The sequence below is a fragment of the Capricornis sumatraensis genome, chromosome 2 (assembly GCF_032405125.1).
Source record: "Capricornis sumatraensis isolate serow.1 chromosome 2, serow.2, whole genome shotgun sequence".
Classification (NCBI taxonomy): Eukaryota; Metazoa; Chordata; class Mammalia; order Artiodactyla; family Bovidae; genus Capricornis; species Capricornis sumatraensis.
The window spans coordinates 134,403,564-134,516,958 of record NC_091070.1 but is presented as its reverse complement, the minus strand read 5'-3'; the positions used below and the strand labels follow the sequence as shown (position 1 = coordinate 134,516,958).

The 113,395-nt window shown below is 51.9% G+C and overlaps 2 protein-coding genes across 5 annotated transcripts; both read left to right on the top strand.

Moving 5' to 3' along the window:
• The first annotated feature begins 28,672 nt into the window (after nt 1-28,672).
• SLC6A17 (solute carrier family 6 member 17) lies at nt 28,673-63,999 on the top strand. 3 transcript variants are annotated; one of them, XM_068965285.1, is made up of 11 exons: nt 28,673-28,958; nt 34,049-34,206; nt 35,852-35,978; nt 36,949-37,130; nt 38,720-38,830; nt 58,230-58,471; nt 58,767-58,959; nt 60,846-61,029; nt 61,604-61,763; nt 62,982-63,144; nt 63,631-63,999. In XM_068965285.1, exons 1-11 carry the CDS (start codon nt 28,673-28,675, stop codon nt 63,997-63,999), a joined length of 2,175 nt encoding a protein of 724 aa, XP_068821386.1. The 3 variants fall into 3 exon arrangements, with proteins under 3 accessions (XP_068821386.1, XP_068821385.1, XP_068821387.1); XM_068965284.1 differs by having other exon boundaries at nt 60,837-61,029; XM_068965286.1 differs by lacking the exons at nt 38,720-38,830; nt 58,230-58,471; nt 58,767-58,959; ... (2 more) ...; nt 62,982-63,144; nt 63,631-63,999 and adding an exon at nt 41,083-41,122 and having other exon boundaries at nt 36,949-37,135.
• Nucleotides 64,000-76,745: 12,746 nt separating this feature from the next.
• Nucleotides 76,746-97,882, top strand: KCNC4 (potassium voltage-gated channel subfamily C member 4). Of its 2 annotated transcripts, none has more exons than XM_068965050.1 (4): nt 76,746-77,414; nt 88,865-89,801; nt 91,780-91,983; nt 97,821-97,882. In XM_068965050.1, exons 1-4 carry the CDS (start codon nt 76,746-76,748, stop codon nt 97,880-97,882), a joined length of 1,872 nt encoding a protein of 623 aa, XP_068821151.1. The 2 variants fall into 2 exon arrangements, with proteins under 2 accessions (XP_068821151.1, XP_068821152.1); XM_068965051.1 differs by lacking the exon at nt 97,821-97,882 and adding an exon at nt 97,759-97,814.
• The last annotated feature ends 15,513 nt before the right edge of the window (nt 97,883-113,395 follow it).

The window sequence follows — 113,395 nt, the reverse complement described above, 5'->3', positions numbered from 1 at the left end:
AGGAAATACCTTCCCCACTTTCTGAACAGTCACTCCAGATAGCCCTCAACACCCATTATATGGCAGGACTGCCTTAGTCTGTATTCCAGGGAATACAGAGCTTGTCTGTCTTGTTGAGAGCAGACAGGAAGCAAACAAACATGATTGTGAATTGAGTGCCAGATGTGAAAAGTGATTTGGAGACCAATAAATAAAACAGGAGGAGGAACAGGAAGTGCCCGTGGTTGTATATCAGACTTAGAAAGGTCTTCCCCACCCAGGCTGTGACAGTCGTTCTTCATGCTTGCTTTTAGTACTTTTAGGTTTCATTTTTTTAAAAACTCAGACTTCTCAAAGGACAAACTTCTGACTTTGATGATCCTCTCAATTGTATATATGCTTTTCTAGTTTATCAACCGTACCAAAAAGATCTTCAAGATCAAGATAATCAAGATGGTGTGATCACTCACCTAGAGCCAGACATTCTGGAATGTGAAGTTAAGTGGGCCTTAGAAAGCATCACTACGAACAACGCTAGTGGAGGTGATGAAATTCCAGTTGAGCTGTTTCAAATCCTGAAAGATGATGCTGTGAAAGTGCTGCACTCAACATGCCAGCAAATTTGGAAAGCTCAGCAGTGGCCACAGGACTGGAAAAGCTCAGTTTTCATTCCAATCCCAAAGAAAGGCAATGCCAAGGAATCCTCTAACTACCACACAATTGCACTCATCTCACATGCTAGTAAAGTAATGCTCAAAATTCTCCAAGTCAGGCTTCAGCAATATGTGAACTGCAAACTTCCAGATGTTCAAGCTGGTTTTAGAAAAGGCAGAGGAACCAGATATCAAATTGCCAACATCCGCTGGATCATGGAAAAAGCAAGAGAGTTCCAGAAAAACATCTATTTCTGCTTTATTGACTATGCCAAAACCTTTGACTGTGTGGATCACAATAAACTGTGGAAAATTCTGAAAGAGACGGGAATACCAGACCACATGACCTGCCTCTTGAGAAACCTATATGCAAGTCAGGAAGCAACAGTTAGAACAACAGACTGGTTCCAAATAGGAAAAGGAGTACGTCAAGGCTGTATATTGTCACCCTGCTTATTTAACTTATATGCAGAGTACATCATGAGAAACGCTGGGCTGGAAGAAGCACAAGCTGGAATCAAGATTGCTGGGAGAAATATCAATAACCTCAGATATGCACATGACACCACCCTTATGGCAGAAAGTGAAGAGGAACTAAAAAGCCTCTTGATGAAAGTGAAAGGAGAGAGTGAAAAAGTTGGCTTAAAGCTCAACATTCAGAAAATGAAGATCATGGCATCTGGTCCCATCACTTCATTGGAAATAGATGGGGAAACTGTGTCAGACTTTATTTTGTGGGGCTCCAAAATCACTGCAGATGGTGACTGCAGCCATGAAATTAAAAGACGCTTACTCCTTGGAAGGAAAGTTATGACCAACCTAGATAGCACATTAAAAAGCAGAGACATTACTTTGCCAACAAAGGTCTGTCTAGTCAAGGCTATGGTTTTTCCAGTGGTCCTGTATGGATGTGAGAGTTGGACTGTGAAGAAAGCTGAGCACTGAAGAATTGATGCTTTTGAACTGTGGTGTTGGAGAAGACTCTTGAGAGTGCCTTGGACTGCAAGGAGATCCAACCAGTCCATTCTGAAGGAGATCAGCCCTGGGATTTCTTTGGAGGGAATGATGCTGAAGCTGAAACTCCAGTACTTTGGCCATCTCATGCAAAGAGTTGATTCACTGGAAAAGACTCTGATGCTGGAAGGGATTGGGGGCAGAAGGAGAAGGGGACTACAGAGGATGGGATGGCTGGATGGCATCACTGACTCGATGGACAGGAGTCTGAGTGAACTCCGGGAGTTGGTGATGGACAGGGAGGCCTGGCATGCTGCGATTCATGGGGTCGCAAAGAGTCAGACACGACTGAGCGAGTGAACTGACTGACTGACTGACTGATCCTTCTAAGTACCACTTTTGATACTTTCTATGGCTTATTTTTTCTTTCATTTATTAATCTCAATACATCTACAATGTATACGGGTATAAGAATACTGTCAGTTCTATTAAAAATCCATCTTCCCCCTACTCATTTGAAGTGTAATCTTTATTGTATTCTAAATGACTGAATCTGGGTTTCTTTCTGGACTATGTTCTGCTTCATGTCTTTCTCATAAGTAGGACTACATTAATTTAAACTCATAACTTTATACCATGATTTATCACCTGGTAAATTCTCACACCATGCCCATTACTCTCCTTTATGATTTCCCTGAATATTTTTGCTGATTTCTTTTTCCAGATGAAGCTTAGTATCAGCTTGTTTAGTTAAAAATAAAAATAAAATATTTTGTTATTTTCATGGAGGTCATTTTAAAACATAGATTGATTCAGAGAGAATTAACATGTTCATCGGGCTTCCTGGGTAGCTCACCTGGTAAAGGATTTGCCTGCAATGCAGGAGACCTCAGTTTGATTCCTGGGTCAGGAAGTTCCCCTGGAGAAGGGATAGACTACCCACTCCAGTATTCTTAGGCTTCCTTGGTGGCTCAGAAGGTAAAGAATCTGTCTGCAATGCACGAGACCTGGGTTCATTCCTTGGGTAGGGAAGATCCCCTGGAGGAGGGCATGGCAACCCACTCAAGTATTCTTGCCTGGAGAATCCCTATGGACAGAGAAGCCTAGCAGACTACAGTCCATGGGGCCACAAAGAGTCGGACACAACTGAGCAACTAAGCACAGCACATTCATTATGTTTTGTCTTCCAGTCTAAGAACATGCCGTTTCTTATGCTCAAACATCCTTTTGGAGCTCTCAGTGGCATTCAGGAATTTTCTACACATCTTTTAAAGTTTATTTCTATGTATTTTTCCTTTTTGTTATTGCTATTGTAGCTGAAGCATTTCTAATATCTTCTTACTGGTTGCTGTATATTTGAAGGTTATAGCTATCGTACATGTTAATTTTGCAACCAATCACTTACTGAATTGTATTGTTTTTTAGTGCTGAAGTTTTAAAATTTATTATTATTTATTTATTGGGCTGTGCTGGGTCTTAGCTGTGATATGTGGGATCTTTAATTGCAGTATGTGGGATCTAGTTCCCTGACCAGGGATAGAACCCAGGCCCCATGCATTGAGATCAAAGAGTCTTAACCTCTGGACCACTAGGGTAGTCTGGTTGAGTTATTTTTTAAATGAAGTTTTCAACTTTTAAGGAAAAAAAGTACTTTATATTTTATAACATCCTAGGTAAATGGTTATTTAAACATTCAATGAATTAATAGGTGTAAGGTGCTTAAAGTAGCATTGGGCATATCTTCAGAGCTAATAGCAACAGTGGGAACGTTGCCTTGACTTTTAAAAAAAAGGGTTTTATCTCATTTAATCCTTCCAACAACCCCATGAAGTTAGAGAACAGATTATTTCTATTTTCCATATAAAGACTCTGAAGATCAGATATACTATGTGATTTCTCAAAGGTCATCTGGCAAGAGAGTGTGGGATTGGAACCTGAGTTTATCTGACCGTATACATCTCACCATCTTGGAGGAAGAGAACATGGCAAGTCCTTTTGTCACGTGAAAGACCCTTAAGAATCACTCATCCTACAGGTGAGTTTTGATTTGTATTCTGGATGTTTGTGCAGGAGTGTGTTTAGTTGGGGCACCCACCTTGCTGAATAAGGGCCCTATGGAGTCAGATGCCCCAGCGCCAGCATTCCAGGGCACTGAGTCCCAATAAACAGAAGGTTGGGCTGTCTTTGGAGCTGGGCAGTGGGGCCTGGTCTGCCCTTGCGAGGTGCCTCTTGTTCCTGTGAAGAGCTGTCCATTCCTCTCTTCCAGCACCACAAGGACAACCTCAAGATGCTGATATCAGGTGAGGGTGGTGATGAACCAAGTGGTCCGTGGGCTCACCTGAGTCACACCTGGGGACAATGAGGTGGCTGCTGCTGCTGCTGCTGCTGCTAAGTCACTTCAGTTGTGTCCGACTCTGCACGACCCCATAGATGGCAGCCCACCAGGCTCCCCCATCCCTGGGATTCTCCAGGCAAGAACACTGGAGTGGGTTGCCATTTCCTTCGCCAATGCATGAAAGTGAAAAGTGAAAGTGAAGTCGCTCAGTCGTGTCTGATTCTCAGTGACCCCATGGACTGCAGCCCACCAGGCTCCTCTGTCCGTGGGATTTTCCAGGCAAGAGTTCTGGAGTGGGGTGCCATTGCCTTCTCCGAATGAGGTGGCAGGTTACAGGAAAATATCTGGAGGCCCCCTCTGGTCCTCTTGAACCTCTGACTTCTTGCTGTCTCTGTCTCTCTCCTGGCATTTCCCCAACTTGCTCACCACTGGGGTTCTCTCAGACATAGAAGTAAGGCTTCCATTTTGCAGCCTGGGGAGTTAAGGTCAAGAACAGAGAGACTCTCAGGGCTCCTGCAGGGTAGAACCTGGGTACAGAAATTGCTGTCTCCTCTCTGGGAGCAGAGATGCTTCTGAGGGACTCTGGGGTTGCCATCTCCCATTTAAGTCTAAATAGAAAGTCATCACTATAATGTCACTATCATACTCTAAAACTTTCAGTGACTCCCTATTACTTTCTGACATAATTAGAGGCATTTTAGTCTAGCATGTCAGGCCTCCACATTAGCAAATCCAACTTGCTTTCTGGCTTTATCTCTCATTTGTCTCCTAGACCCACAACTACTAAATGGCCTGCCTGGCTGTATCCAGACCTAGGTCTGTGAGGCTGGGGACATGGTAAATTCCTTCACAAGCTTGTCCTTCATCGCTTTCTATTTCTTTAGAGTGAACCTCTAACTTCAGAGAGGAAGCTCAATAGACTGGTTACATCTATCCTTTCATTTGAAAATAATTCTATTAGTGAAACTCAAACTTACTTTAGCTCCTTTAGCAGAATTTCACGTTGCTGCTTCATATTTATAGCTTAAATTAAAATTCCAGTTATTTTTCCTATGAACTCTGATAGAACTTAGAAGGATAGATTTTGAGAAGAAACATAGAACAGAAATGTAATAGGGAATAAAATCATCTGTGCCGTTTTTACAAAGATTCTTACATGAATCATATATATATATATATGGCACATGCCTGCACAGAGAAAACTGGGGAGAAGATTCTCTTCTCCAAGCAACAGAACACTCAGAGCAAAACTGAACTGAACACAAACCCCTAGGTGCTAGCAAAGTCCCTTTTTCAGTGCTTCAGGAAGCATTTGCTTCCTCTTACAGACATAAGATAGAGTTCAGCATTGACTTCTCCTATCTGGGGCTGCTTTGGGGCTTTTGTTAGGCTCTGGCCAAGGCAGAGGAATGTTGTTTAGCTCCTAACACCTTCCAAGTTGTCCTTGACCTACTGTATAAACCCTGCCTCTGAATTCAGCCACAGACTATTGAGGTTAGCACAGTGCCTGACACAGACTGCTGCTGCTGCTAAGTCACTTCAGTCGTGTCTGACTCTGTGTGACCCCATAGACGGCAGCCCACCAGGCTCCCCCATCCCTGCGATGCTCCAGGCAAGAACACTGGAGTGGGTTGCCATTTCCTTCTCCAATGCATGAAAGTGAAAATTCCAAGTGAACACGCTCAGTCGTGTCCGACTGTTAGCGACCCCATGGACTGCAGCCCACCAGGCTCCTCCATCCATGGGATTTTCCAGGCAAGAGTACTGGAGTGGGGTGCCATTTTCTTCTCTAGCTCTCCCCAAATAGATGTAGTTGGATTTGAAGTCCAGATCACTGCCTGTAGATAGGAGCAGGTGTGCTCAGAGCTGTATGAAGGGCTGCCGTCCTCCAAGGTTGGCACCAGGTGAGCTAGGAAAGAAGGGACTGCTGCCTGCAAGCCCAGGGAAGCCCCTTCCCCATTCAGGATCTTGTTGCTCCCTCCTTAACACATGACTCATTTGGACAGATGACCTCCTAGATGGCCTGATTTGCAAGGCAGAGTTCCAGCTGCTGTTCCATCTGCAGGGGACCCCAGGACAAAGACCTCTGGCCTGAAGTCTCCCTTCCAAGCCCCTGGCCCAGCTCCTCACTATGTATGATCACCACCACCACCATCATCCTCATCACCACCACCATTATCATCACCACAGCAACAGTTACATGTACAGAGTCTTTACCGTACACCAGGCTGCTGTTAGAAAGGTAATACTTGGGGGGGAAAATCTCAATTATTCTCCCCATTGTGCAGATGAGAACAACTGGCCCTGAGGGTTCCTCAGTTCAGTTCAGTTCAGTCGCTCAGGCATGTCCAGCTCTTTGCGGCCCTATGGACTGCAGCACTTCGGGCTTCCTTGTCCATCACCAACTCCCAGAGCTTACTCAAACTCATGTCCATAGAGTTGGTGATGCCATCCAACCATCTCATCCTCTGTTGTCCCCTTATCCTCCTGCCTCTATCTTTCCCAGCATCAGGGTCTTCTCCAGTGAGTCAGTTCTTTGCATCAGGTGGCCAAAGTATTGGAGTTTCAGCTTTAGCATCAGTCCTTCCAATGAATATCCAGTCTGACTTCCTTTAGGATGGTCTGGTTGGATCTCCTTGCATCCAAGATACTCTCAAGAGTCTTCTCCAACACCAGAGTTCTAAACCATCAATTCTTCAGCATTCAGCTTTCTTTTTAGTACAACTCTCACATCCATACATGACTACTGGAAAAACCATAGCCTTGACTAGACGGACCTTTGTCAGTAAAGTAATCTCTCTGCTTTTTAATATGCCGTATAGGTTAGTCATAACTTTTCTTCCAAGGAGCAAGCGTCTTTTAACTTCATGGCTACAGTTGCCATCTGCAGTGATTTTGGAGCCCAAGAAAAGAAAGTCTGCCACTGTTTCCACTGTTTCCCCATCTATTTGCCTTGAAGTGATAGGACGGGATGCCATGATGCTAGTTTTCTGAATGTTGAGCTTTAAGCCAACTTTTTTACTCTCTTTCACTTTCATCAAGAGGCTTTTTAGTTCTTCTTCGCTTTCTGCCATAATGGTGGTGTCATCTGCATATCTGAGGTTATTGCTATTTCTCCCAACAATCTTGATTCCAGCTTTTGTTTTATCCATCCCGGCATTTCTCATGATGTACTCTGCATATAAGTTAAGCAGGGTGACAATACACAGCTTTGATGTACTCCTTTCCCAATTTGGAACCAGTCTGTTGTTCCATGTCCAGTTCTAACTGTTGCTTCTTGACCTGCATACAGATTTCTCAGGAGACAGGCCAGCTGGTCTGGTATTTCCATCTCATGAAGAATTTTCCAGTTTGTTGTGATAGTCAAAGCTCTGGTATAGTCAGTAAAACAGATATTTTTCTGGAACTCTCTTGCTTTTTTGATGATCCAGTGGATGTTGGCAATTTCATGTCTCATTCCTCTGCCTTTTCTAAATCCAGCTTGAACATCTGGAAGTTCACGGTTTATGTACTGTTGAAGCCTGGCTTGAAGAATTTTGAGCATTACTTTACTAGCGTGTGAGATAAGTGCAATTGTGTGGTAGTTTGAACAGTCTTTGGGATTGGAATGAAAACTGACCTTTTCCAGTCCTGTGGCCACTGCTGAGTTTTCCAAATTTGCTGGGATATTGAGTGCAACACTTTAACAGCATCATCTTTTACGATTTGAAATAGTTCAACTAGAATTCCATCATCCCCACTAGCTGTGTTTGTAGTGATGCTTCTTAAGGCCTACTTGACTTCACATTCCAGGATGTCTGGCTCTAGGTGAGTGACCACACCATCATGGTTATCTGGGTCATAAAGATCTCTTTTGTATAGTTCTTCTGTGTATTCTGGACTTCCCTGGTGGCTCAGATGGTAAAGTGTCTTTCTACAATGTGGGAGACCCGGCTTCAATCCTTGGGTTGGGAAGATCCCCTGGAGAAAGAAATGGCAACCCACTCCAGTATGCTTGCCTGGAAAATCCCACAGACAGAGGAGCCTAGTAGGCTACAGTCCATGGGTTGGGAAAGAGTCGGACACGGCTGACCTACTTCTCTTTGACTTTCTGTGTATTCTTGCCACCTCTTCTTAATATCTTCTGCTTCTGTTAGGCCCATACTATTTCTGTCCTTAATTGTGCCTATCTTTGCATAAAATGTTCCCTTGGTATCTCTAATTTTCTTAAAGAGATCTCTAGTCTTTCCCATTCTATTGTTTTCCTCTATTTCTTTGCATTAATCACTGAGGAAGGCTTTCTCATCTCTCCTTGCTATTCTTTGGAACTCTGCGTTCAAATGCATTTCTCCTTTGCCTTTGGCATCTTTTCTTTATCAGCTATTTGTAAGGCCTCCTCAGACAGCCATTTTGCCTTTTTGCATTTCTTTTTCTTGGGGATGGTCTACATCACTGCCTCCTGCACCATGTCTTCAGGCACTCTGTCAGATCTAATCCCTTGAATTTATCTGTCACTTCCACTGTATAATTGTAAGGGATTTGATTTAGGTCATACCTGAATGGTCTAATGGTTTTCCCTACTTTCTTCAATTTAAGTCTGAATTTGGCAATAAGAAGTTCATGATCTGAGCCACAGTCAGCTCCCGGTCTTGTTTTTGCTGACTGTATAGAGCTTCTTCATCTTTGACTGCAAAGAATATAATCAAGCTGATTTTGGTATTGACCATCTGGTGATGTCCATGTGTAGAGTCTTCCCTTGTGTTGTTGGAAGAGGGTTCCTAGGTTAGTCAAAATGGGGTGAATTATGAACACTGGCACCTCTACTGCAGGGGCCAATTTTTTCAGCTCAGATTTCATTCTCCTGTGATAGGCATTGTCCTCTCACTCCTGACTTCTCTCTGTCTTCTTTCTTGACCCTCTTGCTCCTCCTGCCCCTTAGAAGTAAGCAATGCCCTGCACCCCTCAAATTCTGTCTGATTGACTGTCTTTTATGTATTTCCTCTGCCATCGTTTCCTCCACTTAACGACCCCTTTTATGCTTATGACTCCCCAGTTGCATCTCCACCCTCTTTCCTGGACTTTATCTCATATTTGAAATCACACCTTACCTTTTCAGCAAATCTTTATGGAGTGTCTACTCTGTGTTGAAGGTGGTCTCTGCTGTGTGGAGCTTACACCCAGGCCATGGAGGCTGTGCCTCAGCCCCAGCCACACCAGCAGGTCCTCATTCACAAGCATGATGTGGGCCGCAAAGAAGAAGCTATGTCCACCTGGGAGATGCACTGGACGCTTCTCTAGGTCAGGAGAGGCTCGTGAGGAAGTAGGGTTTAAGTGAACTCTGTGGGGGAGTAGGTGGGGAACAGGGGAACAGGAGGAGACTTAGTGGCTTTGGGCAGAGAGGGCATAAGGCCTGGAGGCTGAGTCAGGAGAGAGTGGGTGAGCAGGAGAGCTGAGAAGGTTGTGTAGATAGTGGGCTGCAGAGAAGGCCGTGGGGAGAAGGGTGTGAAATAAGGCTGGAGATGACGAGGGGCCTTGAAGGACCTGTTAAAGATGTGGGCAAGAGTCTGCAAGCTGGCGATGAGGGTGAGCATATCTGTGCTTCTAAAAGATCACGCTCACTGCTGCATGGAAGAAAGGGCACGGGACTGAAGTCAGAGTCAGGAGGTGAGAGTGAGAGTTAATGTGGCCAGTGATTATTGCCTGACCTAGGGTTGTAGCAGCAGAGTTCAAGAGAACTGGCAAGATCCTAGAGGTATTTAGGAGAAAAAGTCTCCAGGATTTAGGGATAGATTTCGTGAGGGAGTGAGAAAGCAGCAGCAGGTCTCAAAGATCCCCAACAACGAAACCGTGTCTCTTACGTCTACCTGCACTGGCAAGCAGGTTCTTTACCACTAGTGTCATATGGGAAATCTGCTTCATTCCCGACATGGCTTATTATCTCATGACTTTCTTCCCCAATGCTCCTCCAATCTGCTCCTGTTTCTAGATTCTTTATTGTGGTTAGTGACAATACAATCACCCAATAAATAATACCACTAATAACTGTAATTTATTAAGCACATGTTATATCAGATGTGATACCAGATATTTTAAAAGAATAATCTTCTCTGATCACCATAACAACTTTATGGGGTATGTGTTATTCATTTTACAGATGGGGAAATTGAGGCTCAGACAGGTTATGTAACTTCTTCAAGGTTTCTAGTAAATGGCAGCCATGATGAAAATGTCGGTCTGTACGACTCCAAAGTCCTTCTCCTTACCCCTCACCACACCACCTTCAAGTTCTCTGCCTTACAACCACCCTTCTCAGACTCTTTCCTTCCCTCTCCCACACCAGTCATCACAGGTTTACCTTCTCCAGGGTCTGGGTTCCTTGGACGGGGGCTTCAAGAGGCTGCTCCCAGGCAGGCCCCTCCCTCTCCTGGCCCACTCCGCCTACATCTGCCATCAGAGGCCCCAGAACCTCGCATTGACGCGGGGCTGTGCGTCAAGCCTCCTGTATCACTTGCTACTGCCTGCCATGCCCCTCCACCCCCTATGCATGGCTGGCTAGATCCACCAGAGTGGAAGCTCCAGGAGGGCAGGGATCATTATCTGTCTTGTTCTCTGCCTTATCCTCAGGGCCTAGAATGGAGTCAGGCAAACAGCAGGCTAGCATTAATTAGTGGTTGAGTGAAGAGATAAATGTCTATCAGAAGATAATTTATGGGGGACTCAAGTTTTCACAAGTCTCACGAGTAGAGGCACTGATGGCTTTTTGTTCCAGATCATCTTTTTTGAGGAGATTCACACAGCAAACAGCCTTGAAAGGTAGAGATAGTGTCTCCCCCAGTGGAGGGCAGTTTTGTTTGTCCTCCAGTATAATAAATATAAGGTCTCCCTTGGGGGCAAATTGACAGGTTCGCAGCCGATTGTAAAAGGCTGGGGAGTCTTCACATTAGATGCAAGGGTAAAATCTCAGAACCCTCAGAATTCATGACAATGGTCCTATTGCCTTTCAGTAGAACAACTGATATAGCCTCCACCACCCATTACTCCCAGACACCTGCCTCTAGTGCCAACGTCCCCTTAGTGTCCTCTAGAGCTGAGTTAATTCATCCAGGCTGCCCACACAGCCTTCCAAGTCCCCGAGGAATGGCTCCCACCTCCCTAACTGCACCTGCTCTCAGCCCGCCCCTGCTCCATATCAGGCAGTCATCCCAACTGCATACCTTCTCCACTCCCTTGCATCTTTGCCCTTATCATGCTGTCCCCCCCACAAGGGTCATCCTTACCCTTTTCCCCTGAAATCCTGTCCCTGCTCGTGGCCAGGATCCTGTCTCATCTCCTCCATAAGTCCTCACTTTCCTCATCTTGTAGGGCTCTCCCATCCTTCTGTCTTGAATTATGGGTTCCTAGGTAAACCCCACTCTGTCTCTCCCAGAGGTTCCACACACTCATCTCCCAGAGCAGTGATCTTTGCACCTCCTGCAGCCTCCCCCTTACATAGGAGCTCAGGAGATGAGTGACGTCTTGAGGAGCTGAACCACACACGGAAGGATCTTGAGGAGTGGTAAGGTGGAAGGACAGTGGAGTGGGGAATTGACAAGAGAGTGAACAGAAGCATGGAGGTGGAAGTGGCCAGGACAGGGGAATAACCAGGTTTGGTTGGTGCTGAGTTCATACCAGACAGCCGAAAGAGATGGGCCTGGAAAGATGAAGGACATGAGGCCCAGGCTCAGGAGGGCCTTGGCCATGGGGGTCCCATTTCTCTTTTAGGGCAGAATCTGGTACTGCTTCTCCAGGGTCTGGGTTCCTTGGCCGGGGGCTTCAGGAGGCTGCTCCCATGCAGACCCCTCCCTCTCCTGGCCCACTCCGCCTACGTCTGCCATCAGAGGCCCCAGAACCTCGCAGTGACGCGGGGCCTCGCGTGAGTCAAGCCTGCGTCACGGCGCCCCGCCGTCAGGGTGGCCTTTCGCAAAGCGAGGGAACAGTGCGCGCAGCGCTGCGCTCCGCCCCGCTCCGTTCCGCTCCGCAGAGCCGGCGCGGCCCGAGTGCAGGGAGGTTGGCACTGGGCTCCGGCGCCTGCAGCCTCACGCGCTCCCTCCGCAGCGGTACCTGGGTTCCCGGACCGCTCCCCCGAGGCCCGAGCACGCCGCGGGCGGGAGACCGACCGGGACCGGCGGCGAGGGAGGGAGCGAGGAGTGATCAGAGTCGCGTGCGCCCGTGCGCGGCTCCGGGTCTCCTCCCAGCCCCGGCTGGGGCCCGTCGCCGCCACACTTGGACTGCTCGTGGGAGGGGCTGTGCGCCCGCCACCCGTCGGGGACCGAAGCTGCTCGGTCCGAGTGCAGGAGCCGAGACCGCGCTACGACCCACGCGGGACAGGTGAGTCGCTGTCCGCGCCCCGCCTGGCTTTATGGGACCAGCCGCCGCAACTTCAGCTGTTCCGGCCCCGCCCCAGCCCGGGAGGCCTAAGGACTGAGGTGCGAGGCGGCCCTGCCCGGGTATCCGCCTGGCTGTGCGAGGGCCCCAGCCACTTGATCCGCCGTTGCCTGGCGACGGAACCTTGAGACCCGAGCTTCTCCGGCGCTTCGCGGGTGCCCTGCGCCCCGCTCACGGGGTGGACACCCGGCTTCACCATCCCGGGCTCAGGAGGGCCGAAGAACTCCAGAGGTAATCGGGCAGAGCTGCCGAGGCAAGCGCGCGCGGAGAACCGGGGAGGAGGCCCGGCAAGAACCGCCGCCTAGAGCTGCGCGCCTAGGGTGCAGTTCTCACCGGGAGTCTCCTGCGCGGCTGGGGACCCCAGCCCCAGCCACTCGGCTTCAGGCCCATGACCTTGACAGTAACATTGGCAAGAGAAGCAGACCGCTCGCGCCTGAGATAAATATTTAATTCCCAGTCTTGGGGCTGGTCCTGGCTGAAGTCGAAGCTAGATAGCGGAGAGCCCATGCTCCCTCCAGGGAAGCGCGTCTGGGAACAGAATGGCGGAGATGCGGACGTAGGTGCGCGAGGTGCAGGTCTGGAGGGGGCGCCGCTTCGGGAGCGAGGCCTCTGCCACGTTTATTCCTGTGCACACCGTGCTCTCCAGCGGCGCGCGATGCTTGTAGTGCTCCAGGGAGGATCGCTCCCGCAGGGGCGCGGCCACCTGCTCTTTCCTTTTAAGGCTCAGACAGCCCCATTAAGGCTGCAAGTGTTCAGAAATCGCGAGGCCACTCACCTTACAGAATCCAGTCGCTGTCAAGGAGAGTTAAAAAAAAATAATGTTCCCTTTCCTCTTTCGTTCTTTGAGAAAATTTTTATCGGATCGTTTAGATTAAGGAATTTCTAGCTGGAGCTACCTTTGGGCAATTCAACTGTGAACACGAGGCAAGTGGGTTTGGGTTAGGGAGATAGGTCAGGGGTGTAGAGAAGGAAGCTTGTTTTGAGGGCATTGCTCCTGTTAATGGGAACTTTCAGGAACTAAAAAAATCCTGAAATGCTCCACCTGACCCAATTCAACCAAAACTTTAGTTATGCTGTATTGGACTGATGTCTGAAGAACAAGGTCAGAGTGAGTGGAGGTTAACAGAGGGCTTCTTGTGTCTCATGCTGTGCTTGCATTATCGCGTGATAGGCTGAGGTGGACCTGGGCAGGAAGAGCTTTGAGGTCATACCTACTTGTCCTTGGCCGTGGCCCATCCATGGGTACCATCAGAGGCTCAGCTCCTCTGCTGGCTTTTTCTCTAATGGAGCAGCTGTGGCTAAATAGGTGGTGAGTTTCAGCAAATCCTTGCAGCTCAGCCTGGAGGGTGACTCAGTGCAGAAGGCAGATTGTGCCCACCAGCCTGACTGGAGTGAGTGTTTGGCCTGAGTCACATGCAGAGTTGTGTGTCAGCTATTTGTGAGTTGAATGAAGCTCTTTACTGGGACTTGTGAGTGACAAGGACCCGAGCTTCCAGTGTTTTGATGTCACCGACCGAAGGTGAGCAAGTCTCCAGAGTGAGCTAAGCAGAGATCTGGCTACTGGGCAAGTGTCCTGGAGCTGTGAGCCCGTGGGAAAGGTGAGCAGGGCCGGGTTGGGGAAGGGGAGAGTGGAGGAGAGGGTTGGGGTTTGGGGGGAGGAGACCCGGTGATTTCAGTGAGAACTGGGCCCAGTGCTCTGCCATGTGCCAGTGTGGGGTGACCTTGGGCAAGTCCCTCACCTCCCGAGGCTCGATCTCCTCCACTGTAGAGCAGGGAGGCCAGTAGTACCTTTTCTGCAGGCTTATTTTTAAGCCCAGTGCTAGACACCTAGCAGATGCTCATTAAATGTTAGTTCTGCACCCCTTTCCTCATGGATCTTAATCAGAAGTGAGTCCTTCTCTTCCTGTCCTTGTTTCTTGGTGTGAGAGGGATGAAAGTGGCAGGGCTTTCCATGTGGTTGAGAAGGACCTATAGTGCAGCTTCAAACTGACCTATTTCCAACCCTCAAGTGTCCCCTGGGAGATCTTGAGTGGGGAAGCCTGAGTAAGAGCAGGGCTGTGGAATGTGGAGTCGGATGGGGGGGTGGGTAGGGGGTGGGCAGAGCTGTGCTGGGGCCACTGGGTGCTGACCTAAGATGTGTGCACCTCAAGAGCAAAGAAAATCAGGGGACCCCCCAGGACAGCTAGAAAGAAGCCATGCTGACTCAGGGAACTCTAGTCTGCGACTGGAAATATATGTATGTGAGTGACTGTGTGTGTGTGTGTGTGCGTGTGTGTGTGCGCGTGTGTGCGCACGTGTGTGCATGCTCATGAGAGTGAGTGGTACATGCACCCTGGAATCACTGCCCTCCCAGTTGGATCTGGGAGCAAATTCCAAGGATGATATAATAAATACAGAGAGGAGAGGAGAGGAATCCTAAGAAGCAAGTTCTTTCTGTCTGTGCAGCTTCCTTTTCCTTGTGCTCCTTCCTGTCCAGATTTGCTGCAGCAGAACGATGCATCATTAATCCCTTCAAAGCTGCTAAGATAAGCAGTAGAACAGTTTAAAAGGAAGATGGATTTTGTCTTTTCCTAAACCAGGTCTGAGTTATTGCTCACTCTCAGGCTGGGCTGCAAGAAATCCTTACAAAAATTTCTGGAGCACCAGGATGGGGAAAAATTCTGTTATTATAGATTCCTTTTACATCAGCCTTCTTTAGTCTGGCATCCCCTCTGACTTCCAGAGGTCAGAAGCACAGTACCACGGGTAGCTCTGTGGTAGTGCATGCCCCGTGATCGCAGGTGGGATGGTCATTTGTGGGGAAATGCCTGCTTGGCCTGCTTTTAGGAGGGCTGAGTGCTGGATCTTTTCACTTTCATGCATTGGAGAAGGAAATGCCAACCCACTCCAGCGTTCTTGCCTGGAGAATCCCAGGGATGGTGGAGCCTGGTGGGCTGCCGTCGGACACGACTGAAGCGACTTAGCAGCAGGAGCAGCAGCAGCAGCAGCAGAGTGCTGGGTGCTTAGCACACAGTGATAATATCTAAGTTTTTATTGAAGCTTCTGAGCTGTGCTAAATGCTTCATTCATATACTATCTCATTTAACCTTCATTACAGTCCCAGGAGGCATATTATTGCTCTCAGCAGTTTACAGATGTGGGACTTGAATTCAGAGAGGTTAAATAATTTGCTCAAGGTCACACGGTAGTGGCTGGCAACCTGAGAATTTGCACTCAGGTTTGTTAGTTTCCAGACTTCATGTTCTTGATGTCTTTGTGATGTGAATCCATAATAAGTTCTTAATAAATTTTTGCTGACAACATAGGTATTTACCCAAACGAGGTTGTCTAAACCTGTGAGTTTGTTTCTTTAAGCTGTTGCTCTGAGAAGAGGGACATGAGCCTCCACTAATGGGAATTGATAGAGAAGGAGCATACCCCAGTTTCTAAGGGGGAATACAGTATGTGGTCCCAGGTTGGTTGGAATCCAGAAGAACATCCCAGGCTCCGTCTCGATGCTTTACTGTCCTGTCCGTCTTTCTCTTCCTGATCGCTACCACCCCAACCTCATTCCTATAAAGTCTATCCCAGTCTGGGGTTGTTTTTAGGAGCAGTGAAGGAAGAATCAGAACAAATGTGAGGATGCCTGAGGATTTTTGCTTCTGCACTACAAAGGGCAGCCAGTCACTGGTGGGCTCTGATGTGTCAGGTCTCTCTGCTGGAGAGTGTGTGCCAGGGACCTGCAGCAGTTTCTGGTGAGGCCCCAGACCCAAGAGTGAAACTGCTAACCCTCCAAGGTCATTGGCAGCAGTGGCGGCAAGGGCTGCCCAGGGGGATGCTGCTTGCTTCCTGGTCCCGTCCCATGGAGCCTGTGCTCCTCACCCTTGGGGCTCCACCACGTGCGTCCTTGACTCTTCTGGGAAACTTGGTCTCTGATTCCTTCTGCTTCTCCATCTCTTCTCTCTCTGAGAAATCACCTGGAAGAATAGGTCCCTACTCTCCTAGCCTGCCTCGCATCTTTGAGCCCTCTTTGTTCACGATGGGGAAGTTTCTGGAAGTGAGGGTGGATTGTTGAAAGGTAAGCGCCCCCAGGGGACAAAGAAATCTTCTTGGAACCCCTTGCTCCATAGACAGCCATTTTGAGGAGATACAGTCTTTGGGTAATTCTCTCTCCCATCCCCCATCCCCCATGAGTAATTTTAAAAATTAAGATATGGTCCATCTCTGGATAAATTCAGTTATTAAAAAATATAGTTAGATATTCACTGTGCACAGAAAATTCACATGTGAAAACGTGAGCTCAGGTGTAAGATGCATTACTGTACCAAATTATTCTCATGTTTAAAACCAGGTACGTTTTGTTAGAGAACAATCCTGTGTCAGATGAGGCTTGGGCAGCCTGAGTCCGCAGCTTGGGAGCTGAGACTGAAAATGCTTTTGCTCTGAGCCCACTTGTGGAGTGAGGATGGGGCAAGCGTGGGGCCAGAGGAAGTAACACCCCAGCTTCCAGGCCTGGAAGTCATTGAATTGACTGCATCTGACCCACTGAGTTGCCACTCTGTCTTCCACAGCCTACTCACAGTTCATTTGAAGATAAGTTTCCTTTTGCTGTATTCCATCATTTCTAATTATGGGTTTAATTGGAACTTCTGTTGGATTCTGTACACCACTAATTTGCCACCTATTATTTCACTTGCAAATAGAATCTATTGGTCCACACCCCAAATTCCTGCTGGCTGCATTTTCTCTTTAGTTATTGACTTCTGGGCTCCTGTGGTTTTAAATCCAACTCCAGGCCAGCAGTGCTGTTTGGTAAAGCTACCATTCAGGGGATGTGAACAGTCATCTGATGGGATGGCTCCAGCAGGTGCTGCCAGGTGAGTGCTCAGGGAAGACATGGATCTCCTCTTCCTGGGGGTCTACACGGAGGAGAGCATGCTCCTGTAACGGGCAGCCAGCGCTGGCTTTCAGAATGGCCCGATGGGTGCTGTCCACGGTCCTGGCACACCTCTGAGACAACCTGCCTGCTAGTAGTTTGGGGACTCCTTTAGAACCACTGGAAGGAATCTCCTTGACCAGTCCCCCAGTTTGCATTATGCTTTTAGCTTTGGGAATGGACTTGGCCAAGTGAGAAAGCTCCTGAACTCCAGGAAGAATGATGGTAGATGGACTTGTTCCATTGTTGACTTGCTGAATGAGATTCACGTGTGTCGCTTTGCAGTGTGGCACAGTGCATTGGAGAACTTCCTAACCAGGGCCCCAGATGGGTGGCATGTGGCCCAGAGATAATGACACCTTCATCCCCTGGAATAGCCTTGAAGGGCCTAGGATGGAGAAGCCTCTCCATTTACCCAATGTGCCGTGGCAGTATTCTCTTCTCTGTGCGTCATCATGTGTGGAAGACTGGAAAGCACCAAAGTCTGGAAGAGTACGGACTACTGAGTGAGGCGGACCACAGCTTGGGTTGTCTCATCTGTTTCATGGCTGGGTAATCTAGTACATGGTAGTTATCTAGTATACGGTAGTTATCTTCCCTTAGCTTAGGCTTCTTCATTTGTAAAATGAGCATTCCATCTTACCCCAAGTTGTTTTGGAGATAAATAACATATGGAAGGACAGTAGGTCTTCAAACGTGTGCTCCCTCTGCTGTGATCTCAGGTGGCTGGTGACTTGCTCCTGATGGGGGTGCCTTTCTGCCCACCCCTCCACAAAGCTGTGCTGAAGGCTGCTGGGGAAAGAGACACAAACGTTTCTGGTCCTCAGGAAGGAGACATCATGTTGGGACTGTAATTAAGAGTTTCTGATCACTATTCTTTCAAGTGCTCTTCGGCAGTCTGGTGGGTAATTTAGGTAATTGGACACCCATGATTCCTTCTGTCTTTCTCTGGAACAAGAGGAAATAGTGGCTGTAAGAAAATCCAGCTCAGAGGATTAGGGCAGAGGTTGTAAGGACCCATCTGTTGCCATTGTGGGCCTCCCACAAATAAGAAAAGCAGGGAATCAGGCTTTTGCTTGTCACTCTTGGACTTTTTGTTTTCACAACTGACTTAAAAAATATATATATTTTTTCTAAATCAGGACAGTTTCATGGGTCTTCTGTTCGGGGCCTGTGTACATTTCAGTACCCTGGGTCCTCTGTTTTCCTCTCTTTAAAACCTCAACCTTATCCAATAGCCTGGCCCAAGTCACTACCATCTCTAACCTACCTGCTTTTCTTTCTAAGATTTATGTAGTTGATGTACAACACTGTGTTAATTTCTGCTGTATAGCAATGCGATTCAGTTATTCCTATGTATACATACTTCTTCATATTCTCTTCCATTATGGTCTATCACAGGTTACTGAGCGTAGTTCCCTGTGCTGTACAGCAGAACCTTGCCGTTTACGCATCCTATGTGTGATAGTTTGCATCTGCTAATCCCAGACTCCTAATCCATGTGCTTTTTAACTTGTACTCTATCCATCCCTTTAAAAACAGTCTTTTGTTCGAGGGAAGACCCAAACTCCTTTCCATGGTTGATGAGTCCTGCCTGCTCAGGCTGCCAGCTAGTCTCCTGTCTCAGCATATCCTACTCTACCCTGGCTTAGGATGCTCTAAGCATAGGGCCTGTGTGGCTCCTGCCTTGGGACCTTTGCACTTTCTGGTCCCCCTGTCATGATTGCTTCCCCACAATATCCTGGCTTGTGCTCTCACATTTTCAGGTCTTTAGCAGAGTTGCTTTCCAATATCCCTACCTCACTCTATCCCCTGTATATATTTATTTGATGTCACTATGGATATAGTTTATGCCTATATATACGATATTCCCTAGTAACTCAGCTGGTAAAGAATCCCCACCTGCAATACAGGGGACCCCGGTTCGATTCCTGGGTTGGGAAGATCTGCTGGAGAAGGGATAGACTGCCCACTCCAGTATTCTTGGGCTTCCCTGGTGGCTTGGCTGGTAAAGAATCCACCTGCAAGGCGGGAGGCCTGGGTTCAATCCCTGGGTTGGGAAGATCCCCCGGAGGAGGACATGGCAACCCACTCCAATATTATGACCTGGAGAATTCCATGGACTGTATAGTCCATGGGGTTGCAAAGAGTTGGATATGATGAGCAACTTTCACTTTTCATTTTCATGTGATATTAATTTGTATTATATATGATTTTTATTTGTCCTCTAAATCCCCCAGAGCAGGGACATTGTTTTCTCTGTTCTCTGCTGTACTAGGACAGGGCCTGATGCTCAGTTAGTGTTCAGTAAATATCTGTTGAAGGAAATAAAGGACAGGAAGGAGGGAAAGAGAGAGGGAAAATATAGAGAAGTTTTTAAATCCCATATTTCTGTAGTTCTCTAGTTCGTCAGAGTCTCTGGGCTCCATTCTCCTTCAGTTCAAGAGAGAAGTGGAAATAAGTTGGAGCTCCAAACACCTGCATCCCTCACTAGCCCCGCACGTCCTCAGGTACCATGTGCTTGTTCCAGGCTGGTTCCCGGACGCTGCAAGCGCAGTGGGGAACGGGCCTCTGGTTGAGCCCATTCCCCCCGTGTTCGCATGTGGAGGGGCAGCTGATGGGGTTTATGGTGTGCTCCCCGTGTTATTTCATTTTATCCTCATGACAGTCCTACGAGGTCGGAGCCTCATCCCCTTCTTTTCAGGTCCAGAAGCTGAAACCAAAAGAGGCTGTAAACCCTCCCAAAGACTCACGACTTGCAAGTGGCTGCAGGACTCAGGCCCAGGTTTCCCTGACTCCAAATCCCATGATCTTCCTGGGACAGTGTGGTGGCTGAGAGATTCTGGAGTCACCTTATGTTGGTGGTTGGGACTCCAGGCCTCCACTTTTGGACTGTGTGCTATATTTCATCAATCCCAAGACGCGTAATTTTGCACAGTGCCACATCTTAAAATCAGAATGTGCAGTCAACAATGTCTCAGATGGGCTGTTGGTCAAGCGGAGTGGTGACCTAGTTGGGTGAAAACCTTCCAGGGACCCTTTCTGGTAAGTTCAAGAAAGTACCAGCACTGAAAAGTCTTAAGTTCAATGAAATTACAAGTAATGTATCCCCTCTGAGCCTCTACTTCTTCATCTGTTAAATGGGGATAAGAGTGGCACCAGCCTCATACAGCTTTTGGTTGGGTTAAAGGAAATAATGTCTATTCAACACAATGGCTACTATGGATAGTCAGCCCTCAAGAAGGATAGCCAGCCCTCAAGAAGGATAGCCTATGTGCTGCTGGTCTTTTGAAAACTATTTATTTATTTATATGGTTGCGCTGGGTTTCAGCTGTGGCAGTCAGGGTCGTTGGTTGGGGCAGATGGGATCTAGTTCCCTGACCAGGGACCCACCTGGGCCCTGCATTGGGAGCATGGCATCTCAGCCACTGGGCTCACGAGAGGAGTCCCCGTGCTGCTGCTGAAACTGTCATGATCACCACACTCCACTTTGCCCTCAGCGCCTAAATTCTAGTGGGAGGCTCAGGCGTCTGGGGGGCAACCATGGTGTTGCTCTTGCTTTCACATTCACTGGGCGTGCATTCCCCCTCACATGACTTGGTAGAACTGAACCAAAAGCTTTTCTTGGCACTGGCCTCTCCCGTATTTTCCAGTGCCAGTTCCTCCCCCCGTGGACCATCTGCCCCTTTTCCTGCTTTCCTTCCTCCTTGACTAAGAAAATAAAATATCAGCTGCAGAGAACCTGCTCAGTAAATGCAATAGGAAGGTGAGACGAGATGTAGAAGATTCCACTGGCTCCTTTGCCTGTGTGTTAGCCTCTGAAAGGCTCCACGCCAAGAGCACGCCCATCCAGTGATTACTTCTCTGTGGTATGGATGAATCCTGCCTGCAAAGTGGAGACAACGAGGCACGGATCATAGCTCCTGTATGAAAGACAAAATGTCTTTGAGCAATGGCCAGACTTCTTCTTAGTTTATGTTAGCTTCAAACAGCTGCTTGGGGCATCACATGGTCCCGGGATCAGAGTATCATGTCAGAAGATGGGAAAATTTGAAGCTGAGAAATAACATCAGATTCTGGAAAATTTGAGGAGTTCAAAATACATCAATTCACTGATTTGCTCACTCAGTTCATTCATATCATATTTATTGAGCACATGTAGTAGTTGGTCACCAGAATTTGGCCTTGGAGAAGCAAAGATGCGGCCAGTTGGGATAATGACTGGGGACCACAGCACAAAGCTGGAAAATCTGTGAAATGGAGTCAGAAGTGGCCGTTCTGTTGACTCGATGTTTCAGAAAGCGATTCTTTCTCTTTCTCCTTCTATCCATGTGATAACCAGATGCAGTTAGTAGATAAGAGCTGTTCCCTATTTTCCAGATGAGTCAGGGCTAGAAATCTGTCTTCCAAGGCCTAGGGTCCTCCCCACATGTGCTGCAAGGCTGCGCCAGATTAGAGCCCCTGGCTGGGCAGACGACTTCTGGTAGGTTTACCACGTCTCTGCTCAGAGCTGTTAGCTTTCCGCCGTCACATCTTTGTTTCAAAGTATAAGGCTGAAGTTCCGATTTAACATAGGAAGCAGGGAAGCATGCTGTTCCTGGAGGGTGTGCAGGCAGAGACCTCGGAGCATCTGTAAATACCATGTCCTGTCCTGTGTGCCAGGCCCTGCTGGGTGTGGGGCAGTGGGGAGGGGCACAGAGCTGATCCATCTTGGGTCCTGCCCTCAGGGAGCCCTGTGGTTCAAAAAGGAATCAGGCCTTAAATAACTAGCTATACTAGAAAGCCAGATGGTAAAAGTAGCGAATAGTCTTACAAGAAGTGTGCTGAGGAAGGGAGAGAAAGGGATGTTCTTTCTCACTAGACAGCTGTGGAAGGCGTCACGTCATTGCTGGGCCTTGAGCTGGACCTTCAAAGACTAGAAGGTCGAAGAGGCAGAGGATGAGGGGTGGTGAGTGGGCCAGGGAGGAGGGGGGAGCCAGGGCCAGGGAGGTGGAAGGGGGCCCGCGGGAGGAGCTGCCACGGTGATGCGACGGCAGGGGGTGTGGGGAGACATGGTATCTCCTCCAAAGGCCTGGAGGAGCTGTGAGCTGGGCGCCTGGTGCTGGCCTTCCATGGAGAGAAGGCCTGAGTTAGAGCACGAGGCTGGAGAGGACAGATCTGAACCCACTGACGGGACTTTGCGATGTGCGGATGGAGGGTGGAGGAGGGAGAGGCCAGGAATGTGCTGGCGCCTGGCTGTGCCTCCTGGGCGAGAAAACCCAAGTTGAGTGGCTGCCCCAGGCCAGGGCCTGCCTGGAGCAGTTTGTATCAGTTGACTGCCAGAGGTTCCAATAAGATAGTTAAAAATAATTCGGAGGACAACTTGGGTCTCTTAACAGTCTGATCTGTATTGGGCTCAGTGGAAGCCCAGAGGCTCTGAGGTAATTAGAAAAAGTGTGTGGACCACCACGGCTTGTCACCTGGAAATCAGGGAGCTGTTAAGTTCCCTGAGAGGAAGGGACCTGACCTCGCTTCCTTCTCAGCACTGCTTAGTCCTGAGTTGGCCTTGGCTGTATGGCCCAGGGAGCTGGGCGTTCTCCACTGCGCTTCTCTTCTGGGGGCCCACGGCTTCCCTGTGCTGTGGCGGTGGTTTAGTAGCCAAGTCATGTCCAACTCGTTGTGACCCCATGGACTACAGTCCGCCAGGCTTCTCTGTTCATGGGAGCTTTCAGGCAAGAATACTGGAGTGGAATACGTTTCCTTCTACAGAGGATCTTCCTGATCCAGGGATCTAACCCAGGTCTCCTGTGTTGCAGGCGGATTCTTTACCACTGAGCCACCAGAAGCCCTGTGATAGAGGTTTGCGTTTACAGACTTGTAACACTCTCTCCAGAGTACCCACCTACCCAAAGGAGCAACACTGAGCACCCCCAGGGTTTCAGTGAAGTCAGTCCTCAGGGTCTGAGGCCCTCTTGGCTCCTCTTTCCCCAAGATAGCAGCTTGTCCACTCAGTTCACCTGGGAGGCTCACGTTGAAACTGACTCCTTTGAGTTTGTCTTTTGAGTTACCAGGTACCACCTTACTGACCTCAGGAGGCAGGTGCTCAGAGGGTCCCCCTTCCCCAGCTCCTGTGGGGTGGAGAGGCCCCTGGCTTGGCCTTGGTTGCAGGGTGAGCAGCCATCCCCCCACCCCGCCCCAATCCTGGGGGTAATTATTGAGTGAGTGCTGTGCTTGAAAGGTTGTTGTGGAGCCATCAGCCCTCTGGCCCCGAGATATTTTTACCTGTCTGCCTCCTAGTCACACTATTTTTTTCTCTTTTTAAGAAGATTCACAGTTCACTCTCCCGGCCTGCTTCTCTCACATGCGCTATTCTGAGCTGTAAGCTGCATCTGTTGCTAAGTGACAAATCTGGCAACCGATGGCTTTCTCGGCATCGTGTTTTAAGTAGCTGAGGCATCCTTCCGGGGTGTACCATAGCACCGCATCCTCTGATGTGCCTCTTGGGAAAGCACCTTTACAACCCCCCCCCCATTTACTATGGGGGGTGGTGATTTGAGAACAGAGGGCTGGTGGTCAAACAGCATCATCACAGCACCCCAGTGAGCTCTCATCTGGAAGAGCGTGGCCTGACAGACAAGCCCAAGGGCCTGCAGTGTCTGGTCCCTGGGGCAGGTCACACCTTGCTCACATGCATGTGCGGGAGGAGCACTCCCTGGATATATGCAGAGCTGAAAGGCCCTCCAGGATCATCCAGACCTACCCATTGCACACACAGGGAAAGCAAGGTGCAGAGAGGCCAGGTAATGGTGCCACTTTGCACAGTTGGCTGGTGGTTGGTCAAGCAAGATCAGCACCGAATTGGCCTCCCATTGCCTGGATCACCTCTGGCTCCATGAGCAGCAAAGGCAGGGCAGAGAGGAATCTACCTGCCTGCACCTTCTCTGATCCTGGTGCTTGTCCCCGGCTGAGCTTCAAGGTCGCTGGGTACACGTCGGATTCCCGGGCCCTGGGCTCAAAGCTCACCTTTTGCGGCACAGGGTCTCCAGGCTTCAGGGACCTGGAGGGCTGTGGAGAGGGCAGGTTCTTTGAAGTCACTGCTGCTGCCTCTCCTTTAGACATGGAGAGAGCCCAGGAGTGACGAGGCGTGGGTGCTGACAGCTGTGTGATGATGGCCATGCCCTGTCCCACCCGGGGGCACACCCCTGTGTCACAGAGCTGACATCTGTGAGCACTTGCTGGGGGCCAGGCCTGCTCCTGAGACCTGTACAACCTGTCCTCCCCTCGCCATTACCAGGTGGCCGTGCTCCGTTCACTGGCACTGAGGGAATCAGCTCAGTGAGGGGAAGAACCTGGCCAGGCTGGTGGCTGGTGAGGAGGGAAGCTGGGATTCGAACCCAGTCAGTTTGGCTTTGGAGCAGAATCACCACCTCATACTGGGCCCATGGACTGTCTAAAACATGTTTTTAAATGATTTCAAACTATTCCAAATATGAGCCATAGTTCTATTCATAATATTGCCAGGCTTTACTGTGAGGCCATGCTTTTTTTTTTTTTTTAATCAGCAATAACATTGCTGATCTTCAGGCCTGGGGCCTGGCCCTGTATGGCCCTTACCTGCTTCCCTTTGACCCCGGGGCCAGGTGGGTGGGCCTGGACCTCGCAGGGTGCTGCCCCACCAGCTTCAGGGTGCTGCTACGTCTCGCTAGCGAAAGAGGACATCTCTGCGCTGGTGGTGCTTCACAACGCTCTCCGCCCTCTACCCCACTCCACCCGCAAACTCATTTTGGTTTTTCCTCAGGAGAAACAGGGCATTTATGTAATGAAATATAAATAGGGGGACTTACATATTTTTAAATGAATTCATTTTAAATGAATAAAGACAAACAAGACCAGAATTCCAGATTGTGGTCTCCACCCTCGGGGTCCTTCCTAGCGCCAAGCCCCGTGCCAGGCACTCTGCGTACATCTGCTCATGGAATCCTCACACAGCCCTCCCTGGGAGGCAGGAGCTATCATCAGATAGAAGCTTTTCACCCAGCAAGGGCCCGACACTTGGATAATTCAAGCGAGGTGGCTGCCCACCTCTTTCAGGGCACCAGCCAGTGTCTTTAGAGTTGGCGGAGCAGGGGGGTGGGGAGGGGGTAGAGGGGTGGAGGTGAGGGGGGTGGAGGAGTGGGGTGGAGGGCAGGGGCTTTGAAGTCACACAGGCACTTCATTCGCTCACTCAGGCACTTGACGTACCTTTCCTGAGTGCCTCTGCCCCAGTGTCCCCTCCTCAGGGATGCCTTTCCAGATCCTAACATTGCAGCCCTCCAGCTTGCCGGCGACCTCACTCTCCATCCCATGATATTTGTCATTGTAGTGAAAATCACCACTGGTTATTTTGTGTGTCTATTTCTTTGAGTGTCTGGCCTGTCTGCCAGAAACAGAACCTCCACAAGGGGAAGCTCTGGATTCTTTTGCTTGCTGCCATATCCCTCACACTTAGAGCCTGCTACAGAGAAAATGAAAGTGTTATTGATCGGTTGTGTCCAGCTCTTTGCGACCCCATAGACTGTAGCCCACCAGGCTCCCCTGTCCATGGAATTTTCCAGGCAAGAATACTGGAGTGGGTAGCCATTCCCTTCTCCAGAGGTTCTTTCCAACCCAGGGATCGAACTCAGGTCTCCCTCATTGCAGGTAGATTCTTCGTTGTCTAAGCCACCAGAAGAAGGCACTTAGTAAATATTTGTCAACTCAATGGAATGAGTGAAATGGGCTCTCCAATCCAGGCCTTTCTGACTCCAAAGCCCCCAAAGAAGATACTGTCTTCCTCCTGTGTTCCACCCCGCTGCTGGGTCTGACCCAGTGGCTTTGGGCAATTATTTCTCTCTCTCTGGGCCTCAGTTTCCTCATATATAAAATGAGAATGTTCCTAGGATCCCTCAAACTTTAGTATTCCGAACATTGGACTCCTGTAATGCGAGCAGATTCGTGGATGCAGAAGGTTCCAGTCCTGATGGCAGCCTGGCCCAGTGTCTGAGCTTGCAAGTTTGCAGCAGCACTTTGCTGATGGCCCAGAGGACCCCAGACCCCATCCTGTGGTGCAGGATGTTCATGCGCATCAGTGATGTCTTGGGAAGAAGAAAGAAGCTCATATTGAGCTGATGCCTGTGGTTTCCGTGATGCTGTTGTGGGTACCCTTCTCTGGATTTATTAGAATGTGCCAGTTTTGTCCTTGAGCCCTCTCAGTTTACAATGGTGCCTTATCCCCCCACCCCTCTTCTTGTGCTGGTGACCAGAGCTGCCACTCACTAATCTATTTATGGGAAAATGTGTTGTTGAATTGGCCAGCCTCAAGGTAAATTCTGCTGACTTGCAGGAATCCCTGTTTTCTCCAGTTGTGACAAGATGAACAGTATATCATATCTAATGCATTCCAGATTGTTCTGATCTAATACTGCTGCAGGCTGGGTACCTGCAGGGAGGCTCTGAGTTCAGGTGCCCTGGTGACTGCGCTCATAGGAAGGACCTACCTGACCCTCCTCCCCAGCGCTAGCTTTTTATAAAACTCCTAAGGGAGCTGAGGAATGACGGACGAGTTGGACAAGCTGCCATCACGTGTGCCTTAGGTTTTGATCTCCATTTGAGGGCCTGGGGACCACAACCTGATGACTGCGGAGAGGGAGGGGCTCATCCTGGCAGCCTAGGCAGGAACACAGGCCTCCCCCGGCACAACTCCTAGGGGTACCATTTGCTTCTGTAGCACAGGCACTGTAGCAGCTTGCGGGGAGGCTGAGGGCTTAAGGGCCCACAGACATACAATCCCACCTTGGGGCACCCTCCAGGCCATGATGGAGTGTTCAGCTGACCCACTGTGAAGCAGAGTCCCAACCGAGAGCTGTGTTTCTTATAGGGAATTCTGAGGTCTTTCAGGCAGTCTGGCTCTGTCCCAAGACCCTGACTGTGCCTAGAGGAGAAGGGGACAGTCACTGCAGAATCACTGTCCCCCTTGGATGAAGAGGACAAGAAAGTGTCACTTGCTTGTGTGATCCAAAACCTGGCCTGGGGAGGGCTGGCTAGCCTGCAGACAAGGAAGGACAGCTGTCCCCACCTGCCAGGTCTCCTAGCTTCATTACATGTATAATAGGATTTGGCTGGCCAGGTCTCTGCAAAGGTCAGGTGCTGGGTGGAGTCAGCCAGGAGGTCTGGGTCAAGGCCAGCAGGAGGGGCAGGTGTGCACACTTCTGGTACACAGAGCTCTTGCCCGAGTGTTGAGATGGCGCATGCAGGGGGACCAGAGGCAGCTCCTTCGCTTCGTGGAGTAATGACAGAACAGGATGATTTACATCCCTAGAAAGATGCAAGGCAACTGCTGGCCGGGGTGTACGTGGTTTAATTTTAAATCCTCCAACCTTCCCTTAATGAGGAGGTGCTTTGATACAAGCAGAGTGTTGGGATCCTTCAAAGGACTCGTTTCCTTGGTGCTCTATTTGTTTAAGGGAAAGCAGGAAAGATGGATGGGGAATGGCAGAGGCAGGGGAGAGTTCTGCCTCCCCCGCCTGCCTTGTGCAGACATTATCTGCTGTAAAACTGTCACAGAAGGATGGAGAACTGGCTCTTGGCTGCGGTGGCCTTCAGATAATGTCACTGCTGAGCAATGACCCAGGATTTGTTGGCACTGAGCAAGCATCTCTAGGTCTCTGCTGCCAGAATCTTTAGCTGAGCCTGGTCAGTACTCTTGCCTGGGGAATGCTGGTGTCCAGGGCCTCCATGTAAGAGCGTTAGCCTTTTCTTTTCTTTTTCTTTTTTGCAAACATGAATGTCCCTCTGAATCACTTGGAGTTTCTGTAGAAATACGTTATTCATTGGTCTGGGGTGGGACTGAGAGTTGTGTTACTGACGAGCATGTTGATGCCACTGGTCCCCAACTGCATTTGGAATGCAGGTGCTGGTTTCCCTGAGTCCCACCAGGTGGTTTGGCTACATAGAACACAAGAGGGCTAGGACTTGGCTCCACCTTGTGCTGCCCTAGGAGGGGAAGGCAGTGGAGCCCTCCAAATGTTCTTGAACATTCTAGGATCTATGATGGTGAAAGATGGCCATGTTGTAATGGATGACTCTTTATTTGGGTTTGGTGTATGGTGTTACCCTTTCCATCAGGCTTGCATTTCTGATGATGCTCAGCTGAGAAGGCCCATGGGGAAACTGAGGGTGCAGACCTTGAGGCCCTCAGTGGCTCTCACTGGAGAAGAAGGCAAGCTTGAAGTTCAAGGCCACTGACCAGCTTCTGAGTGTGCGAGAGGGAGTTGATTGGGTCGTGTCCACTTGGGCTCCCCACCTGTCTGGTGTGGTCAGCAAACCCTCTCCTGCTCTTCTGGTTTCAGAGGTCCCTGGATGAGAAGGAGCTGACAGCAGCCAAGTCCCACCTTCTCCACGTGCTGGGAAGCAGGGCTGCGCCACCCAGGGGGCCCAATGCCGAAGAACAGCAAGGTGACCCAGCGCGAGCACAGCAATGAGCACGTCACGGAGTCGGTGGCCGACCTGCTGGCCCTGGAGGAGCCCGTGGACTACAAGCAGAGTGTTTTGAATGTGGCTGGCGAGGCAGGCGGCAAGCAGAAGGCAGCGGAGGAGGAGCTGGACGCGGAGGACCGGCCGGCCTGGAACAGCAAGCTGCAGTACATCCTGGCCCAGATTGGGTTCTCTGTGGGCCTTGGCAACATCTGGAGGTTCCCTTACCTGTGCCAGAAAAACGGAGGAGGTAAGGGGCAGCCCTGCTTGTCCCAGAGTGCCCTGCATGTGGGCTGGGCTGAGGGGAGAAAAAAAACACCCCTTTATGAGGCAGAGCCAAGGCCCTTGTAGCCTGGAACTCAGGACTCCAGAGTGAGACTGAAACTCTTCCCCAGGAATGGCTAACAGCTCTCAAGAGGCTGCAGGAGAGAATGTGGGCTCTGGCCCTGGACAGCCTGGATTCAAGTCCCAGGGGAGCCAGTTGGCTCTGGGACCCTGTGCAAGTTGCTTCATTTCTCTGTGCCTCGCTATCCTGCATCTGTGAGATGAGAATAATAGTGGTTCCTGCCTCACAGGATAGTTGGGACAATTAAATGAGCTTTATATTTATTAATAGAATGCTTACCGCCATAGCTGACGGGGCTTCCCAGGTGGTGCTAGTGGTAAAGAATCCACCTGCTAATGCAGAAGACATAAGGGATGTGAGCTCAGTCCCTGGATCAGAAGGATCCCCTGGAGGAGGGCATGGCAGTTCACTCCAGTATTCTTGCCTGGAGAATCCCATGGCGGGAGGAGCCTGGTGGGCTACAGTCTATAGGGTTGTAGAGAGTTGGACACGACTGAAGCGACCGAGCACATATCTGACGCACAGTAGTGAGCAGCTGTTGGCCATTACTATTAAATGCTTATAGATGCCAGGCACTGTGATAAGCTCTTCCTGGATATTAGGTTGAAATGCATGAAGCTGCATCTTGGAACAGCCAAAGCACCAATTTCATATGGTTCATACGGTATTGTCCCCCAAAACCTATGTGAGGTAACACGTAGGTTAACTCATATTAGAGGCTGTTACTTGAGGCACAGAGAGGTTAGATCACTTATTCAAGGTCACACAGCTGGTGATAAAGTCAGGATTCAAACCTGGACAGCTTGGCCCCAGAGCCTGAGCCCTTAATCACTACACCTGCTGCCTCGCAGGTTGGAGAGGCCCTCGTGCTGCCCCTCCAGAGGGGGATTCACTCCCCACAGAGGATCTTGCCCCTGGTATCAGACCATTTCTACTCACTATTCTAGCTCCTGGGGTGGGTAGAAGCCCCCAGGCCTTATCCCTTAGCACCTCTGAGGTAGGCTGGAATGTTCCAAAGGCAATTTGCTTTGAAACCAGGGGGAAATGAACCAAAAATAAGCAAAAAAAAAAAAAAAATACCCAATGGGCTTTGACAATTCCAAGCTCAGACCTCTGGTCCTGGGAAAGTGATGGAGCCAGCAAAGAACTTCCTTGCCCCTGGGTCCCTGTGCCCTGGGACTGCCACGCTCCAGCCTGAAGGTGTGGCCCCAGCTCTACAGGCATTTTAGCCCAGTCACTTCCCTCCCTGCCCCATGGATCTGCCATGTGGGCTCCCCCAGAGATGCAGCCCTATTCAGAGTCCCTCCCTCCCCTCCAGGATGCTTTCCCTGGTCCAGAAGGCAGAGCCTGGCTGGAGACTTCTCCTCCTTTGCCAGTTCTGTTGAAGGGCAGGGAGTGAGAATGCCCACCTGACTTAGGGCCAGAAACTTCCATCTTGCCACCAGGGCACAGTCTCTTCCCTCTGTGCTCTCCTTGCTTTGAAGATCTTTATTTTTACTCACCCAGTAAATAGCTGCGATCAGAGCTTTCAATCTGTATGGCATGCCGAGTTGTGCTGTGCTTAGTTGCTCCATCGTGTCCAAATCTTTGTGACCCCATGGACTGTAACCCACCAGGCTCCTCTGTCCATGGGGATTCTCCAGGTAAGAACACTGGAGTGGGTTGCCCTGCCCTCCTCCAGGGGATCTTCTCAAACCAGGGATCGAACCAAGTTCTCCCACATTGCAGGAGAATTTTTACGGTCTGAGCCACCAGGGAAGCCCAAGAATACTGGAGTGGGTAGCCTATCCCTTCTCCAGGGGATCTTCCTGACCCAAGAATCGAACCAGAGTCTCCTGCATTGCAGACAGATTCTTTACCAGCTGAGCTACCAGGAAAGCCCCCTGTATGACAATGGCCAGGCCCAAGTCACTGAGTTGATGTAAGGCCAGCCCGAAGCAACGTTACAAAGGGAAGTGTGTGATTCCCTCAAGTGCTGTGAGATGTTAAAAGCTCAGAGTACCCAAAATGGGTACTCTTCATAGGGCACGTTGCATTAGGGGCTCTGGCTGGCAGCCTCCAACCGCATCCCTCATGGCTTAGATAATCAGTCTGCCCGAGCATTCAGTGCTGAATCCCAGAGTCCTCCCCGCCACACATTCCACCACCCCCCTGCCCCCAGGCTGCATTCTTGCCAAAGTCTGTTAGTTCCCAGTGTCATCAGACCGTTGCCACGGCACTAGACATCACGAACAACCCCCGAAGAAAAGCATGATCAGGTCTCAGGACTCTGAGCTCCCCATTCCATGCTCCTGCCTTCATTTCCCATCCTTTCTAATTCCTGGAACCCTTCTTTATCTCTACCTTTAACTCCTACATTTTACTGGTTTTTATAGCCGTCTTAAACATTTTAGTCATCTTAAATGTATTTTGGAAGGAGGCAGATTGTCACAGGAGATGGTTGGTCTGAGAGTCAAAACTCTGGTTTTGAGCCCTGAGTGATCCAGTGAGAACTGCTTAATTTTGAATGGAAACTCCAAAACTCCGCCTAGCTCCGCCAGATGTTGACAGTTTCTTTATTCTTCATCCTCACAGTTTGCTTGTTTTTCTCTTAATTTTTGTGAGAAGTAGGCAAATGGTCATCAAGTGCTTACTGTGGGTAAGTCACTCATTTAATCCTCATGGCAGCCCTGTGCAATAGATGTACAGTTGAAGTATATGAACTGGGCATTTTAAGTAAAAAATGATCGAATATCAGCAATTTCATATGATTCTACCTAATATTTTCATCCTCTACATAGATAAGAAAACAATGGCACAGAGAGATCAAGCAATTTGCCCAAAGTCACAGAATCAGTAAGTGGTGGAACCAGGACTCAGGCCCAGAAGGTCTGACTTCAGGGTCTGGATCTCAACCCCCACTCAGCATGCATCTCAACAGGCCGAGATCAAGGTGGTCTTTCAAAGCCCACCTTGGGGCTTGCTATTAATAGCGAGACATGCTAGAGATCCAGGAAGCCTCAGAGATCCCAGAATCTAACTCTCTGTAGCCATGTTCTCCTAAATTTTATAACTCCCTGAACAGTGCTCCCAGCTGTTTAGACTGATGACCTGAGGCCCCGAAAACCACTGAACCATCAAAGTAAATTCTGCTGTGTCCCCACTTGTATTTTCTAAGGTAGAGGAGGGTGCATGTCCAAATGACTTTAATAAGGGTTGATATGAAAAAGCACCTGTGAACCCAGGCAGCATGCTGCTCATCCAGCCTGCAGTCCCCTGAGCCCTGTGGTTAGCTAGACCTCAGTGTGTTGAAGAAGCCTCCAGTCCAGTCAGAGTCCTGCGGCCTGAGTGGTGGCTGGTGGGGGCCAAATCTTTGCAGCAGGACCTGTCTTTGGATAGCAATTACCTGGAGACTCTCCCTAGTTCCCTGGGAAGAGGAGAAAAGCATCCACAGAAGATGCCATCCTACTTCTCTGACCCTTGAGACCTGTCTCCCTGCACGTCTTCCCTGCCCTGAGGACTCGTGGGTGAAATACAACACCAGGGAGCCTGTGTCCCTCTGCTGTCCTTCAGATCACTCCTCTCCTCTTCTGTTTCCCAGAGCTGGAGACCACGAGACAGAGCTGGGTTAAAAGACAGAACTGGGGGTCCTTCAGGTCCCTCTCCTTTTATAATATGATGCAGAGGCTCTTTAGTGACAAGCTAAATGTGTGCGTTCATGTGGCCGTGTGCACGTGTGTGTTGCATGAATTAGATGCTCTTATATAAGTTGCAGGGGGTTGTTCCCTTGGGCGCCTTTTCTGACTAGCTCCATTGGACCCGCGGCCCTCTCTCAGCATGTATGTGCTCAGTTGATCGTGTGTGATGTGTGTGTGCATGCTGATAGTGCTCAGGTGAACCCGAGGGTCCCACCAGCTCTCCTGGGATAGTGTCTGTGCCTTCCGTGGCCCAGATAGCCCCAGTGCACACCCTGGGATAGAATAGCTAACGATGGGCTGTTGCCAAGTGCCGAGTCGTGGGCCCCAGAGGTGCCTGACTCCTGGGTTTATTACACATGTTGGGATGTTGCATTATGGGGAACAAAGCAGTGTGGTTGGGGGGTCTTCTGGAGGCTCCCAGTTTGCAGGGCTTGGTCTGGGAATGGTGGGCACTGGAGACACCTTTAACAGACAGGCAGGGCTGTGCCAATAGCACTGCTCACAGGACTGGGTTGTTGGCACAGCTCGCCACCAGGGTCAATTGTCTGTGTCCAGACATAGCTTTAATTCCTCTGCTAAATGCCCTGTCACTTGGAATCGAGATTGTGTCTGCAGTGAGACCTGGGACAGCAAGCTAAATTTATTGTCTGGAATCTTTACTGAGATCCATTCTATCCTTTCTGATCCTCCTGGCTATGCTTTCCTAAACTGCTAATTTCTCTTCCGTTCCTCCCAATTAGCTATAGATTAATGGCGATGCTTGTCAGACCCTGTGTCCCTGGAGAGCTTCCAAGCTCTGCTTCGCTGGAGCTGTCCAGTCTGCTGTGTCAGCATCTGGTCCCCCCAGACTTGGGGAGGATGGCGCCCCAGGGTCTGTGCCTCTGAGGGGCCAGTGGGTGGGGGCTGCTCCTCTGTGGGCGGGAGGGGGTGTGAACAGGTGTCCACAGAATGCGCAGGGAGGTGGGGCTGTCTGCCTCTGAATCCAGCCTTGTGAATAGTAGGCATTGACATCCATCTGGCTCCTCCCTTAGTGTTTTGGGTCAGTGGAGCCAAGGGGGAGAAGGAGGTCTGGGCAGCCAGTGTGTGGCAGGTTGCATGTGTAAGCCGGAGCATTCCTGGAGGAGCACAGGGCCTGGAGACAGTTTGAGGATGTTTGGAGATGTGGCTGAGGCTGTAGGACCTGGCTGCCACCCCTCCCTTCCCTGGCTGCCACCCCTCCCTTCCCTGGCTGCCACCCCTCCCTTCCCTGGCTGCCACCCCTCCCTTCCCTGGCTGCCATGCTCCAGACGTCCTCTCACATCCCTGTCTCCTCCTCAGGTGCCTACCTGGTGCCCTACCTGGTGCTGCTGATCATCATCGGGATCCCGCTCTTCTTCCTGGAGCTGGCTGTGGGCCAGAGGATCCGCCGCGGCAGCATCGGCGTATGGCACTACGTGTGCCCCCGCCTGGGCGGCATCGGCTTCTCCAGCTGCATAGTAAGTTGGGGGCTGGTGGCGGGCACAGGCCGGGAGGCAGAGGGGCTGCTCTGGGGCACAGGGCTTACAGCCCAGAGTCCTGGGAGGGGTGAAGGGCAGGGAGGGAGACCCTCATCCTGAGTATTGCATCCAGCTGGTGTCTCAGGACCACATACTTCCTAAACTGGAAGTCGGCACCACTGCCTGAATGATGTAATATTTGAGACTGTTATGAAGGAGGAAAGGCCTGAGACATCTCAGCCAGAGTTCTCTGGGGACAAGTGGACCATCCCAGATACCCGCTCTGCTTACCAGCCCATCAGCACTCTGTGAGGGAGGTCCATCCTTTCTCCTGGGTTAGAGAGTATTTATTTGGGTGAGAAAAGGCAGCCTTGGGGTATGGTGTCTCCTTTCCAGTTTGCTGTGCACATGAATGGAGCTGAAGAAGGCCTCAGGGGTCTGTGGCCGACCCAGGACGGGTGTGGCTTTGGAACAGTGGGAGATGGGGAGACCCCACTGGCCTGGATGGGAATGTTCCATGAGGGTTACAGGCTGATCCACAGGGCTGCAGGTGAAGCCCTGCTTAGCTCTCCAGGTGGGGAAACCGAGCCTCACTTAAGAGCAAAGTCTGCAGGTGCCCATGCTCACACCCAGGATAAAAACTGGAATCTGCCTCTGGAAGGATCTGTCAGACCTGGCAACAGGGCCAGCCCAAACCTGCCTCAGGCAGAGACTGGGAGAGATCACCTCTGCACAGGTTGACAGGACCGAATACAGCACCCTCTGCTGGGGCTGGGTGTGTATATGTGCGTGAGTGTGAGTGGGGCCTCCTCCTTGGACTGTAAGCATTCCAGTAAAGGCAGTGGGTATGTCTCCCGCTGTCTTCCCACACATGTAAGGTATGCTACAGGAGTGTCTGCTCATGCATACCAGGGCTCAGACAAAATTGATGAAGCCAGGGTCTCTCAGCCTTCACACTGCCCAGCAGTGTCACATACATCAGATAGCCAGGCCCCTGGAAAGAGAGGGGGTCTCTGGCTATAGGCAGGGGTCTGCATCCCAAGTGGATGCAGAAAATCTCTACATGTAGAAGCATTGCTTTCAAAGGAAACCCCTTTGAGCCTCAGTCAGGATCCATGTGCTTTTGTTTTAAATACAGTTCTACCAAGGTTGGTTATCATGTTCCAAAAAATGAGAAGTCATGTCTTTCTAAAGGCAGGCTTCTTTCTGACAGTACCAAAGAGAAAGCAGCATCCTGAGAGAATGGAGGACATGGGAAGCCAATAAGAAGCATCTACAGGACCTCAATAAGCACAGCTGTCTGGGGCCATTTACTGTGGCAGCGATAACTGGGCATGCCTCCATAGCCCCCCAGGGCAGTTCTGGAATTCTAATCCTGAGTCATCAGGAAATGATGGGGAAGTGCTTCAAGCATCTTAGAGGAATTTCAAACTGAAAAGAATTAACATTTTAAGACTTCATTGCTTAAAGGAGAGAACTTTAATATCTGAAACATTCCGAATAACAGATGAGTGGAGGATTAGGAGCAGGCCCTCTGCTACCACCGTCCCATCTCTCCTCTTCCTCCTTCAAGGCTGTGCATGGGGGAGGGGAGGGGGCGGAGCTGCCTGCAGCCTCTGTGATCCCCGTGGACCCCCGTCTGCAGGTCTGCCTCTTTGTGGGGCTGTACTATAATGTGATCATCGGGTGGAGCATCTTCTACTTCTTCCAGTCTTTCCAGTACCCACTGCCCTGGAGTGAGTGCCCTGTCTCCAGGAATGGGAGCGTGGCAGGCAAGTATGATTCTTCTAAGGAACCCACCTGGGGATTCCAGCTAGCTCTGTCCTAGGAAGGAATCCACAGAGCCTAAGAGGGGAGGCTTAGGCTGTTGATGCTACTTTCTCCGTTCATCCCACTCTCTCCTTCGCCCACTGTGTCCACAAATCCATTCTCCACATCTGAGTCTCCATTCCTTGCCTGCAGATTTTGGGATTTCGTTGACTTGCTGTGCCACCTTGGATAAGCCACCTACCCTCTCTGATCCTCATCTCTCCCACTTTCTTTTTCTTTCGGCCATGCAGCATGTGGGATCTGTTTCCCCACCCAGGGATTGAACCCTTTACCCCTGCATTGGAAGCATGGAGTCTTAACCATTAGACCACCGTGGAAGTCCCCTCATGTCCTCTTATGATGATCTCTTGCCAGCCCGTCCCACAGAGTTCTTATAGGGGTTGAATGAAATAGTGAGTGTAGGAGTAACTCTGGAAATTGTGAGTTTTGTTTAGTTATTATTAATTACCCTGTGTTACTCTAGCACTATTCTGTCTGGAAACAATCTATATTCACATGCCAGTCCTATAAAGGGCTGGGTGATTTATGCCTCCTCATAAATGGGTAAACTGAAGTTCAGAAACAACTCTCCCACGGTCACACCACTGATTTCGCTAAGGATCTAGGATGAGGACCCAGGGGTCTGGCTCCTAGGTCAGGACCTTTCCCAAGGAACTTGTGGCCAGTTCTGCCCAATCCTTTCTGCTCTCCATTGATGAACATGGGCAGGGGAATGGCATGAGCGGGAATTCAGTTAGATCAGTGTGTCCTAAAGCCTCCCAGGTCCCTCAGTGGCCCAGGAGTCCATCTGCCAGACCCTGGCTAACCCAGAACAATACAGTCCCTTCCTGCTACCATGCTCAGCTGCCCTGGATTGGGCTCCAGCCGGGGAGGTGGTCTCACGGGCCCCTGCGGCCTTTGCTGCCATTTCAGTGGTGGAGGCAGAGTGTGAGAAGAGCTCAGCCACTACCTACTTCTGGTACCGAGAGGCCTTGGACATCTCCAACTCCATCTCGGAGAGCGGGGGCCTCAATTGGAAGATGACTCTGTGCCTCCTCGTGGCCTGGAGCATCGTGGGCATGGCTGTCGTCAAGGGCATCCAGTCCTCGGGGAAGGTGAGTGGCCAGGGGGCACCCACACTTACTCGGGGAGAGGGTGCTGCAGAAAAGTGTGGACGGCAGGGGCGGAGAACTCTGGGCCGCCGTGAAAGGTCCGAGATGGGAGTGTCGCTGCTGTAGTGTTGGTCCCTGTGGACAGCCCACCAGGATGGGTTTGTGGAAGATCATTGCCGTGACCCCAGCTGCCTCCATGCTCGGATAACTCAGGGCTGCTCTGCAAACTTTAAGGTTAAAAAAAAAAAACAGGAGTACTGAACTAGAATGTTTGGCTAGACACTTGCCCCTCAGCTTCCCTAGCAAGAATCCTAGAAGAGCCTGCTCAGCAATTTTTGGTGAAAACTAACAGTTCACTGTATATGTAACTAATGGGCTCTGTGAATAGGTGGGTGCTCTGAGTGAAGGGGACTTTGAGAGCCTCTGAGGATGCAGACCAGCATAACCCCACACACCTTCTCCCAGCAGGTCATTTTCCCTTCAAATAAGGACCCTTTCTTCTTTGTCATGTATCAATATTCATGGACTGCCAGGGCTGGAAAAGATGTTAGAAATCCTATAGCTCAATCTACCCATCTCACCCATGGTCAAACAGCCAGCAAGTCAACCCCAGGGCTCAAACCAGAAGCTTGTTTGTCTGTCTGAGGCTCCAGGTTCTTTGGTGGATTTGATGAGCAGGGAAGCTAAGCCCTAGAAAGGTGGTGTGATCTCAGCCACCGCCTCTTCTCTCTGCAAAGGCCAGACTAGTAGCTAGCACTTCACGTCATGGATCACGCACCGCCACATTCATGAGTTTGCATTTGGACCACAACAACCTTCGGAATCATTATACCCATTTTCTAGATGAAGAAAAGGAGGCACCCCGAGGTTAAGTGAATAGCTCAAGGTCACATGGTTGGAAAATGGTAGAGCTGGGATCAGAGCTCAGGTGGTCTAACTCTGGACATGCATGCTTTTAACCTTTACGCCATCCTCCCCAAACAGCCCTCTTGGTTTGTTTCAGCACAGTAAACTATTTGTAAGCATCTCCTTTGTGGGTGGCTCTGTGCCAGGCACATGGGGATATAGAAATATTCAAGAAATGCATGTGCTAGAAAATAATATATACTTTATAATCACAAGAGGCAGGACCTTATTCTGATGCTTTTGTTTGGGAGCTGTGCCTGTACCCTCCTGGATGCTTTCTGTCAAAGGAACTCCAAGGACAGGGGAGATCCTTAGGGAGTCCCCTGGAGTCAGGGACAGAAAAGCCGGCATGAAGACATAAAAAAAATGAAGAGGGAAGAGCAAAGGGTTCCTCGCCCCAGTGGCAGCCCTTGGGGGTGGGGAGGCTGCGGGCCCAGCCCCACCAACCCTTGAAGGAGAAAACAAGCCTCAGGCACAGCCACACTGACTCCAGCCTGTCTGTGTGCCTGCTTCTGCCGTGGCTCAGTGCCAGACGTGCGGTGGGTTTGGCAGCGTGCCCGGGGGTCCTGGGGCTCTGCTTTCTACTGCCATCAGAGGTGGCCCGTGCACCCTAGCTGGGAGCAGGGAGGGGGGTGCCAGCTGCAGGAGGGGCTGGGCCCCACAGTGGGTCCTTGTTCTCTCTGCAGGTGATGTACTTCAGCTCCCTCTTCCCCTACGTGGTGCTGGCCTGCTTCCTGGTCCGGGGGCTGCTGCTGCGGGGAGCCATCGATGGCATCCTACACATGTTCACTCCCAAGGTAAGGGTCACAGGCTCCTGGGGAACACGGACAGCTCTGCTGGGCCTCATCTGTTTCATGCAGTTTAACACTTGCTGAGGGCCTGCTGGGTGGCGGGCTCTGTGTTGGCTGGACGGAGGGACCAGGGAAGGGAGCACAGGCCCCACATGCAGGTTCCAAGGAGAGAGGCAGCGCATCAGTATGGGTGAAATCCGAAGCTTCGGGGAGGAGTGACATCTGAAACGGCCTCGGGGTGCAGATAGATTTCAGCGGAGCTATATGCGCAAGAGTGCGGAAAGGCACTGGACGCGCTTCAGGCCACAGTGGAAAGTCAGGTTTGGCCAGGCTGTAGGGGTGGGGGTGGGGGTTCATTGAGTGAATCTGTGACAGTAGGAACCAAGAAGATGCCTAAAGAAGCTCCCTGGGAATCCCAACTTGTACCCAGATCAGGGGAATGGGGTTACTATTTTATTAAAGGTAAAAGACCGCATGAATCATGATTTTACCCTTACCGAAGCCAGCCACATCTCTCACTTAATCCTCCCGATAGCCCAGTGAGGGAAGAGCAGGATTCTGGGGCATGGCTCCCAGGGCTGCCTCAGGGGCATAAGTGTCCTGAAAGTGGACACCCAATTTCCTAAGCACGGTCTCTGCCCACCAGGTGGCCCTGTCTCTCTGTTGCTCTTCAGACCGCTAGGCACAGCTGGCATGCACCAGTCCACTGAGGAATAAGAGAATTTCAAATGCACATTGGCGTGCCCTTCAAGGTAACCCTAGGCAAGAAGTACATTAGTCGCCCTAGTGGGCAGGCTAGAAAGTTCAGTTCCTAATGCCAGCTGATCAGTAGCAATATCAGGGGCCTGGTGAAGCTTCGGTCCAGCCTGGCAGGGTTCTGGCCCTATGCCTGCAGACTGGACCTTGTCCAGTCCTGTGTCTTGACCTTGTCCCTTAATAGTGCTGTTTCACACATGTGTTTGAGTAAACGCACACACACATTAATGATTACACAGAAGGTCCAGACTCATGACACAAGGAGAAGAATCCAGATCTGGTGGAGTTTGAAAGCCCCATTCCCTCCCTGTTCCCCAGCTCTGCAGCTACAAACAGCTGATGCTTAGGGGTGGGTAACAAGGCGCAGGACACACACCCTTCCATATTCATCAGACAAGGATGATTGGCCCTCGGCATTCTTGGATGTAACATCTGGGATTTCTGTGTGGATGAGCACAGAGGTCTGCTCTATGAAGCACTTAGTGAATCTCCTGAGGCATGAATGTGACTCTGGAGCCACCTGGCTGGGGTATGTTGTTGTGAACATGTGATGTCTGACAAAGAAGAGAAAATTGCAAATGTTTTCTTTGGGGGGAAACAGCCGTAAGAAGAAAGTCAGTGGTTTTTATGAATGAACTCAACTGTATTTCTAGAATCATGATCAATCTACTGTGTTCACTTGAGACTTTCCATTATACTTCGTTGAATTTTATGAGAAAATTATATACTCTAGAGATGATCATAAATGTGGAGATTCACACAAATCTAATGGGCCCCTGAGTGGTGTTAGGAGAGCCTGGGACTTAACTCCAGAAGCCAGTGGAACCGATTCATAAGATTAGCTACCAGGCCCAATACACACCATACTGTTCCCTTCTGATTCACTGATTTAGCACTCTTTAACACATCTTTTTAAGTGAAACATCTCAGACATATAAACTCACATATAGTAATATAATCAACGTTCTTAAGAAATGAAATATTACAGATGCCATAAAAGTGCCCCTGGAGAAGGAAATAGCAACCCACTCCAGTATTCTTGCCTGGGAAGCCCCCTGGTGGGCAGCTGTCCATGGGATTGCAAAAGTGTCAGACACAACTTAGCAGCTATACAGCAACAATAGCAAGTATCCATTCTCTTCCCATTGATTTCCCTTTTCCTAAAATAACTACTATCTTGAATTTGGGGTTTATTCTACTAATTCATTTTAAAATTTTTATAATAAATATATGTGTATCCTTAAATAATATAACATATGTACATACTTTAAATTTTTATATAAATGCATTATATACAACCTTCTGCAACTTGCTGTTATTTTTGCTAAATACTCTTTTTTGAGCTTTTAGCTGTATTGATACATGTAACTCTAGTGCATCCATTTTCATGACTGTATTGTATTCCACTGTAATGAATTTATTCATTACATGACCAGTTGATGGTCAAGCTAGAGGATGAATTTACTTATTCATCCTCTAGTTGATGGTCATTTAAGTTGTTTTCAATCCTCACCATTGCTACTAATGCTAATAAACATATGACACGGATGTTCATGAATACACATTTCTCTAGGGTGTATATGTTTTGCAATAGAATTGATGTCTCAGAGGGTATGTGTGTCTTCAGTTTCACTAGATGTTGGCTGAATCACTGTCCAAAGTGGTTGCATCTATTATCACTCCCACCAGTTGTTTATGGGAGTCCTACTTGCTCCACGTTTGTTACACTGCAATTTTTGCCAGTTGCAGTGTACATCTGATTTTTGCCAATCAGATGGATGCAAGAAGTTGATGTGCACTTTGAATAATAGGAGTGCTCCTTCCCCACACCTTTTCTTGGATACTCAGAGAACAGTGTGGTCCCACTTTAGCATTTGCAGAGCCCCAGAGTCTTCATGAGGCGAAGCTTAAAGAAATCAAATCTGAAAGGCTCAAGAGGAACCAGGTCAAGAACCAGCAGGTGTGGGACCTGGTCCATCTAGCTCTTGTGAGTTTCAAGTATGCACAGAACCTGGGGCGGGGGCTGGCTCATCTTGAGACCTTGAGCAGGAAGCTCCTACCTTTGACCCTGGAGGGATGAATTGAGCAGGGAAGGGGAGGCTTGAGGGCCTCAGAGGTCAAAGGATCAAGGATCTCCTTCAAAGTCTGTGCCATCATTTGTTTTAGGCAAGTGAGGCTCAGTGGTGATAGCTGGGGTGAAGTTCCTATTTATTATAAAACTTTCCAACCATCTGCAAAAAGTGTGGATCCACGCTCAGAGACAAATGTCTGTCTGTACGTGGCAAACTGCTGTTGCACATCTGGGGCTGTTTCAGCATGGGCCTGGTGAGATATGGGGAACTGGGAGGCATTTCAAGTCCTTACTCTAGGAGAGTGCTGTAGAAAGCCAGGGTGGCTGCACACGGGCGCCCCACCTGTGCACTGCTTCATTCAGATGGACCACAGTGTAAATGACATCACCATTTGGCAGTGGTGGGAGCGTCCAAGATTTCTGGCCAGGGCATCTCAGAATCAACCTTAACAAAGCATAGGCCCTCCATGGGTGTACTGAATAATCAGGAAGATGCCCCCTCCTATACAGTCTTCCAACATGAGAAATAATCCAAGCTAGAGGACCTGGACTTTCAGTCCGTGTTTTCAAGCTGTTACTGGGTGTGATGAATGCAGTGTGGCCAGGATACCTTGATGACCCACTAGCACCTTTGATGGGACAGTCCCTTATGTTAGTAGCTAATAAACTTCTTGAACTCTTTGGGCTGCTTCTCTCCATCCAGTTATAAACCCAAGTCAGTATGGGGTACCGTACATTAAATGATGTGAGTTGCCCAATATACAATGGATTAGAATAGATTATCTAACCACCAAAAATTCCAGGGAATGTTTATCAAAAGTACAGCTGTTCACTGAATTCCTATTATGTTCTGGGCACTGTTGTGGGTCCCGGGATCCCGCAGTGAACAAAGCAGATAAACTTTCTGGCCCTGAAGTAGCTTATATTTTAGTGAAGGGAGACAACTAAGATAAGATAAAGGAGTTGTTGGATGATGTTGCTAAGGAGGAAAAGAAAAAGCAGAGAAAGAGAGATTCAGGGCACTGGGGAGAGGGCTGCGTAGCTAGTGTGCTCAAGGAGGGCCTCCCTGAGAAAGTGACATTTGAGTGAAGACCTGATGGAGGCGAGGGACCAGAGCACGTAGATATTTGCAAGGAGCATGTTCCATTCCAAAATAAAACAATGAATGAAAAGCCCTTGAGATTGGACAAGTCTGGCATTCTCAAGGAGGCTGCTGTGGCTGGAGTGGGAGGGGAGAGAGAGAGGACCTGCAGTCAAGAGGGCAGTGAGGAGCCAGGCCAGGTGCAGACTCTGCCGTTTACTCAGGGTGTCGTGGGGCCTGTTGGAAATTTCCGAGCAGAGTAGTGACATGATCTGACTTCCATCTTCCTAGAGTCACTCTGGTCGCCACAGACGTCTGAGGGGGCAATGGTAAAATAGGAAGACCTGCTAGAAGGCTCCATCCAGGTGCCAGAATTCATCCAGGTGGGAGGTGACTATGGAGGGAGCCCAGGTGACATCAGTGGAAGTGATGAGAAGTAGTCAGATTGAGGATATAGTTAGAAAGTAGAGTCGGCAGTGTTTGCTGCTGGATTGGATGTGAGGTGTGAGAGAGAGGGATGACAAGGAACTGCAGAGCCTTTTGTCTGACCAACTAGAAGGGTGGGGTTGACAGTTACAGAGATGAGGGAAGACGGTGGGGAGAGCAGGTTTGATGGGGAACTATGAGAGTACTTTGGAACATGGCAGAAGTATAAATTTGGGAGTTAGAGAGTTTAAAGCTGTGACTGGTTGTAGTCACTTAGAGAGTTAACACAGAGAAAAGGACTGAACACTGAACAGTGGGGTCCCAGCTTGTAGAGGCTAGGGGAGAGATAGTCAGTGAGGGAGACGGAGAAGAGAGGGAGATAGAGACACAGAGAGAGAGAAATGGAGAGAATTCCATCCAAATGGAGAAAGTGCTTTAAGAAGGAGGGTCAAGTCCAAAGCTGCTGAAAGGTCAGATGATGAGGACTGGGAAAGGGCCAAGGCATTTGGCCGTAGCAGGATTGCTAGTGCTTTGAAAAGAGCTGTTTTGGTGGCGTGTTGGGGGCAAAGTCTAGTAGCAGTGGGTTCAAGGGAAAATAGGAGGGGAGGAACTGGAGACAAGTAATAAAGACCATTTATTTTCAGGAGTTTTGCTGTAAGGGGAGCAGAGGAATGGAAAATGCGGTGGTAACCAGAAGAGAACTGTGAGATCAAAGGTGTTATTTCAGAATGTTATGAATTCTGATGATAAAAATAACCCCTCATATATTACTAGTGGGAATGTAAAATAGTGTGGCCGCTTTGGAAAACAGTCTGGCAGTTCCTCAGAAGGTTAGACAGAGCTAGCATGTGACCCAGCAATTCCACTCCTAGGCACATATCCAAGAGAACTGAAAACATATGTTCAAAAACTTGTGCACAAGTGTTCCTAGCAGCATTATTCATAATAGCCAGAAGTAGACACCACCCAAATGTCCATCAACTGATGAATGGAAAAATAAAAGGTAGTATGTTCATACAGTGGAATATTGGCTGGCCATGCAAAGGAGTGAAGTCTGTGCCACAACATGGATGATTTCATCCTTGAAGACATTATGCTGAGGGAAAGAAGCCAGTCGCAAAAGACCACTTATTATGTGAATCTGTTTGTATAAAATGTCCAGAATAGGGGACTCTGTAGAGACCGAAAACAGACAAGTGGTCACTTAGGACTGGGCTTCTGGGAGGTTGTGGGGGAAATGGGGAGCAGTGGTTAATGGGTATGGGCTTGCTTTTCGGAGTGATGATGTTCTCAAATTGATTGTGGGAATGGTTGTGCAGTCTTGTGATACACTAAAAACCATTGTATTATACACTTTTTTGAAAATAAAAAAAGGAGGGGTGAAATTGATGCTATGGGAGAAGAGGGAACAAAATCCTTGAATAAGCAGGAGAGATGGGACCCAGCGCCCGGGTGGAGGAGTTGGTCTTAGCTCAGAGCAGACATTGACCCCCAGAAGCAGGAGCGACGGGCCGGCCAGCACAAAAAGCTATCAACTGAGAAGCGCTGGCCAGAAGCTTCTCAGTGTGGGAACTCTCTTTTCATTGGGTCATTTTTCGATGTGAAGTGGGCAGCAAGGTCATCAGCTGAGAGTAGAGACGGTGGCGGGGCATGGGGTTGGAGGCCTAAGGAGGGGTGAGTGTGACATAATTGCACACAAGAGGGGGAGTGTGTTCACGCAGGGTGGGTGGGGGACGATGGAGGTTAAGGGTCGAACACCGCGGTGAAGACAGCAAGTGTGGTTCCAGTTCCATGGTGGACAGCTATTCACATTTTACCAGCTCTGAAGGCAGGCTGCTCCTACAGTGAACCAGTTAAACCAATCATGTTTTCCAGCAGCCAGTATTTACTATGTGAGGCATCTTATGTATATTAAATCATTTAAATTCATAATGATTCTAGAAGTTTTATTGTGAAAAAGATTTTTTAAAAAATCTTTTTGCCTCATGACACAGCATGTGGGATCTGAGTTCCCTGACCAGGTATCAACCCCACTCCCCCCACACCGGCAGTGTGGAGTTTTAACCACTGGACTGCTAGCAAGGTCCCGAAGTGTTATTGTTATCCCCGTTTTCCAGCTGGAGAAACTGAAGCACAGAGAGGTGAATAATCAGTCCAAGGTCCCATGTGTCAGGGCCCAAGGTTTACATTGTGTCCAGCACTGCTGCTTGGGGACAGCCCAGAGTAGAGGGAGGCTGGACATCACCCGGGGCAGGAGCTTATCAAGGTGACAATGGAGAGATGGCTGGGCAGATGAGAGTGTGAGGAAGGAGTATGAAAAGGATGGACATTGACTAAGCCAGTGATGAAGGGAAGTTAGGATCCAAACAGGGTGAGGGGCAGTGAAATGGAGGGAGGCCAAAGGGCTGGAGTTCCCAGCAAGGCTGGAAAATGTTGTAGAGTCTAGATACTAGAGGTGAGCTGGAAAGTTGGGTGTTTTGGAAGATGGGATCTTTAAAATTAAGATTTGCTAGGAGCACAGCTCCTAGTCATGACAAAGGCCGTGGTGTGACTGTAGAAGTGGGGGGAAGGACAAGAGTGGGGGGAGGTTGCAGGAAAATGGGGTGCGAGAGGATGGTTATGTTCTAGATCTCAGGTGAGTCCCTCTGATGGGCTACCAAGTTAGGGTTCTTGGCTTCCCTCAGGAAGGATTCAAGAATGAGCCATGAATGAATAAGTGAAAGCAGGTTTATTAAGATACACAAAGGTAGAATGCAGTCTAGGGAATGGAAAGTTCAAGTGGCCCCCAAATATAGGGTGGTTAGTTTTTATGGGCTGGGTAATCTCATAGGCAACTGTTTTGGGGAAGAGGGTGGGGATTTCCAGAAATTAGGCCATCATCCACTTTTTGGTCTTTTGTGCTATCTGGGAACTGTCCTGGTGTCTGTGGATATACGTCATGTAGCTAATACATTACAGTGGGCGTATAAGGAGGTTCAAGGTCCACCGAAAGTGGAATCTCCTGGCGTCTTGCTCTAACCGGCTCTAACCAGTTTTCTTCGTATCCTCAACAGCCCTGTCATTCTGTTAATGGCTGTGCCCTGCCCCCTTCCCTCCTGTCTCAGAAGGGAGAAGGAAAAGGGAGCCAGGGGCAGATTGTTGGAGGGGACATTGATGGAGATACGGAACTCACTCAGACGGCGATTCTTGTCACTCAGATGACGGCAGCAGTAGTGCTGGGAGGCGAGGCAGTGCCCAGGGGAATGTGGGGGAGTGGACTGGAGAGCGGGCAGCACCCTGTCCACCCAGGCCCAGTGGTCCCACATGTGCCAGAAGACAGCCTTCACCTGAGAGGCTGCCGGGGCCACCTCGGCCTTAGGGTCATTTGCTCAGCCCTTCCCTGCATATCAGGCTCCCCTGGGAGCTGCAAGAACCAGGAAAAGCTACCAGTGCTCAGGCCCACCCTGACTAACCAGAATCCAGCAAGCAGACTCATTGATCAGGATCGCTGGGGGTGGGGTCCAGATGGAAGCAGATTGTCAGAGCTCCCCACATGATTCTACTGTGCAGCCAGGATGGTGAGCTGCTGAGTCACAGCAAGAAGGTGAAGAGAACATCCAGAGATGGGCTGCAGCAGTGGGGGACTGTGCTGATGACAGGGCCCAGTGGTAGGGTGCAGGCAGTTGGAGGGGGGCATGGAGGCTCTAGTCAGAGCAGGCTCAGACCTGGCCATCCTGGGGTTGAACTCTCTGTGAAGAATGACCCAGGAGTCATGGGCATCTTGCAGCAGCCGAGCTAAACTGGACCCTGGGACCAAGAACCTGGCCTGGTGGTCTCTCAGTCTGACTGTGGAGATGAGGGTGTGAGTGGGCAGGGGTAGATGGGACAGCTTGTCAGGAGCCCTGGAACCCTGTGGATTCCCAACTTTGCAGGATAGGAGAGTGTTGAAATTTGAGGTGACATCTCCAGTGGACAGTAGGGAAAATATGGGGAGAAAAACAATAAATATACACATGTGTGTGTGTGATATGTGTGTGTGTGATGAGTGTGTGTGTGATGAGTGTGTGTGTGATGAGTGTGTGTGTGATGAGTGTGTGTGTGTGATGTGTGTGTGTGATGTGTGTGTGGTGTGTGTGTGTGATGTGTGTGTGATGTGTATGATTGTGTGTGTATGATGTGTGTGATGTGTGTGTGATTGTGTGTGTGTGATGTGTGTATTTGATGTGTGTGTGTGTATGTGTGTGATGTGTGTGTGGTGTGTGTGTGATTGTGTGTGTGATGTGTATGTGTGTGTGTGATGTGTGTGTGATTGTGTATGTGTGATGTGTGTGTGATGTGTGTGTGATTGTGTGTGTGTGATGTGTGTGTGATGTGTGTGTGTGATGTGTGTGTGATGTGTGTGTGGTGTGTGTGTGATGTATGTGTGTGATGTGTGTGTGTGTGGTGTGTGTGATGTGTGTGTGTGTGGTGTGTGTGTGTGATGTTTGTGTGTGATGTGTGTGTGTGTGATATGTGTGTGTGTGTGATGTGTGTGTGTGTATAATATTTATGGTGGTGGTAGTGTAGTCTCTAAGTTGTGTCTGACACTTTGGGACTGTAACCTCCCAGGCTCCTCTGTCCATGGATTCTCCAGGCAAGAATACTACAGTGGGCTGCCATTTCCTTCTCCAGAGGATCTTCCCAACCCAGGGACTGAACCTGAGTCTCCTGCATTGCTGGTGGATTCTTTACTGCTGACCCACCAAGAAAGCCCCTTAATAGTTAGACAAAAGTTCATTTGGCTTTTTCCATAACGTCTTTATCAAAAAAACCTGAATGAACTTTTTGGCCAACTCAATATACATCATTGATATACATATGAAATATCACTGGAAGGTTAGGCAAGAGACTGGTACCATGGTTGCATCTAGGGAAGAAGAATTGAGTGTCTGGAATAAAGGGGGGAATACCTCTCTGTCTTTTTCAGTTTCGAGCCACCTGACCCGTTTACTATTAACCAGCCGTGACAGAAGCCACACCAGCTTTCAGGGCTGCAGCCCGGCACAACCTGAGCCGGGCAGGAGCTTCAGACACCCGCTCTGTGGCCTCTGGAGGAGACCAGTGAACGGTTCTGCCTGATGAGGACGGGCCTCAGGGTCAAGGGTGTATGGTAACCCCTAGAGAAGAGAAGTGGGTTCCCTGCAAAGGCTCAGGCATAGCGGTTTGTGGAGGAACTTTGTGATCCCACAGTCAGAGTCAGGCTTCTGAGCGGGATGGAAAGGCAGCCTTGCTCCCAGGGGTAGGCTCTGGAGTTGGACAGTCTGGTTCCAAGCCCAGCTTATCTGTCAGTCATGGGAAGACTAGTTCTTTGTCTGCTTGGGGCCTCAGTTTCCTCAGCTGCAAGATAGGGGGATCCATGGCAGCTTGCTCATAGCACCGCCAGGAGAGCATGTAGGTCTGTCCTGGGGTGCAGAGACGGTGTGGTGAGCGTTAGCTAGTATTTCTTCTCGTCCATCGTGAAGGTGACACTGTTCTTGGGCATCGGGAACCCAGTGCCTCCGTACCATCTGGTGTCTATGGGCCCATCTGTGCTGAAGCAAGGGCACGCGCTTCTGTTTTGCACCAGTCCAGGCTAGGGCTCATCAGCTGCTTGTCGATTCAAAAAGCATCTTCATGCCGCTGAGTCAAAAGCCGTGGAACACCTTGCTCCGTGCGTCAGGAAGTGACTCAGCTGTGTGCCTAGGAAACGGCAGGAAGCTGCCGCTCTGTTTCAGAGAGGGCACCCAGAAGCAGGTTCGAGCCTTGACTTCAGTGAGGAAAGCCCATTTCCCACCTCTCCTCTTGCAGTCACATCCTGACGTCTGGAAAGGACACTGTGCTTTCTGAGATCTGGCTGTGGGCTCATCCTCTGAACAGTATGATCAGGATCTTGTTGAAATCAGGCACCATGATCCCTAAAATCCTGCAAGAGCACCTTTAAATTCAAGGAACACAGGCATTCAATGGTGAAGGTGCCTGTTTATCCCCAGATGAGCACTGGGCATCTGGTCATTTCCACTGGCAAGAGTGCACCTCCATGCTGCAGGCTGGAAGCAGGGATGCCCAGGAACCACTCACACAAAGGCCCAGCTTTGGCTCTCTCGGCTGCTTTCCTGGGGGGCTTATTAATGTCAGATGTGGATCCACTACTGTACTTCAGAGTAACTAGAGGTGGGAGGGGGAGGAGAGAGAGTCGGGATACAGAGGAAGCAGGAGTGGCCATGTGTTGATAATTGCTAAAGCTGGGTGATAGGTACCTAGGGGTTCATGACACTATCCTTTCCACTTTTGTACATTATATAAGCAATGTCTCATAGTTTTTAAAAATAGAACAAGAACAGCAAATAGATACAATCTTAATATACAAACAAATACAAACCAGTTTCGGTTTCCATCCAAAATCCTTGCCTGTAAGACAGTCCTACCCCGTGTGTGTGCATGTCAGTCACGTCCGACTCTTTGCGACCCGATAGACTGCAGCCTGCTGTGCTCCTCCGTCCATGGGATTCTCCAGGCAAGAATACTGGAGTGGGTTGCCACTTCCTACTCCAGGGCATCTTCCCCACCTAGGGGTCGAACCCGTACCTTTTGTGTCTCCTGCACTGGCAGACAGTTTCTTTATAACTCCTCTGAGAAACCCCACACACCATAGAGCCAGCTCTGTTGGTAGTTTGGGATGATGGTATCCTCCCCTAGGTGGCTGCCTCTCTTTCTGAGATTTGGCCCTGATGGTGGCCTAGAAATTTACCCACATCTTAGTTTTAGGCTTAGGGAATGGTGAAAATCCTAATGATGATGTGTGTTGAGGTCTCACAGATGGCCCAGACCTTTTTGTAAAAACTTCAGTAATGACTTGTTGTTCGGTTGCTAAATATTGTCCATCTCTTTGCGACCCCATGGACTGTAGCCCTTCAGGCTCCTCTGTCCATAGGATTCTCCAGGCAAGAATACTGGAGTGGGTTGCCATTCCCTCCTCCAGGGGATCTTCCCAACCCAGGGATCAAACCCGAGTCTCCTGAGTTAGCAGGCAGATTCTTTACTGCTGGGCCACCAGGGAAGCCTGGTAATGACTGACCTAGATCAAAAAGGAAAGAGTTACTTTAGAAAGAGAGAGAGAGAAAAGAGAATGAAAGGAAGCCAGCTTGGAAATAGCCTTGTTTTATAAAGTAGAAATTTAAATCCTAAGGATCTTCTTGTCCTAGAAGACTGGATCTTAGCACAAAAGGGCTGGGATGTCATAGCCCCTGATCTGGCCCTTCCTGCTCAGCTCACCTCCAGGACACAGGTCAGACACTGTCTGTCTCTTTCTCACCCTCCATCACTTTTCCCTTCTCTCCCGTGTGCCAAGCACTGCTCACACAAAGATGAACAGGAGATGTGCTCCACCCCTAAGAAGCACAGAGTGTGAAAAGAAAGACAGACACATAAGCCTGTCATGAGGCTGTTGACAAGAGCTGTGAGAGCCCAGGGACCACGACTAGCTCTGCCAGAGGCAGTCAGGAAAAGCTTAAAGAGCAGGTGATATTCGTACTGGGTTTTAAGAAATAAGTATGTGTTCACCAGAAAGTGAATAGGTGCAAGGGAATTCCAGGCAGAGGAAACAGCCTGGGCAAAGACCAGACTGTAAGGTCATGATGCTTTGGAAGAGTAGTTCGGATGTTCAGAACATGGGCTGGAAACAGATTTTCCAGCAGACGGTGCTGCTGCTCAGTTGCTCAGTCGTGTCCAGCTCTTTGCGACTCCATGGACTGTAGCCCGCCAGGCTTCTCTGTCCATGGAATTTTTCAGGCTAGAATACTGGAGTGGGCTGCCATGCCCTCTTCCAGAGGATCTTCCTGATCCAGGGATCGAACCCTCATCTCCCACATCTCCTGCATTGCAGGTGGATTCTTTACCCAGAGAGCCACCAAGAAAACCCCAGCAGATAGTGGGGAACCATCAGAGAGACTTCAACATGCAAATGACGTGACCAGAGCTGTGTCTGTCTCACCTGGTCCTGTCTTACAACATTTTGCGCTCCTACCTGGTTGGAACTCTCCGAACTACCCAGAGCCCTCCCGCTACGTCTAGGCTTCTAGCCTGAGGTTCGAGCAGCTTGGTAGGACAGTCATGGCTGACATCCATGAACTTACACGGCATGCCTTTTAAGCGTAGATAATCCACCCACCGGGCTTCCCTGGTGGCTTAGATGGTAAAGAATCTGCCTGTGACCCAGGTTCAGACGCTGGGTCAGGAGGATCCCCTGGAGAAGGGAGTAGCTACCCACTCCAGTATCCTTGCCTGAAGGAATCCCGTGGATGGAGGAGCCTGGCAGACTACAGTCCATGGGGTTGCAAAGAGTCAGACTGAGAGGATCATTAAAAAAAAAAAGCCATGCAGGAGAAGGGAGGTACCGACGCTCCTTCCCACTGAGACTATGATTATGTTATTTTAAAAATAATCTCCAAATTTCTGTTAGGAGCATGTATAGGTCCCTAAAACTTTATTCACATTGCCAAAATCTGAATTGCCCTGAAATACAGAAAAAAATGTTTGTTCTTTCTCCCTTAACTCATTTGGCAGTAAATGACCTGAACAGATGTGAGGCTATTTATAGTCTTTACTCACTTGGTGTGAATTTTCATATTCTGCTTCAGAAATACAAATGTATCTGATTAAGGGTGCTGCCCCAAACCCTACAGGGGTGTCATGGAATTATGTGGTATACGCACCATATTACCCTTCTAAAATAAAATTAGAAGCAAAGCCTGATTTCCAAAACCAGTCTGGCCTTAAGGTTTTTAGATGAGAAGATGCAGGTCTGTACTACCTTTGTAAAGAAGATGAGCCGGCAAGCAGAGCAGGCCCTCAGCAGTGTGGGATGACCCTGTGCCGTTTCTCTGGCCATCTTTCTCTCTCGGGTTCCATGGCAAACATTTTAAACCGCTTCCACTGTCTGAACCTTCTGACCTCTCTTCCCAGCACACCTCACCCGCAAAAGATGATTTGGCCTCCTGCTTTATAGGAAAAACAGGGGCCACCAAGACAGCAACTCCCTTAGATGAGAGAGATAGAAACGGGATATACAAGCTTATCCACAGCTGCCCCATGCTGTCCTTCTTCCCTCGTCTCCTATGGATGACAGCTCCCCTTCTCTCCTCTAGATCCCCTGCTCTCCATCAGCTGTCAAGTCACTGCATTAAAAACAAAAATGAAACAAGTCTAAAAGCGATCCTCCAGTGATTTCTTAGCCTTCCCCCAAATACTGCCCTGTCTTTCATTCCTAGCCTAACTTCCCCACCGAGTGTCCACCTTTTCTTCCCCTCTGTTTCTCAACTCTCCTCGTTCCTGCTTGTCTTCTGGCCTCAGGAGTCACTGAACATCTCCAGCTAAGCTCACCCGTGCTCTCGTGGCTACAGCATCCTTCGCCCCGTGGCGTGGGTCCCCCTCCTCCCTGGTGGGCTCTCTTCCCACGGCCTCCGTGACCCTCTGCCGCTTTTCCTCCTGCCGCCGCTGCTGCTGCTCCTCTCGCTCCCTTGTCTGAGCTTCTTCCCTGCTTGCTCTTTCGGCTACACTAGTTGCGGTGAGCAGGGGCTACTCCCGAGTTGCGGTGCGTGGGCTTCTCATAGCGGTGGCTTCTCTTGTAACAGAGCACAGGCTCAGTGGCTGGGGCACACAGCTTTAGTTGCCCCGTGTCACGTGGGATCTTCCCAGACCAGGGACTGAAAACTCCTGGACCAGGAAAGCCCCCTCCTTCCTGCTTTAAACTTGCAGACCTTGACTTGGCCCCGGCTCTTGCCTCTTCTCGGTCTACCCACAGCCTCAGCTGCAGTCCCTGCTGGTCCATCTGCTTCTCACACATCATACCTCCAGCTCTGTGCTCCCCTCGAAGCTCCAAACTCATCTGTCTGACTGCTGGCTTGATATCTCCTTGTAGAGATCTTAAGGACGCATTAAACTCAACATTTCTAGAAGGGATGTTTGGACCTCCCCTGTTCAAACCCCATCGAATCCTGCCCCTCGTCCACTGTTTCCATTTCCACCCACTAGGGTCTGCAGGCCAGAGGTGTGGCCATCACCCTGGCATCTCTCCCTCCAGCGCCCCCCGTCAGCAGTCCATCGCTAAAGCAGGCTCGGGTTTTCCCGCCATAGTCTCTCCATCTGTACCTCCCTGACCCCAGGCAACGCCACGCTTATCTCCCGCCTGGGCCCCAGAAAGTGTTTCCTTGCTGGTCTGCCGCATTCACTGGCTTCTTATAGGAATGCCCACCTGACTGTTTCCCTCCTCTTTCACACCCCTTACTGCTTTCCCTGTTCAGTGCTTTTTTAGGATCAAGACAGGATCCTCACGCTCGTCTGCTCAGGCTCCTCTGACTCTCCCAGCCTCTCCTGTTCCACTCCGGCCTGTCCTCAGCACGCCAGTCAGGCTGGCCTCCTCTACTTCCTTTCTTCCACACACCCCGTGTGAAAAGGGTGTCCTTCCTTTTTCCCCTCAGGGCCTCTGCACACACTGTTTCCTCTGTCTGAGTCCTCTTCCCTCCCTTTAGTGTGGGCAGCTCAAACAACCCTTCCTGGACTCCCTGGTGGCACAGTGGTAAGACTCTGTCTGCCAATGCAGGAGACACGCGTTCAATCCCTGGTCTGGGTGGATTGCACACGCCGCCATGTGCCACAGCTACTGACCCTGCGTGCTGCAGCTACTGAGACCTGTGCACATAGAGCCCATGCTTCACAGCCAGAGAGGCCGCCGCAGTGAGAAAGCCTGTGCACTGCTACAAAGAGAAACCCCCCACTTGCTGCAACTCGAGAAAGCCCAAGTGCAGCAATGAAGACCCAGTGCAACCAAAAATTAAAGAATTAAAAAAAAAGATTTCTTCCTCTGGAAGCTTTCCCTGATCTGACTCAACTCAATTCCCCCATCACACTCTCTCCTAGAATTAGGTACCTGGCTTTCTCAGCCCTTGTCACTTTTGGAACTTAGCATTTGTTTATAGGCTTGTCTGACCAATGTCCATTTGTCCAACTAGAACGTCAGCTCCATGAGAGCTGGGACCTTACCTGCTGTGGACCAGGCCTGTCCACAGGGTTTGGTGAGCGAGTGGCTGCATGTCGTATCCACAGGGAGCCCCCAGCACGTTATAGCTGTTGAGAGTATAGTGAGGGAGAGAGGGTGGGAGGATGCAAGGGGCTCTTGGCTCCTTAAGGTCTGCACTTTGGGCTTTCTTGGTGGGCCAAAGATGGGTTTATCTCTTCTGCACGGGGTGGGGGACTGTAATCTCCCTGGAATTCGAATACTAGCCAGCCAGGCAGTGCTCCTAGGCCTCTACCTGTGTACAGGACCCGAAGCCAGAAGGCTCTGCTGTCACCTTCCTCCTTTTCCTCTTCCTCCTCCTCCTCCCTGAGCCCATCATTCTGCCAGCCTCCAAGCATGCCACCACCTCCTCAGCTGGGGAGTGACTCCTGGTGCTCAGACATGCCTGGGAAGCTGCTGAGATGCTGAGCTTCTGCCCTCAGTGTTAGGGCTGAAATATCAGAGCTGGAAGAACCCAAGCCCATCACTTTACTGTGCACACAAGGAGCAGACTCCTTCACAGGCACGCAGCAAGGGGCAGCCAGCCTGGGACCATGTGGGGCTGTCCCCACAGGGGAGGCAGATTTTCTAGTTCACTCCTTGCCTTCCTCATCTGTCTGGAGTGAAGTCACTTTGGTCGGCCTCAGCAGCAAAGGTCCGAGGGGAAGTGGTCAGAGGGTAGCTGCAGGCCAGCTGCGTCAGGAGATGGAGCTGGGAGGATGCCACTGCCCAGTGTCGGACAGTCTGTATTTAGTAACTCCTGAGTCTCAGTGGGCTGGCTCCAGTACTCTGAGTGAGTTATTTCATCTTTGGTCTTAGTTTACTCTTTCCAAATATGAATAACAATTCCTTGCCCTCCACCAAAACAATTCCCCCCAAACACCCGCAAAAACCAAAAGCCCACCCCTGGCCTGACCTGGTCAGAGGCATTTTGTCAGGATTAAAGGATCCTGTGCACAGGCACTGCTTGAGACTGTACATTTGGTCTTCACGATCACTTTGGGAGGGAGTTGTTCAGTCGCGAAGTCGTGTCCAACTCTGCAGCCCTATGGACTGCAGCAGGCCAGGCTTCCCTGTCCTTTCACTGTGTCCTGGAGTTTGCTCAGACTCATGTCCATTGAGTCAGTGATGCCATCCAACCATCTCATCCTCTGTCATCCCCTTTCCTCCTGCCTACATTCTTTCCCAGTATCAGGGTCTTTTCCCTTGAGTCATCTCTTCACATCAGGTGGCCAAAGTGAAGCTTGAAGCTTCAACTTCAGCATCAGTCCTTCCAACGAATATTCAGGTTTGATTTTCTTTAAGATTGACTGGTTTGGTCTCCTAGCTGTCCAAGGGACTCTCAAGAGTCTTCTTTAACACCACAGTTCGAAAGCATCAATTCTTTGGCACTCAGCCTTCTTTATGGTCTAACTCTCACATCCGTACATGCCTAATGGAAAAATCATAGCTTTGACTATATGGACCTTTGTCAGCAAAGTAATGTCTCTGCTTTTTAACATGCTGTCTGGGTTTGTCATAGCTTTTCTTCCAAGGAGCAAGTGTGTTTCAATTTCATGGCTGCAGTCATCGTCCACAGTGATTTTGGAGCCCAGGAAAATAAAGACAGACACTTCTTTAAAAGTGTCTGAGTTTCCAGTTTCCCCCCATCTATTTGCAGTGTAGTGATGGGACCAGATGCCATGATCTTTGTTTTATGAATGTTGAGTTTTAAGCCAGCTTTTTCACTCTGCTCTTTCACCCTCATCAAGAGGCTCTTTAGTTCCTCTCTGCTTTCTGCCAGAAGAGTGGTATCATCTGCATATCTGAGGTTGTTGATATTTCTCCCAGCAATCTTGATTCCAACTTATGACTCATCCAGCCCAGCATTTCACATGATATACTCTGCTATAAGTTAAATAACAGGTGACAATATACAGCCTTGCCGTACTCCTTTCCCAACTTTGAACCAGTCTGTTGTTTCATGTCTCATTCTCACTGTTGCTTGTGGCCTGCATACCCTTTTCTCAGGAGACAGGTAAGGTGATCTGGTATTCCCATCTCTCTAAGAACTTTCCACAGTTTGTTGTGGTCAACACAGTCAAAAGCTGTAGCATAGTAATGAAGCAGAAGTGGATGTTTTTGTGGAATCTCCTTGCTTTTTCTATGATCCCACAGACGTTGGCAATTTGGTCTCTGGTTCCTCTGCCTTTTTAAAATCCAGCTTGTACATCTGGAAGTTCCCGGTTTAGGTACTGTTAAAGCCTAACTTAAAGGATTTTGAGCATTACCTTGGTAGCATGTGAAATGAGTGCAATTGTGTAGTAGAACATTCTTTAGCCTTTTGGGGGGAAGACTTGATTATTATTCCCGTTTTTCAGCTGAGAAAACAGAAGCTCATAAAACAGGCACTGTCATTTGCCTAAGGCTTCACAACAGTTTCAAGAGGGAGTCAGACTTAGATCTGGGTCTGTCTGACTCTAAAATCCTATGCTGGGCCCAGGCCCTAGTCCCTGCCTTGAGGAACAAACAGTATAAGGAAAACAGACATGAAAATGTTTGGAAGTTACCCCATGCCCTCTAGATGCTGTAGAGGTCCTGGCTCTTCTCACATCCGAGGACAGGTGGAGGGTCTGGCAAGGGGTCCCCTCTCTAAGAAGTGTCTGAGTTCTGTGCTTCAAGTTGGGTGAGCTGAGGGGGTGGTTCTTCAGTGATCTAGGGCATGTGCAAATGAACTTTAGGTCTTTTTCTTTTTTGGAAAAGGGAGTTTGGGTGAGCAAGAGGGAGGAGTTGGTGTCTTTCTCGTGGTTGGATGAGGTATCAGGGAGATATTGGTGTTCTTACTTGTCTTGTACTGTTGTGCAGGCCATATACTGCATGGCTCCAGGAGGCACCATTCACACTGTAGTCTAAGCGAATGACACTCCCTGGAGTTTGCCCTACACATCATTGCTGATAGCCTTGAAGATGTTCCTTGATATGATAGCTCCATGGTAAGCAGTGATAGCAGTTAAAATTAACCCGGAATTACTACTTAAGCACACAGCATTTATTTTAACTTACCTAGGTCTCACAACAATCATCTGAAGGTGATACAATTTTTTTTTATTAAAGTATAGTTGATGTACAGACTTCCCAGGTGGCGCAGTGGTTAAGAATCTGCCTCCCGACGCAGAAGATGCAAGAGATGCGAGATCAATCCTGGGTCAGGAAGATCCCCTGGAGGAGGAAATGGCCACCTGCTCCAGTATTCTTGCTTGGAAAATTCCATGGACAGAGGAGCCTGGCAGGCTACAGTCCATGGGGTCACAAAGAGTTGGACACGACTGAGCGCACACACGTGCACACACACATATGCACACAAATGTGCACACACACGTGCACACACACATGCACACACATAGTTTTTGTACAATATTATTAAAATTACAGGTGTACAATATAGTGACTCACAATGTTTACAGGTTATACTCCGTTTATAGTTATTATAAGACATTGGCTATATTCCCTGTGAGGTAGAATATATCCTCGCAGTTTATTTGAAGCCCAATAGTTTGTGCCCCTTGATCCCCTGCTCCTGTGTTGCCCCTCCGCACCTCCTTCTCCCCGCTGGTAACCACTGCTTTGTTTTCTGTATCTGTGAGTCTGTTTCTTTTTTGTAATATTCACCAGTTCATTGTATGTTTTAGATTCCTGACACTCTTGATTTCTGTGTTTTACCTGTGGGGAACCTGAGGCTCAGGGGGCTAGGGGAATTGCCCGGGGTCACACAACCACAGTTCTTTACCACTGTGCCGCGCTGCCTCTGTGAGCCTGAGGAAAGAGGGTGTGGTGGAAATTCTACTGCAGGTGAATAAAGCTCTTTTTTGTTGTTGGCTGCCCCACGTGGCTTGTGGGATCTTAGTTCCCCCATCAGGAATGGAAACCAGGCCACCGCAGTGGAGGTGCTGAGTCCTAACCACTGGACTGCCAGGGAATCCGCTAAAGCCGTTCTCTCTGTGTCTCTTTTCTTCGCCCTGCCATGGCTGCCCCTCCCCTACTGTAGCTGGACAAGATGTTGGACCCCCAGGTATGGCGGGAGGCAGCCACACAGGTCTTCTTCGCTCTGGGGCTGGGCTTCGGGGGCGTCATAGCCTTCTCCAGCTACAACAAGCAGGACAACAACTGCCACTTTGATGCTGCCCTGGTGTCCTTCATCAACTTCTTCACCTCGGTGCTGGCCACCCTCGTGGTGTTCGCTGTGCTGGGCTTCAAGGCCAACATCATGAACGAGAAGTGTGTGGTCGAGTAGGTGGCCCCTCTCCTCCTGTCCTCTCTTCTCCAGTCCACCTTCCCCTGGGAGAGCCCCCCTCCACCGGGGCTGGGGGATGGAGGTCAGAGCAGCTCTCTGTCCTCAGCCCTGGACCACAGGGCCAGCTTCAGAGATGTCTGTGTCCATGGTCTTCAGTGACCTTCCTGGGTGTCTGCGAGGTACCCCTGGATGGTGCCCAGTCCTGCCTTTTTACCTTCCCTTTTTTAAAAAACCTTTTTTTTTTTTTTTTTTTTAAAAAGGTTTTACTTTGCTGTGTCTTTTGTGCTGCAGGAATGCTGAGAAAATCCTGGGGTACCTCAACAGCGATGTCCTGAGCCGGGCCCTCATCCCTCCCCACGTCAACTTCTCCCACCTCACCACCAAGGACTATGCAGAGATGTACAAGGTCATCAAGACCGTGAAGGAGGACCATTTCTCAGCCTTGGGCCTCGATCCCTGCCTTCTGGAGGATGAGCTAGATAAGGTATGGGGGAGGCTGTCCTTCCGGGACGGGCAGGAAGGCAGATGTGGGAGTGCAGGGCCCAGAGATAGGCTATGGGTGGCTGGAGCTTGGGTGCAGAAAGCCTCCAGGGACTCATTCATTGGCTTGATAAGCGAGGATCTACTATGTGCCTGGAGAGAAAGGTACTGGCCAAAACCCCTGCCCTGAGGTAGGCTGAGTCTCACTGAGAAGACAAGACAGACACACACATCCCGGAAATCACAGGGAACTGGACAGCTCTCCCGTTTCTTGAGTGGGTTTCCTGTGCACCCATCACTGCCATGTGTGATGCCCTGGGAACTGTGCCTTAGACATGGCACGCAGAATGTGAGTGTTTACATTAGCATCTGCCCTTTGCTGCCTGTCCCTCCGGGCCCTCAGGACAGCGCTGAGAGCTGAGTGTTAACGTTGTCTCCTGTTTTACAGGCAAGCAGCCTTTAAGTTGGGAGCCTGCTCGGGATCTCACAGCTAGGAAGTTGGAGAGCCAGGGTTCAAGTCTTGATGCTTCTGCCCCTCCCCCACTCACAGGGCCACAATGACCTTTAGCCCCTGGGGAGGGCAGGGATATGCTGCCCTTCATTGACAAGCAGGCCCAAGCTTAGACACTCTGCTTCTGTCCCCGTTTGCACAGCCAGAGACTTTCAATGTGACTGTTCTGTGAGGAGGGGTAACAGGAGACAGACATGCCCATGGGGTCCTGGGATCCAGCTCATGCCAGGGCTCACTGGGGGCTGCGCCAGCTCCCATCTGTCAGCCTCTGCCAACCCTGCCCTTCTCCATGGAGCCAGGGATGGTGAAGCTTTCCCTGCTTGTTAAAAAGTCATTGTTCAATTGCTCAGTCACATCTGACTCTTTGCAACCCCGTGGACTGCAACATGCCAGGCTTCCCTGTCCTTCACTATCTCCGGGAGTTTGTTCAAACATCAGGAACCCCATGAATAGTTGAAAAGTTAGCTGCATTCTACTGGCACCAACCTAATGCTCAGGGACTGAGTCCCCTTCACCTCTTCCCATGTGATCAAGAGCTAAAAGGCCTTGTCTGGGCTCCCCCACCCTGGTTTCTTCCCCTGACGGTATAAAGGACGGTCCCCTTCCTTGAGACCCTGCCCCATTCTCACAGGTGGGGCCTGGTCCTCTGGACAGAAGTAGGATTTTTTAAATATAATACAATCTTGATAACAACCAAATGACAAGCACTACTCTCACACAGTTGGGGTGGGTGTTCCCTGACCAAACCCTGACACTGTGAGGAGGGTGCAGAAGTGATGTCAATGGGCAGTGTGTGGTCCGTTCCCCACGAGCAGGGGCCCCAACATTGCAGCAGTGGTTCTCCACCTTGGCTGCCCATCAGAGTCCCCTGGGGGCTTTATAAAACCTTAATATCCAGCTCTACCCCTAAGCCAAGCAGATCATTGTCCTTGGGGAGAGACTCAGGCATCAGTGTTTTTTAAAGGCTCCAATGTGAGTCCATTGGGCGGCAGAGGCTGAGACCGCTATGGTAAGGTCTGGAACTCAGAGCTGGGGGTGGCTGCACTGCTCAGAGGAGGAGAGTCTTGAGCTGGTTGTGTCTCTAAAAGAGAGCATCTTCATGTGAATCGCTGGGGGTCCTTGGACAATGCGTAGATTCCAGGTCGCACAGGTGAAGTCCTGAATTAGTGTTTTACTCCCTGGGGTGTATTCTGATGCCCACTCAAGTTTGAGACCCACTGGCCAGAAACAAGAGAATTTAGGTGGGGGCAGGGATCACTGGGAAAGAGGGAACAGTTATTCCTAAAGCTCCAAGGGCAGAGAGAAGGAAGCAGGAGGCTCCCAGGTGGGCATGGCCACCACTGAGCCCCACCCTCTGCCCCCACCCTCAGTCTGTGCAGGGCACAGGCCTGGCCTTCATCGCTTTCACGGAGGCCATGACGCACTTCCCTGCCTCCCCGTTCTGGTCTGTCATGTTCTTCCTGATGCTTATCAACCTGGGCCTGGGCAGTATGATCGGCACCATGGCAGGCATCACCACACCCATTATCGACACTTTCAAGGTGCCCAAGGAGATGTTCACAGGTAACTCCTCCCAGCGGTCCCCACTGGCCTTATGGGCTGCCCCGGGAGGGCGGGGGAAGTGATCAGGTGGTGGCTTTGACTTTAGGAAGATTGGGTTCCTACTGGGTTATTCATGACTCCATACTTAGAAAGCTTCCCTACTCCTACCCAACCCGGGACGCATCTGGAACCACCTCAAAAAGAGCACTTCAGAGCCAGAAGGGAGAAGGCTATTTGGGAATCTGTGCCAAACCTGGGCTGGGAGATAGGCCTCTTTCTTGGTTCACTTGCCCCTCTCCCCAAGGGCCTGCTGAGGTGTCTGGGCAGGATGGCCTCCCTCCTTGCCAACCCTGCACCCTGTTTCATCCTGATCACTCCCAGCCCCAGGATGCTCCCCACCTAGTAGAGTGGGAGCTCAGAACCTGGGCATCTGGACCCCTGCCCCACTCCATGCAGGGCTGGGCCTTCTGGAGGGTGAGCTGCAGGCCTGCTGGGGGGAGGGCTGGGATGGGAGGAACCTGGGGGCCCTGAAGACACCCCAGGCCCCACCCACCCTGCACCTTTGCCCCCACACTGGCCTCCTGGCTCTCTGTAGTGGGCTGCTGTGTCTTTGCATTCTTCGTGGGGCTGTTGTTCGTCCAGCGCTCCGGAAACTATTTCGTCACCATGTTTGATGACTACTCGGCCACCCTGCCGCTCACCGTCATCGTCATCCTCGAGAATGTCGCAGTGGCCTGGATCTATGGGACCAAGAAGTAAGGGGTGGGGGTGTGTGGGGAGAGGTAGGGAACAGGAGGAGAGGTCCGTCGCCTCATGACTCCCCAGAGAGTGCTGTGTTTCCAGGGCTGCTTATGATTTAGGCAGGAGGTCACAGTCAGAATGTTAGCCAGAAAGTGGCCCCCTACAGATCATTTAGGGAAAGCAAGTCTCCGAGAGAGGACACAACTGCCCCAGGCCGCTGGGCGGGAGTGAGGACTGCTCTCAGGTTGCGGTGCAGGGGCTTCCCGTTGCAGTGGCTTCTGCTGCTGCAGGCATGGGCTCGAGGCACGCGGGCTCAGTGGCTGTGGTTCTTAGGCTCTAGGGCACAGGCTCACTGGCTGTGCAGCACGGGCTTAGTTGCCCTGAGGCATGCAGGATCTTCCCGGACGAGGGACCGAACTCATGTCTCCTGGATTGGCAGGCGGATTCTTAACCACTGAGCCACCAGGGAAGCCCTAGAATTTATCCTGAATATTAGCGAAATAATGTTTTAAATCTGTGATATAGCAATAATACACGTGTGCTTTATTCTTACTGCATTAAGTTACAAGATCTAGCTATGGGTCTAATAACAATGGTTATTTCTAAGTAGTGATGAGCATAAATGACATTTGTAGGTATCTCAATTGTAATGTGATAAAATATCTGTGATTTAATCAATTCCTTACAGCCTCATGGGTACTGATAATACTGCTGTCATTGCTTGCACTTGTAATAGAAAGAAACACAAGATTTCAGTTAGGTGTTACTGAGGTAAAGATGATTTTTTAATTGCCGTTCATGTACATAGTCTGCCAGTGTCCCGAATTCCACCCATAGGCCCAATGGTTAGAAACCTGAGTCAGGGCAGCCTTCTGCCTTTGGACGCCAGGGACAGGCACTTCTACCTCTCTTCCAGCAGGGGGAGTCTAGAGCCAGGTCAGTGTGAGTGGGGTTGGGTGCCCGGGAAAGCCCTGCGGAGCCTGTCCAGGTGCCCACGGCGTGCCCTGTACCCCTTCCCTGGGTGAGATGTGATGTGACATAGAGTAAGTTAGAGGAGGTTAGCAGAGGCTTTTCAGAGGCCATCAGGGCCACTGACTAATGTACTGAATGTGAAGAGTGGAAGAGCCTGGACAGAAGGGACTGGTGAGTGAAGGCTTTGCAGGAGGAGTCTGGGGGCATTGGGCAAGTGCAGTGGGGGTGCCAACTTCTGGACTCTCTGCTGCTCCTGGCAGGTTCATGCAGGAGCTGACGGAGATGCTGGGCTTCCAGCCCTACCGCTTCTATTTCTACATGTGGAAGTTCGTGTCTCCGCTATGCATGGCTGTGCTCACCACGGCCAGCATCATCCAGCTTGGGGTCACGCCCCCGGGCTACAGCGCCTGGATCAGGGAGGAGGTGAGAGTGGGGGTCTGAAACCCCAGGGATCTGGGGTGGCATCTTCCCAGGCCTTTAATACAACAGGTAATAGAGATAAACCCTTACAGGGCGACTGCTTGGTGCCGGGCCCCACCAGGGGCTCTGTACATCTGATCTGTAACTTTTTCAGCAACCCAAAGAGAGAGATGGTTTTATTGCTATCACACACATGGGAAAACAGGCAGAAAGCTGAATGCACTTGTCCAGTCTTTCTAACCCATGCTTCCCTTCTCTGTGGATGACTCTGTGACCAGCCCAACTTTACACAAGTATAGAAAATGAGACCTGGGGAGGCTCAGCCCTTAGCCAAGGGGACCAGCTGACCCGAGGGTCAACGCCTGATGACCCCAACTCTGCCAGTGCCTGGGCAGTGTGGGAGGGATGGGAGTGGGCAGGAGGAGTCTGAGAGGGCGAGGCTGCTGCAGAGCGAGGCAGGCAGCAGCGCTCACCTGTGTGCACCCCTAGGCTGCCGAGCGCTACCTGTATTTCCCCAACTGGGCCATGGCCATCCTGATCACGCTCATTGTCGTGGCCGTCCTGCCCATCCCTGTGGTGTTCGTCCTGCGGCACTTCCACCTGCTCTCCGACGGCTCCAACACCCTCTCCGTGTCCTACAAGAAGGGCCGCATGATGAAGGACATCTCCAACCTGGAGGAGAACGACGAGACCCGCTTCATCCTCAGCAAGGTGCCCAGCGAGGCGCCCTCCCCCATGCCCACTCACCGCTCCTATCTAGGGCCTGGCAGTACATCACCCTTGGAGACCAGCGGCAACCCCAATGGACGCTATGGAAGTGGCTACCTCCTGGCTGGCACCCCTGAGTCGGAGCTGTGACCACTGCCCTGCCCTGCCCACCTCACCCCCACCCCCAACACACACACACACCCAGCCAGCCCACGTGTTCCCATCTGGCCTCACCTGCCAGGCCAGGCCCTCGGCGCAAGGAGTGGGGCTCTGCCCTGTCTCATCCCCCACCCCGTCCCAGCCGACTTGTGTTCCCTAGATCTGAGTGGGGCCTGGGAGAAGCTCTGTCCCCCAAGCTAAGCCCCCACCCCAGCTAACCTTCTGAGATCGTCTTACCAAATTGCCGCTGAGTAGCTGGAACCACCCAGAAGTCTCGACTCCTGGCACAGGGGAGTCTCCAAGCGGCTGCTCTCGAGTTCATCCCTCCCTCCCTCTCCTGCTGGTGCCTGCTGTTCTTAGGTCTTGGGACCCTTAGGTTTGTGCTGCCAGGTGGCGGCTGTGGCGAGGGTCATCGGGAGGGGTTAGGCAGGGTGTCCTGGCCGAGAGGTGCCCAACTGCAGGTTAGTGATGGGACAGAGGTGCCAGGACTCAGGGCTCTGATTTGGGGATGGAGTCTGCAGAAATCCGCAGGCTCAGCTTGGTGAGGCAAATGGCTTCCGCTGGTTTGAGCATGAGCCACAGCAGCAGAGATGGTGAGATGAGGGGGCTCCTTAGCACCTTAGCACCCAGCTCAAGACAGACCCTCCAGGACCTCGGCCTTGCCTGGGGTGGGTGGGGAGTGCTCCCACCCACCTGAGAGGGCGATGACTGGCCCCAGAACCATTCCCACCTCCCTTAGGGCTGAGGCTGCCTGCCCTCCTCCCACCCCTGTCCTGGAGGCCAGAGCGGTGCCTCTGTCTCTGCCCTCGGAGAGGAGAGGTTTCCAGAGCACACCTGATGGTTCCCAGCACAAATCAGATTTGGAGCACAATTGTGAAGCACACCCCCTCCCCTCTCACCCAGGGCCTGACTTTCTCGCTAGTGGCAGCTTCTCTCCTGGAACAGGGGCCCCTGGTGTTCAGGGGCTCACACCTGGAGAAAGTGGTAATTTCACTGCCCCTTTGGGCCACCGCCACTCTCCTTGGATAAGCACAGCCACGGCGTGTGTGGACACCTCAGAAACCTTTCCCAGGCTGCCTAGCCAGTGGTAGGGAGGGCCGCATGCAGCGCTGGGTACACCGAAGCTGCCCAGGGCAAGGGCCGGGACTCTGTCCTGGGTCCCAGCCTTGAAGCATCCCCACCCATGCTTACCTTCACGCCCCCAGCATAGGGTTGTAGGTTAAGAGGATTAGGATCTGATCAGAGGTCAGAAGTGTGCAGAGCGATGAATGGACTGATGAAAGGATGCAAGGATGGATGGATGGAAGGAAGGGGAGAAGGGACCGAGGGAGGGAGCAAGACTGGCTGGGACAGCAGACCTCCATCTTGGAGAGCTGTGGTGGGCACGGCAGGAACAGGCCGTGGTGCTTGGCCTGACGCCCCTCAGAGGGTCCTGAGTCGCTCTTGGGCCTCTGAGTACTCTCAGCACTGGCAGGGGCACAGTAGCCCCAGATCGTCTTCTTCACCCCTTAGTTCCTTGGCTTCCCCCACCCAACTTGGGGTCCACTCGCCGTCTCTCTTCCTCATCCCTCCCCTGCACCTGCTCCACTGCCAGCCTTCTCAGCCCCGCCTGTCCCTCCTGAGTGTATGAGGGGAGGGGGGTCCACATCCACACACAGACATGAGCTTTTGGGGCACAGCATCCTGGCATAGGCACCCCTCCACCTGACAGCGCCTCCTGCCTGGCCCCGTGCCTAATCCCGAGCAGAAATAGCAACAGGAAAAGCAAGGCCCCAGGAGAGACACTACTATATATACTCTTCTATATGTTTCTATTGTGTATTCAATCTGTACACGTGGGCGTAAACGCTGTTAAATGACAAACCCAATATTACACTGTGGCTGGTGGACTATTTTCATCCTCAGTGCTGTACAGATCTATTTTCATTGTATATTTGATATATTTTTAATTTTGTAGCGTGTGGCTGGACCAGGCCCTATCGTGCCAGCCTGTGACAGGGTGGCTGAGCTGCGGCTGTCTGCTTGGTCCTGTGGGCTTGGTAGCGCTTATAGCTGCTGCTGTAGGCTGGGCCCATCCCGTTGTGTCTCTGCCATTAGGCATAGGGCCCAGAGCTTGGTGTGTGTGTGTGTGTGCGTGTGTGTGTGTGCACATATGTGTGTGTGCACATATGTGGGTGTGCGTAGGGTGCTGATCTATGACTCCTAGTGTGCACGTTCCTGAAGACCATGCTGCCTCCTCCTCTCAGCTGTGTTGGGCAAGGCCTCAGGGCAGAGTCTTGTGGGAAGGCTGTGAGAAAAGCATATGCCTCTTGCTGGTGACTTACTGCCTTCACACCATCAGGCTTGCCAGAAACAGGAAATGAGGGGTCTTAAGGGGTGGGAGAAGTCTGCACATTTATTTTCCAGCCAGACTTCTGGCTGTGCCCACTGGCGTCACAAGCTCTTCATCCCCGGGGAAAGTGCTGGGTTTCTGAAGATGCTGAGGCCCCAAGAGGGCCTCATCTCAGAGTGCCTCTGTCCGGCGTTTGTCCTTGAGACATCCCTGACAGCGCTCAGAGAAGACGGCTGCCCCTCCTGTGTGCTTCTGACACACACACCTCTCTGCTCACTCTCAGGGGAGCTGGGAGTGGGCGGGGCCAGTGGGGTCAAGAGCAAGTGGGGCATCTGACAGGTAAGAGCAAGCCCCAAATTCTCTGGAGGAGCAGGAGGCGGTCAAAGAGGGCCGGGCCCCTGTGTTCCTGCACAGAGTCCCCAGGTGGCTCACTTTGGTGCTGTCCATGCAGTGTCCACCAGGAACAGAGCAGACTCCTGGGCGGGGCAGGGCGGGCCGGGGGTGTCCCTGAAGGAGTCCCTGGTCCCCGGTCCCACCTCTGCCTGGCCTCCAGCCCCCATCACCAGCTTCTTGCTCAGGGAGCCCTCTCCACTGAGGCAACCTGAAGCCTGAGGGAGACCCATGTGGGGTGGATGGGTGGGCACACAGGCTGATGCCCACCAGACTGACTTTTGCCCTTGAGCAATAAGTCCGTGGGACTGCTGCTTTCCTAGTGCCAGGAAGAGACCCCTCAAGTCAGCCTATAGGACGTGAGGCTAGGGGTCAGAGCCTGCATGGTCCCGGGACTGAGCAGGCCTGCAGTGTTACAGGCAGGGGGCTGCCCTCTGCCCTTCTCAGCCGCACTACCCCCACCGCTTGCTACCAGAATACAGGTTGGGACACGTTTGACACCCTGAGCCCCCACCTGTGGGGCCTGCTGCCCCTTCACTGGAGCCTAGTGACTGGGGGTGGAGAAGGAGGGCCCAGAGTCCCTTCTCATCGCAGGCACTGCTTTGTACAGACCCAAGCACACTCGGCCAGCAACCCTTTCAGTTCTGGCTTCAGTTCAGAGCGATTCCAGTCCACGTGTCCCACGCTGGTCAGAACCCTGGGTCAAGGGCACTCGGCCAGGGGAGGGGATGAGGCACCGTCACCCCTGCAGCCCCTCCTTCCTCTCTGCTCCCCACATGGTGTACAATAAAGTGTCTGTTCTTACCAAACGCCTCTTGCCTTTCTGACCTGCTCCAGGATCAGGGAGAGGGGATGGGGGAGGTCACAGATCCTGAGGACAGCTTTGGGGTGAATGCCCAGATTGGGGGTGTGTGTGGGCGAGACCGCTGTGGGAGTCTGGAAGCTGGCTAGCTGTCCAGTTGAGGAGTCTGAGGGGCATGAAGAAGGGCACACATTTATTTCCCTAGGAATTGTCCAGAATGGTTGATAGCACATACACTGGCAGCAGGCCTTATGGATTCCGAGTAGTTCACACGTCTAATCTCCTGTGAGCACAGAGTAACAGCTCAGAAATGCACCGCTGTCCAGGTTATTCCAAGTGAGGGAAATGAGGCTCCATCTGATGGTGTTTGGTGTCTGTGTACAAGATGTCATAGGGGAAATTCTTGCCCTGCTTTACTGCCGGGAAGAAAGCCGGTCAGTTCTGCCAGGGTGGAGGTGGGGAGGGCTCGGGGTGGGAAGGTGCCAGTGTCCAGAGGCCTGGGAGTCAGGTAGCAAGCAGCAGGGGGCTGGAGAGTTCTCTAGGAGCAGGCCATGGTGTAAATTCTGAGGGAATGGCCCATCTCTTCAAGGTAGCTATCTCTTTCGCAAACTTCATTAGAGGGTAGAGATGAAATATGAGACTGCACATTGCTTGTTTTCTCAAAGTTCAGTCTCAAGTATTTATTGAGCATCTGCTGAATGCTCAGCTCTGAAGAACAGAATGAGCTGGGGGATAGGGGAAGCACCACTTTGTCCACTCTCAAGGGGCACAGACATTGGAAGAAACAAAAATTCTGGCTCCTGGGGGAGGCCCCACCCCACAGCACCCCACTCCAGTCTAGAATGAGGCTGCCTGATCCCTGACACAGCCTAAGTGCCCCAAGGAACCTTCTATTTCCTTTTCCTGCCGCAGAGAAGAAAGTGTTGTTCCAAGAATAGCCACCAGATGGCATAACAACCTCTCGCTCCAGCTCTTAGTCCACTTACCAGTTTCTCCATCTCTCATTCCTTTGTGGCTGATTTATTCTTGAACAATCATTTATTAAGTGTCCACCATGAACAGACTCTGTGCCACCTATGGATATACAAAGATAAATAAGTCAGCACCCACTGTCCTGAGTTTGGAGAAAGGAGCCCCTCCTCTCCCACCCACCATCTCCAAATCTCCTCTCTCTCAAACAGGGGAATGTCTTGGTACTAAAAATATCACTCTTTGAAAATTAATTCACTTCTTTATTTGGAGGTAATGTTTGGGGTTGGAATGCCAGCCCTAAAGGACACATTAATTCACTAAGAAGAAGTATCACAAATGCTTGAGTTTGAGGGAGTTACAGAGTCAGATGTCCCATGTTCAAGTTCAAATGACAGCTAGACTTCTGCTTCCTGAGAGAATAATTAGAGATAGTTATTTAAGCCCTTTGAGCTTTAATTTTCAAGTCTGTAAGATACGTATAATGAATGGATTGAATGAGATAACATGTTGTTATGTATCAATTTACTCCAAGGCTTAGTGGCTTGAAAAAACCATTTTTATTAAATCGCGTGGTTTATTGGGTGAGGAATTCATGCAGGGCTTATCTGTGTGGCTCTTCTAGTGGCAACTGAGGTTGTTCAGTGGTATTCAACTAGCAGATAAGCTGGTCCAGAGGGCCCAAGGCAGGCTCACTCACATTCATTCAAATGACTGGCACCTCAGTGAGAACAGTTGGCAGTCCAAGCTCACGCACTCCCCAGACAACTGGACTCCACAGCACAGTTCACATCCAGGTGGCCAGACTTGTATGCGATGGCTCAAGTTACCCAGAGAGAACATTTCAAGAGACAGGAGGTAGAAACTGCCAATTTCTTAAGGCCCGGGCCTGGAAAATGGCACAGTGTCACTTCAGCCATACTCTGTGGGTCACAGCATCTGCCCAGAGTTAACAGAAGGGCATAGAGATCTCGCCTATTGATGGGAGGGGGACCAAAATCTTTGTGGCCTATTGGAGGATGCAGAGATCGTCAGTCATTGGCACCTGAGTGGGGCACAAACAAGTAAGTTCTCACAGGAGGTGAATGGTTAAGCTTGGGCCCTGCCCTGGGAGCAGACAGGGAGGAAGAGAAGGGCATGTGGGCAGGGGACATGGGAGACAGCTTCTTTCGCTGCACGTTTGCCCAGGCAGGGACACGGGAGACAGCTTCTTTCGCTGCACGTTTGCCCAGGCAGGGACATGAGCTAGGTCTGAGTCATGGCTCTATTGTCAACCCTGCCACGTGAGGCAAGTCCCTGAACCCTCTAAACCCCACTTTCTAAAATGAAGATAACAATAAAATCCCTTCCTCACAGAGACATTGGGAAGGAAAAATGAACTCCTTGTAGTAAACCTGCTGGAATCCAGTATAGAATTCTTTCTAAACGAATAGAATAGGAGTTCATTAAATATTAGCTTCCTTTCTTCTTACAACTAGAGTACATTCATGCGCCTGCTTCATTCCAGGGCCCCTGTTACCCTTGCAGTGAGTCATTCTCCAAGAGCTATTCAGAAAGGTCAGTCTCAGCCTAAAACTCAATGAAATCAAGGAAGGAGGGAAGAGAAGGCATCATCTGAAGGAAAGGGAGTATCAAAGTGGGGAGGTCTCACCAATCCCACACAACTTCCTGCTCCCCTAACAACCATCACCAGCCAAACAGCCTCACCCAGCCCCACCCCCAGGGCCTTGGACAGAAGGAGAAGGCTTCTACAGACCATAGGCGTGTGGTGGCTTTTTTTTTTTTTTAAGGCCTCAAATTCTTTAATACTTCAAGGGAGCGGAATCCATGCTCCACTCCTGGAATCTGGTGGGCAAAGGCTTCCTTTGACCAATAGAATATGGTGGAAGTGATGCTACATGACTTCTGGTCTAGATTAGACTAGGTTATGCCACTCCCACTGGGAGTTCTGGGGAAACCCAGCCACCCTCTAAGAAGTGCAACTATCCTGAGACCAGCCTGTGCCAGAGAGGACATGTGTTTGCAGGTGTTCTGTTGACAGCTTCAGTCAAGCTCCCAGCCAACAGCCAGCATCAACTGCCAGCCACATGGATGCACCACGGTGAACACTCAGTCCAGCTGAGCTTCAGATGTCTGCAGCCCCGACTGACACATCTGCTTGCAGCTGTAGGAGGGACTCTAAGCAAGGGCCAACAGTCTTTCCCAACTCCTGACCCATAAAATCATGAGCAAAATACAAAGCTTGTTGGATTTACACCATGAAATCTGGGTAATTTGTTTCACAGCGTATGAACCTTAGTGCTGATCTGGCCCAACTTTCTCATAGAACAGTCAGGGAAACTGACCCCAGCAAGGGGAAATCAGAGCCTCATAAACCATGGAGTTAGAGTCAAAGGGCTGAAAGGGACCCGAGTGTCAACCAAGTGGGGGCAAAACTGAGGCCAAAGACTGGGTTTCTCCCAATCCAGTGCACCCTCCAGTATAGCAAGATGCTCACAGGGAGGGCTCTGGCCCTCTCCTACCCTCACCCCACTGCCTCATTAATTCCATCCATCAAACATAAACCAAATGTTCTGAGCACCTGGGACTGTGCTAAGCACTGAGAATATACAATATCAGGCAGGGGTCCCTGCTTTGTAGAAGCAATAATAATCTGACTTGGCATGATTATTCACCTGTCCCTGTTATATTCACCAGTGCTAGGGACTCTCCTGCATTTACTTACATAGTGGGAAGAAACCCTGGGAAATGGGGAGAAGACAATGTCTGTCACTCAACAACCACCCAGCCATTATTAGGATTACTCCATGTGAGCCCTGGTGCCAGCTGCAGAGAATAGCTCTGCCCTTGGCTCCCTGGGTCAGAGCTGGCTGCCTTCTAGGTCTATCTGCTCTTCCCAGAGCTGACCCAAGCAGGAAAGGACCCCTGGGCTTCATGAGCATCCAAGAGGAGCCAAAGTTTTTTCTGCCTCTCCAGACACCACTTTCCTTTCTCCAAGACCTTGCTAGAGGGGACCGGGCCCATCGGGACTAATGAACACACTAATGGAATAAACCAGTTTTGCTGGAATTTGGCCCAAGTGGGAATAATCTGTACTCTTCTAAATGGAGAAGCATTGAGTGCCAAGGAGTCTTACCAGCTGGGCCCTGACCTACTGTGTGTCCACGGGCACTCTTACTCTCTACCCCCAGGCTAGGTCTCTACCTGAGCAGCCTTGAGCCGGGAGGGCTCTGGGGGTCCACTTAGCTGCCCCAATCCTGAACACTATTCCCATGATTCCCATGAACACTGTTCTACCTGCAGAAGCCACATGGACCCCGGGTCCTTCTTGACCCTTGGTGCAACCCCAGGCCCAGCTCAGTCTCCCAGCAATCGCTGCTGCTCCTCAGGCTTGGAATCTCTCAAGGAGAATGTGCCTGTGAGTTGACACCCAGGTGCCTTCCAGCCTCTTGACTCCAAATTCATGGTTTACGATACTCTTAGTCCTGGCTAGGCCTGAGCTTGTAGTCTACCCCCTTCTGATCCTTTCCCTTTAAGAGCTGGGCCGCCGAAAGGCCATCTTTGGAATCCCCCTGCGGCCCCAAATACTCCTGCACTAGGATTTTCACTGTAACCCAGCCCCGTCTTCAGCCCTTGTGCAGAGCCCTTCCAGCTGACCTCTGCAAGGCCCAGTGGGCTGTCCTAATGTCTGGGTTCTTCCCAGATCCCTCCTAGGAAGGCTATCAGCATTTGATTTGGAGCCTGCAAGTCTCTGCAGGCTGCTTGGGGGTGGCGGTGGGAGGCAGGATAAAGTGAAGTGATAAGCACAAAGGAGGTTTCAGCCTCCACTCATCCTCCCAACTCTCCCTCCACAAGGGGAAAAGCTCTATCACCTTCTGCCTCCGTGATGATGGCTGATAAAGCAATTCAATTAACCAGTCTGGGAAGCAGGGAAGGCTGGGAGAGGATGCTGGCTCCTTGACCTGTATCTGAGGGAAGAGAGATCGGTCCTTGGCTGGAGCTGGAATACCAAAACAGGGATATGTGAATAGCAATGGTTAGGCTCTTGGCTTGGAACCTACAGGCCTGTTGCTAGGCCTGGAGCCCCCCAAAACAAGCAGAGTCCAAAGAAAAAAATGGAGAGGAGACTGGGTGGCTCATGTTATCCCAAAGTGGTCGAGCCTTGGACCAAGTAGGAAATCAGGAAGTGTAAATAGCTTTGATGTCAGGCTTTCAAGCCTTCCAGATCAGCCTCAGCCCTAGGAGAGAAAGGGCCTTATAGGGGCCATTCCAGAGCCGACACCCCCCATCCAGCCCACTCTGGGATCAAACACTACTCTCTTTTCTCTTCATTTGCCATACCTTTATCCCTATTGAGGAAAGCATACTGTGGCTGACACTTAAGCATGAACTGGCTCCCAGATGGATGTCATTTCCAGACAGCCAAAAGAAACCTGGGCAGTCAGGGAAGGAAAGTGGAGAAAAGGTGATAATGAAGGGAAAGAAGTTTGTGGAATTCAGAATTTCCAACTGTGACTGCTTTGTGGTCTTGCTTAAAACTGTCAGATATCAAGGTCTTGGAACAATGGAAAAGGGAGAGAGCAAGTGAGACCCAGATGGGATAGATAACCTGCGGTCCTGGAATTGACGGACCCTTTTTCTCCCAGGACCACAGCAAAGTGAGGTCTGGAGCATGGTGTCCTAGCACCACCAGGGGGCAGCACCTACCCATCCACAGTAGGCTGTCACATGGTTGGCTGAGCAGGGGGCTCTCTCCTTCCTGGGTTCTGAGCTCTGAGGAAACAGGAGGTCCTCATACACACAGAATAGAGGGAGACAAGCCCTGTGAGGCCAACTGCCACATCCTGAATTCTCCGGAAAATTTCAGAGACGCTCAGATAACAAAGTAGCCCAGAGCTCTAGGATAAAACCTTCAGCAAGTGGTGAGGTCTTCTCTGGAGGCCTCTGGTCTGAGGCAGAGTCCCCTACTCCAGAAGCTGGGTGTGCTGAGTCAGAGGCCCTCCTATCCAGTTCTCTTTCTCCCCGCTGCCTCTCCCAGGCTAGGCCCTCTGTTTTCATTTACTCCTTCTGGGTTCCCCTACCCCCATCCCAGTTTTCTGATCTCCAAGCCTCCTTTTTCCCTGGTAGCCTTCTCCCTCCACCCATCTCCCCACAGGCTTCTCACCATCTACACACCCCGCAGTGTGGAAACACCAAGAGAGCAGAGATTTACCAGGGCAAGGCTGGAGGGTCTATGTTTTGTTCATTGATTTCCAGTGCCTGGAATAGCTTCTGGGACATAGTAGATATTCAAGAAATATTTATTGAATGAACAAGTGACTTAGGAGTGGGATGCTGGCAAGGCTTTTTTCACCTCTCCCATCCACCTTCAGCATCCTCTCTCTATTCTTGGAATGACTGAGTTCAACCACCCTGAAGAATGGAAAGTAGAGGAGAGACCCCAACGGAGTTTGCCAGGACACAGTCAGCTAGGGCTTTAAAGCTATTCATTACAGTCAATTCTTTAATACCCTTGTTGTGATTCTTACTTCCTCATTCTAGCTTTTGGCTTGTCCTGGGTCTTCTCTTCCCAGTCACATTTGGGAGATTTCCTTTTCACTGAAGCAAACTCAAAGCCAGCTAAACTCTGAAATGCAGACATCAGATCCAAGGGGTAGGGAGACTAGACACAAAATGAGTGCCAGCAAATTTGTGTTTCTGATTACAGTCCAGAATGTTGTTTAACTTGTCTGTGTGTTAGTAGAGATTACTGTTCATCATCGCATTATTTTGCTTTTTCTGACCCCATTAAGGATGAGACTTCTGCGTGTAAGGATTCCCCATATTTGTACTGGGCTTCTAACCTTTCCTCAGAGCTATAGCCAGATGGTGCACAGGTGTCCGGGGAGGTGTGTCAATCACCTTGTATTTCTGCTTTAAAATCCTTTGTACAGTGATCTGGACAGATATGGAGAAGGCTTGGCTAAAACTGTAAAAAAAAAAAAATCATTAAAAAAGAGGACTAAAGATGTGGAAGAGTTCTAGACTTAACAAATAAAAACAAATGAATCTGGACATTGCTTTTGGATTGAAGCCAATGCAGTCAGGCTAGTGCCTAGTATTTTGGATATGCAGCTTCTCAATCACTTAGCAAACAGGTTCTCAGAGGCAGGCACTGTGGGAGCTATCAAGATGAAAAAGCAGTGTGGCCTGTAAGAGCTCAGGGTCGGAGAGCAGAGATGTGACAGAAAAAGGGCGAAGTCAATTTGCAAATGAGTGAAACAGTAGAACCTGGAGGGAGTCACAAGGTGTGGCATGGACGCTTTCTATGCGCCCCCTGGGACAACGATGAGCCACGGTTTTAACCTAACGATCTTTCAGGGCCATCTGCCCCACACGCGTAACAGCGCCAGCACTACGCTTTTCTTCCACCCAGAACAGGAGCTGCTTTTCTGTCCAAGGCCGCCGGGCGGGGGCTTCGGTGACTGTGACAGAGGCCAGCATCAGGACGACGGGGATCTTGGACCCAGTTTGGGGCGGAGTCGTCAGGAGGCCCTAACACAATGTCTGGGGCAGGAGGGGGGCAGCCTCTTCCTAGCGACACTGTCTCTCCACTCTTTCCTCCGCACCACCACCCGCCTCCGGCCTCCAGTCGGCCACAATTAAACCGCAACAAAGCGGTCGGCTAGATCGGGAGGAGGAAACAGGAGCGGCCAGAAGGGACAGGCGGAGGTTAGAGGTCAGAGGTCGAGAGCGCTTCGGTGGCCGCGGGACTGCAGTGGGAGGAGCTGCGGGTTCTAGGAAGGCGGGGAGCGGGGCCGAAGGGGGCGGGAGAGGATGGCGGCGGAGGCGCGCGAGAGCGGCGCGCAGGCGGCGAGGGGGTTACGCGCCTGGCTGAGCTGGGCTCGGCTCGGCTCCGCGGAGGAACGTAGAGCTCGGCCGCCGGGGCCCTGCAGCTAGCCTGGTCGGCCCGGAGCCGCGCCCCGCCCACCCCGCCCCGCGGAGGGCGCGCCCGAGCGAGGCGGGGCCGGGAGGAAAAGGCGCCAGCGGAGTGGCGTCCGCTGCCAACGCCGGAGGGAGACGGAGAACCCTCGGAGCCGCAACCCACCAGCGTGGAGGCAACCCCCGTCCCTAGGCCACCTCTCGCCCTCCCCCTGCTGCGGGCCAAGGCCAGCGCCCCGCCCAGAGATGGGTAAACGCGTGGATGGCGTGGCTCCCAGTGCAGCCAGATCGCAGGAGCCCGGCGCCGGGGCGCTGCGCTGAGGCTCCCTCTCGGCGCAGCCCAGGAAGCCTGCAGGTGTCCTTGGCTGCTCGGCCGCCACCCGGGAGACTCCTTCACCAGTGCCCAGAGCCCTGTTCCCTGGAGCTGCCCCGCCCCCCCCCCCCAGCTCGGCGCCGCGCAGGACGCCCCGTCTGAGGCCCCCCCGCCCCGGCACGGCCCCCGCAGCGCCCAGCCCAGCGCAGCTCCCCGCCGCTGTCGAGCCGCGGACGCAGGACCAGAGGCTCGCTCCAGCGGGCGCGCTTGTTTTCCTTCTGCCGCTTCGCCCTGCGCAGCACCCGCCTGTCTGAAAGCCGCTTTCCGCCCCGCCCGCCGTCCGTGCCCTGCGCTGGATTTATGAATGGGGGGAAAAGGCCACATGCCGCCGCCGCCGCCTCTTGTTGACCGCACGCAGCCCGGGCCCGCGGAGCTCCGGCTACCGTGAGCGCGCCGGCCCGGCCCCGGTAGCCGCTCCCAGGACTTGTTGCTGCTGCGCTGCCGCCGCTGCTGCGGCGGGGAAGCCGGCTGCTCCGGGGCTCGGCGCGGACTGGGAGCAGGAGGGTGGCCCGTGTGGGTGTGAGCGCGCGCACCGCCCGGACCCTCGCAGTGCGCCTGGACAGTGCACTTCCCCGTCTTTCGGGAGGTGAAGGGGGGGCGTGTCCCGGGCCTCTAGCGTCGGAGTGCCTCGGGTCCTAGCGGGGGTAACGTGTGTGTGCTTGCCCTGCTTCTCCGGGCGCCTCGCTTGGGTCCTCGGCTCTCCGTTTCCCCTCCTGACTCCCTCCTCGGCGCTGCCAGCCCAAACCCCAACCACCTGTGCACCCGAGAAATCCAACTCCTCTCGCTCCGTGCCCCTGGGGGGGAGGCAGGGGCAGCGCCACGCCGCAGAGGGGGCCGCCGCCGCCTCCTGCCTCCTCGTCTCCTCCCCCTCCCCCGTCTGACGCTGCCTCCTCGGGAAGGGTGTTTGGAGGGCAGCGGCCGCCCCAAGCCGAAGCCCCGCAGCGCTTCTTATGATCAGCTCGGTGTGTGTCTCCTCCTACCGCGGGCGCAAGTCGGGGAACAAGCCTCCGTCCAAAACATGTCTGAAGGAGGAGATGGCCAAGGGCGAGGCGTCGGAGAAGATCATCATCAACGTGGGCGGCACGCGACATGAGACCTACCGCAGCACCCTGCGCACCCTACCGGGCACCCGCCTCGCCTGGCTGGCCGATCCCGACGGCGGGGGCCGGCCCGAGTCCGATGGCGGTGGTGCAGGCAGCAGCTGCGGCGGGGGCTGCGAGTTCTTCTTCGACCGGCACCCGGGCGTCTTTGCTTACGTGCTCAACTACTACCGCACGGGCAAGCTACATTGTCCCGCCGACGTATGCGGCCCCCTCTTTGAGGAGGAGCTCACCTTCTGGGGCATCGACGAGACCGACGTGGAGCCCTGCTGCTGGATGACCTACCGGCAGCACCGCGACGCCGAGGAGGCGCTCGACATCTTCGAGAGCCCGGACGGAGGCGGTGGGGGCTCGGGGCCCGGCGATGAGGCCGGCGACGACGAGCGGGAGCTGGCCCTGCAGCGCCTGGGGCCCCACGAAGGAGGCGCGGGCCCTGGCGCGGGGCCCGGGGGCTGCCGCGGCTGGCAGCCCCGCATGTGGGCGCTCTTCGAGGATCCCTACTCCTCCCGGGCGGCCAGGGTGAGTGGCAGGAGCCTGGGTCTCCTCTCGACCGAGACTGACTGACTTGACCACCACCTCCCTCCCAAATTACCTTACTTTACATGGGGCCCCTTGGAAATTACACCCCCTTACCCCACACCCCGCCCTCTGCACGCTTCAGGAGAGTGCACCCACCTGATTTACTACTTGGACCTAATCCAGCTCCTGCTTTAAGGCATCCCCCCTCAAAGCGAGTAGACAACCCGTAGCTGCGCTCTTGCTTTTCCACCCCCTCCTTCCTGCTCAGGCGGCGTCTCTACATCTACCCCCAATTCCTCTGAAGAACAGAGCCCTGGAGAGCTGGAATGAAGCCTTGAGCTGGGGTCAGGCAGGATTTGGGGCGATGGGAGGGAAACTAGGGTGTAAGTGGCAGATCTGGCAGATCGTGGGGTTTGCTCCTTCCTTGTGTCCCGTCTCATAGAAACCCTCCTGGCAGCTCAGTGTGCTAAGAACTGTGAGTTCTAGAGAAGGGGCCTCAGGCTTCAGCTCTTTAGCCATAATAGGCAGAACTGGGACCAGAACACCCAGTTTGGGAGAGTCCTTCTTTTTCCGAAGAAGAACCAAGCAGGAAGAGCAAGATAAGTCAAGATTCCTGCCCCAAGCTATGCCCCTGAGGCTTTCTGGACAAGAGTTGTCCTGGCCTCTGCTGGGATGAGGGGAGAGTCAGACAGGAAGAGCCTAAGGTTCTGGGCCCTTCGGCTCCTACAGCCAGTGGCCAGCCACAGGCTGCCTGGTGATGATCCCAGATTTGTTGCTGCTGCTTTCTTCCTGCTGCAGCACAAATTGGCTTCCCAGAAAGCCCTGGTTCAGGTTACTGCTTGAAATAGGTGACGGGGATTGATGGGGGGACAGGAGGAAGTGTAGGTTGATTTAGGCAAGATCTAGTCCCTTCCCACCACCCCCTCCTCAAGTCAATCCACTTTTCTCTAATCCTTTTAGGTGGAAGGGGGTGGTGGAGAGGTAGGCTTAAGCATCTTTAAAAAAAAAAAAAAAAAAAAAAACTGAAGGATGGCTTTAGATTCTCTAAAAAAAAAGAACCCTGGAGGTTAGTGTCTGATCTCAAGCCTGGCTGGGGTCTGTCTGGGAGACTGAAGACCAACATGATCCATTGGATCTGGGTGTGGGGATGCTCTCCTGCGTCGGAAGCTGGTAGTTACCTCTGGCATCCCAAGTTGTCACATTAATGAGTCTCAGAGCTCTGCCGCCTTCCTCAGCACGGCTGGTGCTGGGCCTCAACACAGTCATGGAAGGAAAAGTTCCACTCCCCCCACCCCCAGGGGAGAGCAGGAGATTGGGAAATGGGGCTGCAGGGAGGGGCCAGGCTGGCATAAATGCTCTACCAGGGCACATGCATCTCCTGTGTCTAAGAGGAGGGAGGAGCAGAGGGGTCAGCGGCTGAGGCATACGTCCTCAGGCAACCACTGAAAGGCAGGGACTGGTTTCAGGACAGAGAGCAAAGCTAGGTGCCATCTCTGTTTCTTCCCCTGCAACCCCGAGACCTGCTCAGAAGGTGAGGGCTCAGTGAGGCCCTGGCAGACTGTGAATCCCACGAGCTTCTCATGCAGTCCTCTAGCCCTGCTGATGTCCGCTTTCAGCTGTGAGCATGGTGAGAGGGGTGGGGAGGGGACAGAGACAAGTGCAGATCCTTTAGGTTCTTTCAAAGTTGGCAGTAGAGGGAGGAGAAGGCTGATTTAGCTTGGTGGAGTTGGGGAAAGAGAGCATGCCAGGGAAGCAGGAATGAGATGAGATTCTTAGGGGCCCTATTTCTGAACATCCTGGGGTCTCTGAAGACTTTGCCTACTCAGTTTCCTCTCCTTTGGATTCCAAGGGGCTGTACTATCAGTGCATTTATTTTGTCCTTAACTCACTGCCGAGTGGCCCAACTGGGGCTCTGTGAGTAAGCTCAGAGCCTGCTTAGCCTCTAGAAGTCCTCCATGAGCCCACGATATTAATACTTGGCCCTTTTGATATATCAATAGAATCACAGCAACCAGGGCAGTCCAGTTGAGGTCAGAAGTTTTGGGGCTGGGCTGGGTAAGTTCTTCCCACTTAACAAAGAAACCAGGATTCAGAGATGTTAGGTGTCTTATCACAGACACTTAACTAATAAATAATAGAACCAGCAAACCACCCCACGCAGCCTGCCTTTTGGTTAACACTGACGTACAGAGCTGTATGGAGCTCATGCCAGAAGGGGCTCGTTTCCTACAGAGGAACACAAGCCAAGGCAAGCCTTCAGCTGTTCCGGGACACGCAAGTGAGAGTACAAAAGTTTAAAAAATTAACTGATAGCAACTGCCATTTATTGAGCACTCCATGCAGGTACTTTGCATTAATCCTCCCAGTAAACTACCAGCGGAGGTATTAATATTATCCTTATTTAATAGACTTAGGCTGTGAGATGGCAGACGACTTCTCTTGGGTCACACAGCTCGAGAGCGGTGGGCTGGGACTCAAAATCAGGGCTCCCTTGCTCCTCAGATGATCACATGCTCTTGTAATCATGCTTTTGAGGTGGCTCATTTCTTACTCTGGTCTGGGAGGTGTTCCAAGGTTCTGTACCTGCTGTAGATGACATCAGAAAACGCAGGGGCAGATGGGGACGTCAGAAGGGACACTGACTCAGTTACGCTTCCAGGCCTGAGGTACAAGGTTTCTGGGGCTGTGTTCTCCTAGCTCTATTTACCCCAGGCCAGTAACACGCCCCCCACATCCCCACAGTGCTGTCCCCTGGGTCTGTGTGCATACCTTCCCTCCCTCAGGCCTCTTCCTGCTGCCTCCCTCATCCCTGGATGGGGGCTTCCAGGGCCAGTAAGGGTAGAGGAGCCTCCCTCTGACCCCGGGCATCTCCCTGCACACAGCAGCTGGTCATTTGAGTAGCGCGTTATGACAGAAGCAAAACAGATACAAACGGAAAATAAACTGAGATGATTATGGGAGGCTGTTGCCTAGCCACTGGCCTGGCCCACAGAGCCGTCCCCTTTGGGCTTGCCCGACTCCCTTCGCTGTGTCTGGGCCCATGGGTGGCTGCTGCTGTGGTTCTGTTCCCATGGCCTGACCTGGGAGCAAGCGCAAGGGGCGGGCTTGTCTTGGCCCCATCTGCCCACTGCCTGCGATCTAGGCAGAGGGAGGGCTCAGCAACGGTGGGGGTGGCTTCCCAGACTGTAGGGGACCAGTCGGGGTTTGGGCAGCATCCAGAGTTCTAGAATCAGGCCTTCGTCCTTTTCTGACAGCTGACATAAGTCCTGATGGATGGGACCCTGGGGTGCTCACCTCCCTTATCCCTGTTCCCAGAGGTCCCCAGGGCTGATCTGGCTTAAGTCCAGTTACTGGCCTTCTTAAGGATGATATTCCTCCTTTGGGTAAATTAGTACCTGTTTTGAGTTTTCTCATGATGTTTCCCTTCTGAGTAGAAGAGGTTACCCCACAGGATTCTACTGCAGCCGGAGCTGGGGTTTCACATCCCCTAGGCATCCACTATGTGTCAGGTGCTGGCACCTGGGCCTCTTTCTGATATCTGACCCATGTGAGGCAGGGAGTATTAACCTTAGCTTACAGAGAAGGAAATGGAGACCAAAGGGGCTTGTTGAAGGTCACATAGCTGGTGGTTGAACTAGGATCTAAGCCCAGATCTTGGGCATCCCTATGTGTGCTTGTCCCCTGCCTGTGCCACCTCCTGGGGCTCTGCTTGGAGAGGACCTCTGACTTCAGGAGGCCCTCTGCTATCCTCCCATCCTTTCCTTTACATCTCCTTCTGAATTAAAGCCCCATCTCATTGCTCCCTAGAGTTGCTCACACCTGAGCTTGCTTGCTCTTTCTTTCCCTCACTGTGGGGCTTTTATAGGACAAAAAGAAAGAAGGCTTGGTTGAGAGAGGAGACCAGGTTTTCCGTGGCCTGGGCAGAGGAATGAAACCAAGGCCTTCTAGGAAGGAAATGCAGAGCTTGCTTCCTGCTCACCTTTTCTGAAGGCCCTGACTTCTCCTGCCTGGATGTTGCCTGGTACCAGCCACTTGGTGCAATGACAGGCTTCTAAGTGAGGCCAGATTTTGAGGTCCCCACGCCCTCTGGGTGAGAAAGGGCTAGGAACCTGAGTAGGAGGCTGGGTGCCCTGGCTTCCATAGCACCCCTGGGAGGACAGTGCCAGCACGCCCCAGGGCAGCCCCTCTGCCTCCTTCCCAGGAGCAGGAGCTGTGTCAGGCCAGAGCCTGCCTCCCACCCTCACACCTGTCTCTGCCCTTAGGCAGCCTCCCAGGCTCCTCCCGGGCTTGTTTTCTGTTTTCCTCTCTTGTTCTGAACAGACCAACGTTTGTCTCTGAACATCTTGTCTCTGGATGATGAGGTGTTTCTGTTTGTCACCGTTTGGGGTGGGGTGTAAGGTAGGGGAGGGGATGCAATAAAGTCGGGCTATTTTGGAGAGTTGGGGGATGGGCAGGCACGGACAGACTCAGGCAGCTGGGCCTTAGGAACCGGGAGCCCCCAGGCCCCACACCTCTGCCACGGTCAGTGTTGGCCTGGGATGCTGGCACCAGGGTACGCATGCCACCTTTGTTCCTGGGCAGCCAGCCTGCCTCAACCTGCCCCAGCTCCCTGCTGGGGTGTTCTTCCAGCTGGGGGAGGTTACCTGCCCCTGGCAGGGATCCCCATCAGGCAGCAGGCTTGGCCCACCTTGGAGAGCCACAGGGTCGGAGAGCCCAGCTGCCAGGAGGGATTCCCGGCCGCCCCTTTGTCATCTCTCCTCATGACAGGCTCCTTAGGACCAGGAGAGCGAGCAGGCAGGCAGTCACCTTGGCTTTAGTCATTCAGAAAATACTTATTGAGCACGTACTACATGCCAGCTACCAGGGTGGCTTTTATAGAGATGAGTTAAAGGTGGGATCTGTTCCTGAAGAGAGCCAGGTCGGGTGGAGTAGGTGGCGGCCAGAGAAAATTGAGCGACAGGAAATGGTAAAGATAATACGCATATATCATGAGAGGGGCCGCAGTAGTCTTAAAAGATGAAGTTCAATAGGAGGTGAGGGGAGAAGCCACACATCCCACCACTGTGTGGGATTTATCACTTTTGGAGGGGGGCTGGTATGCAGGGACGTTTCAACAAGGAAATATTAATAGAAGTTAAACTGGGTAGGCCCTGCGTGATAATGACTTAGTTCCCTTAAATAATTTTTAGAAGGAAGAGGGTTATAAATAAATATATAAATAAATATTCAGTGTGGGTAGTGCTTAAGCATGCAGAGTTAGAGAAGAAGGGAATTTCCTGGCCAGGAGACCAGCCAGAGCAGAGATAGGGCAGCATGGGACAGAAAGTCTTCAGGGGCAGGGGCGTTCTGGTGGATGGGCAAGAGCCTGGAGTCACGTTTGTCTGAATAAGTTCTTCGCCAGTGATTTGGGCTGGACTGAATTCCTTCTGGTGCTGGGACTCACCAGCTCTGGGCAGCTCAGTGGCCCTGAGTGCCCCCCAGGTGCTGACTTGGCAGAGGGTGGGCATGGTAGATGCTGGTTCTGATGCTGGAACCAGAGGGTCCTGGCTCAGGACAGGAAGGCCCAGGGCAGCCTATGAAGGGAGAGGAGCAGGGGGCCTTTGGCTGGGGCCTGGGCATCATATTACAGGCCCTCACCCATCAGCCCAGGGACAACTCAAAGATGCCTTGCCTGGGCATCACAGTACAGGCCCTCAACCAGAAGCCCAGGGACAACTCAAAGACACCTTGCCTGGGCATCACAGTACAGGCCCTCACCCAGGAGTCCAGGGACATCTCAAAGACGCCTTGCCCGGCGGACTCCCTCTCCATTCCTGCCTCTGAGCCCCCAGGGCTGCCTACAGCCTTTCCAGTGCTGCCTGGGCACCAGGATCTTGCTTCCCCAGAAGGCTCAGCTCCACATCCATCCCCTCAGATCTTCCTCTGCAAGTGTCTTTGGCTGTGTTCTCAAATTCTCTTCTCCTACACTTCATCCTTAATATAGGTTTTTGGGCATGAATCTTCTTATGTTTATCTGTCCATCTGTCTCCTTGGCCCTTCCTCCTTGGGCTCCCCTCCCCTGCTCCTGCTGATTGTAGTCAGTTCCCAATGACTGGTGTCTGTCACCTCCTCCCAACCCCCCCCGACCCAGCCTGTGCCAGATTTCTGAGCCACTCTAGGCTCTGTGCTAAGTTTTACAAATATCATTTCTTTTAATCCTCGAAACAACCCTATTAGAGAGGTACTCCTCTTAGCCCTTCAGTATGCTGTAGCCTCAGGGCCTTTGCACTGCCTGTTCCTGCTGCCTCTGGAGTTCTGCTGGGTCTTCACCTAACTTGCTCTCTCACTTCTTCAGGTCTCTGCTTCCGTCACCTTGGCACTGAGGCCTTGCCTGACCACCCTATTTGAGATAGCTCCCCCACCCTCTCACTTCTTAACCTCCTTTCTCTTTTTTTCTCCCTAACACTGATACCATCTGACATACTATATTTTACTTGTTTATTTGTTGACAGTCTGAGGGGCAAGGTGTTTTGCTTCCTGCTGTTACACAGCACCCAGAACAGTATCTGGCACATAGTAGGTACTCAATTTTTCATTTTATGAACAAAGATCCTAAGGCTCACAGAGATCAAGAAGCTTGCCCAAGGCCTCCTGGGCTGTAACTGCAGAGCCAACTTGCACCCAAAAGTGTGTGACTTTACATAGTGTGTGTCCTGCATTGCCAAGGACAGTTGTGGAATGAGCTCGGTGAAGGACTCTGGTCACAGGGGTGGCCCACCAGCTGAAACAGTTGGGTGTCGGGGAGCAGATGGGTCCCCAACAGGATACAGTCGGCCAGTGCGAGGGGCCCAGGAGGGCAGGAAGCTTGAAGGAGCAGGCTGCTCCTTCACAGAGGCTAGGACCTTCCTGCCCAGGGCGGATTGAACCTCCTGCATCCTCCCACCTTGCAGGAGAGGGGCTGCTGCTGGCCAGACCAGTTCACACGGGTGGCTTTCCACCTGGACAGTTTTAACTTCCAGCAAAATCCATGCCCTCTGTCCCCAGGCAAGGGAAACTAGGGACAACTTTGGCCATGGGAACCAGGCAAGTTGCTTGTCCCCAGGCCTCGAGTTTCGTCATCTGTAAAACAGCAGAAAGGACGTTGAGTTCAGTGACCTTCTAAATCTCACTTCTGAAAAGCAAAGACTTTGTGATAGTTTGGGTTCCAGATCCAGCTTGTCCTCAGAAGCTGCAAGGGGGTGTTCGCAGAGGTCCCCTGCCTCCCTCAGCTCTGTTGCCATTTACTGAGGGCTCACTGTGTGCCAGGCACATGCTGTGTCGAAGCTCACTCAGTCCTGCAGGAACACCACTAGGGATGCTAGTACCGTCCCACCGCGTAGCGAGGGAACGCGCACAGAGTGCACGTTCTTCAGTCTCAGCTCCCTGAGGCCACACAGCCCCGCATGGGGCAGGGGCCGATGGGCAGTGCTCTGAGGAACCCTGCCAGCTGGCAGAACGGCCCAAAGTGGGGGTGGAGGGGCTGGATAGGAGGCTCAAGTGTGAGGCCTTGACCTCTAGGTTGGGTAGTGCAGCTGCCTCCTCCCTGGTCCCTTTAATGTCCCAATCAAGAGTTGGGAGAATGGAACTTCCCTGGTGGTCCAGTGGTTGAGACTCTGTGCTCCTGATGCAGGGGGAGTGGGTTCGATCCCTGGTCTGGGAACTAAGATCCCGCATGCTGTGCAGTGCGAGCAAGAAAAACAAATCACAGACCAAAAAAAGAGCTGCGAGAAAGATAGCAGTATCCTTGCCACCAAAGGGCAAAGGCTGGGCAAAAGTAGAGCCACCACTTACAACAGAATTTGGCTTGGGGAATAATTTGGGTCTTGAAGGGGAACCTGTAACCCTGGGACCCAATATGGGGCAACCTGCCCGAGCACGGGCATCCATCAGGGCTTGGCCTCAGCTCTGCCTGTCTCCTTGGGGAGTGAGTGCTTTCTGGGACCAGCCTAGAGGGGCCACATGGGAGCCTGAGGCCCCATGTAGGTTTCATCAAAGAGGATTGTCCCACCTTTGGACAAAGGGGCCAAGAGGAAAGATCTGTGAGTCAGGGGACCCAGCCCCAGTTTAATCCTCACCAAGTCCTTTCCCTGTCTCGTGCCTCTGTTGGCCCTGAGAGGTGGGCACATGTGGTTCCCCTTGCTCTGTCCTCACTCTCAGAGAGGAGCAGGGAGGGTGGAAGTAAGCAGATGGGATGGGTCAGTGTTTTTTTTAAATAACGAGTGAACAGTGCAGGAACAGGGGTGGCTGGCACCCGCTGGGCCTGCCGCAGAAGGAGCCCATGGGACGGAGTTGAGGAAGGCACCTTGGCTCTTCGGGTGGGAGAGGGTCCCAGCGCCACAGCACCCTTCTTCCCCTCCCCCCTCTCCCTGCACCCTCTGCTCCGTCCCTTGGCAGCTTTTCGTGAACTTGTTTATCCAAATCACTAATTAACTTCACGTTGGGCTCCCAGGTGGGCCAACTCTCCTGGCTAACATTTCCTTCTGAGAGTGCAAGCTTCTGCTTCCCAGGCTTCCTGGCAGAGATGGGATATGCTGACCCCACCCCTCACCCCCGACTCCTATGCTTGGGAGAGCAGTGCCAGGACTCGGGGTTCCTGGTGTCACCACAGCCACTGGGCATGTGCCTCCACCAGCTCATCTCTGGACGGCCTTGAAAAACCTATGGGCTGGAGCTATTTGCCTAATGCCCATGTCAGCCGTATTGTCTTGATAGCTCACTCCTCATGGGAAGAAAAATGAAACCAGACAGGGAACTTGAAATTCACCTTCATGGGGAGAAGCAGACAGCAGAAGCTACAGAGTTGTCAAGTGGGAAAGCTTGTCTGTGGTCTGCTAATCTGCTTCTCCTAACTTACTGTATCTGGTCAACCTGTCCATGCTCAAGGATAAATAAGTCTTAGCTTAGTGTGTGGTGAGTGTCTGTCCCAAGTCAAAGGTATATGTCCTAAGGGTGAAATTATCAGTCATCCGAGAGCTGGCTGGGAGAAGTATTGATAATTCAGATGTGACTTTCCTGGGTTTAGGAATTGACCCTGCCCGGAAGGTGTGAAAAGAAAGTAAATGGTGCTGAGTTCAAATCTGGTTTCCATCTCTTGAAGGCTGTGTGACCTTAGACAAGTACATATAACCTCTCTGATCCTCAGCTCCTCCTTTGGAAAATGGGATAATGGGGCCTACCTCATAGGGAAGGCTGAAGGTGATAACACAGAATGGCCAAGTGTGTCAGGCACAGTATAGAGAGCTAGCGAATGTACACCCCCAAAGTTCCCGTCTCAGACCCACTTCTGCTCCAGAAATCCTTGGAGGCACTATCTCTTGCACATTTTCCCAGCTCATGAGCTTATGCGTGCTCAGTTGTGTCCAACTCGTTGTGACTCTGTGGACTGTAGACCACCAGGCTCCTCTGAGGAATTTTCCAGGCAAGAATCCTGGAGCGGGTTGTCACTTCCTACTTCAGGGGATCTTCCTGACCCAGGATCCAACCCCTGTCTCGTACATCTGCACTGGCAGGAGGATTCTTTACCACTAGCGCCACCTGGAGAGCGTCATTCCCTCTATATTCCCCCTTGGTGTTTTGCGGTACTAAGAACAAGGTGTGTCCGCCCACACCTGCAGACTCCCAGGGAGGAAAGCATCTCTGGGGAGCATCATTAGATAGGGGGCAATGCCATGGCCAGGTGGAAATCGGAGTGGGGTGGGCGTTGGGGTTTGCCAGGTGGTCATGGGGCACAGTCTTCCCTCATGTATCTTATTTAAGCTCAGCCCTCTGCTCAGGGAGCAAACCGACCTCCACCTTCCCAGCAGGACAGGCTACAGCAGGGGGCGTGGACCCCAGCAACCAGTACCCTGACAGTGGTGAATGGTATCACATGAATAACAAATGAAGGCTCCGTAATTGGTGTTATTACACATGCATTTCATCTCCATTCATAATGATTGGACACTTAAACCCAGCCGTTCCTCTGCTGAGTGCCGCTGTCATCATTCTAGCTACGATCTCGGCAGCTGTCTAGATCGGCTGTTGCCACACTCTGATCCCAGTGGGTGCAGTTTATTTTTTATTGGCGCTCAGCGTCTCAGGAAATGTCAGTTCTTGAGAAGGGCAGGCGAGCACGCGTGCTCAGTCATGTCCAACTGTTTGCAACCCTATGGACCATAGCCCGCCAGACTCCGTCCATGGGATTCTTCAGGCAAGAATACTGGAGTGGGTTGCCATGTTCTCCTCCAGGGGACCTTCCCAATTCAGGGATCGAACCTGTATCTCTTGCCACTTCTGCATTGCAGGCAGATTCTTTACTGTTGAGCCACCATGGAAGCCTCTTGAGAAGGGACAGAGTCGATATTCTGCACAGACTACCCTGTCTCCTGCCTTGGAGCAGGCTGTCTTCCTTCAAATGCTTCTCACCATCTGGGCAGTCAGCTGGGACATCCTAGGGTGAGAGACTGGCCAGAGGGGCTATGACAGGGCTTGAAGATGTGGGTCATGGCCAGAGCTTAATAGGTAGAAGGCCAGCTCCTTGCCTCTAAGTACTCCTTAATGCAGTGACTCTCTTAACTTGGTGTGTATCAGAATTACCGGGAAGGATTGTTGAAACATTATTAGATCCTCCCCCCAGCATTTGTCATTCAGTAGGTTTGAGTAGCAACTTGGCATTTCTAACTGGTTCCCAATTGATGTTGATGCTGATGCTCCTGGTCCAGGCCCTCACTTTGAGGACCACTGCCTTAAAGTCTAGTTACTCGAGTTGCAGTCTGTGGACAAGCAGCCTCACCTGAGAGCCTGTTAGAAATGCAGAAGCCCAGGCCCTGCCCCAGACCTCCTGAATCAGAGTGGCACTTTAACAAGGTTCCCAGATGGCTTATATAGCCATTCCAGTTTGAGAAGCTCAGAGCACGACAAGGTTAGAGGTGGGCTGAGGTAGGCAGTAAGGCAGGATGGGGCAGCTATAGTTCTCTGCTCAGCTCCTTCCAGCCACGAGCAGCCTCTAACTTCTACGCACCTGACAAGGACTGGGAAGTACTGCCTTAGCAACCACAGGGATAAAGGGCTTCCCTGGTGGCCCAGACAGTAAAGAATATGCCTGCAATGCAGGAGACCCGGGTTCAGTCTCTGGCTTGGGAAGATCTCCTGGAGAAGGGAATGTCTACCCACTCCACTATTCTTGCCTGGTGAATTCTATAGACAGAGGAGCCTGGCAGGCTATAGTCCATGGGGTCGCAGAGTTGGACAGGGCTGAGCAACTCGCAACACTCGGATGAACACCCTCTGGGGAGGGAATTCCAGCCCCCCACTGTGCACCTTAATCCCACCTCTCACCACCTGACAGGCTGCCTCGTGACCTATGGCCCCTGCCTCCACAGGCAGAGGGCCCTGTCCCCGCTGGGCGCATCCATTCCTGACATAGCTGCCCTCACTCTCCTCCCTGCCCATAGGTGGTGGCCTTCGCCTCTCTCTTCTTCATCCTGGTGTCCATCACCACCTTCTGCCTGGAGACCCACGAGGCTTTCAACATCGACCGCAACGTGACGGAGATTCACCGCGTGGGGAATACTACCAGCGTGCGCTTCCGGCGGGAAGTGGAGACGGAGCCCATCCTGACCTACATCGAGGGCGTGTGCGTGCTGTGGTTCACGCTGGAATTCCTGGTGCGCATCGTGTGCTGCCCGGACACGCTGGACTTCGTCAAGAACCTGCTCAACATCATCGACTTCGTGGCCATCCTGCCCTTCTACCTGGAGGTGGGACTGAGTGGCCTGTCATCCAAGGCGGCCCGTGACGTGCTGGGCTTCTTGCGCGTGGTGCGCTTCGTGCGCATTCTACGCATCTTCAAGCTCACGCGCCACTTTGTGGGGCTGCGCGTGCTGGGCCACACCCTGCGCGCCAGCACCAACGAGTTCCTGCTGCTCATCATCTTCCTGGCCCTGGGCGTGCTTATCTTCGCCACCATGATCTACTACGCAGAGCGCATCGGCGCCAGGCCCTCCGACCCGCGGGGCAATGACCACACCGACTTCAAGAACATCCCCATCGGCTTCTGGTGGGCCGTCGTCACCATGACAACACTGGGCTACGGGGACATGTACCCCAAGACGTGGTCCGGCATGCTGGTGGGGGCGCTGTGTGCCCTGGCCGGCGTGCTCACCATTGCCATGCCCGTGCCTGTCATTGTCAACAACTTCGGCATGTACTACTCTCTGGCCATGGCCAAGCAGAAGCTGCCCAAGAAACGGAAGAAGCACGTACCTCGGCCGCCCCAGCTGGAGTCTCCCATTTACTGCAAGTCACAGGAGACCTCGCCCAGGGACAGCACCTACAGTGATGCCAGCCCCCCTGCCCCAGAAGAGGGTATGGTTGAGAGGAAACGGGCAGGTGAGGAAAGCCACCTCTCCCGTAGTGGCCAGGGGAGCTCCCAACTGAAACTCAGTCATTGGAGTTTGGGGTTGTGCTCTTGTCGCACTGGCTACCCTAAATATAAGGCATGCCTTTAGGAAGGCACAGTATTGAGGCTGAATCTCCATTTTCTGATAGCTTCCTGAACATCAGGCTCTGTAGAATGAGTATCCCATGAAATTTAGGTTGTTATGGGCAGTGCATGGGGCTGTAAGTGAGAAGCCTGGGTTTCTAATCCTTTCTTGGCCAGTGTGCTGTGTGCCCCCAGGCCAATCATTCACCCTCTCTGGATATAAATGCCTCACCTGTAAAACAGAAATGCTATCAATATCTTACTTCCAAGACTTGGACAAGCCCCAAATGAATGACGGATATGAAAGTACTTTGAGAAGTTAAACCCACTTTACAAATATCAGGCACTGTCATTATTAGCTGGAGAGGAGGGCAGCTGTTCTCCTGAGGAGCATCAACACATGAATCATTTCTTTCCAAACGTTCGAGTCTGGTGTCTCTTGGCCTAATAAATGTGATAACGTAATGGCTGTGGGAGGCTGCCTTCTGTTTGGCACAAGCTAGATTGAGTCCTGGGCCTGGGGTTTAACATGGATGCAAGGGAACCAAGAGGGAGCAGCCCAGACAATGTTGGGAGAGAGGAAAGGAAAGGGAAAAAACTGGTAGCTGCAAGGTGGAATAACCAGACCTGAGGGTCCGAATCATACTATCCAAGGATGGGAAAGGCCAGCTCAGGAAAACTTGCTTCTACCTGAGTCAAGAGGTGAAAGGAAATTGGCTTCATCCACAGCAACACAGAGTTATGTTGGAGAGTGGGAACCCAATTGTTAGGTATGGGATGAGCTCCTGAGAGAAGTATGAGATTCCTAGTATGGGGGGTCCATTGGATGCCAGGCCACTGGGGAGCTGCTCATAAGACAGCAGCTCCTTCCGGGCATGGCTCTGGGGATAAAGTAGGACTTGTCCTTGCGAGGAGGTGCCTGGCTCAGGATATTCACCTGTGGCCTGTTGGTGGGGGCCCATCCTACATGCTGGGGTCATTCAAGGGCATGGGTCTTTCAAAGACCTTGATGGAACCCTTTAGGCTCCCCTTCTCTCCCCCACAAAAACGGTACCTTCTTCCCAGATTCCTGAACAGAAGTCTCCCAGCCAGTACCCCAGGGAGTTTCAGTTCTACCCTGAGGTCCGTTCAGGGCTCGGAGGGTAAGTTAATATCACACTGTACAAGTCCCTAGGCTTCTGCCATGCACACTTCACCTGTGGCACCATGAGCTGTGCCTTAGCCTGACCCTAACTGCTCGGTCACAGTAAGGGCATTCCTGGTCCCTGCCTTCAGACCAACTGGCCACCCCCCTTCTCCAGACCCAGGGACTCAGCTTTGCTGGTGCTGTTGCCTGTCCAGTGGAGCAGGGGTTGGGACTAAGAGCTTTCAGCAGTGGGAGCAGAATTGGAGCCTCTTCCCCTCGGGGTGGGGGGTGTGTGTGTCTTCCCCCAGACACAAGTGAGCCCGTGAGACAAAGGGCTCTGAATCCTTCAGGCATCAACTCTGGCTTGGAATGCCTGGTGACTAAGAGTAAGTGCCTTCAGGTGGCCCAGCAAGACAGCTGTGGAAGCCACTCTGAAAGTTTAATCCCATCAAGCCAGACACTCTCCCAGGGAATGCATACTCATCCAAGTGTCAGCCTGAGCCAGACCCAAGAAGGCAGCAGACTCTACTGCCTGCCTTGGGCTGATCCCACAGGGCCAACTTGGGGAGCCTCTGCTTTTGGGGTATCTGTGGCTCCATCTCCAGCCAAGACTGAGAGGAAAGCCAGCATCCCACTCTTTGCCCCCAGGAGCAGGCCCACCCCCTGGTTCTGGCAGCACTCCCCCTGTGGGTTGGGTAAGTGATGCTTTAGGTCAGGGATCAGCCGTCCTGCAGCCTCCTTTCTGTCTGCCCCTTTAGATTCCAAGCAGAATGGCGATGCCAATGCAGTGCTGTCGGACGAGGAGGGAGCCGGCCTCACCCAGCCCCTGGCCTCCGCCCCTACCCCTGAGGAGCGCAGGGCCCTGCGCCGCTCCGGCACCCGAGACAGAAACAAGAAGGCAGCTGCCTGCTTCCTGCTCAGCGCTGGGGACTATGCCTGCGCCGATGGTAGTGTCCGCAAAGGTATGGCTCCCCAGGCCGGGCAGGGGGGGAGCCCCCATGGAGCTGAGTCTCCCCAGTGTCCCCCACGGAGCTTGAGGTCCCCTCCTCCTCTGAGGCCGTGGCCACCATCTCCTCTGCCTTGGACGCACCCTCGCTTTTAGAATGGGTCCCCTGGTGTTCTAGTCCGTGGATTAGAAAGGCCCACGACATCCCCAGAAGGTACACAGAGCCCCCCTACCCTCCAGGTGCCCTGTGGAAAGACAAGTGCTGAAGGGTGAAGGGAGCGCAGATCAGGGCTCCGGCCCACTCCTTCCATTTGATCACCTTCCCTTCCTCTGGTTCCTGCTGTGGCGTTTAGGCTTGACTCCACAGTGTCATTGCTGGCCTTCACCTAGGCCTCCCTTAAACACAGCTCAGACTTCCTAAGTAGTCCCAGGAGACTCCCAGGAGACTCCCAGGAGTCTCAGGAGTCAGGGTGAGAATGGGGTTCTGGTGAGAATGGGGTTCTGGTGTGAGGGTTCAGAGAGCCTGGCACAGTCCCTACCTCCTCTGTCCTACACTGGGGGTCCTACAGCCCAGCTGTGCAAGCCCCTGGGATGTGACTGTCCCTTCCAGGTAGAGCCAGAAGGTGACCAGGGGCTGGGAGTAGGCAGGGAGAGGGGGTATGTTTTGAGGTGTGGTCTGAAGGATTTAGAGAGTTCAAGGGAAAGCTGAAATTCCATCCACAGTGGAGCTAGGGGTTTCCTGGCCTGACCAAGTGGGACTGAAATGATTAGGGATGGTGGAGCACCATGATGGCTGAGGACCAAGGCTCTCAATCCTCAGTGTTCCTTCTGCCCAGTCCCCATGATTTTGTTGTCTTTTCTGCCCTGTCCTTGTCATCTAACCTCTCTTAAAAGCCTGCCTAGTTTCAGGATAAACCCCAATCCTCACCCCAAAACAGCTGGGTATGCAGGCTACTTCTTAACTAGTCTTCTCTGAGTCCAACCCCTTTCCCCCCACTACTTCCCATCATCCCCAAATCCCAAACCAAAACAAGGTCAAGTGAGGCAGGGACAGTAGCTGCTGTAGGAATAGCCTGTGATGTCTCTGTCCCCACAAGGATGTCCCTTGGCCTGCCCAGCCCAGGAAATGTCCAGGGATATCTTCCCAGGCCCTTTCCCTGGCCTGTTCATCACCACTGTTCCCAGGGCACCCTGACTCTAACCAAGCCCTGAGAGCTATGTGTCCAGTTTTGCTGGATATGTGCCCTGTTGGGTGGCAGAAGCAGGAGGAGCAATCTGGAACCTGGATATGACCCAGCTAAATTTAGAGCTTTAAATGGATGGTGCTCAGACTACTTACCCACTCTTCTGTGCTCCTGTGGTCACCCTTGGCCTCTGCGTAGCCCAGTCCTTGGGCTCTGGGTGTGCCTATCCCTCCTGCCCGCCCCCCCCCAAACACACCGAGGCTTCTCCTGTGTCCTAGTTCAGACCTGGAGCCTTGCTCTGGCTGGAGAATGCTAAGTGGTTAGCATGGAAGGTGGGGTGGCAGGGACCCCACCCCCCAGGGAGGACTTGAGCAAACAGAACCAAATCCTGAGCACCCCTGTTTCTATCCAGCGTGGGGAAAGACTCAGTGGAAGTAGCAGTGTGGAGGAGGAGGCTGTGAGGGCGCAAGTCAGCGGAGAGACCCTGAGGTCCTGGGGGGCGGGTCCCGTCTGAGGAGCCCGCGTGTGAGCACGCGCGGGGCTGGGGAGCCCGTGTCCCACCACCGTCTCTCTCTGGGTGCTTGTGGGGCCTGGCTGCTCTATTTTCAAGATGCCTCCCCACTGCCTCTTGGCAACAAGCATGTAGCTCAGCCAATTAGAGTGACCTTCGAGAGGGAACAGGTGGGTTGCTGGGAAACAGGCCCTGCTAAGGAAGCGTGGCAGTTAGCATCGCCAAACTCCCAGTGTGCATTCGGCAACTTTACCCATGCCAGACCACGCTGCACCTCTTTGCGCTGGGCTACATTCAGGTCCAGGAGTGAGTGGGCCCAGGCCTCCTCCAGCCACCAGCACAGACACCAGTGAGACCTGTGTGACAGAGTATGAACTCCCTGGGAGGAAAGCGGTGCGTGATCATTAGGGCTTTTTAGGGTTGAGAAAGGAGGGTCCTGACAGCTGAGGGGTCTTTGTACAACTGGAGGGAAACTTACCTGGGGATGATGACAAAGCAAAGGGCAGCTGAGGATGGGGCCCTGGGGTCCATCTGGAGACCAGAGAGAGCCAGGAAGCCTTTCCCAGCTGAACCAGACCTCTGCAGCCAGCCCTGGGGCTACCTGCCCCACTGGGTGCCCGGAACACGGATCCCATGGAGTGTCTCAGGCGAGGAGCTGCGCCTCCCTGACCCATGTGCCTTTTCTTCACCAAGGCTGTGGAAAGTCCCGGAGCCTAAACAACATAGCGGGAGCGGCTGGAACCAGTCTGGGGTTGTCTCCACTGACATCGAGATACAGCTCGCCCTACCCTCCGAGAAAGCCCCTGCTCGCCCACCCCTTCCACCCGCTCACCAGCCCGCCCCCTGGACACTTGGCCTCGTAGCTGCACCCTCAGCTCTCCCCGACCCTGGGCACCCGCACACAAACAGGCACACACATCCCTCCAGCCTCATCCCTCCTGGGTCTTCGGGAGTCAAACAGGATACAGGAGAATTGAGGCCCCCGAGCCTCCTGTCCACAGCACCCAGCTCCCTAAAATGTTCAGCCCTGGAGCCTGAGAGTGAGGGGAGATTACTTCCAGGCCTCCTACCCCACTCACTCCCATTCTCAGCTGAAGGTGCCGTCACCCCTAGGACTCTGTAACTGTGTCTCTGGGCCTTGCCTCTCCCTCAGGCTCCCACCTAAATCACAGCAAATGCACCCCCATCCCTCAGGGCCTTCAACCAGTAACCAAACAGCCTGCAGTTGAACATCTCTGTCTGTCTGTCTGTCCATCCACACTCAGAGCAACCAGGAATAAGGCTGTCCCCTGGGGTGTGGGGCGCAGGCAGGGGTTCCCAAGTTGGAGCCCCAGGATAGGCGACCTAGATGCGGGCATGTCCCCCTCTCGCTGGAGCCCAGCTTCGGAGCCAGCCTCCCATCTGGGCCCCACCCCCTGAGCTGCGGCATCGCTGGCCACGCTGCTTCCCCTGCTTCCTCTACGGTTCTCCTTCCTCTCCTGCTCCCTCCAGCTCCCAGTCCTGCCTCTGAGTCACCTGCCGCTCCCACCCAGCCTCTGCGCTCTATATCGCTGCCAGAACCGGAGACTCATCTAATTTCTATAATTAAGTGTATTCATTTACTTAACGAGCCCAGGAGCACAACAGGTTTGTGAGTCACAGAGTGAGCAGGGGTGCACCCCGGGCAGGGGCAGCTGAGGGGAAGTGCAGGGACAGGAGCCATCCAGCCCCCACCCGCTGCCTCCCGCAGGGGCACAAAGCCACGCCCAGGGCCGGCTGAGCTGCAGGGGGCCCCTCCCCAGGGCAGGCCCCCAGCGCCCCAGCCAGGCTCGCCAGGATGGACCGCCTCAGCCTGGGAACTCGGAACACCTCAGCCAAGACATTTCCTGTTTCACCTGATGGGAATTAGACCTGACGGCAGAGCTGGGCGCCTGGCAATTTTTAGAGCCAGATTATGCAACTTTGTGTAGGGAATGACTAAGTAAGGCCCATGTCTGCCCCTTCCAGAATGGGCAGAGATGGGCACCGCCAGACAGCATTCGGGGACTTGGCAGGAGGCGGGGGACTCTGGAAGCCGCCCCAGAAGGTGAACTGGGCAGAAAGGTCAGACCATTTCTTGGGATTGCAGGGGATAATGAAGAAGAGCATATTTTAGAAACATTCCCATTTCAGTCAATGCCTTCTTCAGCCTTGGGCAGACACAGGAAATTCTCTTCAAGGTGGGTCCTGGGCTCTCCCCGCCCTGCTGTGGTCTGTGGGGCTGGCGTCCTTTTTGCTCTCAGGAGGAAAAGAAGAGCTGAGAAGATACAGGACCATTCATGCCACTGCCCCTCAGAAGGGGACACAGACAGGCAAGCCCTGGGGAGCAGGACAGAGGGCAGGGCACCTTCTACCCTTTCAGTCCAGGCTGAGAGCCCAGCTTCTCTTCCAGTAGGATGGAAGGTCCTGCCCCTGCTGGGCTCACCAGTGCTGGGGTCCTGGCTCCAACATGGACACCATGAGTGAGGTGGCTGGTGTAGCATGGGCCCTATAGCTATTTCCTCCTCTCACTTGCCTTTCTGGTTCAGGGAACTGAGGCGGCTATTTCTGTGGCAGCCCTCAAGTTGTCAGGAGCCCAAGTTTCCACGGCACCCACCGCCTCCTTCTCTCTTCCCTCCCACAGGAACGGGCATGCTCATGGCACCCCCCATGGTGGGCACAGATGTCCCTGGGCGACATGATGCAGGAGTGCCAGCCTGGGGCCCCTTGTGCCTTGGGGGGGCTGGGTGGGCTCCCACACACCCCTCCTGGCTCTCTGGCTTCTGTAGGGCTGACACAGTATTGAGCCAACAGGAACGCTGAGTAGGCTGCCCGCCCCAGCTCCCTCTCAGGGTCCTGGGAAAGGACAGAGCGAGTATGCAGGGCCCCACAGTACTCTAGGCCCTGCCTGGGAAGGTGGCCCTCTTCACAGGCCTCAGGCTTGCCCAGGCCCTGGGCCTCCCCGTTTTAGGAGAAAGCTCTGTCTTCCGCCCACAATCTGAGAGCACAGTTTGCTTTCCCTTGCCTCTGGATTTGGGCTTGTACCCATTACTTTGGCTTCTAACCATCTTCCCCTTCAGCTGTGGCCCAGCCCCTCCCCGCAGAGCAGGGCAGGCAGCCCAGGCAGGAGTTGCTACCTTTCCTGTTTGTACTAGTTGCTGCTGACAACTGTGGAGACCAGTCCTCAGCCCTCAGGGCTCCTGAGAGGAGAAGCTGTGAGCTGGAGCCAGAGGGGAGGGTGCATGGGAGTCAGAGGAGAAGCTGTGAAACAGCCCTGGCTCCCTTTCTGCAGAGCTTCCTCGGGGCAGGGCCTCATCTGCCCTGGCCAGAGAGTATCACCTCCCAAAGTCCCTGCCCCTGCTGCAGCCTCCTGCTTGCCCTGCCTGTGCCCCAGCTAGGAAGGCAGGGGAAGGGAAGGCCCAGGCTACTGCTGTCCGAGGCGGAGAAGGAGATGTCTGGAAGGGCTCACTGAGGTGTTGGGTTTCCTGCCTCCTCTCCTGAGATGGGCACATTCATCCTCCCTGAGCTTCCTCTTCAGCACTCACCCTGCAGCTGCTGAGACTCTCTTCCTGCCAGACTGAGGAAAGGGGCTGGGCCTGACATGGCAGCACACTCGGGAGCCTTCCTCACCAGCCCCTGGGACAGTGGGCTAGACCTAGGTGGTGACAGCAGATGGAACTGTGTTGAGGGAGGAGCACAGGCTGGGCAGGCAATGGCCTGTGGGCTGAGAGCCCCGGCAGGAACTTCCCTTGCTGCCCCCATGCCAGGCTGCTGAGCTGTGATCCCTCTCCCCACCACACTGCAGCTTTGGGGACCCGAGGGCTCCTGGTTCCTGGAGTTCATTACATGACAGGCATGGAGCTGAGCTGTGACATCACCTATGGGTCACTGTGGCCCAGCGCTGGGTTGGCAGAAGGATGATGAAGGGCTCACCCTTTCCTTCCTGTCCCTGCTCTTTCTGGTTTCTTAACTCCAGGCCCCATGCCTTGCATCTCTGGCCTACTCCTCAGCCCACAGCGTGTGGGTCAGCAGCTGCCTTCCTTCTAACATCTCATTCTTCGTTTCTCCCTTTCTTTTGCTGAACTCCTTACCTCTCAAGAAGGCAATGTTGAGCCGAAAGCGTGCGTCCCAGTGTCTCACACCTGTGCTCTTTAAACACAGAGACCTGCCAAGACGCCCTCTCGTCCAACTATGCCCAGGCCGAAGTCCTCACCCTCTCTTAAAGCGGCACCAACGTGAGAGAGACAGGCAGACAGACAGAAAGCCAGAGGCTTAGGGCAACTCTGGAACCCAGGCAAGAATCTTTCGCTGGGAAAGACTCATATCCTTGATTGCACAGGACTGATGGAAAACCTCCCATGTGACCCTCGGGCCCAGAGCCGTCGGGTCTGATGTTCTTGTTCTGTACATTGAAGAGATATATATGCACATATAGTATCTATATTCATACATACTATACTGTTGTGTGTAGTGCACGTGCTCTTGGTGGTCTGTCTTCTTCGTTAGGCTGTGTCTCCCCAAATCTTTGCCCTACCCCACCCCCTTTCCCTTCACTGATTCTTTGTTTCTGCTGAATGTGTGTGTGGAATATCCCAGGAAAAATACACCTGGGAACTGCCAGTCCAGCTGGGTGGTCCCAGGCTAGACTCTCCCTCTTGGGAGCATTTCCCCTGTGGGCCAGAGGCTGGTGGAAGGCCAGATTGCCCCCTGGGGTCACTGCTCCACTGGCCTCACCCCACCCCAGATTGGGGCTCTACCTCCCACCCCATGCCCCAGTTGTTGGGGGACTTCCCAGGGCTCCTCTGCAGCTTCTTCCACTCCTTTCTCCACCTTCCCTGTGTCTTTGACTGAGGGGGTGTTTTGTCTTTTTTTATTTCTGGTTTTTTGTTCTGTCTCCTTCGTCTGTTGGTTTTCCAAAGATGCTGCTGGGCAGACGGGCAGGGAAGGGGTCTGTCTGCCCATCTGGCTCAGGGGTCTGAGAAGGGGAAGCCGCGGGTGAGCGGAGACCAGTTGCAATACTGTACTTCCTGGCTGGTGGCCAGAGGATGCGTGCAATAGCCGAGGCCAGGTGCCCCCCTTCGACCTTGGCCTCTGCCCCTGCCTCAGCCCTCCCTCCCCACTCCCAGCCCGCCCTGCCCCTCCCAGATGTTGGTCGTCCTTTTCTAAAGCTGTCCCCTCGTGCGTCTGAGGCATGCCTAGGCTGGGCCCTACCACCCTGTCCACATGCCCGTGACTGTCATGCCGTGCTCAAGCCCCAATAAAGACATCTGGAGCATTCTGCTGTGCCTGCTGTGTGACTGCCTCCGCCTCTCCTTTCTGTGTCTGTGGGGATCTCCCTGGCAGCCCCCCCAGCATTTTAGAAATGCATACTCCTCACCCCACCCCCACCAGGAATCACCAGCGGAGCCCAGCTGCGTTTAGAACCAGACATGAATGCTGGAGATGAAGAGTGATTCTGGCCAAGGTCACGCCAAGAGGACTAACCTGGGGCCTAGGCTCCTGGGCAGTGATCTCCGCTGCTGCCACCACCCCCCGCCCCCACCCCCCCGCCATAACGTGGAAGAAGAGACTTGTTCATTTCAGCGGTTCCACTGCATTCCTCCTTGTTTTGCAAGGGGCTTCCTCTCTTCCCTGAAATTGCACCAATTCTGTGTGGACCGAGGCCCAGGGCATGCCACAGTTGTAATGACTGGATGGCTGATGAACTGAGGCCGACAAGGGCCTGGGGCCACAGCTGGGACCGCTGAGGGCTGGGAAGTGAACAGTCCTGGGCCCAGATAGGAGGTGGGGGTGCTGGGGGATGCTCAGATGTCTTCCCTACCCTAGACCCTCCTACAGTCACACAGGGGCTTGGCTTCAGGGCTGTGCCCCCTGAGACGCTCAGAAGGCCCACAACCAACTAATGCTCAGCTGTTGCCCTCTGGAAGTTACTGATAATTACTGAAGAAGGGCCCAGTGTTTTTGTTTTGCACAGGGCTCTGAATTATGTAGCCTGGGCACGTATTTGCTCTCCTTACTCGAGTCAGTGGGCAGATCGGGGACCTCAGTTCAGCTGCCACTTCCCAGCTGGGTAAGGTGGGGCAATTCACTGAACCTGTTTCCCTGCTTGTAGAATGGATGTAATGATAGCACCCATCTCAGAGCCAGTGAATGTGAAGGCCTGACCCAGGGTCATCTGTCCAGGAAAGGACAAGACCTCACCAGGGAGCAGGGTGAGGGGAGGGAAGGGGAGAAGCAAGGGGAAGCCTGTTCCTGAAGCAGAGAGTCAGGCTGGGAGCCTGGGCCAGCAGAGGTGAGGCAATGGCAGGCAGCCAGTTGTCAATTAAAGATAAAATCTCTCCTCCAGCAGTGGAGGGCAAGTAGGGGCTGTAGCCCCCCCACCCCACCCCACCCCTCCAGACAGGAGAAAGCCATTTGCAGCCAGGCTCGCCTCAGAGAAGCTTGGCCGGGCGATAATGGAATGGGATGCGCTGCTGGTTCCATAATGATATTACGCATCAGGGCCCACATCCAAAATGGTGTTTGGTTTTTTATTGTTGTTGTTTGGTTTGTTTCGGTTTTTTTTGTCGATCAGTGTGGAACCATCTCATGGTCAGGGGCTGAGAATCCAGCAAGCAGCCCAAGGGTACCCAATGCCAACAGAGCCTGAGGGGACCCAAGGAGATGCCTTTGGAGTCCCCAGCAACACCCTCAGACCCCTGAAGGGAGAGGGACAGTGTACAGTAGGGAAGAATTCAATGAGAATCGGGGACACCCCACTTCCCCACCTCACAGAAACAGCAGACAGTGCTGTTAAGGAAGCGGTGGCTCTGACTCCCTCTGGTCCCCAAAACTGGAGTGGGGCCCAAACGAGGGAGCTGGTGAGAAGAGCTAGACGTTGTAGTGATGGAGACTGACGCTGCGAGTCAGACTCACGGCTCCTTCACGTCCTGATTATGTGACCCTGGGCAAGTTAATTATCCTGTGTGAACCTCTGTTTCCTTACCTGTAAAATGGGAGCAGTAATGGTATCTACATCATGAAACCCTTGGGAGAATCCGATGAGGCAGGGCCTGAGACACCCTTAGCACAGTGCCTTGCACAAAGCATGGTTTACAAATACTGGGGTCAGGGAGCAACTCACTCCAATGACAGCTTTGGTTTAATGACCTCCCCTTTCAAATAAGTGCCATGAATTTGCCTCATTTCTGTGAACCCCTATCTTTCTGTGATGGAATAGAGTTGGGGTGGTAATACCCAACAGTTAACCTTTTTAAAGTGCTAGGCAATGTGTCTAATGCTCCTAAACACCCATTCTGAGCTTCGTGTTATCATCGTCCCTTGTTTCAGAGAAGAAAACTGCAGCACAGTAATGTTGGGTCATTTCTCCAAGGTCACACATCCAACAAGCAGTGAAGCTGGGATTGGAACCCAAGCCATCTGGCTCTGTGAGCCCTACACTTAGCTGCTCCCTAAATGGAATGGGACTTCTGGGTCATCACACCCAGGGTATAGATTTGTGCTTTATAATGTTTTTCATTTCCTTCATCTGTATTGATTCTCATACCAAAGGTATTGTTTTCCCCTTTTATGGTAAGAAAACCAAGACTGGAGGAAGAAAGTGATGTGATCATGCCGCCTGTGCCACGCGCACGCGCGCACACACACACAGAAAACGGAGAAGAAAATCTCAGGCCTCACTAATGAATCAGCATGAGCTAACTCCCAGCTCAAGGAGTGATTGATTCCTTCTTTCTGCAACCCAGTGAGTTTTATTTTCTGGGGGTACTGGGATGGAGACTGGTCTGGAGCTCAGCCTGAAGAAGTCTCGGTGGAAACTTGATGGAGATCAAGTTCAGATATTTGAAGAGCATCAGAGAGGAAATGGGTTTAGATTATTCTCTGATCTCAGAGAGAAGACCTAGGATTAGTAGGTAGAAATGTTAGGAAGGCAGGATGGCTTTAAATCAAGAAAAGCCTGCCATTTTCATTCCCTTTCTTGCCATCACAAGTTTAACAAACAGTGCTGAAATCATCCCAAACCATATCAACAGGGAAGCCCTGTCTCCCTCTCTCAATCCCACTGTCCTCCTTGGAGGTGACACTGTTAACCTCTGGTGTTGGGTCCTTCTGGCCTTTGGATAAAGAGAGGCTTTCTAACAAACTCCTGAAGGAATGGATTGTCCTGTGGGGAGTGAAATCCGCATCCTGGAAGTTTAGAGATTCTGAATGATTGTGGGCTGGGGGTTCATGGGAGGAATTTCTGCTCAGCCTGGAAGGTGGAACTAGAAGACCCCTTCTAGGTCTAAGATGTTCTGACATACATGGAACCACACAGGTATCAGTCGTGGAGGCAGGTCCAGAACCGTCTTCTGAACAGGACTCAGATAAGCTCCTTTCCTAGCAGGCTGCTGGTACTGCTGCTAAGTCGATTCAGTCATGTCCGACTCTGTGCGACCCCATAGACAGCAGCCACCAGGCTCCCCCGTCCCTGGGATTCTCCAGGCAAGAACACTGGAGTGGATTGCCATTTCCTTCTCCAATGCATGAAAGTGAAAAGTGAAAGCAAAGTCACTCAGTTGTGCCCGACTCTTCGTGACCCCATGGACTGCAGCCTACCGGGCTCCTCCGTCCATGGGATTTTCCAGGCAAGAGTACTGGAGTGGGGTGCCTTCTCCATTTCCTAGCATGATTTTCCTCAAAGTCCTCAACTCTAGGGTGGAATTCCCTGCTAGACTTTCTGTCAGCCTCTGCCCAGCCAATCACAGGCACAGGGTGGGGCAGAGAGCGATATTTGGGGTTCATCCAGTCCAGAGTGACTCGGTGGATACCCTGGGCTTGGGTTGATGACATGTACCCAGCATCCACCCCTTGCAGCCTCCCAGGCCCTGACAGCATCACCACAGGGAGCCTCTGCCTTCATCTCCCAGCTCCAGGCCCTTGTGCGTGCCCACCCTGGTACCCACACAGCACGTGGCGCACGAGTGGGCTCAGTCACCCAGGGCTGTGATAAGCACACCCATGCCCCAACAGCCAGTATTGTGTCAGAGGCCAGCAATAGCTGCCAGGGGCTCTTGAGACCTGCTGTCTCCTGGGAGACCTCAGTTGGGCTTGACCACAGCATCAAGGGCTGAGAGGGAGCCAGGAGTATGGCTGTGGCTCCAGGTCAGAGGGACCTTCTGCTGTTAGTGCTGGAAGCCTCTCCTTTCCCGACAGCTCTGTGGGGCCTCTCCCACCAGATGTGCCTGCTTCTATGGCTGCTCCCTAGGAGTCTCCTGGAACTGCAGGTCTCTGCTTTTTGCTGAGTTAGGGTCCCTGCTTCCTAAATCAGCAAAACTTGGTGTGGGGAGAGGTGGTGGCTGGGTTAGTGGGTTCCCTTCCTTTCTCTCTCCAGACACCCTTCCCTAAATGACCTCATCCATGCCCATGGCCTTCAACACCCTCCAGGGACCGGTGACAGCCACGTTTGTAGTTCCAGTCCAGAACTCACCTCGTGACTTCATTCACTCACCCATCCATTCAACAAACACATCGAGCCTCTTCTGTTATTCCAGGCACTGCTCTCCTTGCTGGTGTACAGTGGTGACCCAAATGCACACCCCCTTCCTCTCCGTGCTCTCTATGCCCATTCACACTGCCTGCTTGGCCCCTTGTAGCACCATCACCGCTCATCTGTGTGCCTCCCTGGTCCTCCTCTCTTGCTATGCTACCATTATTCTCCCCTAGGTGAGCCAGAAATTGAGATGTCATAGTTAATCCCACCCTCTCCTCCCTTAGCTCAGCTCACTTCAGTTCAGTTCAGTCGCTCAGTTGTGTCTGATTCTTTGCGACCCCATGAATCGCAGCATGCCAGGCCTCCCTGTCCATCACCAACTCCTGGAGTTCTCTCAAACTCATGTCCATCAAGTCGGTGATGCCATCCACCCATCTCATCCTCTGTCGTCCCCTTCTCTTCCTGCCCCTAATCCTTCCCAGCATCAAGGTCTTTTCCAATGAGTCAACTCTTCGCATGAGGTGGCCAAAGTATTGGAGTTTCAGCTTCAGCATCAGTCCTTCCAATAAACACCCAGAACTGATCTCATTTAGGATGGATTGTTGGACTGTTTAGTATCTTTATGAAATGCCTGTGTTGTGTCCTGGGGAACCACGAGTGAGCCAAACCAATGAAATCCCTGCCCTCACGGAGCTTACATTCTAATGGAGGACATAGACTAAAGGACCAGTAGATTAAAATACCTAATAATATCTTGCATTCCCCGCCACCCCTGCCACCCTGCCTCATTCCAAGCCGTTAGCAAGTAAGTTCTAAGTAAATTCTACCGTTCCCTAGCAAGTGAGTTCTAAGTTCGTTCTACCATTACCAGCTCCGAAATGCTTCACACGTTTCCTACCTCCTTCCTCCCTTTCAACTCAGGAGGTGGGCTCCATCTCCCCTCTCCGGACCTCCCTGGATCCCACTGCCCAGCCATCGCAGCAGAGAGTGCTTCTTAAAACAAAAACCAGAAAATGCTATCCCTGTCTAAAATTCTCAGCTGGATTCCCACTGCATTTTGCATAAAATCCAAACGTATTCAAAGAAAGGTGGGCCCTCAAGGCTCTGCTGAACCTCAGGCCTCTTCCTGCCTCAGCAGACCACTCCTGCCCCCTCCCTCTGCCCCTGGGGACCTTCCTCACACCTACCGGCCTCTGCCACCTTCAGTGGTTTCCTCACGCTGTTCCTCCCATGACCACTGTGACCCAGTTCTCCGCAGCCCTTCGCTTGGCTGAGTTTGCCACCGCTGTGTTGCTTTCTGTCATTGCCGCTGCTCATTTTCTTCATCTTTCTTTCTTCCTTGCAACTCTGTTTGTTTATTGCATGCCTTCCTGAAAGTCCCTGGGTTCTAGCACCATGTGAAATAAATGTTTTATGAATGAATGAAGGGCAGAGGTGGGCCTGGCATGAGTAAATGCTGAACTCTGACCTGTCTATCCCTCCCAAGCTGTCTCCGCTGGCTTTTGCACCTCGCTTTCTAGGGCATTCCTGGGAGTCCTTGGGGGGAATAAAAAGCTCTCCTCTTTACATTATGCGTCTCCTGCCTGAGAAACTGTCGGAATAATAAGGCAGGCTGGAAGAGAGGGATTAAGAGGAGAGTTCCCTTAGCTCTTCCTTTCAGAACGTAACCATTTCTACCTGGTGTTCTACATGCTTGTAGAATTCCCCTCCCCTGACCGTGTGCGACCCCAGAGAGCTGATTCATCCCAAAGCCTCTCAGGGCCTAGCCCAGGGTTCTCTGCACCGTGGGTGCTCAGGAAAACATTCAAGTGAATGAAGAAAGTGATGAAAAAGGAGGAGTGAGGGAGAGGAGAAGTCCAGAGGAGGAAGAAGGAAGGATGTAGGGGCTGATGAACAGAGGAAAGAGACGATAAAGGAGGTGAAGTTGCGCATGGAAAGTTGAGGCCGGAGTTGCCTGGCTCAGCTTGGCCCTCATGCAAGCGCCCCCTCACCTCCCGTGGGCTCCGTCCTGAACTCTGAGCCTCCTGATCCTGCTCAGGCCTCTGGGTGGGACAGAGCCTAAGGCCACGGTGGGGGTGGTGGGGTGGTGGGGACCACTCTGAGGAGACCTCTGCAGGCACTAGACTGGGATTCCTCACCTATCTCGTGACTCCATTCTTAATGTCCCCAGAGACTCCCCCTTCACACTCCATCAATTCATCTTTAGACCCCAGGTTCAAGGACAGTCACCTCAAACATGATATCAGTGATCAAAGTTTCAGAACAAAGAGAAATAAACAAAACCAGGCTTTCCCCCATGCCCTCAGCCCTAGGCCCGGGGGGATCTGAGCGGAGGTGGCTCATCTCCCCATCACAGCCCAGGCCAGGCCGGCTGCCCCGCCCCGGGAGGACGAGGGTGAGCCCAAGAGGCGGGGAGACCCGAAGGACCTCTTCCTACACCAGCTGTTGTCATGGAGGCTCTCCCGAGGGTGGTGGTTCCCGAGGTGCTATGGAGAGCAGAGTTGTGCCATCACTGCCAACAGACCATGTAGAAGCTGCCTACATCCTTAACCCTTCCTTGGCTGCTGGCTGGTCGGCCTGGGGGCCAAGCCTGTGCCTTCCCCTCAGTCCAGCAGGGTTTCACAGCACCAAGGAACGTGACGGAACCTGTCATCTTCCCAGTGTCCCACCTACATCCAGCCTCGTGCCTTGGGACCACCTCCTCCCCGGAGGGAACAGCACCGTATTCATGGCAGTCAGTTGGGGACCTTCTTTCCCTCGGGACCCCACTGGAGGTGGCAAGCATTGGCCAGAGAGTCTGGGAGTAGAATGGTGGGAGCAGGTGGCAGGTAAGAAGGTTCCAGAGAGCACCGCTCTCCCTGTGGGTCTCAGGGTGCTCAACCACTTCGGTCGTGTCCGGCCTTTGCGACCCTGTAGACTGTAGCCCTCCAGGCTCCTTGGCCCATGGGGATTCTCCAGGCAAAACACTGGTTTCCATCTCTCTCCCTGGGCTCTTCTCTACCCTTGTCAGGGGCTTTCACTTCTGGCTTCCCTGTAGTACCCTGCTCAAACACACACATACTTCCAGGGTCCTTCCCTTCATCCTCTCTTCATGTTCTAATCTCTGCATAGGAAAGTATCTTGTGTCAGTCATCCACACTCTAGTATAAATTAAAGTCCATGTATATTTTATTTTTCAGAATATAGGATTACTAGACCTCTCCTCAACTTGGGGAGTGAGAGCGTTGTTCTCTGTTACAGGACATCGTAGCACAAGAGAGCTTCAAACAGTGCAGATAATAATTTTTTTTGTTCAGAGGAGAAAGAAAGCAGGGGCTTCCTTGTTTGAGTCACATTAGAGGCCAGGACTCTACAAGAAATTCTGGCTTGGCTCTGATTAACAAGAGGGAAATCCAAAGTGATAAGCAATAGCAGTTGGCTCTAAGCCAAAGATCCTCTCTTTTTTGCCCCGTTCCACATTCCAGTATTGAGTCCTCTTCCTGGCAGACTCTTATTCATCCCTCAAGGTCCACACAGCTGTCACCTCCTCTGAGAAGCCTTCTTGGATTCTTCCTTTAGCTCTCACTGCACCTTACTTGCCCCTCCATTACAGTACTAATCACAGTATAGCTTGTTGCTTATTTACTCAGTTATGGATGCTTCATCTTTTTAACAGTTTTAGATCCTGCTCAGCATCCAGGAGCTCAATGATGAAGGAAGGGAGGAAGGGAGGGAGGGGGGAGAAAGCAAATGAATTAGCTGCTCACTGTTGACTCTTCACATCTGTCATTCTAGCCAATGTCAGTTTTCAAAATTTGTCCAGAACAACTCCCTGGAATGTTGGGCCCTTCCCTTTCCCCCCAGACTACCGTGTGCCAGCCAAGTCTCTCCACCACCCTTCCTCCCCCCACTGCTCCCATTCACTGGCCCCCATTCCCTTTGGCTTCCCTGGTTGTGACCAGCTGGGCTTTTCCTTCCTGGTGTTAATGGCTTAGATTGGCAGTGAAGTCCACTTGGGAGGGCCAGAGGCTCATGTCCTGGCTTCTCCTCCATTGTTCTCCTCATCAACCTTCATCAGCGTGTTCTTTTATGAGCCGCATGCTCTCCCCAGTTCTCTGAGTGCCAGTCTGGTTGCTCAGGGGTGCATTCTTGGCACAAGTCCTGCTGCATAAGAGGCCATGGAGAGAAAGGCTGGAAGGGGTTGTTTCTGTAGGCGCCCAATCCAGCCCTATGTTATTGTTGGGCTTCAATTTCACATCTGTGACTTAGGAATTAAACCTCCCTGGCTCTCACCCACGGGAGTTATGAAGATTAAATGAGAAAGAGGGTAGATGGGGCCTCTGGGTCCCTAAAGCAATACCAGAAGTGAAAGTTACCATTCCTCCAACCTCCTCTCAGGGACTGGGATATTCTTCCAGAATCAAAGAGTCAGTGCCACTGGGATTAGTCATAGCTAACCCTGAGTGTTTATGTGGGCCAAGCACTGCTAAGCCCTATATGCTATATGTGGATTAATCCTCAGAACAAATCCAGGAGGTAAGGGCTCTTTCAATCACTGCCACTTATGGATGAAGAAATCAAGGCACAGAGGTCCCATAGAGAGTAGATTTCACAGCCTGGTTTTGACCTGAACCCATTCAGCCTGACCCTGGCCCGGTGGCCACACAGTCACAGCGAGGGGCTGGCACCTCAGCACTAGACTCCCACTGCCATTGATTCATCATCCACTCTCAGAAAGCTGATTCTGGCTACCATGGACTTTGCCACTGGTGAGTTGTGCAACCTCGGGCAAATGGCTTAACCTCTCCGAGCATGGCCTCTCATCCCTGGAATAGGGATCACCGACATCTCTTGCAAATTTTACCAGGAAGACTCATTGGAAGATGACCACATGAAACAGCTAGCCAGACTCAGGTAGCTGAGTGGTACTCAACAAGTGTCCTTCCCCATTTATATATAGGGAAACAGTCAGTGGGGTGGGCGGGGGTGGGGTTGACTTCTGCAACAGGAAACACCAAAAAACACTTTTCCAGAAATGCCTTGCTAGGGCCACTCACTGTGGGATAATGGGGTGGAGGCCGTGTCCTGTTTGATGCAGGCCCTATGAGATGGCTCACTAGTATGGTCATTTCCCTCTTGGTGGCACAGTGACACCTGCGTACTTGTTACCCAAAGCAGTGAGAAATCAGAGAGAAGCCTGTTCCCAAGCCTGTTCACCTGTGCTGGCCGTGCCTCTGCCCTCTTGCCTTCCTCCTCTTGCCCCGGCAGCCCAGGGTTCCAGAGCTACCCCCAAGGTACTTCCACGTAGACTTGTGGGCCCCTGGGGGTGGGAGCCAGTGAGGCAGTGACGTGAGAGGAAATGTGGGCGGAGGCAGAGCAGGGATCTCAGAGGAGGAAAGGGAGGAAGAAGGAGGGACAGGGAAAGCGGGAAGGGGAAGGCGAGGGCGTGGGGAGGACAGGGGGAAGGAGGGACCAAGCCACGTGGTGGGACCTGACGTGAACTGAACAGGCTGGAAATAGAACAGCTGGGCAAACCCCAAAACGCTCTGTTTGGGTGTCTGCTAAGCAAGTGCGTGAATGTGCAGAACTGGGGGAGCAATTCAAGGAAGAAATAGATTGTTTCACCTCGGAGGTAAATCAGAACAGGAGGCGTTTATTCTAGCCCAGCTCAGATTAGATAGGGTTCTTTTCTGAGGATGTTTTCTTTACATAATCATTATTTTTAACAGACTGGCATGGTGGCTGCATTAGCCTGGTGCCACCCTATCCTTGGCAGGTGGAAGGTTTGATTACTCTGAGGCCGAGACCACTCTGGATTTTTATTTCTAACCGTGGATGCTGCTGGCTTCAGAGAAGGGCTCTGAATCTACTTTCCAAATGGATTTAGGAATTTGAGCTGTGCCACCCCTGATTAGAACAGAGCCCACTTCCAGGATGGGTCAGGACTGGTGTGGGGGGCCCTGCTTCTCTCAGTCCTCCCAGAGCCCTACCATGCCCTTCGAGGAGCTCACTTGATGTCAGCAAACTTCACTCTGCGAGGTGCCCAAGCACCGCCTGCTTCCCTGAGTGCCCTCCACACCACCTCTTTGCTCCTTCCCCTTACCCCCCAAGAGCACACGGTTTCAATCTTCCTTTGCTCTTCCAAACCATTTTCTCTTTCTCCACCTAGGCCCCCATGGAGACTCCTGGGTTTCAAAGAGAATTGATGACTTTGGGGGCCCATGGACCACCTGAAATTGCAGCCAAAACTGTACGTGTGGTGGTGGGTAAACGTATGTTTCTAGAGACAGGATTCAGAGCTTTCATCAGATTCTCAGAGGAGTTTGCACCCACCTCCCACCGCCACCCCCACCCCCACACCTAAGACGAAGAACTGTTAGTTTAGAAGCTTGAGGCCGGGCCAGCACTACCATGAAGTTAGCTGGAGCCAGGTGGCCCCTGGCATGGCTTTTTAGCCTGGCCCAAGGAGTCCTTCTCACTTTGGGACTTTTGCTCCACCGCCATTTTCTCTAGAGTTCAGATCAGCTCTACTGGGACCCAATGTGAACAGGAATTACAGGGCCGGAGCTCCGGCCTCACATCTACCTCTGGCTGTGCAATCTTTGGCAGCTTGCTTAACTTGGCCGAGCAGCAGTTCTTTGTTTTGTGGACTGGGGATAAAACTGCTCACCTTAGCCAGTTCTCACAGGCTTCCCAGGTGGCGCTAGTGGTAAAGACCCTATCCCTGGGTCAGGAAGATCCCCTGGAGGAGGGCATAGCAACCCACTCCATCTTCTTGCAAGAAGAATCCCATGGACAGAGGAGCCTGGCAGGCTACGGTCCATAAGGTCACAAAAGAGTTGGGCATGACTGAGGAGACTTAGCACGCACGCACCCAGCTTGTCCTCACAAGGCTCAAGTGAGATCCCGCATCTCTACAACTTAGCTTAGTAACTAACATTTCATAAAGTTTAATGTCCTTGCTTCCTCTCTCCCTTCTTTGCTCAGTGAATTCTAAGGCTCTTTCCAAATTTAATAGGTAGACTCCGCTATAGGATCTTTGAGGAGACCTCCACTGAGGAGAGAGAGAATACAGGCAATTACATAGTCTCTCTGGTGGCTCAAATGGTAAACAATTTGCTGCAATGCTGGAGACCTGGGTTTGATCCCTGGGTTGGGAAGATCCCCTGGAGAAGAGAATGGCAACTCACTCTGCTCTTCTTGCTTAGAGAATTCCATGGACAGAGGAGCCTGGCAGTCCATGGGGTTGCAGAGTTGGACATAACTGAGAGACTTTCACTTTCACTTTCCATGAGGGGCTGGGGCTGGAAGGTTGGATCTGGAGGGTGGGAGAGAGAGATCTGAGTAAACAAAAGGCCCCCTTTGTGGTAGAGAGGCAACTGAACTCATATCTGATATTTGGAACATAGCTGGTTATTGGACTGGATTTTGGCTTTAAAGGAATATTTGACATTTTGTCCACCTCATTTCTAAACATGAGGTTGGGAGTTAGGTCGATTTCCTAAGCTCCAATTCAGTTCTCTCTGCTGCTCTGGGCTTCAGTTTTCATCAGAAGACATTCACATGAAGCCCCAGCTGGTGATCAACTCATGGCAAAAAGCCAGAGGAAGTCTTATCTCCAAGGAGATTAGAATTTTCCTGTTTCTACTGGGTGGTTAGTCCTGCACATGGTGATTATATAACCCCCAGAGGAAATAGGACCCAAGGGTTGTCTGCCTTCTCAGACTGGCCACTTGGAAACACATCAACTGTAAAAAAGCTGATTTAAGACCCCTTGGCCTCTGGTACACACCACCAAGACAGATGGTTTGATTCCAGAGCCATTCCCAAACCTCTCCTTCTCCTCCACACTGCCTCTCCCCTTCCTGAGGCCACAGACTGTCAGCCTTAAGTAGCTCATTCTGTGCATTTCAGGTAGAACTAGAATTCAGGGAAGTGAGGTCCCTCTTCTCTTACACTGATGAGGGGGGATACCAAGGAGGAAATTTCAGAAAATTCAGGAGTTCTTGGTTCTTCATACTCTCATGCCTGTTCCAGCTTCCCCTATCCTTGTCTGACCCGCCTGTTGTGGGAGTGAGAGACAGCATCTTATAGCAGGCCCAGAAATCTCTCTGGGCTTCTCAGATATAAGTGACTGTCGCTCACTTCAGTTCAGTCACTCAGTTGTGTCCGACTCTTTGCAACCCCATGAATTGCAGCACGTCAGGCCTCCCTGTCCATCACCAACTCCCAGAGCTTACCCAAACTCATGTCCATCGAGTTGGTGATGCCAGCCATCTCATCCTCTGTCGTCCCCTCTGCTCCTGCCCCCAATCCCTCCCAGCATCAGGGTCTTTTCCAGTGAGTCAACTCTTTGCATCAGGTGGCCAAAGTACTGGAGTTTCAACTTCAGCATCAGTCCTTCCAATGAACACTCAGGGCTAATGTCCTTCAGGATGGACTGGTCTGATCTCCTTGCAGTCCAAGGGACTCTCAAGAGTCTTCTCCAACACCGCAGTTCAGAAGCATCAATTCTTTGGCACTCAGCTCTCTTTATAGTCCAACTCTCACATCCATACATGACCACTGGAAAAACCATAGCCTTGACTAGATGGACCTTTGTTGGCAAAGTACTGTCTCTGCTTTTTAATATGCTATCTAGGTTGGTCATAACTTTCCTTCCAAGAAGTAAGCATCTTTTAATTTCATGGCTGCAATCACTATCTGCAGTGATTTTGGAGCCCCCCAAAATAAAGTCTGACACTGTTTTCACTGTTTCCCCAGCTATTTCCCATGATAGGACCGGATGCCATGATCTTAGTTTTCTGACTGTTGAGCCTTAAGCCAACTTTTTCACTCTCCTCTTTCACTTTCATCAAGAGGCTTTTTAGTTCCTCTGCACTTTCTGCCATAAGGGTGGTGTCGTCTGCATGTCTGAGGTTATTGATATTTCTCCTGGCAATCTTGATTCCAGCTTGTGCTTCTTCCAGCCCAGTGTTTCTCATGATGTACTCTGCATAGAAGTTAAATAAGCAGGGTGACAATATACAGGCTTGATGTACTCCTTTTCCTATCTGGAACCAGTCTGTTGTTGCATGTCCAGTTCTAACTGTTGCTTCCTGACCTGCATACAGATTTCTCAAGAGGCAGGTCAGGTGGTCTGGTATTCCCATCTCTTTCAGAATTTTCCACAGTTTATTATGTCGCTCAGTTGTGTCAAAATCTTTGTGATCCCATGGACTACACAGTCCATGTAATTCTCTAGGCCGGAATACTGGAGTGGGTAGCCTTTCCCTTCTCTAGGGGATCTTCCCAACCCAGGGATTGAACCCAGGACTCCCATGTTGCAGGCAGATTCTTTACCAGTTGAGCTACAAGGGAAGCCCTCTCAGATGTAAAGGGCAAGAGAAATCAAAGCCAGCTCTGTCTCCATCCAGATGATGAGAATCAAGCCCGTACCCTCTCTTGCCTCAGTTGGCCAGTGGCTGAGTTAATTCCAGGCTGAGATTTCTCTTACCTTGTACTAACTTGGCCCCAAAGACTATTAAAGTGTCTACAAGTAAGTCACCAATCCATAAAAATCATCTTGCAGCCTTCCTGAGACCCAGAGACATTTTTGCTGCCTCCCCGCCCCCTTACCAAAGCTTTCTTCACTCTGGATTTGGGCATCACATCTGGAACTTGATGGAAATAGGAAATATTTTTGGCTACCAACCATGAAGTCTTCCCTATTCACAACTGGGGCAAATGGAGAAGATTCTGCCAGCCACAGGGCCAACAGCTCCTTGACATGTCTTTCTAAAAGATGAATCTGGACATGTCCCTTCTTTTCTGAAAACCCCTCTATGGCCCCTTGTTGGATAGAGGTAAGATGCCCAAGACCCTTGATTATGTGGTCCCGGCCTAACCTGAAGCTCATTCCTTGCCCTCCCTGCTTACACACCCAAGCAGAAGGGTTCTTTGACCTTATACACTGTCCTGCTTTTGGTTACATTCTTCCCTTTGCTTGGAGTGAAGCCCACTCATCCTTTGTGAAGTCTATTCTGATTCATCCCATCCCGCTAGCAAAACTAAGGGCCCTCATGGCCCCCATACAGTTGTCCAAGACCATTTGTCACAATGGATGGTTATATGGATGCCTTTTAAGAGTCACTGTTTGGACTCGCCTTTCCTTTACCCCGGCCAACTAGGTCACAGGTACTGGAAGTAGGTATGTTAGGGAAAATTATCCGAAATTTAGAGGCCAAGGGGATGGCTGTATATTCCTTCAGTGTCGTACTGAAGCTTTGTTTAACAGACCTACAGG

Bases quoted from the DNA above. Each gene is read 5' to 3' on its own strand.
- SLC6A17 (XM_068965284.1), top strand. From the start codon at position 28,673: ATGCCGAAGAACAGCAAGGTGACCCAGCGCGAGCACAGCAATGAGCAC. The intron at 34,207-35,851 runs GTAAGTTGGGGG...CCCCGTCTGCAG, and splicing joins TCGGCTTCTCCAGCTGCATA to GTCTGCCTCTTTGTGGGGCT. The intron at 58,960-60,836 runs GTATGGGGGAGG...CCCCACCCTCAG, and splicing joins TGGAGGATGAGCTAGATAAG to TCTGTGCAGGGCACAGGCCT.
- KCNC4 (XM_068965050.1), top strand. From the start codon at position 76,746: ATGATCAGCTCGGTGTGTGTCTCCTCCTACCGCGGGCGCAAGTCGGGG. The intron at 77,415-88,864 runs GTGAGTGGCAGG...CCCTGCCCATAG, and splicing joins ACTCCTCCCGGGCGGCCAGG to GTGGTGGCCTTCGCCTCTCT. The intron at 89,802-91,779 runs GTGAGGAAAGCC...CTGCCCCTTTAG, and splicing joins GGTTGAGAGGAAACGGGCAG to ATTCCAAGCAGAATGGCGAT.